Source organism: Balaenoptera ricei, chromosome 2 (assembly GCF_028023285.1).
Source record: "Balaenoptera ricei isolate mBalRic1 chromosome 2, mBalRic1.hap2, whole genome shotgun sequence".
Taxonomy (NCBI): Eukaryota; Metazoa; Chordata; class Mammalia; order Artiodactyla; family Balaenopteridae; genus Balaenoptera; species Balaenoptera ricei.
In genome coordinates this window covers 103,424,750-103,531,412 of record NC_082640.1, presented here as the reverse complement: position 1 = coordinate 103,531,412, position 106,663 = coordinate 103,424,750, and the positions used below count along the sequence as shown (strand labels likewise).

The 106,663-nt window shown below is 40.7% G+C and overlaps 3 protein-coding genes, 1 long non-coding RNA gene, 1 other non-coding gene and 1 pseudogene across 9 annotated transcripts; 2 read left to right on the top strand and 4 right to left on the bottom strand.

Annotated features, from left to right (window-relative positions):
• Nucleotides 1-5,257: 5,257 nt before the first annotated feature.
• LOC132360491 (poly(rC)-binding protein 2-like) lies at nucleotides 5,258-6,564 on the bottom strand (annotated as a pseudogene).
• Nucleotides 6,565-11,673: 5,109 nt separating this feature from the next.
• On the top strand, nucleotides 11,674-39,752 carry LOC132359480 (uncharacterized). Its single transcript, XR_009500851.1, has 4 exons — nucleotides 11,674-11,762; nucleotides 20,402-20,482; nucleotides 29,691-29,757; nucleotides 32,031-39,752. It is a non-coding gene; the product is annotated as an uncharacterized LOC132359480 (long non-coding RNA).
• LOC132360923 (U6 spliceosomal RNA) lies at nucleotides 26,385-26,492 on the bottom strand. The gene has a single exon (XR_009501241.1). It is a non-coding gene; the product is annotated as a U6 spliceosomal RNA (small nuclear RNA).
• Nucleotides 39,753-43,713: 3,961 nt separating the features above from the next.
• OIP5 (Opa interacting protein 5) lies at nucleotides 43,714-56,684 on the bottom strand. Of its 2 annotated transcripts, XM_059913575.1 has the most exons (5): nucleotides 56,363-56,684; nucleotides 56,065-56,131; nucleotides 51,789-51,911; nucleotides 48,199-48,280; nucleotides 43,714-43,809 (listed from the first exon to the last, which is right to left on the bottom strand). In XM_059913575.1, the coding sequence occupies exons 1-5, from the start codon at nucleotides 56,682-56,684 to the stop codon at nucleotides 43,714-43,716; spliced, it is 690 nt and encodes a 229-aa protein (XP_059769558.1). The 2 variants fall into 2 exon arrangements, with proteins under 2 accessions (XP_059769558.1, XP_059769559.1); XM_059913576.1 differs by lacking the exon at nucleotides 51,789-51,911.
• NUSAP1 (nucleolar and spindle associated protein 1) lies at nucleotides 52,732-88,844 on the top strand. Of its 2 annotated transcripts, none has more exons than XM_059913570.1 (11): nucleotides 52,732-52,846; nucleotides 63,886-63,954; nucleotides 68,400-68,543; nucleotides 69,549-69,705; nucleotides 74,278-74,379; nucleotides 75,494-75,603; nucleotides 79,074-79,255; nucleotides 80,886-81,043; nucleotides 83,975-84,091; nucleotides 86,907-87,015; nucleotides 88,090-88,844. In XM_059913570.1, the coding sequence occupies exons 1-11, from the start codon at nucleotides 52,817-52,819 to the stop codon at nucleotides 88,184-88,186; spliced, it is 1,275 nt and encodes a 424-aa protein (XP_059769553.1). In that variant the 5' UTR covers nucleotides 52,732-52,816; the 3' UTR covers nucleotides 88,187-88,844. The 2 variants fall into 2 exon arrangements, with proteins under 2 accessions (XP_059769553.1, XP_059769552.1); XM_059913569.1 differs by lacking the exon at nucleotides 52,732-52,846 and adding an exon at nucleotides 57,023-57,155.
• Nucleotides 88,845-90,693: 1,849 nt separating this feature from the next.
• Nucleotides 90,694-106,420, bottom strand: NDUFAF1 (NADH:ubiquinone oxidoreductase complex assembly factor 1). Of its 3 annotated transcripts, none has more exons than XM_059913571.1 (5): nucleotides 106,291-106,416; nucleotides 101,397-102,048; nucleotides 97,525-97,710; nucleotides 91,444-91,518; nucleotides 90,694-90,935 (listed from the first exon to the last, which is right to left on the bottom strand). In XM_059913571.1, the coding sequence occupies exons 2-5, from the start codon at nucleotides 101,970-101,972 to the stop codon at nucleotides 90,786-90,788; spliced, it is 987 nt and encodes a 328-aa protein (XP_059769554.1). In that variant the 5' UTR covers nucleotides 101,973-102,048; nucleotides 106,291-106,416; the 3' UTR covers nucleotides 90,694-90,785. The 3 variants fall into 3 exon arrangements, with proteins under 3 accessions (XP_059769554.1, XP_059769556.1, XP_059769555.1); XM_059913572.1 differs by lacking the exon at nucleotides 90,694-90,935 and adding an exon at nucleotides 92,005-92,145 and having other exon boundaries at nucleotides 106,291-106,420; XM_059913573.1 differs by lacking the exon at nucleotides 97,525-97,710 and having other exon boundaries at nucleotides 106,291-106,419.
• Nucleotides 106,421-106,663: the final 243 nt, after the last annotated feature.

Sequence of the window (106,663 nt, the reverse complement as noted above, 5' to 3'; positions counted from 1 at the left end):
CCCACTTGCTCCAGGTAGGATTCCATTTCTGTTCTTGACTCTCTGACTCCTGAAATGTAGAAGAGGTCTAAAATACGGTATCTGTCTATTGCTTGTTAATAAGTTGTCTACCCCCTCATGTACGTACAGTCTCAGTGACACATTGTACCCAGCTATTGTTACATGGCTTTTCACATCTTCAAGTTTCAGTCTGCTATGTAGGGTATGAATATCTCTTCTTATTTTAAGGTTTAGTGTCACGCCACAAGACTCAAAAGAGTAATAGCTAGAGTCATCCTATAAATTCTAACACAATACCCTCTTCTTTTTCGGTCCCTCTGCCTCAGAAGTCCATTCAAAATGACTTGCACTGTTTCAGCTTTGCTTCATTTTGAGCGTAATTTTAGGATTTGGAGAAAGTGACAAATAGATGGAGTGACCATGCTGTCAGTTTTGGAGAAAGCTTAATGTTACTGACCATGGCCATAGGTATACCAGTCTGTGACTAAAATAAGACATTCATTGATACTGTAAAAAAAAATTTTAAGAACATTACAACATTACCTGCAGTTTGAAGAGAATCCCCTTAACTAATTTTATTTCCCTTGCTCCCTTCTGGTCTACCCATGCATTACATATTTCTAAAGTAAATGAAACATAACATGAGATGATAACAGCTTTTAGAAATGAACATATTGTAATATTTCCCCATGTTAACTGTTCTTCCTTGTTTGTATCAACGGTTACATAATATTTTACCAACTTGATGTAATATTTACTTAACCATTACCTTATGTGGCATGCGGGATCTTCCCCGACCAGAGATCAAACCCACGTCCCCCTGCAGTGGAAGCACAGTCTTAACCACTGGACCACCAGGGAAGTCCCATTACCTTATTTGCTTATTGCTTCCAATTTTATGTTATAAAATAATGGTACAATGAATGCCTTTTTTCATATAACTTTTTTCTTTGAAAAATTTTGTGGGAGTGGGATTACTAGAGCAAACTTTAGGCATTTACTCACAGCTTTTGATAAGCTTCAAGAGAATGCCGGAAGCAATCAAATTACTCTCTTTTTCCTTCAGTATTCTTTTTAGAATGTTCTTCATGGTCACCTATTTTTTCAAATTGATTATAGAATCTTGTCAAATTTTGTATTTAAAACACTATTAGAATAGATTGTCTTGATTGGGATTTAGAGCAGGTATTTACTGTAGAGACGCCTCATGGAGGACTGTCTTTACAAACTGGATTTCTTATGCTACAAGCCAGGTATTTATCCTGTTCCCCAAACACTGAAAGCAGAATTGCTTGGAAGGAAGTCATCATTACCGGACTGATATTCCCTAAATTCACATTCCTTTGGCTGAGCTTTGAGTCAACAAGTGATTCAAACTGAAGATGGCTGGTATTTGCCAGTACAGACTGTTTAACATCTAGCTTAATAGAAACTCCAGTTTAGAGATTTTCATTTTCTTTTCCTCTATGCCAAGCAGTGATGAGAGATTTACCCGGTAAGTTTGTGAGGTACTGCAGGCTGTTTCCTCACAGGTCTGAGAGGGAGCAGATAGCAATGAAGAGTCTCGTGTCTTTTAAGATGGAGTAAGTAGGGAATTCCCTGGCGGTCCAGTGGTTAGGACTCAGTGCTGTTGGAGTAAGTAACTGGCCTGACATCTTTACCTAAGGTATAAGCTGATCAAGGACATTGTCTTGAGATGCCAAGACTCAGTTTTCTTCTCTAAGCTCTTAAGTCTCTAAGCACTAGATTCTGATCTCTCATTAGAACTAGGAAGGCTGTTTGTTTGGAGGCATGGTCCTGACACTTCCCACCACCCTTTGCAGTCTATTCAAGAACTGAAGCAGGTAGGTGAATTGTTATATCTAGTACCTGAATGTGGCTGGAGAAATAAGAATTGATCAAAGAAGGTCTCTGGGCTACCACAGTAGATATCAAGCACCATTAACCAGAGTTTGTGTTTTATTCACAAGAAAATCTCGTATTCCCTAAAACACACACACACACACACACACACACACACACAGATATTCTTTAGAAACAAATCTGATAAATTCTAATAAACCTGGTGATATGGTCATCCAGCCCATAACAGATTGGAAGTAGTTAAATTAACAGGCACTACTAGAAACTGGTATGCTGATAACCAAGAAGGGCAACTGACAAAGGAGGAGACAATATGAAAAACCAAGTAACTCAGTAGGCATTCTAGTGTAGACCAGATAATCCTAAGCAGTTCATTAAACCTGATGGCATTTCAACAACATGTGTTTATAGAAAAGACCTCAAGTCATCAAGAAAAGGTCTAAAATGTGCTGGTGCTTATAAGTTTAAGCTTCAATAAAATAGAAGTTTAGTTAAGTGAAACATCCCTGATAATACTAAAAAATTAAATGTTATTACGTGTAATTCAGGCTGCACCTAGATCTGTGTAACTCAATACTATTTGTCCTGGTCGATCTCAGTAATTCCTGCCTGGTTTTTCCTTTTCCTTTTCCACATCTTTTTCCTTGTCATTTTGTAAAAAGAAATGGTTGATAGTGACTTCAAGTGGTGGCATGGCTTAGAGACATATCTGCAAACAACCTTATGGGCTGTGGAGAGAAAAAGCATTATTCTCTATGACACTATATTTCTTGGGGGTAGGTGTTATCTTTTCTCTGTCAACTTGGGAATAGCAGATTTCTAGCTGTTATTAAATTATCCTCTGCAGGATATCTCTGTGGGGAGAAGGCTGCCATGGAGACCCTCATTATTTGATGAAACATTTTCTCAGAACAGACTCAATCTCTGTATAAAAACTTTCAACTTTAGCAGAATGCACATGCTGTACTTTAAATGATTTTGTGCTGCCTCCTACCCCCTGGCAGGTGTGGAGCCGAATCACAAACCTGGGATAGCATACAATCCGTGTTTGTAAAACATGACTCTGCATTCTGTGAGCTCCTCCTCTGTGCCCATGAAATTAGGGGCAATTCTGGTAGCTTCGTAATCACAGAGACATCATAGATATTGCGAGATGGTTAGAGAACAGAAAGAGGCAGATACTAGCAAAGTTTGCAAAAGGGGAAAAGGGCAGATTTCAGAAATGATCCACTCATTTGTTTGACATTATTCCCCAGCAGAATCTTAGAATGAGTCATTACATGGTTGTGAAGACATGGAAAAGAATTTGATGATCACCAGGATGCTGATGTTTTTGGCAAAGAGTTAAGTACGCAAAATTCCTCTCACTTATTTCAAAGTTTTATTAAATTTGTGTGTCAGATCAATGAAATAGGCAGAGTGTTGAGTGTTGCTTTTTTAAAAATTTATTTATTCATTTAGTTATTTTTGGCTGCATTGGGTCTCTGTTGCTGAGCGCGGGCTTTCTCTAGTTGCAGCGAGTGGGAGCTACTCTTCCTTGCGGTGCACGGGCTTCTCATTGCAGTGGCTTCTCTTGTTGCAGAGCACAGGCTCTAGGCACACGGGCTTCAGTAGTTGTGGCACACGGGCTCAGTAGTTGTGGCGCACGGGCTTATTTGTTCCGCGGTATATGGGATCTTCCTGGACCAGGCCTTGAACCCGTGTCCCCTGCACTGGCAGGCGGATTCTTAACCACTGCACCACCAGGGTAGTCCAGCCTTTTTTCAAAAATAAATTTATTTATTTATTTTTGGCTGTGTTGGGTCTCTCTTGCTGTGCACAATCTTTCTCTAGTTGTGGCGAGCGGGGGCTACTCTTCATTGCAGTGCGCGGGCTTCTCATTGCGGTGGCTTCTCTTGTTGCAGAGCATGGGCTCTAAGCACGTGGGCTTCAGTAGTTGTGGCGCACGGGCTCTAGAGCACAGGCTCAGTTGTTGTGGCACACGGGCTTAGTTGCTCCGCGGCAGGTGGGATCTTCCTGGACCAGGGCTCGAACCCGTGTCCCCTGCATTGGCAGGCAGATTCTTAATCACTGCACCACCAGGGAAGTTCCCTAGAGTGTTGTTTTCAGCAAAACATATGACTGGGTCTCTCATAGTATTCATACGGTTAAGATGGAGAAAATTGGGTTGGATTACAGTTGATGTGTTTGAGGATGGTAGTTGAATAACCATACACCAAAAAGCTAAAAGATTAGTATCAGCAGTCTTGAAAAAGAGGGACAGAATTGGAATCACACTTCCCAATTTCAAAATTTACTTACTACAAAGCTACAGTAATCAAGGCATGAGGATAGACCGCCTCATGCTCTAGTCCATAGAGCAATGGACTAGAATCATGAGTCTAGAAATAAATCCTCACAATTATGGTCAGCTGAACTTTGACAAGGATGCCAAAGCAAACTGGTGGGGGAAAACAGTAGTCTTTTGATACAACTGGGACAATTGGATATCCTTATGCAAATGAATGAAGTTAGACCCCTACCTCACACCATATGCAAACAACAACAACAAAAAAAAATCAAACGACTTTAAAAAATGTATGAAGGACTTAAATGTAAGAGCTAAAGTTACAAAACTTATAGAAGAAAACATAGGCATAAATCTTCATGACCTTGGGTTAGGCAGTCATTTCTTAAATATGATACCAAAAGCACAATCAACAAAATAAAAAATAGGTAAACTGGACATCATCAAAATTTAAAACTTTTGGGACTTCCCTGGTGGTCCAGTGGTTAAGACTGCACTTCCACTGCAGGGGGCATGGGTTCGATCCATGGTCAGAGAACAAAGATCCCACGTGCCACGTTGCATGAAAAAAAATTTAACTTTTGTTGTTCAAGAAAGTGAAAAGATAATCTATAGAGTGGGAGAAAATACTTGCAAATCATATCCTGATAAGGGACTTGTACCTACATTTTATAAATTACATCTCAACAATAAAAAGACAACCCAATTATGCAACGCTTGGGCACTGTTGCTGGGAATGTAAGATGGTAGAGCCACTGTGGAAAACAGTACGGCTGTTCCTCAAAAAATTAAAAATAGAATTACCATATGATCCAGAAATTCCACTTTTGAGTATACACCCAAAAGAATTGAAAGCAGGGTCTTTTTTTTTTTTTTAATCACTGTAGCGTCCGGTTTCTATTCACAAAGAAAAAGCTCCAGTCCATCTTTTAACTTTTTTTGAAAAATTCCTGTCATTACAGAACTAAACTGAAATGTATTAATATTCCACTCACATTTTCGTGACAAACAAAAAGTTCATGAGCCAAAAAAACACAAAAAACAAAAAACAAGGAGAAGCTTATAAAACTAAATATGGATCTCAGCATTAGCAGCTGAACAGAGAAAGGAATTAAAATGCTTTAATTAAAAAATCACAAGTGGATGATAAAGTGTGTAGAAACTGAAAATTTACAAACTATTTAAAACCTGGAATTGCTGACTGTTCAGAAACTACTCAGATGGATCATGGGTAGTGGTGAACAGCAGAAAGGGATTATGGATGAATCTGCATTGTTCTAGATGCTCCCCATGCCATCTGTCTCCAAGGAAAGCCTGACATTTATTAGATATTGAGCCAGGCTAATGCTAGCAGCAGATCCAGTGATGGTAACCTGCTTATCAGTAGATCCTTCCACTGGGTTCCCAATTTTGATCTGCACCCCAGATAGCTGACAGATCTCATTGATTTTGGCGCCTTGATGCCCGATTATGCAGCCAATCAAATCGTTGGGAACTGTGAGTTCATGAAAAGTAGTGTGAGCAGATGCATCCAAACCACTGAATCCGGTGTTGCATGCGTCATGGGAAAATGAGACTGTTGCATTGCCAACTGGTGGAGCTTGGTCACATCTGGCTGTGGAATGGCATACTGTCCTTGAATGGTATAGGCCTCTAGAGGCGGTCCCTCTAGGTCTGCGTTGAGGCACATGAACAGGATGGTGTGGGGAGCTCGCACTGTCCCTGTCTGTGCTGTACCTATCCTGACCACCTGCAAAGATGACTGGAGAACTGGAGGCTTGGGCCAGTATGGGATGGTCACAACCTTTGCGGGGGGTGGGGGGCTGGGAGAGAATCTCCAACATGACCACGCAGATCTGTTTCACACCCTCAGTGGTGGATTGCGGAATGCCAGCAAGAGTGATGGCCTGCTCAGTCGAGCTGGGGAGCATTTCCCCTGCCACCTGGACCTGAGCCCCTGTACTCTCTCCTATTTCCTTGATCTTGCAACCACCTTTCCCAATGAGAGCTACACTGACCAGCAGACACCACCAGCCTCAGGGTGACTGGGGGGTCTACTGGCAGCTGTGCTATTGGTCATAGAGCTGCTGATGTCCTCTTCCAGTTTGTCAATGATCATAACACAGGCTTTGAAGATGGCATTAGTGGGTCCAGCCAAAGTGATAATCCTCTCAGGACAATTCCCTCCTGAGTTGTTGATACGTGCACCACTCTCCTCGTGCGTCTTCCTAACTGATTCTCCTTTCTTTCCCGATGATACTGCCAACTTCCTTTCCATGCATAAGTAGTCAGATGGTGAGAGTGACATTTAATTCACCTTCATTCACACCGGTGTCCATGTCGAGCAGTGTTCTGAGGAGCTGGACTCTAAGTGGTCAAGTCTTTGGTCACTGGTGGGGGTGAAAGCCAAAAACTGCAGGAGAGAGACGACTGAGGGGAAAAAAGGAGCCGGCGGGAAGGGGAAGGGCGGGAGGCCGGGGCGGAACAATAGGGGCTGGCGGGAAGGCAAGGGGGCACCTCCGGAGGGGGGGGCGAGGAGGAGGAGGAGGAGGGGAGGAGGAGGAGGGGGAGGAGGGGGTGGAGGAAGGGCGAAAGAAACCCCAGGGCGAGTGGAGGGCAGCGGAGGGTGGGCAGGCGGGAGCGGGCGTGCTCTGGCTGCTGCCTCAGCTGGTCTGGGAGAGTAGGGTCTTAAAGAGGTATTTGTATACCTATGTTCATAGCAGCACTGTTCACAATAGCCAAAGGTGGAAGCAACCTAAACGTCCACTGACACATGAATGGAAAACCAAAATGTGGTATATACATACAGTGATATATCATTCAGCCTTAAGATGGAAGGAAATTTTGACACATGCTACAACATGGATGAACCCTAAAGATATTATGCTAAGTAAAAGAAGCCAATCACAGGCTTCCCTGGTGGCGCAGTGGTTGAGAATCTGCCTGCCAATGCAGGGGACACAGGTTCGAGCCCTGGTCTGGGAGGATCCCACATGCCGCGGAGCAACTAGGCCTGTGAGCCACAATTACTGAGCCTGCGCGTCTGGAGCCTGTGCTCCGCAACAAGAGGCCGCGACAGTGAGAGGCCCGCGCACCGCGATGAAGAGTGGCCCCCGCTCTCCGCAACTGGAGAAAGCCCTCGCACAGAAACGAAGACCCAACACAGCCATAAATAAATAAATTAAAAAAAAAAAAAAAGCCAATCACAAAAGGACAAATACTGTATGATTCCAGGGCCTGGAGGAATGGGAGATTAGGGAATGATAGCTAAGGGGTGTGAGGGTTCTTTTTTTTGTATTAATGAAATGTTCTAAAATCGTGTTGATGGATATATAATTTTGTGACTATACTAAAAGCCATTGAATGGTACATATCAAATGGATGAATTATATATGACATTTGAATTATACCTCAGTATAACTATTTATTTATTTATTTATTTAAATCTTTGGCTGGGTCAGGTCTTAGCTGTGGCATGCGGGATCTTTTTTTGTTGCGGCGCGTGGGCTCTTTGTTGCGGAGCGCTGGCTTCTCTCTAGTTGTGGCAGCCGGCTCCAGAGCGCGTGGGCTCTGTAGCTGCAGAACGCAGGCTCTCTAGTTGTGTGTGGCCCAAGGGCTTAATTGCCCCGCAGCACGTGGGATCTTAGGTCCCCCACCAGGGATTGAACCTGAGTCCCCTGCATGGGAAGGCGGATTCTTAACCACTGGACCACCAGGGAAGTTCCTCAATATAACTTTAAATAAAAGATCAGTGGGAATCCCCTGGCGGTCCAGTGGTTAGGACTCCACACTTTCACTGCTGAGGGTGTGGGTTAAATCCCTGGTCGGGGGAACTAAGATCCTGCCAGGTGTGCAGTGTGGCCAAAAAATAAAAAATAAAAATAAATTAAAATTAAAAAAATAAAAGATCAGTGTCAGACTTAAGGAAAACCTTCCATGCCATGCCATGGGATTTACTGTCAGTATTTAGTCCTTTTCAACATCCAAAGACAAAGCATAAAAGTAGTGTTTATTAATTTTTTAAAGTAACATAATGCCATAAAAGTAGTTAATACAGTCCTTCCATGGGAGAATGAAGGCTAAATTATCTTAATAGTTTGCGTTCAATCAATAATAGCTAACATTTAAAATAAAATAATTTTATTTATTTATTTATTTTTGGCTGTGTTGGGTCTTTATTGTTGTGCACGGGCTTTCTTTAGTTGCGGTGAGCGGGGGCTACTCTTCGTTGCGGTGCGCGGGCTTCTCATTGTCATGGCTTCTCTTGTTGCTGAGCTCGGGCTGTAGGCGCGCAGGCTTCCGTAGTTGTGGCACGTGGGCTTAGTAGTTGCGGCTTGCGAGCTTTAGAGCTCAGGCTCAATAGTTGTGGTGCACGGGCTTAGCTGCTCTGAGGCATGTGGGATCTTCCCAGGCCAGGGCTTGAACCCGTGTCCCTTGCATTGGCAGGCAGACTCTTAACCATTGTGCCACCAGGGAAGCCCAATAGTAGCTAACATTTATGTGGCATTTACTATATGCAAGGCACTGTTTTGTGTGCTTGACAGATATTAATTCTAATCCTCACAGCAACCTTAGGAGGCAGGTACAGTTATTATCACCATTTTACAGGTGAGGGTATTCAGCCCCAGAGAGGCTAAATGACTTTTTCTCCCAAGATCAAAGTCACACAGCTAGTTAGTGGTAGAGCCTGGATTCAAGCCCAGGAACTCTGCACAGTCCATGCTCTTAATCATTTCACTCTCCAACAACCTTTATTTTTAACAAAGATAGATGTAAATTCCTGTATTTAGACTAAAAAGAAGAAATGGCAAGCAAGAGACACCTGTGTATTTTAAGATATCAAAAATTTGAAGACCATCACCTTTTAAGGACATTGTCAAAATGATGTATCCCCAAGAAGCAAAATTGTGAAGGGTTCAGGGCAACTTACTACCTTGGGCAAGTATAGGAACTAAGGCTTTAATCTAGAGAAAAGAAAAGAAAGTAGTTATATTAAAATATTTAGTATCTATATTATTCATATAGCTAAGGACCTGTCCTTGAAAGGCTGTATTTTGTTTTTTCCAGAGGACAGAATTAGGTGGTTTAATGTAGAATTTGAAAGCATGGACTTTGGAAACAGATTGGATGGGTTCAGATCCTGGTATTACCACTTAACCAGGCACACGAACTTGGGTAATTCTTCTGTGTCTTCTTCCTTAACTGTAAAATGGGGATTATGATGATAATGATAACACTACCAACATCATAGGTTGCTGTGAGGATTAAATGAGTGCCTGACACATGCTAAGCATTATATCAGTTTTATTAACGAGTGGAAGTGATAGGTTGATAGATTCCAGCTTATTCTAAGGAAGAATTTCCTAATAATTATAACTGTTCAAATGAGGAACAGGATGTTCCTCAAACTAGTGCATTCCCTAGCCCTTAGTTGCTAGAATTGCTTAAGCAAAATCTTGAATGAACACTTCTGTCAGCAATCTTGCAGAATTCCTAAATTACAATACAGGTTTACCTAGATGATCTAGAATTCCTGCGTGTTAATTCATAATATGATTACTAGGTTCTCTAAGTAGCTATAACAGTATTTTACAAAAAATGTTTTGTATTTGTTAAATAAATAAATTTATTTATTTATTTATTTATTTTTGGCTGCATTGGGTCTTTGTTGTTGTGCACGGGCTTTCTCCAGTTGCGGCGAGCGGGGGCTACTCTTCGTTGCGGCACGCAGGCTTATTGCGGTGGCTTCTCTTGTTGCAGAGCATGGGCTCTAGGCTTGCGGGCTTCAGTAGTTGTGGCACGCGGGCTCAGTAGTTGTGGCTTGTGGGCTCTAGAGCACAGGCTCAGTAGTTGTGGCGCACGGGCTTAGTTGCTCCGCAGCATGTGGGATCTTCCCGCATCAGGCATCAAACCCATGTCCCCTGCATTGGCAGGCAGATTCTTAACTGCTGCACCACCAGGGAAGTCCCTTTGTATTTGTTTTTGTTTTTAGGAATACACATAAGAATATCTGCAAAGGACTTAAATATCTACAAAGGACTTATTAAATTTTTCCTAAGAATTCTATCGTTTTTGATGCTATCATGAATGCGGGTTTTTTTTCTTGTTTTCTTTTTTAATATTTATTTATTTGGTTGCACTGGGTCTTAGTTGCGGCAGGCGGGCTCCTTAGTTGCGGTATTCAAACTCTTAGTTGCGGCGTGCATGTGGGATCTAGTTCCCTGTCCAGGGATCGAACCCAGGCCCCCTGCACTGGGAGCGTGGAGTCCCATCCACTGCACCACCAGGGAAGTCCCCCAACACAGTTGTTTTCTTAATTTCATTTTTGTTATTAGTATAGAGTATAAAGTTGATTTTTTGTATACTGATCTTGTATCTTACAACCTTGCTAAACATGTAAGTTCTAGTAGTTTGTTTTGGTTTTTGCTGTGTCTGTGTGCGTCTGTGTTTTCCTTATGACTTTCTACAAAGGATCATGTCATCTGCCAAGGAAAGCAGTTTTATTTCTTCCAATCTGGATGCCTTTTGTTTATTTGCCTTTTCACACTGGCTACAACCTCCAGTACAACGTAGAGTAGAGGTGGTGGGAGACTGCGTCCTTACCTTGTTTCTGATCTTAAAGGCAAAGTATTGTCTCACTATTAAATGTGATATTAGCTGTAGGTTTAGATGTCCTTTATCATAAGCTTCTGTAAAAATAAGATTCCTTGGCCTCATCTTTAGACTTAGGGAAGTGTATCTCGGAGAGCTGCAGCCATAGGGAATCTGTACTTCTAGGAAGCAGCTCAGATGACAGCCTTGATGGTGTTTGAGGACCTATACTGCCCGTCGCTTGTCGCGTGCCGTTAGCGGAGCTCCCAATTACACTCCCTGCCTTTCCTGGAAGAATCACTGAAGAAAGAATCTCAATACTCCTACAGTTGGGTGTGGTAAGCAACAAGACTGTCAGTTATAACAGTTTGACATTCTGCAGAATGGCCCTCAAAGAAAAGTGACGAATCTGCTCTCGCGCATTGACCAGAACTATAAACAGCAGTCTGGCGTTTGGGCTCTTTAGGAGTGGAAATGGGTCAAACTCAAGAGGCAAACTTGAGCTATTAAATTTGTTGCCTAGGTGTCGTGTTATGCCCAGTATTAAAAGCTCCTAGGCCTTGAGAATGAAATTATTAGTTTAATCTATAGCTTAATCTAACGATGGCTTAAAACTGCCATGCGGCCTAGCCAGACTACCTAACCACGAAGTGACACTGCTTCTACGCGGAAATAATTTTACACCCCTAAGAAATGAATTACGAGAACATTTTTCCCTATTACCTCAACCGTGAGATCCAATCAGACGCAAAAACGGACCGAAAAAGTGATGCTGGCGCTATTGATTGACGTACATTCCAACCAACCTACAACGGAAGAAGAGCGCGCCTGCGCAAGACGTTATCCAATCCGTACTAGTGTTAGCGGAAGAGGCGGGGGTTGTGGAAACGGCCGCCGCAGGGTTGGCGGACTTGAGAAGGAGCAAAGATGGCGGAGTGAGGTGCGTCGAGGCCACCTGGCCTTTGGGCCAGGGGGAGGGCTGGCCCCCGGGCGCTCGAGTGCTTCTGCTGGCCCGTGCGAGGTAAGCCGAGAAGGCCAAGACAGGGGAACTAGCAGGAGGTGGCGCGGCCCAAGCCGTCCGAAGAACGGAGTGCGCGGAGCCTGCCAGCAGCTGGCACGGGCCTTGGCCAGGCGCGGGTTTCCTTCCGAGCGGCCCCAGGGCGGCAGCCCCGACTTTTGGGCGTGTGTTGCACCACTACTCAGACCCGACCTGCCACTGACCTTCTCAGTGCCTTGCCTTTGGCTGCCTTTGTGCTTTCGGCTTGTTGCCCGATGATTGCATCCACGCTTCTGTATATGTGGCATTCTCTGCGTCGCCCATCGGTTTATCTTTGAAGAATATCTTTGTTTTATTGATTTATTTATGCTCCTCGCCTCACGAACTTCGTGTCCACTGTTTTGCCTGAGGCTCGGGTCTCAATCGAGGCCTGTTGAGGCTCTGAGTATTTTGTGTCCCTGTCCCTGTCCCGTTGACCTTGAGATTTGGTGTAACAGGTTTCCCCCACTTCCTGGGATTTAATTTGAGGCTGTGTATCGTGTACGTTCTCTTGCTTACCTTTATTATAAGCATTCGTTCCCACTCCCATCTCTCAAACTTTTTTAAGATCTGCGAAAGCAGCTTTGTCCTTGTATGACCTGATAGTTGCCTAATGGCGCGTTAATCTCTGCTGACTCTAGGTAGAATTAACCGTAGTTTTCCAGAACTAAAGGAATCAGTGTACAATTTTTATTTATATATATATTTATAGAGAGAATGAGAGTTTGGGGAATTATTATTATAAAGTAATTTGTGTAATGGGGTGGGGTTACAAAGTATACTACTGTCAGGCATTTGTATTCGGTTCTTGTGTAATTTTATGGGGTATCTTTTTTTGTAATTTGGGTTGTTATGACCCCTCATTCGGTCTTTCACTTAAATTGTGGGAAAGGTTTCTGAGTTGGTGAAGCCTGTTTAAAACTGGCACATTAGTTAGGCCCAGTTCGAATGACATGTCCTAATACAAATGAATGTGTCTGGTATGCTTTTTGCTGGCCCTGGATTTAGCAGAGCTGAAAATACCAGGTAAAGAAATACTTCTAAATAAGACCTTACTGTTGCTTTTTTTTTTTTTTTTTTTTTTTTTTTCACACACACACACTGTATTTTATTTTTACAAGAGGTAAATCGACTGACACCAAGCATTGTACATGGATGACCACAACAAAAGCAACAATGATTGCAATTACCAAACATGAAACACACTCATACTATGTCATAGTATTGACATTCAGTCCAGTAATCCTCCACTGTAACAACAGCTCCTTTACTTTGCAGTGAAAATTGATTTGTATATTCTTTGCCTCTGAGTCCTTGTGGAATTTTTTTTTTTTTTTTTTAATTCAGACAGAAAGTCACAAAAATTATACTCATCCTCATCAGTTCACTCAGTCCCATGTAATTAATTTTTTTTTTCATCTTGATCTTTTGTTAGCACTTTTATGAGTTAATCAGTTTTTCATTAGAGTTCTGAAAATGCTTATTCATTCAGTTCAGCAGTACAGTCCGTTACCAGAAACCTGTACTTGTCAGAGTCTTTTCCATGTATTTCTTGAAGATGAAACCCTTTTATAGGAACATATTTGCAAAATCATCAGAGTACACCCAGAACTGTCTGTAAATGACAAAAGACTTAAAAATGACCACGGTTAAAGATTTGATGACAGTTCATAATAATGCAGTTGACAAGAAAATTAGTTATTTCTGAGATATACATTTTAAAGTAATAACTAGGATTATTACTTATAACATTATACCTTTCCATACAAGTACAAATATAAGATTTTTAGAAATTTCATGTAATGTCTGAAACATTTATATTAACATATTTCCATACATATTTCCATACAAATACAAATATGATTTTTAGAAATTTCATGTAATGTCTGAAACATTTATATTAACATATTTCCATACAAATAACCCAATGAAAGTTTTGTATTAGTTGTTTTGTTTGTTTTTTTATACTGCAGGTTCTTATTAGGCATCAGTTTTATACACATCAGTGTATACATGTCAATCCCAATCGCCCAATTCAGCACACCACCATCCCCACCCCACCGCAGTTTTCCCCCCTTGGTGTCCATATGTCCATTCTCTACATCTGTGTCTCAACTTCTGCCCTGCAAACTGGCTCATCTGTACCATTTTTCTAGGTTCCGCATACATGCATTAATATACGATATTTGTTTTTCTCTTTCTGACTTACTTCACTCTGTATGACAGTCTCTAGATCCATCCACGTCTCAACGAATGACTCAATTTCGTTCCTTTTTATGGCTGAGTAATATTCCATTGTATATATGTACCACATCTTCTTTATCCATTCGTCTGTTGATGGGCATTTAGGTTGCTTCCATGACCTGGCTATTGTAAATAGTGCTGCAATGAACATTCGGGTGCATGTGTCTTTTTGAATTACGGTTTTCTCTGGGTATATGCCCAGTAGTGGGATTGCTGGGTCATATGGTAATTCTATTTTTAGTTTTTTAAGGAACCTCCATATTGTTCTCCATAGTGGCTGTATCAATTTACATTCCCACCAACAGTGCAAGAGGGTTCCCTTTTCACCACACCCTCTCCAGCATTTGTTGTTTGTAGATTTTCTGATGATGCCCATTCTAAGAGGAGTGAGGTGATACCTCATTGTAGTTTTGATTTGCATTTCTCTAATAATTAGTGATGTTGAGCATCTTTTCATGTGCTTCGTGGCCATCTGTATGTCTTCTTTGGAGAAATGTCTATTTAGGTCTTCTGCCCATTTTTGGATTGGGGTGTTTGTTTCTTTGATATCGAGCTGAATGAGCTGTTTATATATTTTGGAGATTAATCCTTTGTCCGTTGATTCATTTGCAAATATTTTCTCCCATTCTGAGGGTTGTCTTTTCGTCTTGTTTATGGTTTCCTTTGCTGTGCAAAAGCTTTGAAGTTTCATTAGGTCCCACTTGTTTATTTTTGTTTTTATTTCCATTACTCTAGGAGGTGGATCAAAAAAGATCTTGCTGTGATTTATGTCAAAGAGTGTTCTTCCTATGTTTTCCTCTAAGAGTTTTATAGTGTCCAGTCTTATATTTAGGTCTCTAATCCATTTTGAGTTTATTTTTGTGTATGGTGTTAGGGAGTATTCTAATTTCATTCTTTTACATGTAGCTGTCCAGTTTTCCCAGCACCACTTATTGAAGAGACTGTCTTTTCTCCATTGTATATCTTTGCCTCCTTTGTCATAGATTAGTTGACCATAGGTGCGTGGGTTAATGTCTGGGCTTTCTATCTTGTTCCATTGATCTATGTTTCTGTTTTTGTGCCAGTACCATATTGTCTTGATTACTGTAGCTTTGTAGTATAGTCTGAAGTCAGGGAGTCTGATTCCTCCAGCTCCATTTTTTTGCCTCAAGACTGCTTTGCCTATTCGGGGTCTTTTGTGTCTCCATACAAATTTTAAGATGATTTGTTCTAGCTCCGTAAAAAATGCCATTGGTAATTTGATAGGGATTGCGTTGAATCTGTAGATTGCTTTGGGTAGTATACTCATTTTCACAATGTTGATTCTTCCAATCCAAGAACATGGTATATCTCTCCATCTGTTGGTATCATCTTTAATTTCTTTCATCAGTGTCTTATAGTTTTCTGCATACAGGTCTTTTGTCTCCCTAGGTAGGTTTATTCCTAGGTATTTTATTCTTTTTGTTGCAATGGTAAATGGGAGTGTTTCCATAATTTCTCTTTCAGATTTTTCATCATTAGTGTATAGGAATGCAAGAGATTTCTGTGCACTAATTTTGTATCCTGCAACTTTACCATATTCATTAATTAGCTCTAGCAGTTTTCTGGTGGCAGTTTTAGGATTCTCTATGTATAGTATCATGTCATCCGCAAACAGTGACAGTTTTACTTCTTCTTTTCCAATTTGTATTCCTTTTATTTCTTTTTCTTCTCTGATTGCCGTGGCTAGGACTTCCAAAACTATGTTGAATAATAGTGGTGAGAGTGGACATCCTTGTCTCGTTCCTGATCTTAGAGGAAATGCTTTCAGTTTTTCACCATTGAGAATGATGTTTGCTGTGGGTTTGTCATATATGGCCTTTATTATGTTGAGGTAGGTTCCCTCTATGCCCACTTTCTGGAGAGTTTTTATCAGAAATGGGTGTTGAATTTTGTCAAAAGCTTTTTCTGCATCTATTGAGATGATCATATGGTTTTTATTCTTCAATTTGTTAATATGGTGTATCACATTGATTGATTTGCGTATATTGAAGAATCCTTGCATCCCTGGGATAAATCCCACTTGATCGTGGTGTATGATCCTTTTAATGTGTTGTTGGATTCTGTTTGCTAGTATTTTGTTGAGGATTTTTGCATCTATATTCATCAGTGATATTGGTCTGTAATTTTCTTTTTTTGTAGTGTCTTTGTCTGGTTTTGGTATCAGGGTGATGGTGGCCTCATAGAATGAGTTTGGGAGTGTTCCTTCCTCTGCAATTTTTTGGAAGAGTTTGAGAAGGATGGGTGTTAGCTCTTCTCTAAATGTTTGATAGAATTCACCTGTGAAGCCATCTGGTCCTGGACTTTTGTTTGTTGGAAGATTTTTAATCACAGTTTCAATTTCATTACTTGTGATTGGTCTGTTCATATTTTCTATTTCTTCCTGGTTCAGTCTTGGAAGGTTATACCTTTCTAAGAATTTGTCCATTTCTTCCAGGTTGTCCATTTTATTGGCATAAAGTTGCTTGTAGTAGTCTCTTAGGATGCTTTGTATTTCTGCAGTGTCTGTTGTAACTTCTCCTTTTTCATTTCTGATTTTATTGATTTGAGTCCTCTCCCTCTTTTTCTTGATGAGTCTGGCTAATGGCTTATCAATTTTGTTTATCTTCTCAAAGAACCAACTTTTAGTTTTATTGATCTTTGCTATTGTTTTCTTTGTTTCTATTTCATTTATTTCTGCTCTGATCTTTATGATTTCTTTCCTTCTGCTAACTTTGGGTTTTGTTTGTTCTTCTTTCTCTAGTTTCTTTAAGTGTAAGGTTAGATTGTTTACTTGAGCTTTTTCTTGTTTCTTTAGGTAGGCTTGTATAGCTATAAACTTCCCTCTTAGAACTGCTTTTGCTGCATCCCATAGGTTTTGGGTCGTCGTGTTTTCATTGTCATTTGTCTCTAGGTATTTTTTGATTTCCTCTTTGATTTCTTCAGTGATCTCTTGGTTATTTAGTAACGTATTGTTTAGCCTCCATGTGTTTGTCCTTTTTACGTTTTTTTCCCTGTAATTCATTTCTAATCTCATAGCGTTGTGGTCAGAAAAGATGCTTGATATGATTTCAATTTTCTTAAATTTACTGAGGCTTGATTTGTGACCCAAGATGTGATCTATCTTGGAGAATGTTCCGTGCGCACTTGAGAAGAACGTGTAATCTGCTGTTTTTGGATGGAATGTCCGATATATATCAATTAAATCTATCTGGTCTATTGTGTCATTTAAAGCTTCTGTTTCCTTATTTATTTTCATTTTGGATGATCTGTCCATTGGTGTAAGTGAGGTGTTAAAGTCCCCCACTATTATTGTGTTACTGTCGATTTCCTCTTTTATAGCTGTTAGCAGTTGCCTTATGTATTGAGGTGCTCCTATGTTGGGTGCATATATATTTATAATTGTTATATCTTCTTCTTGGATTGATCCCTGGATCATTATGTAGTGTCCTTCCTTGTCTCTTGTAACATTCTTTATTTTAAAGTCTATTTTATCTGATATGAGTATAGCTACTCCAGCTTTCTTTTGATTTCCATTTGCATGGAATATCTTTTTCCATCCCCTCACTTTCAGTCTGTATGTGTCCCTAGGTCTAAAGTGGGTCTCTTGTAGACAGCATATATATGGGTCTTGTTTTTGTATCCATTCAGCCAGTCTATGTCTTTTGGTTGGGGCATTTAATCCATTCACGTTTAAGGTAATAATCGATATGTATGTTCCTATGACCATTTTCTTAATTGTTTTGGGTTTGTTTTTGTAGGTCCTTTTCTTCTCTTGTGTTTCCCACTTAGAGAAGTTCCTTTAGCATTTGTTGTAGAGCTGGTTTGGTGGTGCTGAATTCTCTTAGCTTTTGCTTGTCTGTAAAGCTTTTGATATCTCCATCAAATCTAAATGAGATCCTTGCCGGGTAGAGTAATCTTGGTTGTAGGTTCTTCCCTTTCATCACTTTAAGTATATCATGCCACTCCCTTCTGGCTTGCAGAGTTTCTGCTGAGAAATCAGCTGTTAACCTTATGGGAGTTCCCTTGTATGTTATTTGTCATCTTTCCCTTGCTGCTTTCAATAATTTTTCTTTGTCTTTAATTTTTGCCACTTTGATTACTATGTGTCTCGGCGTGTTTCTCCTTGGGTTTATCCTGTATGGGACTCTCTGCGCTTCCTGGACTTGGGTGGCTATTTCCTTTCCCATGTTAGGGAAGTTTTCGACTATAATCTCTTCAAATATTTTCTCTGGTCCTTTCTCTCTCTCTTCTCCTTCTGGGACCCCTATAATGCGAATGTTGTTGCGTTTAATGTTGTCCCAGAGGTCTCTTAGGCTGTCTTCATTTCTTTTCATTCTTTTTTCTTTAGTCTGTTCCGCAGCAGTGAATTCCATCATTCTGTCTTCCAGGTCACTTATCCGTTCTTCTGCCTCAGTTATTCTGCTATTGATTCCTTCTAGTGTAGTTTTCATTTCAGTTATTGTATTGGTCATCTCTGTTTGTTTGTTCTTTAATTCTTCTAGGTCTTTGTTAATCATTTCTTGCATCTTCTCAATCTTTGCCTCCATTCTTATTCCGAGGTCCTGGATCATCTTCACTATCATTATTCTGAATTCTTTTTCTGGAAGGTTGCCTATCTCCACTTCATTTAGTTGTTTTTCTGGGGTTTTTTCTTGTTCCTTCATCTGGTACATAGCCCTCTGCCTTTTCATCTTCTCTATCTTTCTGTAACTGTGGTTTTTGGTCCACAGGCTGCAGGATTATAGTTTTTCTTGCTTCTGTTGTCTGCCCTCTGGTGGTTGAGGCTATCTAAGAGGCTTGATGGGAGGCTCTGGTGGTGGGTAGAGCTGACTGTTGCTGTGGCGGTCAGAGCTCAGTAAAACCTTAATCCACTTGACTGTTGATGGGTGGGGCTGGGTTCCCTCCCTGTTGCTGTGGTGGTCAGAGCTCAGTAAAACCTTAATCCACTTGACTGTTGATGGGTGGGGCTGGGTTCCCTCCCTGTTGGCTGTTTTGCCTGAGGCAACCCAACACTGGAGCCTACCCGTGCTCTTTGGTGGGGTTAATGGCAGACTCTGGGAGGGCTCACGCCAAGGAGAACTTCCCAGAACCTCTGCTGCCAGTGTCCTTATCCCCACGGTGAAACAGAGCCACCACTCGCCTCTGCAGGAGACCCCCCAACACCAGCAGGTAGGTCTGGTTCAGTCTCCCCCAGGCTCACTGCTCCTTCCCCTGGGTCCTGATGCACACATTACTTTGTGTGTGCCCTCCAAGAGTGGGATCTCTGTTTCCCCCAGTCCCGTCAAAGTCCTGCAATCCAATTCCCACTAGGCTTCAAAGTCTGATTCTCTAGGAATTCCTCCTCCCGTTGCCTGACCCCCAGGTTGGGAAGCCTGACATGGGGCTCAGAACCTTTACTCCAGTGGGTGGACTTCTGTGGTATAAGTGTTCGCCAGTCTGTGAGTCACCCACCCAGCAGTTATGGGGTTTGATTTTACTCTGATTGCGCCCCTCCTACCGTCTCACTGTGGCTTCTCCTCTGTCCTTGGACGTGGGGTATCCTCCTTGGTGAAGTCCAGGGTCTTCCTGTCAATGATTGTCCAGCAGCCAGTTGTGATTCTGGTGCTCTCGCAAGAGGGAGTGACAGCACGTCCTTCTACTCCGCCATCTTGGTTAATCTCCCTTACTGTTGCTTTTGTCCAGAGTAGTTTTTTCATTTCATCTAGGAGAAGAAAGAAGATACTGGGCAGAGGAAAGGAACAGAACATTCTTCCTTCCTGCCTCACAAGCAGGGGAGTGATCATTTATACTAAAGCAAAGGTCTTTTGAGGGAGAAGAGTGTCCATAGCATCATCAGATTCTCAAAGGGGACAGTGTTTAAAAACTCGAGAACCACTGCTCCAGGAGTTTTGACATCTTTATAAAATTAATGCCAGTGCAGGTAGAGAGTGAATTCTTTTTGATTGTTCCTTCTGAATAGTTTTTTTTTTTTTTTTAATTTATTTATGGCTGTGCTAGGTCTTCATTTCTGTGCGAGAGCTTTCTCTAGTTGTGGCAAGCGGGGGCCACTCTTCATCGCGGTGTGCAGGCCTCTCACTATCGCGGCCTCTCTTGTTGCGGAGCACAGGCTCCAGACGCGCAGGCTCAGTAGTTGTGGCTCACGGGCCCAGTTGCTCCGCGGCATGTGGGATCCTCCCAGACCAGGGCTCGAACCCGTGTCCCCTGCATTGACAGGCAGACGCTCAACCACTGCGCCACCAGGGAAGCCCCTGAATAGTTTTTGATAGTGATGTTTTTAAGACTAGTTTGGTTCATTTGAATAATTTTGCACATAAATGCATACAGCAAAAGTGAGGGCTGTATCCTTACTGTAATGTTCTTTTTATTTTTCCTTATCACAGGAAGAACATTTTCCTTGACTTGTAGGTGCTTTTATATTCATCTCGAAAAGAAAACAAAATTCTGAACTCAGGATTTGGCAAGTGAGTAATAGTGGCTAATGCTTTCAAATACTGTTTAAGCAGATTGGAAATAGCTAGATAGAAGTAGAACAAGAAATCATTAGCTTCAACAGAGGATGAACGTCAAAAGTGACTATAAGTTATTGGTATAATCTCTCCCTGAAGGCACTAGGGAAGGATTCGTTCCACGCTTTTCTTCTAGCTTTGGGTAGTTCTTTGGCTTGTGGCAGCATAACTCCAGTCTTCACAAGGTATTCTCCCTGTTTGTGTCTATGTCCTAAATTCTCCCTTTTATAAGGACACCAGTCAGATTAGGGGCCCACTTGGCTCCAGTATGACCTCATCTTAATTAATTACATCTGCAGTGACTCTGTTTCTAAATAAGGTCATATTTTGAGGTATTCATATGACAACATAGGAATTTGGGGAGGACACAGTTCAAACCATAATATCTACTTAGTCATATACCTTGATTGTATTATATGAAAAACATTCAATGTTGAACTGCTTTAAGGATTAAAATCTTGTATACCACTTGTATAAGGGACTTAGAGTAGTCAAAATCATAGAGACAGACAGTAGAATGGTGGTTGCCAGGGGCTGCAGGGAGGGGAAATGGAGGTTTATTATTTAATTGGTACAGAGTTTCAGATTTGTAATATGAAAAGAGTTCTGGAGATGGATGGTGGTGATGGTTGCACGATAATGTGAATGTACTTCTTACCACTGAACTGAACACTTAAAAGGGGTTAAGATGATAAATTGTATGTTGTGTGTATTTTACAATAAAAAAAAATTGAAGAAAGATGAGTGAAAAACTCCAACTATATGTATTTCAATATTAAGAAAAGGAATAAGAAGAGGGAAAAAGGAATAAATACCCTTCAGCTGGTAGACTCTTTATCATATGCTTTTAGAGCCAAGGCTTTGTTGCTTGGATTGTAACCTTAATTAAGTCCAGGCAGACTGTTAAATAACACAAATTCAACTGAGTAAATTTATTTATTTATTTATTTATTTAAATTGAAGTATAGTTGATTTACAATGTTGTGTTAATTTCTGCTGTACAGTAAAGTGACTCGGTTATACATATATCTATATTCTTTTTATATTCTTTTCCATTTTGGTTTATCCCAGGACATTGAATCCCAGGATATTGTATAGCGTGCTTTCATTTATGGGGAGGAAATAAATCCACTTAAGCACATCTATATTAGTATAGTCTATCCCACATCTGGGGGCAGAAACTATCCAACAAACCCAGAATTTGCTTTTCTTTTTCTTTTTTTGGCCATGCGGCATGGGGGATCTTAGTTTCCTGACCAAGGATCGAACCCATGCCCCCTGCATTGGGAGCACAGAGTCCCTGTGCTATACTGTAAGACCTTGTTGTCCATCCATTCTGTATGTAATAGTTTGCATCTACTAACCCAAACACCCAGTCCGTCCATCCCTCCCCCACCCCCCGCCCCCTTGGCAACCACAAGTCTGTTCTCTATGTCTGTGAGTCTGTTTCTGCTTCTTAGATAGGTTCCTTTATGTCATATTTTAGATTCCACATACATATAAGTGATATTATATGGTGTTTGTCTTTCTCTTTCTGACTTCACTTAGTATGATAATCTCTAGTTGCATCCATGTTGCTGCAAATGGCATTATTTTGTTCTTTTTTATGGCTGAGTAGTATTCCATTGTATATATATGTACCACATCTTCTTTATCCATTCATCTGTTGATGGACATTTAGGTTGTTTCCATGCCTTGCTATTGTGAATAGTGCTGCTATGAACATAGGGGTGCAGGTGTCTTTTTGAATTATATCCATTGAGTAAATTTAAAGATCTGATTGCCTTCATTAAATGATTCATCAATCAGGTAGCCTCCCATCTAACAAATAGAAAGGAGCTCTGCTGAGCTGTAGAAAAGGAAAGAAAGGTGAAAAGGGGGCAGAAAAAGGAAATTATTAGCAAAGAATGCATTATTTCAGGAAAGGTCATCCTCCTAAGAGGAACGGAAGGATTCTGCTGACCAGGTAATTCCAGACTGACTGGTTAAAGGTTACATTTCTGGAGGAGATTGAACTGCAGTTAGGTTAGGTATTAAGTCTTGGTTAGGTGATGTGGGTTTAACACAAGGGACTCCATTTTGGGCCTGAGTAATAGAAACTTGACATTGGTATAGCACAATATTCCTAGCAATCTATCCATCTATAGGGAACTGATGTAAATAAATGTAGCTGCTTCTGTACTTACAAGGTAGCTTTAAATTCTGATACAGAATTATCTCTAATATACATGAAAAGGAAGAAAGCAAGGTGCAGAACAAGGTGTATAGTGTGCTTTCATTTATGGGGAGGAAATAAATCCACTTAAGCACATCTATATTTGTATAGTCTATCCCACATCTGGGGGCAGAAACTGTCCAACAAACCCAGCATTTGTTTTTCTTTTTCTTTTTTTGGCCATGTGGCATGGGGGATCTTAGTTTCCTGACCAAGGATCGAACCCATGCCCCCTGCATTGGGAGCACAGAGTCTTAACCACAGGACTGCCAGGGAAGTCCCAGCATTTGTTTGTTTGTTGTTGTTTTTTTATAATTTTTTAAAAAATTAATTTATTTTTTATTTTTGGCTGAGTTGGGTCTTTGTTGCTGCACGTGGGCTTTCTCTAGTTGCGGCGAGCAGGGGCTACTCTTCGTTGTGGTGCGCGGGCTTCTCATTGTGGTGGCTTCTCTTGTGGAGCCTGGGCTCTAGGCGTGTGGGCTTCAGTAGCTGTGGCTCACGGGCTCTAGAGTGCAGGGTCAGTAGTCATGGCGCACGGGCTTAGTTGCTCCACGGCATGTCGGATCTTCCCGGACTAGGGCTCGAACCCGTGTCCCCTGCATTGGCAGGCGGATTCCCAACCACTGCGACACCAGGGAAGCCCCCAGCATTTGTTTGTGTGTTTTTTTTTTAAATTTTATTTATTTATTTATTTTTGGCTGTGTTGGGTCTTCGTTTCTGTGCGAGGGCTTTCTCTAGTTGCGGCAAGCGGGGGCCACTCTTCATCACGGTGCGCGGGCCTCTCACTATCACGGCCTTTCTTGTTGCGGAGCACAGGCTCCAGACGCGCAGGCTCAGTAGTTGTGGCTCACGGGCCTAGTTGCTCCGCGGCATGTGGGATCTTCCCAGACCCGGGCTCGAACCCGTGTCCCCTGCATTGGCAGGCAGGTTCTCAACCACTGCGCCACCAGGGAAGCCCTGTTTTTAATAAGACACTATAAAATTTAATTTGAATGACAGTGCTGTCCATTGTGTTTTATGAAATGTGTTCTGAATTTACATAGCAAAGTAAGAAAGTATTTAACTCCCATGGTATATCATTCTTCCTGTCCTTAAAGGAAGTGAAATGTTTGAGCTATTTATTGATGTGTAACAAATTACCTAAAATTTAGTGGATTAAAACAACAGTAAACATTTATTATCTTGCACAGTTTGTGTGGGTCAGGAGTTAGGGTTTCTGGTTTGGAGTCTCTTACAGGGTTACAGTCAAGATACTAGCTGGGGTGGCAGTCATCTGATTCCATGGTGGCTCATTCACATGGCTAGCAAATTCATGCTGGTTGTGGAAAGCCTCATTCCTACCACTGTCAGCCTCTTCCAGGGCTGCTTGAGTGTCATGATACAGCAGCTGGCTTTTACCAGAACAGGCAATTCAGGAGAGCAAGGCAGAAGCCACAATCCCATCTATGACCTTGCCTCAGAAGTCACTCACTGTCACTTCCTCCTCATTCTGTTGGTCGTTGTTTAGACACCAACTAGCATACTGCAATACAATTCTGACACTAACCATCTGGAATTAATGCAGACCCCACAAGTCAAAAGGGCATGATCCCCCAAGAAGACTGCCCTCACTTTAGATGCCAGCAGCACTTTAGAGGATCCCCAGGCCACCTGCACTTCTGACCAACTGACTGCAGATTCAAGGGTTCCCATGACCCTGTCTGAACCAATCTTTGGTTTCATAGTTATTTATTTTTTCCTTCCTTCTGGCTGCTTTGGGTTTAGTTTATTCTTTTTCTAGTTCCTTAAGGTATAAAGTTAGGTTGTTGATTTGATATTCTTCTTCATTTTTAATTTAAGCATTTACAGCTGTATATTACTCTTAGCACTGCTTTTGCTGCATCCTGTGAGTTTTGGTATGCTGTGTTTTTGTTTTCATTTGTCTCAAGATATTTTCAAATTTCCCTTGTGATTTCTTCTTTGACCCATTGGTTGTTTAGGAGTGTGTTGTTTAATTTCCACTGGTTCATTTACTGTAAATTCCAGCGATTTGTAGTCTCCCTCTAGGGACAAAGGCCAGTCAAATTTTTTATTATACAGTAGTCACATAGATGAACCCTGATTCATTTTTAGAAGGGATTATTAAAGGGTGTGAACACCAGGAGGCAGCAGTAAGGGGGGACCACCATAGAAGCTGCCTACTACATAAAGTCATTTGACTCATATCTGGCTAGCCCAAGAGCTTCATTGAAAATTCCTATTTTCCCTTTTCATCCTCTCAATAAGTCAGATTTTCTAATATAAATTTACATTTTTTGTGTAATCAACAGCACTAAACAAGTGAGTTCAGAGACCCAGAAATGCATAGTAAGGCACCAGCTTTACAGGAATGTGTTTGTAAGTTTTGTAGATCAGAGTGTATAGTTGTACTTTCTTCACCTAACTCTAGAACCTGTCTATTTAAATTTTAGCTCATGTTGGCTAAGTATATTTAAGAGCCCTGCTATTCAGTTATTCAACAAATTTTTATTAAGTGCTTATTATGGGTCACATGCTATGCTAGGTGCCTGGGATTCACCAGTGCACAAAACAGGTTCCTTCCTGGTGGAGGTTACATTTTAGACAGGACACATGAGAAACATAATAAGTATTGTACCTTATATAAGTACCTTATGTAGTGTTTCATGCATGGATTAAAAGGAAAAGTAGAAAAAGGTAAAGGGGAATGGTGGGGATACATCTGTGGATAGGATGGGGGGAACAATGTAATCTTAAATCAGGGCTCAGAGTAGGCCTCTTTGAGAAAATGACAGTTGAATAAAAACTTCAAGGTGAGGGGATTAGCTCTGTGGGTACCTGGTGAAAGAGTCTTCTCACAAAGAGAACAGCCAGTACACAGGCTATAAGGTAGCGTGTCTGACATTCCAGGAAGAGCAGAGTCCAGTATGGTTGGAGCCCATGATGAAGGGGGAGATAGAATTGGCATCAAAAGAGATACAGTGGGGATCTTATGCGGAATTTTGGGTAATGGTCAAAACTTTGGCTTTTATACTAAGCTACTATTCATTCAGTTTTCAAATGGGACCTACAGTTTGTGATTCAAACACGTGAGTTTAGAGTTGAATAGTCATGTTTGAGATGTGAAACTGGGTATTATGAAGAGAATACAAGCTTATGATGTTATATCATTATTGCCTAATATTAAGATGTAGATTGGGGGATAAGGTTTATATATGATGAATGTATGCATTTTTATTAGTTGATATTGCTAAAGGAATTTGTCTTTAAAAGAGTCTAGACAGTTTCCCTATTAAGAAAAGGTGTGTTTTTGGGACTTCCCTGGTGGCGCAGTGGTTGAGAATCTGCCTGCCAATGCAGGGGACACAGTCGAGCCCTGGTCCAGGAAGATCCCACATGCCACAAAGCAACTAAGCCTGTGCACCACAACTACTGAGCCTGCGCTCTAGAGCCCACGAGCCACAACTACTGAAGCCCACGCACCTAGAGCCCGTGCTCCACAACAAGAGAGGCCACTGCAATGAGAAGCCCGCGCACCACAACGAAGAGTAGCCCCTGCTCGCCGCAGCTAGAGAAAGCCTGTGCACAGCAGTGAATACCCAACGCAGCCATAAATGAAGGAATGAATGAATAAATAAATAAATTTAAAATATGGAACGCTTCACGAATTTATGTGTCATCCTTGCGCAGGGGCCATGCTAGTCTTCTCTGTATCATTCCCAATTTTAGTATATGTGCTGCTGAAGCAAGCACAAGAAAAGGTGCATTTTTAAAATTGAAGTATAGTTAATTTACAATGTTGTGTTTCAGGTGTACAGCAGAGTGATTCAGTTTTATATATATATGTGTGTATATATATACATACACACATACATATGTATTCTTTTTCAGATTCTTTTCCATTATAGGTTATTCCAAGATATTGAGTATAGTTCCCTGTGCTATATGGTAGGTCTTTGTTTGCCTATTTTATACATAGTAGTGTGTATATGTTAATCCCAGACTCCTAATTTAGCCGCCATCCCCTTTGGTAACCATAAGTTTTTTTTAAACATCTTTATTGAAGTATAATTGCCTTACAATAGTGTGTTAGCTTCTGCTTTATAACAAAGTGAATCAGTTATACAATATGTTCCCATTTCTCTTCCCTCTTGCATCTCCCTCCCTCCCACCCTCCCCATCCCACCCCTCTAGGTGGTCACAAAGCACCGAGCTGATCTCCCTGTGCTATGCGGCTGCTTCCCACTAGCTATCTATTTTACATTTGGTAGTGTATATATGTCCATGACACTCTCTTACCCTGTCACATCTCACCCCACCCACTCCCCATATCCTCAAGTCCATTCTCTAGTAGGTCTGTGTCTTTATTCCCGTCTTGCCACTAGGTTCTTCATGGCCTTTTTTTTTTTTTTTTTCCTTAGATTCCGTATATATGTGTTAGCATACTGTATTTGTTTTTCTCTTTCTGACTTACTTCACTCTGTATGACAGACTCTAACTCCATCCACCTCATTACAAATACCTCCATTTCATTTCTTTTTATGGCTGAGTAATATTCCATTGTATATATGTGCCACATCTTCTTTATCCATTCATCTGTCGATGGACATTTAGGTTGCTTCCAGGTCCTGGCTATTGTAAATAGAGCTGCAATGAACATTGTGGTACATGACACTTTTTGACCTATGGTTTTCTCAGGGTATATGCCCAGTAGTGGGATTGCTGGGTCGTATGGTAGTTCTATTTGTAGTTTTTTAAGGAACCTCCATACTGTTCTCCATAGTGGCTGTATCAATTTACATTCCCACCAACAGTGCAAGAGTGTTCCCTTTCCTCCACATCCTCTCCAGCATTTATTGTTTCTAGATTTTTTGATGATGGCCATTCTGACCGGTGTGAGATGATATCTCATTGTAGTTTTGATTTGCATTTCTCTAATGATTAATGATGTTGAGCATTCTTTCATGTGTCTGTAGGCCATCTGTATATCTTCTTTGGAGAAATGTCTATTTAGGTCTTCTGCCCATTTTTGGATTGGGTTGTTCGTTTTTTTGTTATTGAGCTGCATGAGCTGCTTGTAAATCTTGGAGATTAATCCTTTGTCAGTTGCTTCATTTGCAAATATTTTCTCCCATTCTAAGGGTTGTCTTTTGGTCTTGTTTATGGTTTCCTTTGCTGTGCAAAAGCTTTTAAGTTTCATTAGGTCCCATTTGTTTATTTGTGTTCTTATTTCCATTTCTCTGGGAGCTGGGTCAAAAAGAATCTTGCTGTGATGTATGTCATAGAGTGTTCTGCCTATGTTTTCCTCTAAGAGTTTGATAGTGTCTGGCCTTACACTTAGGTCTTTAATCCATTTGGAGTTTATTTTTGTGCATGGTGTCAGGGAGTGTTCTAATTTCATACTTTTACATGTACCTGTCCAATTTTCCCAGCACTACTTATTGAAGAGGCTGTCTTTTCTCCACTGTATATGCTTGCCTCCTTTATCAAAGATAAGGTGACCATATGTGTGTGGGTTTATCTCTGGGCTTTCTATCCTGTTCCATTGATCTATATTTCTGTTTTTGTGCCAGTACCAAACTGTCTTGATTACTGAAGCTTTGTAGTATAGTCTGAAGTCAGGGAGCCTGATTCCCCCAGCTCCATTTTTCGTTCTCAAGATTGCTTTGGCTATTCGGGGTCTTTTGTGTTTCCATACAAATTGTGAAATTTTTTGTTCTAGTTCTGTGAAAAATGCCAGTGGTAGTTTGATAGGGATTGCATTGAATCTGTAGATTGCTTTGGGTAGTAGAGTCATTTTCACAATGTTGATTCTTCCAATCCAGGAACATGGTATATCTCTCCATCTATTTGTATCATCTTTAATTCCCTGTGCTATATGGTAGGTCTTTGTTTGCCTATTTTATACATAGTAGTGTGTATATGTTAATCCCAGACTCCTAATTTAGCCGCCATCCCCTTTGGTAACCATAAGTTTTTTTTTTTTTTTTTTAATTTTATTTATTTATTTATTTTTGGCTGTGTTGGGTCTTCGCCTCTGTGGGAGGGCCCCCTCCAGCCGCGGCAAGCGGGGGCCACTCCTCATCGCGGTGCGCGGGCCTCTTACTATCGTGGCCTCTCTTGTTGTGGAGCACAGGCTCCAGACGCGCAGGCTCAGCAACTGTGGCCCACAGGCCCAGCTGCTCCGCGGCACGCGGGACCCTCCCAGACCAGGGCTCGAACCCGTGTCCCCTGCATTGGCAGGCAGACCCCCAACCACTGCGCCACCAGGGAAGCCCCATAAGTTTTTTATGTCTGTGAGTCTGTTTCTGTTTTGTAAATAAGTTCATTTGTATCATTTTTTTTAGGTTCCACATATAAATGATATCATATGGTATTTGTCCTTCTGTCTCTGACTTAACTTCACTTAATATGATAATTTCTACATCCATTCATGTTGCAGCAAATGACATTAAGGAAAAGGTGCTTTTTTTCTTTTTCTTTCTTTTTTTTGGGCCAAGCCGCATGGCATGCGGGATCTTAGCTCCCTGATCAGGGATCGAACCTGTGCCTCCTGCGCTGGGAGCACGGAGTCTTAACCACTGGACCTCCAGGGAAGTCCCAAAAAGGTGCATTTTTAAAAGACTTCTTTGGTACTTATTTGGTTTATATAGAATTCTTTCAGCATATTTATTTGTGGAAAGAACTAGCTTGTATCTTCTTTCCCCCTCAACATTACTGCCAGTTATCTGGCCATTAGAATTGAGCTACAGAACAGTCTAGTGGCTGGTGCAAGCTTTGAACTAGCCTGAGTAAGCTTATATAATGAAACAGCTCTGTTCTCCATAGGGTTCTAAAGGCCTGTATGTGGATATTCTCAGTTTTTTCTCTCACTTCCTCTGCTGCTTTTATAACAAATGCAAATTCTGTAGTTCTTTACCTTCTGAATTAATTTACATTTTCCTTTTGTAGGCTTTGAATCAGAACTGTCTCGTCTTCAACCAGAAGAGGTTATTCAAGCTCAGTTTGGAGTTGAGAGGTATTTTTGAATCTCTGTGACGTACTAAAAATGGAGGGCTAGGAAGACTAGTTAGCCAGTCACCATTGGCCATTTTTGTAAGCTTAAATAATTTATTTAAGCTTTTGGTATGTACCTGTGATTTATTTATTTATTATCATACATAAAATTTATCATTTTAACTATATTTAAATGTATAGTTTAGTGGCATTAAGTATATTCACATTGTTCTGCAACCATTACCACTATTTCCAGAACTTATTCATCATCCCAAACTCAATACCCATTAAGCAGTAACTCTGCACTTCCCTGCCCCGCACCGCCCCCCCACCCCCTGCCCCAGTTCCTAGTTACCTCTATTCCACTTTCTTTCTCTGAATTTGCCTAGTCTAGTTACCTCATGTAAGAGGACTTACACAATATTTGTCCTTTTTTTGTCTGATTTACTTTTGCAGATATTTGCAATTTAACAAGTGTGATGTTTAACAGCAGTGAACTGCTAATGTTTTTACATGCTTGCATTTGGTGATCATGCTACAGTACATATTGTTTTACCTGTGTTTATAGTTCACAAAATTTTTATTGTTCACTCTTGGTATTAGGTAGTTGAAGATAATTCCGAGTAAGATGACACATATGGTTTTGAGTATTAAGTATTTAAGCATCAACTTTGGAGTACAGTACTGGTTTTATTTATTTATTTACTCTATAAATTTATTTATAAATTTATTTATTTATTTATTTATGGCTGTGTTGGGTCTTCGTTGCTGCACGCTGGCTTTCTCTAGGTGTGGCGAGCGGGGGCTACTCTTAGTTGTGGTGCGCGGGCTTCTCACTGCAGTGGCTTCTCTTGTTGTGGAGCATGGGCTCTAAGCATGCGGGCTTCAGTAGCTGTGGCACATGGGCTCAGTAGTTGTGGCTCATGGGCTCTAGCGCACAGGCTCAGTAGTTGTGGTGCACGGGCTTAGTTGCTCAATGGCACGTGGGATCTTCCCGGATGAGGGCTCGAACCCGTGTCCCCTGCATTGGCAGGTGGATTCTTAACCACTGCACCACCAGGGAAGTCCTGCAATACTGCTTTTAAACACAAATGTTTTATTTTTTTTAATTTTTAAATTTTTAAATATTTATTTATTTTTGACTGTGTTGGGTCTTTGTTGCTGCATGTGGGCTTTCTCTAGTTGTGGTGAGCAGGGGCTACTCTTTGTTGCAGTGCATGGGCTTCTCATTGCGGTGGCTTCTTTTGTTGCGGAGCACAGGCTCTAGGGGCATGGGCTTCAGTAGTTGTGGCACCTGGGCTCAGTAGTTGTGGCTCGCGGGCTTAGTTGCTCCGCGGCACGTGGGATCTTCCTGTACCAGGGCTCGAACCCATATCCTCTGCATTGGCAGGCAGATTCTTAACCACTGTGCCACCAGGGAAGTCCCAACATAAATGTTTTATATAGAATCATTTCATGGACTGTATGACTCCATTTGCATAAGAGGAAATTAACGTGTATCTCATTTTATATAATGCAAGTTTTTATATAATTCTAGCTTTTTGTATCATACTTACATAAGTTTCCTGGCTACTGCTTCTGCTTTTCTTTCTTTCTTTTATTTATTTATTTGTTAGTTTGTTCTTATTTTTTATTTATTTATTTTTTTGGCTGCACCCTTATGCGTGTGGGATCTTAGTTCCCCGACTAGGGATCGAACCCGTGCCCCCTTCATTGAAAGGTGGAATCTTAACCACTGGACCACTGGGGAAGTCCCTGCTTCTGCTTTTGTTTCTTTCTTTTTTTTTTTTTTTTAAATAAATCTTTCTTTTTTTTTTTTTTTTTTTGGCTGTGTTGGGTCTTCGTTGCTGCGCACGGGCTTTCTCTAGTTGCGGTGAGCAGGGGCTACTCTTCGTTGCAGTGCACGGGCTTCTCATTGCGGTGGCTTCTCTTGTGGAGCATGGGCTCTAGGTTCAGTAGTTGTGGCTTGCGGGCTCTAGAGCTCAGGCTCAGTAGTTGTGGCGCACAGGCTTAGTTGCTCCACGGCATGTGGGGTCTTCCCGGACCAGGTCTTGAACCTGTGTCCCTTGCATTGGCAGGCGGATTCTTAACCACTGCGCCACCCGGGAAGCTCCCCTGCTTCTGCTTTTCCAGTGATAATACTGAATTTGGTGGTGTGGTTGGACATTTTCTTTTAAACAATATGTAATCCAAAAAAATTTTCTCTGTGTGTTTTAAATACTATTTTTAAAAAGTAAGCTCATATAGAAGTACCTATCTTAATCTTCCTGTTTTCAATTTATTTTGTATTTCCAGGTATTTCTATGTTGTCTCCTGGAGTGGGGTTGTCCTGCTGCTTTTATCGGGCCACCTTCCCTATTCTTGAAATGTGGATATCTCTTCTCTACACTTTACCTCCATGATTTGGACTGGAAAAGGCTGCTTTTCTTTTTGTTCCACCTCTCAGATTCAAAGAAGAGAAGCCCCTGGGATGCAGTCATCCTGCTAACTTCTCTAGGAAGAAAGAAGCAACTGACATGCATCTTCTGCTGCAATTTGCTTAATCACAAATAATTTTACAAGCTGAAAGCTGATATCATTTGAAACAGGTGCTTAGATGGCGATATTTGTGAATTCTTTACCTTTTGTTCCAGACAAGAAGACGAAATAGCAAGCATGCGTGACATCAGGGTGTTTTTTTTTAACGTCTTCCAGTTTTAGCCACTGTTGTGATAAGCACAGTTGAGACTTGCAGCAGTAAATTCCAAATATGTGTTCTAATTTGAAGTGAAAGAGATGCTTAAAAAATTACATATATATCTAATACCTGACTCATCCTTTGGCATAGATTTACTGGATAAGAACAAAGGTCCAGTTTTGCAATAAAACCTTTGATGTGATAAAGAAGCATAAAGACAGGATATCACAAGGTTAGTTGCATATGTGAGTACATCATCACAACTCTATAAATACACATTTTTACATGTGTAAGTACACATTTTTGGATGATAAGAGGGATATTTCTCCTGGAGAAGGAAGCTGTGGTGGACTTCTTTCTCAGAAGTCTTTGGATATATGGTATTTTTTTATGTTTTTTCATTCTTCTAAGGAATAACCACATTGTGCAGATGCTAACCCTATGAATGCATGCTTGGGTTTAGTGAATGCTTTGGTAAAAGGAAACTAAACAGTTTTGAGTCCAGGGATGGAACCCTCTTCACCACCCTAGGATGAGAAGCTACTGTATTACAAATTAGTTCATTCTTTTTCATGCAGTCTTATTTATATAGCACTTGAGACGTGGTTTTACATGCTGCTAAGGCTGGAAGAAAAGTGGCAAAAGTGGTTTTTCTGTTCAGAAGATCTAGGGATGGACCCTACAGTATGACCTGCCTTCACCTTTGGACATACAGGAGTGGAGAAAAAAATGTGGAAAGTTTCCATATTACTCCTTTCTCCTAAGAAAAAGAAGGAAAATGCTTTATGCAGCTCCATCTGACTTTATGGCGTTTCACAGTCTATAGCTCTGTTTTTTGTAAAAGGTTAAGTAACTTTTTTCCTTTGATCCAAGATGGGTTCTTGGGTATTTGATTTATTTTTCTAGGCAATAGGTGTATGTTTGGCTGAAAAGGCTGGGACTGAGGTAACTTTCCCCAGTTGGAACCGAACTTTCTCATCAGAGAATGGGCCTCAGAAGAAATGTTCCCAGACTGTGGTTGGGTCAATGTAGATTTAGAAGAAATCCAGGGTCTGAAAAAACTCAAACAAGAAAAATAGTTCCAGTAAGAAATAATGAATTTCCTTTCTTTCTGTTAAAACTTAACAACTATCTGATGAACAGACTACAGGGTAAAGCCGTCCTTGCTTCCAAATCAACAGAGGAACATTGTATGAATTGCCAGGTGTTTACATAAGAAGAATGAAACCTTTATAAGTTTTTGTGAGTAGAGAAAGAATTTAAAGCTGGTTAGATGAAATTAAGAACGAATCATCTTAGATCATCTCTGTGATACAGGGAATGTTTGCCCAGGGCCATACATGTTGTGCTGTTGAAATCTTGGGGCAGATTTACCAGAATTTGAGAGTGATAGAAATAGGCAAAAATTGGAAATATTGAGCACTCTTAATGATTAGTTAAATTGGTCAACCAGTTTGAATTGGCATACGGAAGCGTTTTAGTAAAATAATTACATAATATAGATAAAATATAATTTCCTTTAATTGGGGGCAATTACTGAGTGGTAAAGCATAGTGTAAGTAACTTGGATAAAGGTAACTTAAATTTTTCTCTAAGTAACTTCTCAGCCACTTCCTGATGTTTTCTATCAGTATTTTGGAATTGATAAAGACAGAATGGAACCTACATACATGAGTCCCATTGGTATGTTGGGAATATCATATCATGGAGAATTTGTATCTTCAGTTGTCTGTTACCGATCCTCCCCATGTTTTTTGGGGCAACTTTTTGGGTAGGATTGTTTGACAGGGGATAGAGACCCTCTACTGTCAGCACCAGTGAAACCATCTCTGGCCCACTTGTTTGAATAATTGTGTATCAGACTCATCTTCTCCAATTGCTTTACATATTTTCATTTCAAAGCTAAGAGAACCACTGTTTAATGCTTTCAAGTTGTTTCTGCATCTTCCGTGATTTTCACCAGATGGCATTTAACAAAATGGGTATATTCCAGTTGTATTTGCCCATTGTTTACCTAATACATCTACGTTGTTTTTCCTGGTCTATTTTGGTCCACTTCATGATGGCAAAAGCTATAATTTTAGGCAGGACTATGCCTCAGTCTGTAGCTGTGCCTGCTTCCTTTGCTCATCCATGTTAGCTGGCAGTTTTTCTTTTAAAAAGTTGAACAAAAATGGGATATGTGCAATAGAAATATATATATGTATATTTTAATACTTGTGGACAAATGTTACAAGTTGTTTAAGAACAACAAAATCACCAATGTCTTCCATTTTGAGATGTGTATAGTTTTGTAAGCATTAGTGCTTGGTAGCATATTGTAGTGCCATGTTAGGGGTTAGTGCATGAGCCTAGTAATAATTTAAACTTCAGGATGAATTATTGATAATAACTAATAGTGTAAAAAGAGTGGAAAATCTATACCTTTTCTTTTCTCATAAATATCTGAATCCGTGATATTCTCCCTGGGGAAAAGAGATTAAGGCCAAAAAGACTCATTTATGAATAGAAATATGGAGTCACAAGGTGAGATACTGTCTTTGAGGATTTTTAAGTTTTCCATGAGGTAGGAAACCAGTTGCCTTTGTGTGTTATGAAACCTTATATCAAAATGAGGCCCCATTTCATGATTCTGCTTTGCTCTCTTTGAGGTGAGACTGTTCTTACACTGTTTTCACATTGTATGTCTTGTAGGTTTATTGTTTTCCCACTCTTTTTGCATCAGATTATTTTACATTTTGCATGTCTTACTGAGATGCTTTGTTAATTGCTCAAGTGAGTGCTTTTCGAATCTGAAGACCATTTATGTTTCCTATCTGCAGTATGCTACATGTTAACAGAAGAGCACTGGTCAGTAGTTCAGAGTGTCCTAGATTAATTTCTCATGGGCTTTTCCTGTTTCCAAATTTGCTGAATTGTGTATTGATGAGATTCCAGACCTTTTCATGAGAATTGGCAATGTAGCTAAATGGAGGCTACCTAGGTTGCCATGTATTAATATTAACCCCTGCTTGGTTATAGTAAATTGCCTCAGACAGCTTTCACTCTTTTCTCTTTTCCTTGTAGAAATAAAAGTTGTTTTGTTCTGAAAGCATAGCTTTCTGTAGAAAAGAAATTCCTACCTCTAAAAGCTTTCTTGAGAACTTGGAAATGGCAATTTTCTGGGGTGATTTTTAAATCTCAGTATTAGGAGAGTCCAGGATTTATTGCCACAGATTCTATAGTTAGTATGATAGGAAATGCAAAACTTTTTTAATGTGGTGTGTCTCGTGTGCAGAAGCAGGCTTAAAGAAATTGACTCTTGGGCAGCAAATCTCGAGGGACCCAGGTTTAGATTCTTATAGTGTACTTAAAGTAGTTGTACTCTTGGTTCAAGTAGTTTAGCGCCTGGGAGAATCCACTTCTGAAAAGCATTTAAACATTTAAAAAAATACCTCTGAAAAGGTAATGAATGCAAAATAGCACAGTATATAGGAAAGAATATTTCCTATTGCAAAAAAAAAAAAAGCCATAAAACAAACATAATTTTCAAGAGGTAGAATTTCAGTAGCAATAACAGTTTTGCATGTATACTAAGTTGCGTTAGCAGGGTTGTACAGTAGAATACTACTTGAGTTTGAGGCTCTGTGATAACAGAATTCCATGAAAGGAAAAAGATGTTGTAGGTAAAGAGTATATAAAAGGTACTTTTTAAAAAAAAAAAACTGTGAATGTATATGAATATATCATTATGTGAGAAATAGCAACTTTTGTGCAAGTTAAAGGTTAAAGACCCTTCTTGTTTGCTAGAGCAGAGGGTTAGAGCCATTTAATTTAAGCTTTTCTAATGCTTAACCTGGAAACAAACGTACTCCTACTGAGTAACCCCACTGAAGCTCATCGTGTGGGGATTTTGCTTATGATGTTTCTTTTAACAACAGGCATTTATAAAATGGCATCCTTTTTGCTTTGTCACCTCATCTTTCTCCATTAGTTTCCTGGGTACATTTTTTAAAGAGAGAGAAAAGTTTGTTGTGTGTGTATATTTAGAGTTTAAAAAAACAGACCAAGAACTTGGATAGCTGGCTTTTCCTCATGCCTGGTAGTGTAGGGGCGTTAGGATTTAAAGGTATGAAGCAAAAGGATTGAAGGGAATGGCCAAAGACAGTACACTGTCTAATGTAGATGTGCCAAGGCCTGTGACTGCTTATTTTAACAAGAACCCAGCAAACTAGTTTCTTGATCTGAAGACTCACACAGCTCTCACATCAGGATGTAATAGTGGAACAAGGGTGACTTCTTACTCCCTTTTACCTCATGTTCATCTTGGCCATTTAGCACCTTGAAGATCCCTGAGAAGATTGTGTCTGTGTTCCTTTGTTTTCCCAGGGGGAAAAACTGAAAGATGAGTGGATCTAAGAAAATAGTGCCTCTTGAATATTAAATTCTTAAATGGCAACTCCAAAGGATAGAGAGAAGGCTATATTAAATTGATTATAGCTCCTCTTTAAATGTCCTATGTCTTCAGTTTGTGTTAGAGACATTGGAATAACCAAGCAATATTCAAACATCTGCACGATCATGAGGACACCACTGCATATTACAGTGATGTCAGTAACAGTTTAATTACTTAGAACAATTAAAGATTACCCTTAATAGCCACATTCATAGTTTTAAATGCTCAAATGTGCTACAAGTTTTTGTAGTCTCAAAGTATGGTTGATACTTTTCAATGTTGTTTTGGTCTCATGTTTACTCTTTGTGTACCTGTGATATGCAAAATATGAAGAGACCCTTGGCCTCCAGGAGTTTACATTCTCGTGGTGCTGCTGGTGCAAGCAAATTGCTTCTGGTTTATTCAGAACATTGCTTGGCTGTTAATTATACCATGTTTGGAAGGATTCCTTGGCCAATAGTTTTCAAAAGCAGAGGGCTATGCTAAACTTCAGGGCATTGATTTTTGAGTTTACATTGTATTAGCTCTGCTGTTCATGAACTCCTTTTCCCCAGGGAGCTGTGCAGGTAATGCTCATTAATGTGAATCAAACTATTCTGCCTAAGAGCATCTTCATCATCTCTATACCACCTATGCTCTTCTATGCCGTCACTGTCAGTAAATGGCCAAGAAAACTCACTGCTCCAGAGGACATCTCTCAGTACTCTATTTCCCCAAATTTTTACATCATTCTCTACCCAAAAGGACCAGAATTTGCAATTAATCCTTTTATAACTGAATAGTGGTCCTAATTTTAACCTTTTTGTGTGTGACTTTTGTACCTCTGTTCTGAAGCAGCATTGCGATAGATGTGGAGCACCTGCCTGCATTTCTAAGCAATCACTTTATTAACCCACATTTTCAGTTGAAACTTTGCATGTATCCTTGTAATTTCCCCTACTTCCTCTGAGTCAAGGGGTTTACTCTGCATGTTTATTAAAAGTGGGTCTGGATGGAAGTGCAAGCAATAGTGGCAGGCCCATAACTCTTATTTTAGAGTATAATATTCTAATGCATGGTTGAAAATGTCCAGTGTTATGTGGCTACTAGTAATTAGATATATGCATTTATTAACAATGAAGCAATATAGACTTAAACCACTAGCTTGAATTTATTGTTTGGATTATTAGTTTTCATTTTCTAAGATTATCTTACTTCCATTGAAAATGGAAGCTAGAAGATAAACAGGGGCAACCATAAGACATTCAAACTGTCAGGAATAGAGCAAAACAGTGCTCACCCTCTGACCTCTTGCCTGGTTCCATTAGTCCCCAAGCATGTTTAAAAACAAAAGGCACAAACTAAGCATGTTCAAATAAATAAAGAAGCTGCTATGGCTATAATAATCAGAAAGGTGCAGAGTTTCAGAAGGAGTATGGAATACCAGTGTGGAAGATGTAGAGTAACTAGGGATGGGGTTTGTCTGATAACAGTTTTATGTGGCTTAAGTTTGGATCTCTTAAGACTAGAATCTTGGAAGTGAATAGAGGCAACATGGACATATTTCAGATGTTCCAGGATTTTCAGGTAACTAGGTGACTTTTTGGATGGTACTGGTATTACGCAGCCATAAAAGATCCTTCCAGCAAAGGAGCCCATTCCATTTTATGCAAATAGTCTTTAAAATATAGACACATCTGTGGTTTGGTTTTTCTGTTGTTACTGTATTTAAGTTTTTAAAAAAAATTTTTTATAGCCGGAGTTTTATCCTTGATGTTTTGGTTAGACTTGATAATTTGTTGGCCTAAAGCTTTTGATGCCAGGTACATGGGAGCAAGTTTTCCCGTTTTGAAAAAAAGAAGAACCTTGCTGTTTATTTTCTTACTTGATGCAGAAAATAGATCAATTCATTGTAATAGCTTAAAATTTTTTGAGATGATTCCTGACTTTGAAATAACCCATGTAAGTACATGTGATCATGACAAATAATGTACAAATGTGATTCATTATATCTGAAAGAGACCTAAGTAGAAGAGAATTCAAGATTAGACTGGATGATTTTCACTAGGCCCCTTCCAGGTTTCATGTTCTATGACTGAAAAATAATTTTTCCAAAATTATTTCAACCTCATTTTAATCTTCGCTGTGGGATTTCACTCTGAATACCTTTAGGAATGTTTAAGTGGAATGGTAACTTTCCAGTAGTTCCTAATTGAATAACTTATAGTCCTTTTACCCAATTCAGGAAGTGAAATGTCATATCCCATATGTAAAGTTTCTGCTTGGTACTTATCAATAACATGTCTGCCAAACAATGAAACCAGTAAAGATTTAAGGACAGTGTTTCTTTAATCTCTGTTCCTGTTATTTCCACTAGACCATATTAAAATGTTAATATTAGAATCCCAGGCATCACAGATTTCTCCAGGAACCCATACTCCTAACAAGAACCTTAGATATCTTAAGGTTAGAATTTTCAAAAGATTTTGTCTCCCTTGGTGATGGTATGCCATGCCATAGATTAAAATATAATTTTCTCCCAGGGATAAATATTCTGGCAATACATTATCATCAGTCCGTAAGCAACAGTAATAGTCTTGGCGCTCACCTTAAAACCACCTATCAATCACTGGTAATTTAAAAGATTTATGTTAGAATAACCTTTGCATAGAGTTTTATTTCAGTAGCTTTTGTTTTTACTTGCTGTTCAGATCTTCATTGCCTCATTGGTATATAAGATAATGTTAAAAGAATTTCATTGAATGTTTGAAGTTTTACAAAAGGCAGCTTGCTTTCTAATCTATGCATCTTTGGGATTTTAGAAGAAATATTCTTTGCTGTAAAAAGGAACTGCTGTAAAAGTTGGAAACTCTGCGCCTGTGTACATATATATTTTGGCAATAAAGCAGCATGGGCTGAGAATGCACTGAAATTTCACTGTGTTGTTACTTGGAATGGGTAATTCTAATAATGCAGTAAATTATGGAGATGGAAGAAGGAGCCTATCCACAGACCTGTGCTTAGGTAGGTGCCAGATGTCAAATAAAGAAGACAAAAGACCTGGGTTTCTTGATGCCAAGTTGTGGCAGTTTCTGTTGTAGTTCAAGGGAAAAACAGGCAACCATATGAATAAAGAGGCACCTTATTTAAACTATGCCCTTATGCCATCCTGTTTTACCTTTAGGGCCAACCTTATGCTAGGTCTAGGAGCAAATGTTTAGTTTCTGGTAAGGAAATAATGATACAATTATTGCCGATAATTAAGAAGCTTTTATATTTAATTTTAAAAAGTTAACTAAAGACATTTTAACACTAATTAAGAAGAGATCCTCCTAGATTCAGGGGAAAGGAAAGGAGTTTTTTCAGTTTTAAGAAAGCTGTTACAGGGCTTCCCTGGTGGCGCAGTGGTTGAAAGTCTGCCTGCCAATGCAGGGGACACGGGTTCGAGCCCTGGTCTGGGAAGATCCCACATGCCGCGGAGCAACTGGGCCCGTGAGCCACAACTACTGAGCCTGCGCGTCTGGAGCCTATGCTCCGCAACAAGAGAGGCCGCGACAGTGAGAGGCCCGCGCACCGTGATGAAGAGTGGCCCCCGCTTGCCGCAACTAGAGAAAGCCCTCGCACAGAAACGAAGACCCAACACAGCCAAAAATAAATAAATAAATAAAAATTAAAAAAAAAAAAAAAAGAAAGAAAGCTGTTACAAACTTCCTTGGGATTGGCTATTGTCAAATGAAGAACAAAAGCTATGTGGTTTTTGTGATGTGACAGCTAATGTAATAGCTCCTTCCTTTGATTTATGAGACTATTCATTTAATACGCACTGATGTACTCCACTCCCAGGTACTGTGCTAGATGCTGGAGTTATAAAAATTGAGATGGTTTCTGCCATTAATTAAGGAGCTCAAAAGTGTACAACTTGGGGACTTTCAATATGCAATTTTTTTGTTCTCATAAATACATGGAATTTTGAAAACACTTTTATTCAACATATATACAATGATAAATGATAACTAGCCTTAGAATCTGTTAATACCAGCCAGTCATTATTGATGTTATAGACTTCCAGAGGAGCTTTTATACCACTAAGGCCTTGTTTAAAAAAGTCAACCATTAGTATTAGTACAATTGGTACAAAGTTTATGGAAGGCATAATATCAAAATTGTAAATGCACATGCCCTTTGACTCTGTTCCACTTTAGGAATCACTCCTACAGAAATACCAGGACAGATACGCAAAGACATGACAAGGATCCAATAAAACAATGGTTAAATTCTGATGTATTCATGATTGAATCATATGCAGGTGTTAAGTAATTTGTGAGGCCTGGTATAGAAAGCTGTCTGTGACATATTATTTGAGAAGCAGGTTGCAGAATAATGTGAAAAATATAATTGCCTTTTATGTCTATGTGTCCACACGCATGAAGGTTATAATAGCTGGCATTTATTAAGCACTTAATATTAAGCATTACTCTTTTTTTTTTTTTTTTTTTTTTTTAGCACTTTTCTTTTTTATAGCTACTTTATTTATTTATTTTATTTTATTTTTGGCTGTGTTGGGTCTTCGGTTCATGCGAGGGCTTTCTCTAGTTGAGGCAAATGGGGGCCACTCTTCAACGCGGTGCGGGGACCGCTCTTCATCGCGGTGCGCGGGCCTTTCACTATCGCGGCCCCTCCCGTCGCGGGGCACAGGCTCCAGACGCGCAGGCTCAGTAGTTGTGGCTCACGGGCCCAGCTGCTCCGTGGCATGTGGGATCTTCCCAGACCAGGGCTCGAACGCGCGTCCCCCGCATTAGCAGGCAGACTCTCAACCACTGCACCACCAGGGAAGCCCAAGCATTACTCTTAATTACATTAGATGTATTCATTAACTCATTTAATCCTCACTAGAGCCCTAGTTAGTTTTTAATCCCTATTTTACAAGAAGAGTTTAATTCTTCAAGTTCATGGCTAATAAGTAACCAAGCCACAATCTGAATCTAAATCATTTGGCTCCCAGCATGCTACATTGTGCCTCTCAGAAATGTAAAAAGTGTACTTTTGCCCTTTTCCTTCGTCACACATCTATATCTGAATTTTTTTCTAGAGTAAACATGTAATTTGTATTTGAGAGAAAAAAAAATATGTAAAACCAGCCAGCTTAATTTGATGTCAAGTTCAAGCATTTAATTTTCTATTGAAAGTCTACCAAAACAGCAAATCCAGAGGTTAAGGAAAATAGCTACGTAAGAACAGCTTTTTAAAAAAAGGAAATACGTTGAGGCAGACATACCAATACACAATAAAAATCCCAGGATGATTCAATATAGTATTATGATTAGGTCTTATTCTTTAGGAGTAGAAAGAGCTTTTCTGGTACTGGTTGTTGCCAGAGGCTTCACCCTTACCTAACCAAATTTTGCAACTCAAAAGCATAAAGCGAGCCAGAATTTTCTCTCTCAAACAGTTTTAAAGGAAAATATCCTATATGCAGTCTAAAATGGAAAGAATCTGCTATTAAATCTGCTAGCCACTGGGGACTCCCCTGGTGGTCCAGTGGTTAAGACTGCGCTTCCAATATACGGGGTGCGGGTTCGATCCCTGGTCAGGGAACTAAGATCCCACATGCTGCGCAGCGCAGCAAAAAAAAAATCTGCTAGCCACATCGGAACCACATTAACTTCTCTGTGCACCACCACTTGGCTATCATCTCTTGATTGTGCTAGTGCCAGCCCCTCCTTAGTGGTCTGCTTGCCGCCCTCCCACCCATTCTCCATAGGACAACCCTAATGAGGTTCTGAAAACGAAAATTTGATCCTGTCATAGGCCTCCTTTAAAAGTCTTCAAGGTTGTTGGGATAAAAACAAACATCCTTCGGAAGGCGGACAAGGCCTTGCATCCTCTGGTTTCTGGACACCGTGGTAACTCCTACAGGCCTTTTTAAGGGCCTCACAGGGCCTTTGTATAGACTGCTCTGTCAGCTTACTAAACACCTACTCATCTTTCAGACCACTGCTGAAACATTACTTCCACAGACAGGCCTTACCTGACCCCCAAACCAGGTCAGTTACTTGCTATATGTGCTTATATCTCTATGTCCCTTTTCTTCAGAACCCTTACTACAGCTGTAATTTTAAATGTCTTCATGTGGTTATTTGAGTGTCCATCTCTTGACTAGATTATAAACTGAGGATACAGAGTAGCTGTTTTCGCTTATCTTTCATCCCCAGCAGCTAGCATAATACTTCATAAATATTTATTAAATGAATAATATGATGAGCTACTGAGCCACAGTGCTACATAAAGCAAAATATAAGAAAGCAGCATTTCGGTAAATGTTTGATGTTTTTACCATTCCTTTCATTATTATCCTGTTAAGCTCAGTTTACAACTGAAAAGGGAAAAGATAAATATATACTATGCAGTTAACTTACTGAACATATAACCTACAGAAAATGTATGTACCCGTATTTCACATAAGAAAAAAATGATTTCTCAGTATTCATATGACAGTTGCTCCATGCAGGAATAATAGTCAACATAAGTACAATGCTATTTTCAGGCCAAACATGCATCTTTAGATCAGAGCACTCATGGGACATTGCCTCTTAATCCCTAAATTTGCAGTCAAAATGTTTTCCGAAATAAATACTATGAAATTGATAAGAAGCTAAAATAAATTCTTAAGACAAATAGCTATGAAACCTGGATAGAAGTCTCCTTAGTTTCTCATCTTCCAGAAACAGCTTCACAAATCACTTGGAAAATCAGTCTAGAGGTAAACAGAATAAACCACATTTCCCATCCATCCTTGAAACTGATCTTTCTTGAGAAGTGATCAAACAGCACCTGTTGTTGAAGACAGCAATAAGGCCTGAACATGATTCTCAAGCTTTGATTCTGGATCAGTTTGTTGGCTTGGACTGGTCAGGAGTCACTTCCTTCAGAATCTTCATCAGTGAATTTAAGCGAGTATGCATTAACATTATCTTCTCTTTCAGCTGGGAAGAGAAATACATAGATTATCAGGGAATCTTAAATTTAACTCTCAATCTGCTGGTTCTAGAAGCCACTTCAGACTTAAGCTAGTGATTGGGAGCTGGCAAAACTGCAACACATTTCAAAAGGACATCTGTTCTATTTCTGAAAGAACTTTATACAACAAACCTAGAGCACAATAAGGTGACAGATACAAAGTTTCATGTGGAAAAAGACCAGCCACTGCTGAGCATCACTGCTTCTAGTCTCCATCCTTCCTAGCCCTTATCACCAGCTTGGTGATAACTCCAAAACCTGGGGAGGAAGACAAGAATAAAGGGGGATAAGAAAGCTTGTGGAAACAGAAGCATTAATCAGTCTTTCCCTTTTTTTCCAGTGGCAAGAATTTTTTTTTTCTAATTCTTTGTTCACAGTAACAAATGTCTGTCTTTAATATTCTGCTAATCACCTTCAAAAGTAGCTCTGGTTGTCAGATTTAGAACAGATGTCTGTGGTAGCTAATTTTCAATAGTTTTTTCAGCTTAGAATAGCTATACCTAGAACCAAACTTAGTGGTGTTACTCAGCATACAACCTGTACTCAGACTCACAAAGTTATCATGGATAAGTCTTCTGTTGAAGTAAAAAAAAAAAAAAAAAAAAAAAAGATATTTCTAACATAATTTGCATAGCACAAAATCTACTTTTTATGATCCAAGATACAAGAATACACAAAATTCATCAGGAAATTTTGCTTAAACAGGTCACTCTAGAGCCCATTAATCTTATTTGGGTGCTCTAGGACACAATGAATCATTTTTGTTACTTTCAAGATTTTTCTTCAGTCTTTAGCACTCAACATTTTTACTGTGTGTTGGGGTATAGTTCTCTCTGCATTTATCCTACCTGTGCTTGTTGAGGTTATAGACATGTAGATTGTCTTTTATCAGATTTGGGAAGTTTTCAACCATTATTTCCTTGAACATTTTTTCTACTTTCTCTTTCCTCTCCCTTTTGTAGTCCCATTACCAAAGCATATTTAGGTGTGCTTGATGGTGTCCAACAGGTCTCTTAGGCTCAGTTAATTTTTCTTCATTTTTTATTTTTTTCTTCTTCAGATTGCAAATCTCATCAATCTATCTCCAAGTTTGCTGATTCTTTGCCCAATTCAAATCTGCTGTTGAGCCTCTCTGGTGAATTTTTCAATTCAGTTGTTGATTGTACTTTTTTTTTTTAATTTTATTTTTTTATCCAGCAGGTCCTTATTAGTCATTAATTTTATACACATCAGTGTATACATGTCAATCCCAATCTCCCAATTCATCAAACCACCACCCCCACCCCCTGCCGCTTTCCCCCCTTGGTGTCCATACGTTTGTTCTCTTGTTGATTGTATTTCAACTCCAGGATTTCCATTTAGGTGTTATTTGTTTTTTAAGCCCTTTTTAAAAAAATTTATTATTTTTTTTTAATCTTTGGCCGCGTTGGGTCTTCGTTGCTGTGCACAGGCTTTTTCTAGTTGCGGCGAGTGGGGGCTACTCTTCGTTGCGGTGCGCGGGCTTCTCATTGCGGTGGCTTCTCTTGTTGTGGAGCACGGGCTCTAGGCATGTGGGCTTCAGTAGTCCTGGCTCGTGGGCTCTAGAGCGCAGGCTCAATAGTTGTGGCACACGGGCTTAGTTGCTCTGCAGCATGTGGGATCTTCCCGGACCAGGGCTCGAACCTGTGTCCCCTGCATTGGCAGGCAGATTCTTAACCACTGCACCAATAGGGAAGCCCCTTTTGCACATACTTTTAATTGCTGCTTTGAAGGTTGTGTCTGCTAAGTCCCAACATCTGGGCCTTCTCAAACACAGTTTCTGATGCCTGTATTTTATCCTGTGTATGGGTCATACTTTTCTTTGCATGTCTCCTAATTTTTATTGAAAACCAGACATTTTAGATAACATATTAAAGCAACTTGGGATATTAAACACCCCCCTACCTCCACCCCAAGTCCTGGCTTGTAGTGGTTATTTTTTATCTGTTGAGCTGTTGGCTTGACTATTTCATTGATGTCTATTTCCCTCACAGTGTGCAGCCTCTGATGTCACTCCTTGGAGGACACGGCCTTGGGCATGTGCAGTCACCCTGGGATGACAGTGGATTTAGCAGGGCCTTCTTTGACTCTCTTTCCCTGAGCTCTGTGTAAACTGGATGCCTTTGTTGATATCATACCCAGCTATTAGCCTTCACTAATTTCTGGCTGACTGCTCTATTTTGACAGTGCCCTGGGACATAAATTGTTCCACAGTCTAATCCAATTAAAATCAGACCCAGGGCTTCCCTGGTGGCACAGTGGTTGAGAATCTGCCTGCCAATGCAGGGGACACGGGTTCGAGCCCTGGTCTGGGATGATCCCACATGCCGCGGAGCAACTAGGCCCGTGTGCCACAACTACTGAGCCTGCGCGTCTGGAGCCTGTGCTCCGCAACAAGAGAGGCCGTGATAGTGAGAGGCCCGCGCACCACGATGAAGAGTGGCCCCCACTTGCCGCAACTGGAGAAAGCCCTCACACAGAAACGAAGACCCACACAGCCAAAAAAAAAAAAAAAAAAAAAAAAAAAATCAGACCCATTTATAGAGGGGTAGTCTTTAAGGCCAGTCTTCTTTTGTTCCAACCCCAGGAGGGCTCTTATTTTAGCTGTTTCCCTGATTTTCTCTTATAAATTTCTAACTTGTCCATGGTTTAGCTTACTGTTCACATGGACTATCAGCTTCCTCTTAACTGCTCACCACCAAAATCTCCGTTGTTTTGGGTAGAATCCTTAGACTCGAATATCCCCACACCCTGTTCCAAATAAAGTTAGTTCCCTCGGGAAAGCTTCAGAGCTCTTTTTTTTACAATCTACCTCTTAATATGGGCTCCCAAGCTGGGGTGGCTTAGTGTCTCTCAGAGTAACACCCCTACTTTACCAGCAGGGTGCTGGGCAGAGGCAGTAGCTTCTGGTCGTCTCTGCTTGCATCTGTCAGCATGAAGCCTCTGCCCTACAAGCAAGCTGGGACAAAAGTGACTGGGTTCCTAGTGCTCTTAGCCTATTGTGCCGGTGGTAGAACTTGCACACTACAGATGGCTGTTCTTGCCTAGAATAGAGCTTCTGATGAGAAATGCTGGTAGCCTGCCCCTCCTGGGAAGATACCACAGCCCTAAACTGAGAGCTGGGGGAAAAGGATCCCTGTGCTCTTGGCTGCATTTGCCCAGATGGAGCCTCCCTCCCTCTGAGCTGGAGGGGCAAGGGAGGGAGGGAGTAGGTTGTGGCTCAAATGCCACAGGTTTTCACTGCTCTTACCAAGGTTTAGTAGATTTTCTTCAATAAATATCTCTTCATTTGCTTTAAGCCTTGAGGAAAATTTCCACAGACTTAAGATGGCTGTTTTCTTTATAATTTTCTTCGGTTATGGCTGTTTTGTTGGGGAAGGGTCCATGCAGCTCCTCGGGCCACCATTCTAGAAGTTATCTCCCATACGAGTTATTTCTAACCACAGTATTTACTGACCCTGCTCATCAACTTAGTTGCTCAGAGCAAGGGTAGGCAAACTATGGACTGCAGGATAGCCTGCTGCCCATTTGTTTTAATAATGTTTTATTGCTACAAAGCTATATCCATGTGTTTATATACCATCTGTGGCTGCTTTTGCACTACAATAGCAGAGGTGAACAGTAGAGAATGAATGGTCTAGCTTAGGACATTTGTCGTCTGGTCCTTTACAGAAAAAGTTTGCCAATTCCTGGCTTAGAACATGGTTTCATGAGCTTAGTTAATTATGCAAAAAAAGAAAAAAAAAAAATCACTGTTCCCCTGTCCTAAAAGTTACTTAAACTTTGAAAAGTAAATGCCCTGGTTACTAAATGTGTAATTACCGAGGAATAAACTATTAACAGTGCTAAAAACAAAACCAACAGTAAATTCTAAGGTTGTTCTTCCAACGTAGTAAAGTTATAGCCAAATTTCCACTCAGAATGAGCCAGCAAGCTACTGAAACAAAGTTGCTTTCTTCAACTCGAAACCATGAAACACTAGTAAAGCCCATTTAAGTAAGAATTCTTAATGATGGTTTCAGCACTCTTTTTCCTCCAAGCTATCTAAGCATGAGGTGCTTGCAAAGAGGAAAGACCTATGAAGGATGACGGTGTCCATACCCAGCAGAGAGGAGGAATAGGAATGTGGAGCTCAGCAGCTCTCCACCTCCTCCTGAACCAGACTTGACAATATGGCTTTACTATCTTGCTTTGTGTCACAAATTCAATAAGGAATGCCAAACCAGGTATAAAGAATTACTGGCGTGTTCACCATTTCACTGCCCCTAAATTCATGGGTACAGATTATTAGGAATTGTCTATATTAAAGGAAACACACAACCATCATGAAATTTTACCTCTGCAACCTTTTCTGGTAGAGGTACGTTGTGAATATCCATCTCAGATGCGTTTACTATGGCTTTTGTTTTTAAGAGGTAGCTAAATAGAAAATATAGAGAGAAAATATTAGTACCATACCACAGTTATAATTATCAAGGAACCAAACTTGCAATATCTCTCAAGCAAAGACTGCCTTCTTGCTGATTTCCATTTCAAGATTCATAATGTATTTTATAGGAAAACCATTCTCAATTAATAAGTCATCAGAGGGACTTCCCTGGTGGCACAGTGGTTAAGAATCCGCCTGCCAATGCAGGGGACACGGGTTCGATCCCTGGTCTGGGAAGATCCCACATGCCTCAGAGCAACTAAGCCCGTGCACCACAACTACTGAGCCTGCATTCTAGAGCCTGCGAGCCACAACTACTGAGCCCACGTGCCACAACTACTGAAGCCCGTGCACCAAGAGCCCGTGCTCCGCAACAAAGAGAAGCCATTGCAATGAGAAGCCCCCACTGGCCGCAACTAGAGAAAGCCCGCGCGCAGCAATGAAGACCCAACGCAGCCAAAAATAACGCAAAAAAATATATAATTTTTTACATATAAAAAAAATAATAAGTCATCAGAGAGACCCTGTGCCTCATCTCACCCCTTGCCAGCCCAGAATACATGATTTAAAATTATCCTAGGACAAACTAAAGACAAAAAACCAGGGTCATATGAATAATTGTGATAAGTATAAGCCTCATACTCTACCAGTAGATGGTGTAGCACAGTTAGAAGAAAAGTAACCACAATTGTGACAAATACTGTTGGTTGCCTACCCCACAGCCATTCCTCAAGTTTTTGTTGCTAACAGAACCCAGATTTTGTTTAGGGCAGCAGTGTGTCCAGTCCTAAAAGATGAATCATAACTGTTCTGGGCCAACTGTGGCAATCTTATTCCCTACTGTCACATATTTGCTTTCCCAGCTTAAGGCAACCATGTGACATAGTTCTGCCAATGATAAGGAAAGTTTTGCCGATAAAAGGAGACCATTCCCTGTGTTCCCACACTTACCGTATCCTTTTCCTTTCAGTTTTGGATGCTACTATTTATGGATGTAATGCTTATACTTGCAGCATCCAAGAGGAAAAGGCCAAGAGAACCAGAGATGCTGACCCAGAGCCCTGTCATGGCTGAGCGACTAGAACAATCCTGGAGTGGCCAACTGCCCCACCCTGTACTTGTTAAAGCCACTCTTTGGTTTTCTGTAACTAGCAACCAAATTCATTCTGATACACACAGACATAGATTTATCATATTCCCAGACTCATGCTACCTATACTTTCCCTTTTTTTTTTAAATTTAATTTTATTTTTTGACTGAGTTGGGTCTTTGTTGCTGCGTGCAGGGCTTTCTCTAGTTGTGGCGAGCGGGGACTACTCTTCATTGTGGCGCATCGGCTTCTCATTACAGTGGCTTCTCTTGTTGCTGAGCACAGGCTCTAGGTGCACAGGCTTAGTTGCTCTGCGGCATGTGGGATCATCTCGGACCAGGGCTCAAACCTATGTCGCCCGCATTGGCAGGTGGATTCTTAACCACTGCACCACCAGGGAAGTTCCCTAATTTCTACTTAATCAGAAAGAATATACTGACCTTTGAGGCCAGCTCCTCATTTTGATTAAGAAATTACTTAAAAATCTCATAATGCTTTTCAAATTTATATTAAAAATTTTTGTTACTAAAAGCTTATTTCCCTAAGCAAAAACTCAATTACAGGTTGGCTGGCATAATTACTTAAAACTGTTTCTAAAAAAGATTCGAGGTTACGAATAGCACACATTTAGAGATACTTTTCCCTGTGTCTTTAAACTTAATTCTAAATAGAAATTATTTAAGAATAAACTAGAAATTGAAAGTAAAATATCAATCCATCTCAAGTACATATATCCTGTTGAAAATCAGCATTGAGGGACCTCCCTGGTGGTCCCCGGTTAAGACTCCACACTCCCAATGCAGGGGGCCCGGGGTTTGATCCCTGGTCAGGGAACTAGATCCCGCACGCCACAACCATCCACGCGTGTGCCGCAACTAAGACCAAGTTAAGCCAAATAAATAAATAAATAAATGTTAAAAAAAAAAGAAAAGAAAATTGGCATTGAAGAACAAATAGTGTACCTAATGCGCACTGAACAACCTCATGGTAAAGGATGGGCTTTATTTTTAAGGTTGTTTGTTTGTTTTTGTGGAGTCTTAACCACTGGACCACCAGGGAAGCCCCCTATTTATAAGGTTTTTTTAAAAAAATATTTATTTATGTGGCTGTGTCGGGTCTTAGTTGCGACACGCGGGGTCTTAGTTGCGACACGCGAGCTCTTTGTTGCAGCACGCAGGCTTCTCTCTAGTTGTGGCGCTTGGACTCCAGAGTGCATGGTCTCAGTAGTTGCAGCATGCAGGCTTAGTTGCCCCATGGCATGTGGGATCTTAGTTCCCTGACCAGGGATCAAACCTGCGCCCCCTGCACTGGAAGGTGGATTCTTAACCACTGGACCACCAGGGAAGTCCCCCCTATTTATAAGTTTTATTTCTCTTGTCATCCATAGCTCAGCTAGAAACACCCATCTAAGCGCATTAAATGAGGAAAAGGAAACTTTCTGTTTTATGAATGGAAATTAAGCTTTGGAGTTAAGACATGGACTCAATTCTCAGCTCCTCCACATCTGCAAGCCCCAGTTTTCTTACATTAAGAACTCAGTAAGGGGAAAAAAAAAAAAAAAAAACACAACTCAGTGAGGTAAGCATAGTACAATACCTGACACAAACTAGGTCATCAATGGCTGTTTTTGTTTCTAATAACCAAGAAAAGATGTTGATGGATGTTTCAGTTTGTTGCAATGACAGAAAAGCTTAAGTAAAAAGTAAAATTTATATTTAGAAAGATAAGAAATATCCAAAGTAATTCATGAGAAGGAACAACCAATAGGGAACTTTTTCTGACTTTATGAGGCCACATGGTCATTATTTTTTACTTTTCTTTGTGTATCTGCTTCATTCTTCTTTTTCTGTAGACAAAATTTCTCTGCATTTACATGCACGACATAGAAAATATCTACCCTAAACCTAGAGCTTTCACTTCCCAGCTTCAGCACCAGTTCCATCTACAGATGACCAGTGTCTCTGGGTCTTTATTTCAAATTCTTAGGGTAAAAAGCCTGATTGGCTTAGCTTAGGTCAGGTCTATTCCTGGTCCCATCACCTGGGAGTGGTATCACACAGGATAACAAACATGGCCACAAAGTCCCACACTATGGGAGGGAGACAGGGGCTAGGCACAAACCCCAAAAGTGTCTACTACAGCATTATTTTGCAAAAACTTACCTTCCAAAAGTTCTTGGAATGAAAGAATATCCTCTCAGTTATTCCGTGGTATGATTATTAACACATGGTATGATTATGAGACATCTAAAATGATCATAATGTTATAAGACTATGTTTTGGTCCCATTACCATCTTTTTTTGTAAGAAACAGTACCTGGCTTTAGCATCTTCTGTGGTACAAACATTCTGCCTTTTCTGGAAGATGTTTTAAAATTTATTTGATAAAGAATATCTAAGTCTACTTACCACACCATTTTGTCAGCGGAAAGGCAGAAGTGACCTCTCAAGGCAGCCAGGGCAGCCTGAGTAGAATACAGATGGAAACCAATGGGAATCTCACAGGAACTACAGAATAAAAGGTTGTAAGTGCTGGGAGGAAAAAACAGGATATGGGTTAAGAAAGAAAATCAGAGAACAAATACAAAATAACTCATGTTACGGACTCATTCCTAAAAAATAGGCTATAATAGGAATGAGACTGAGGAAATGTCACATTCAAGAAAGGTTGACTCAGAGATTATAGATACCCTTGTGGATTCTGGCCACAAAAGCAATCATATGATATATAACTGTCATTTCACTGAAGTAATTTATATCTGAAAGCAGAAAAAGAGCTAACAAATCAGATTAGCATTTAAACAGGGACTTCCCTGGTGGCGCAGTGGTTAAGAATCCACCTGCCAATACAGGGGACACAGGTTCGAACCCTCGTCCGGGAAGATCCCACATGCCGCGGAGCAACTAAGCCCGTGCACCACACTACTGAGCCTGCGCTCTAGAGCCCGTAAGCCACAACTACTGAGCTCGCGTGCCACAACTACTGAAGCCCGCGTGCCTACAGCCTGTGCTCCGCAACAAAGAGAAGCCACCTCACTGAGAAGCCTGTGAATAGCAATGAAGGGTAGCCCCCGCTCTCCACAACTAGAGAAAGCCTGCGAGCAGCAACGAAGACCCAACGCAGCCATAAATAAATAAATTTATTTAAAAAAAAAAAAAAACATTTAAACATATAAAACTACACATGACCATATAAATTAGCTACCATTAAGCCAATTTCCAGTTAAAGTAAAATAATCAAATCGATTAGGGCTTACTAAGCAATTTATTAATAGAACTCAAATCAGGTTTTGTTTTGTTTTTTTTTGCAGATATAACAAAAAATAAAGAATTACCCAGATAAAATGCGAAAGAAAGAAAATAAATCGTATTGTCCTAGCAAGCTATTTTATTTTCCTTTATCCTTTGAAAGACTACTGGATGAGGAATCAGGAAACATGGATTTTAGTTCTAGTTATACCACGTGGGTAAGTCGCTTACCTTATTTGCTGGTATATAAGACAAATCCAAATATTACAAAAAATATTTAAGAAAAAATTAACTGTTTCATCATTCATGTACTGAAAGCAATTTAGAGTGGTTTGGTAAGGGAAAAAAATTATCTGTATAAACATAATATACTATATGCAGTAAATGACCACTAACAAAGTATAATAATTTCATGGCTAAAAATAAATAGATTCATGTCAATGGACACTAAAGACAAAGCAACAAAATATAAATTTACTGGTAAATGAAGTCCCACACCACACATGCAGTACTGTACTTTTGTGACTATGTTACCAAAAAGCAAGCCATGAAATAAAGTTGCATTTTTATTAATTCCTAAGTAGGAATTAATTATATCAGACAAACCACAGTACATATAGACAAATGTCTGTAGAAACTAATAAATGGCACAGAGCTGGGACTTCCCTGGTGGCACAGTGGTTAAGAACCTGAGTGCCAATGCAGGGGCACAGGTTCGTTCCCTGGTCCAGGAAGATCCCACATGCCGCGGAGCAACTAAGCCCATGCGCCACAACTACTGAGCCTGCACTCTAGAGCCAGCAAGCTACAACTACTGAACCCGCATGCCACAACTACTGAAGCCTGCACACCTAGAGCCCATGCTCCGCAACAGAGAAGCCACCGCAATGAGAAGCCCGTGCGCCGCAACAAAGAGTAGCCCCGCTCGTCGCAACTAGAGAAAGCCCACGCGCAGCAACCAAGACCCAAAGCAGACAATAAATAAATAATTAATTTTAAAAGTGTCTTTAAAAAAATAAATAAATGGCACAGAGCAAAATGTAAAGAGATCCCAAAATTATGCTTAGCATGTAACATATAACAAATATTTCATTGACTATTAGTCTGCTAATGGCCCAGGAATGAAGGTTTGCATCACACCAGGTAAAGAACTATGATCATCTGAGTGCCTGCTGAAGGCAAAAGGAATACAGAATGGGTAGTGGAAGAGGGTAGTTATAAATACCAGCTATGACCATGTGACCAGTTACAGGAATGTAATTGTCATATCTCATTTTGTTATGAATAGGTTTACATGTATATGCGTGTTTATGTTTTCTTCCCTTTCTTTTCCCTTATCATGTAACGTAAGATGTACTGACTTTTTATTATAGTATTTAAGTATTAATTTTACATCATAGTATTTAAGCTATGAGATATCAAGGAGAAAAGTAAGTATCACTTAAGGACTTTATCTCCTTTTCTGGAGGAGGGTTTAGTGCATTTTTAGTTGTATGCAAGATAGCTGTAACAGGTTAGGAAGAATTACGACCTTGTTATTGTCTTTATTTGGAGATTAAGTATGGGTTTAGGAGATGCATGTGGATGCGAGGTTAACACGTAATGATTAAATTTATGTGTCAGCTTGACCTAGCCAAACAGTGCCCAGTTATTTGGCCAAATGTTATTCTGAATGTGTTTATGAGTATGTTTTTGAATGAGAGTAATATCTGATTCAGTAGACTGAGTAAAGCAGTTTGCCCTCCTTATCGTGGGTGACCCTCATCTAATCAGTTGAAGACCTGAATAGAACAAAAAGGCTGACCCTCTCATGTGAGTTGCAACACTGATCTTTTTTTCCTGCCTTTGAACTTGAACTGAAACGTTCAGCTCTTCCTGGGTCTGGAGCCTGCTGGCTTTTGTACTGGAACTTACACCTTTGGCTCATGGATCTCAGGCCTGTGGACTTGGACTAGAACTAAACCTCTGGCTCTCCTGTGTCTCCAGCTTATCAACCTTGTCTCTTGGGACTTCTCATCCTCCATAATCTAGTGAGCCAATTCTTGACAATAAATCTCTTCCTGCTGAGTCCCACGGCTCTCCTTATTCCAAACGCATGGAACTTTCTGTCCAGTGTTTTGTAAACCATCTAGATCTGTACTGTCTATTAAGAATGCAAGCCACATAAGTAATTTTACATCTTCTATTAGTTTAGCTTTAAAAAAAAAGTAAAAGAAACAGGTAAAATTAGCTTTAATGTATTTTATGCTACCCAATATTCAAAAACATCGTAATCAAGGGAATTCCCTGAGGGTCCAGTGGTTAAGACTGGGCACTTTCACTGCCCTGAACCTGGGTTCGATCCCTGGTCTGGGAACTAAGATTCCCACAAGCCGTAAATCGTGGCCAGAAACCAAAAAATCAAGAAAAAACCCCATGTAATCAGTACTTTTAAATTATTCAATGTTTTGGGCCAAGCTTTCAAAATCTGGTGTGTATTTTGCACTCACAGCATACTTCAATTCAGAATGGCCACCTTTTAAGTGCTCAATAGCCACCATGTGGCTAGCGGCTACAGTACTGGACAGCACAGGTCTAGCTAGATGTGCTTCCCTCTAAGAAGATATTCAGAGAGCTTCTGCCTCTGGCCCCAAATGAACCAGTTCCAAGAAGGCCATCACTCCTTCCCTCTCTGTTTCCTTTGGGTGGGAAGAGGACACTCCTGCAAGGATAGGGAGTATCTTTCAGTTAGGAAAGAGGAGCTGCAGAACTCTTCCTGATTACTGAGTACAGCAACTAAGAATTCCTATACGTACTCTATTTAACCCTAAAATTGAACCAAATTGTGGTCAGAATGAATTGTCTTGCTGTTAAAACCAACACTGAAAACTGAGTAGCTTTGTACTACTGAATTCACTGAGTACTTTGTTGTCACTTGTAAATCACACTACAGTCAAGATGCAAAGTTTACCAGGCAATATTCAAGTAACTTTCCACCTGTGTTTTTCCCCAGTTTACAGCAGAATTAGTCCTGCCATAACTTATTACAAATTCCAGGTTAAATGAAAACTTGTAATTCTTAGTTATTGTCAAAGGATTGTAGTTTATGGTAAGTGATTCTCACTATACACTTAAAGGTAATTTTCTTCTTTTTCCCCTACTAGACATAACTTTCTTAAACTCACTTCACTTGCACAACCCACTAGGGAGATGTGGCCCTCAGAAAGACCTTAAAACCTAAACGCCAATATCTTTTCCATTTCATTAATACATCAAGTTCGTACAAGACTCAATCAAGTAAAGGGAGCATCCTTCCAATACACTGTATGGATGGAACAGACTTTTAGTCTAGTGCAAGATAGGAATAAACTGTTTTCTCCTCGTACAAGTCGGTTCCACGCTCCTCAGTCTCATTAAGTCAGGGAATGACTAGAGATCTGGAATTCTCAGTACGTACCTGCCTTTGAGCGAACCTTCAATGCCAACTAGGAAGGGAGCCTCCAAAACTACATTATTTGTGACTCCTAGGAAGACAAACACGGGTCAGAATGACTACCTGTGAGGCATTGAAAGGGAAAAACTCTCCCCTCCAGAAAGACTCATCATGGCCACAAAAATCATGAAAAGTGATTCGCCCCCGACCCCTGGCAAAGGAGTTAATTTCCGTCCAAATTTTCATCCCGCTTTCCTCCCAGCCGGCTCCCAGCCACCCAGTAAGAAAGCGGCAACGCTTCCCAAACGCCGTGCCCACTCACTGGAGAAGACCACGGCTCCAAGGGACCGCGACAGGTCCCAGGCGAGGTGCACAGAGTCAGCGAGCACGGCGTGGCACTGCGCACACTGGAACACAGCGCACCTCTCGGGCTGCAGCCACCATGGCAGCCGCGGGCCGGGTGACGGCTCCTCCAGCCCCAGCCCGGCGGGGCCGAGTGGCGAAGACCCTTTCACCACCTGCGTGTCCCACTCCATGGAAGTCGTAAGAGAAGGTTCATCAATCTCCTTCTTAGCGCCATCACAAAAGTCACCCCGCGGCTGCTTTGCAGTTCGCGAGCGATGCCTCCGCGGCCGAGCCGCCATCTTCCTGCAGCTGGCGCCTCGGTTTCAAAGACGCACCAGGCCCCGCCCCAAGCTTGGTTCCTGGGTCCTCATTGGACAACGTGAGCCGGGTGGGGCTCTGCCGCGCACTCGTTGCCTGGACACGCCGTTTGGCGCCTTCGTGTTGGTGGGGGATGGTGAAGAACGTGCGTCTGGTGGAGGGGAACTCGGCCTTTCTATTGGTCAACACCAGGAGACCCCGCCTTTGAGGTATTTTTAACCAATGGAAGTGCAGCTTTCTCAATTTAAACTCTATAACATTCGGTTTGGTCGACGCTTAGAGTGGCGCCAGAGTTTTGAACGGCGCTTCTGGGAGTGGAGGGCCGATCCTCTGCGTGGTCGCCTGGATTGCAGTTCGCCATGACCGTCCCCTCCCTTGAGGAGCTGGACTCCTTCAAGTACAGTGACCTGCAGAACTTGGCCAAGAGTCTGGGCCTCCGGGCTAACCTGAGGGTACGGGGCAAGTGGCGGGTGGGGTAGGACGAGCGGCCTCTACGGGACGCGGTGGGAGGGGACTGAGCGGGAATTCCGAAGGCTGAGGCTGCTGTCCCGGCCCTGGGGCGGTAGATTTGGTTCACAGAAGGGTCCCACTAACTCTGCAAAACTGAGAGGGAGCCATAGTTTTCACCTTATGTTGAGGCTGACTTTCCTGGGGACTCACAAAGACCCCGACTCCAAAAGGGTTTGTTTGGTTTCGTCTTATTGGAAGTACTCTGTTATACTTACCGGGGCATCAGTTAGGAAACGCAGGCCCAGAGAGCTAAAGGAATGCTGCATCTAAATGCCGATTAATTGTTAGGCAGTCGCGGAAATAATTGCCTTGGCTTTTGGAAAACTCCAAACAGCTAACATTTCTGTAAATTGTAACAGCGCCCAAAATCTGCTACTTAAATGGGGGACCTGGAAGAAAGGATGACTTTTAGGGGACCTCCCCCGTGGATAAGTTTTCACAGCTCAGCCCTAATTTAGTCGGATCGTTCCTCTATTGATCACTATTGTGGTAGTGTTCTATTCAAAACCGGTGAGGTCTTTGAGACTTCAAAACGTTTGGGGGAAAATGCGGGGGTTCAATTCGGGATTGGGGTTCTATATATTTTATTTTCCCACATCATATTAACGTATACCCTGGAGATTTGTTCTGCAAGCTGTGGTATTTACACGGAGTGAATACATAAATCAGTCCTCACAAATGTTTTTAAGTGGTTTAAACAAAGTAATCAGGGCCCATGCACCTGTTGGGGCTGAATGATAAAGGGCTATCTTTGGAGATATTTCTGGGCTATAGTATTTAATGGCTCCTCAATACTTCATAAGCAAAATCTTAATTCCTTGGTTTAAATTCCTTAAATTTTTTTTTGCAATCTGGCTGGAATCTTTTATCCAAGGCAGCATCCAAACTGTACTGGTGCCTGAACACTTGGCACCTTTGTCCATCTTTCTGCCTTTGCTAATTTTAATCCTTTGGCCTCAAATCCCCTTCTCTCTCCCTCTTCTTTATCTGCATGAATAATTTCCAATTACTTGTCACAGTCCAACTGAAATGTCATCACTGACCTGGCATCTCGTCCCCTCCTCTTCATTCCCTTGGCCACAGGTCCACCACCCCAGTAATCCTAGGAACCCTCTGTGCCTTTAAGGCAGTATAATTTCAAGTACTTTTTCTGAGCGCTTGCAGGCTTCCACCTGGCACTGTGGTTATTTGTGTAGATACGTTCTATACTAAACGTTAAGTTCCCTGAACAGGGATCTCATCCATCCACCTTGGAAGTCTTTACAGCACTAAGTGCAGTACATTCTATTTGGGAGGCGTTGGATACTTATTCAGAACTACTATTTACAACTGCTTCTTGGCAGCGCTGGAACAATGCACTAGAGGGTAGCTCCTTTGTGAAGAGTTACTATGGAGGTTTCCTACTTGAGTTCTGCGCTCTGTCTAACATTAAGGCCCCACAACCTTTTGGATCTCTGAAGAGCTGTTGCAAGTTCGACCTTCTTCTGAAAGTCCCACCTATCATTGTCTCTTGAGGAACCTGATCTGGGGTAGCCATTTAATCACCTGTTTTCATATATGTGGTGTAGTACAGTATTTTGTGTCACTACAGACCTCATTGCTTGCCTAGCATACAACATCTGGTGCATAGTAGGTGTCAACAAATATCTGTTAGCGGTGCTGTTTCCCAGACAAATTTGACTATACGAGGCATTCTAATAACCAACCACAAAAAGACACCTTTGAGATGATGGGAGAAAATTAAACTTGGACTAGGTATTAAATTATATTAAGGTATTGTTAATTTTGTTGCATATGATGGTGGTATTGTGGTTATGCTTCTTTTTTTTTTTTTAAAGTCCTTACCTCTTAGCCAAATATTTACAGGTAAAATGTTATGATGCCTGGGATCTGCTATAAAATACTCCAGGAAAAAGAGGGGGGACTAGATGAAGTAAGAACAGCACAATGTTGATAACTGTTGAAACTGGGTGATAGATACATGGGGGTTCATTGTACACATTTGAAATCTTCCATAATTAAAATGTTTTAAGTTACTTACAGTTGGTACAGCTTAATACCTCGTTAAATCAATTGCCTTTTTAAAATTCCAAGTGCATAGCAAAAAAATTGAATAAATTGCTCTAAGAAATTATCAAGATTTGACTATTTAAAAAACTTAACAGAATAAGATTTAAATAAATTTCACCAGTATGATAACATTGAAAATAAATTTAGAAGAGAAAATATTAACTTTCTTTTGAGACACTACTCTTTTTTTAAAAAAAATTTATTGAAGTATAGTTGATTTACAATGTTGTTAATTTCTGCTGTATAGCAGTGACTCAGTTATACATATATATATGTTCTTTTTCATATTCTTTTCCATTATAGTTTATCACAGGATACTGAACATAGTTCCCTGTGCTATACAGTAGGACCTTGTTGTTTATCCATTCTATATATAATAGTGAGACACTATTAATGGAAAGGCAAAATGAAGGAGTCAGTTACTAAGATTTATTGTACGGCCATGGTCCTTTTCTCACTCTTGCAAGCTTCAATTATAAAACTACCACTATTTCCACTTTCTTGCAGCTCCCTTCCCTCACCTGGCAAAACTCCACACCTGATTAAACAAGCTATGTGCTTAATCCTTGCCGGTACTAACTAGCTGACCGTGGCTGGAGAAAATCCCCTAACTTTTTTGAACTGAATTTAAATGTGATCATAAACTTAATTTATGATTTATTTGATTCTCCTATACTTCCTTGGTAGTCATTAATTTTCCCATTGTTGAAGACAGTTATTTCATATCTTTTCACCTCAGATTGGCACCCTTCCATCACTTGATGACTTTGCCTCATAGGCCATGGAAACATAGATTCAATTAAGCTGAGAACTACCTCATCTTTCTATCACCAGACCCACCTGTCCCCGTAGCCTCTGCCTTCCACCTGTTATATGTTATGGTAAAAGGCTGTGCCTAAGGGCAGCCTTGCTGTTTGTGCTGGAGATCTCATTCCCCCCTCTGGGGCTACACTCCTGCAGTTATTCCTCTCCGCTGCATCAGTTTCTCTCACTCTGCTGGCTCGTTTCCATAATGCGCCCAATCAAATCTTAATGTCATCCATCTTTTAAAAAAGAAACAAAACCCCTCTCCTGACCCACGTCTTTTACCTACTGCCCAATTTCTCTGTTCTTTTCTACTGAAATTGATGTTTTTGAGGCCACCATGCCCTGCACCTTGCAAAGCTTGTGGTCCGTCTCTATCTTCACCTGCCCATCAGCAGCATTTGGCGTGATTGAACCCTCCCTTCTGCTCAGACCACTTCCTTTTCTAGACTTCTTTGATATTTGGTTTTCTCCTGCCTTGCTAGCATTTCTTTCCAGTCTCCTTTGCTAGTTCTTCCTCTGCTAAATCTCTAAATGTGGCGTGTCCCAGGGTTCTCTCTTGGGCCTTCTTTTCTCTAATTGTGCTTCTCCCTTGGTGATCTTATTCTTTCTCAGAACTTTAGATTCACCTGGAGCTAATGACGCCCAAATCCATTCCTTCAGTACGACCTCTCATCTGCTGACTTGTGCATTTAAGTGCATCGTAAACAGCATGATCAGGTCAAAACAATGAAGATCTATTCCCTGTGTCCGTAAATGATTGATTCCTCCCTTCACTGCCCACACCCATCCATCCTGGTGAGCTCTTCCTCCCAAGTATCAATACACCTGAAATCTGGCCTGTGTGCTGTCTCCAGTGCTGTAAACCTGGGCCATGACACCCTCCTTTCTTGACCACTGCTTCAGGCTGTCTGCTGGTCTCCCTCCCTCTACTCTTGCCTTAAAATAATATTCTCTTGGTAGTTGGGTGATAGTTGAAACTTAGAATATGCCATTTTTCTGCTCAGTTCTCGTCAAATGATTTTCCTCACACCTAAAATAAAATCCAAACTTCTCCAAATGTAATGTGAGAATCTTGGGTTGATCCTGATTTGGAGGGAAAAAAAATTTTTTTAAGCTAAAACTGGAGACAACTGAGGAAATTTGATTTTAGGCTATGTATCAGAGGATATTAGAAAATTATTACTTTTCCTAGGTAATGCATTAGAGGTTATGTAGGAAAATATCCCCTTATTTTTAGGAGATGTGGCTGATGTATTTAGTGGTAGAGTATCATGATGTCTGGAACTTATTTTCAACCAGCTTGGCAAGAAATACATATGAATGAGAGAGAAAGCAAACATGAGACAATATTAAGGATTGCTGAATCTACGTGAGGAGTATCAGAGTGTTTACTAGACTATTTTGACTTTTCTATAGACTCGACATTTTTATAATAAAATTTTAGTTAGGGGGAAGAAATCTACACTGTGTGCTGTGGCCTGTAACCCTCTTCTTGACCCAGGTCACCATTTGGTCTCCCTGCCCTCCACTCGCCCCAGTGTTCACTGTGCTCCCCACACTGGCTTCTCCCTGTCCTTCAAATTCACCAGCCCGTCTCTGGGCTTCGTGTTCCCTCTGCTGGGAATGCTCTTCCCCTGCACCTTCACCTACTGCCCCTCCCTCATTCACATCTCAGCTGAAAAGTCACCAACTCTGAGAGGCCTTTCCTGACCATCCTAACTCAGGTTGTCCTCCCCCGCCTCTGCCCTGAGCCTCCAGTTTTGTTTTTGCTTCATAGCACCTAATGTCATACCATTTATTTTTGCTTACTTGGTTAATAGGCTGTTTCCCCACTAGCCTACCTCTAGAGGTTCCTGGAGGGCAGAGACCTTGTCTGTTTTGCTCACCACTGTCTCCCCAGTGCCTGGAACAGCGTCCAGCACGATAAATGCTTGTGGAGGTGGTGCGTGAAAATGTGCTGATGCTCACATCGGCCCCTCCAGCTCAGCTCTCCCGAGCATCAGCCCCCATCATTCCTCCTGCTGTACGCCCCCACCTGGCTCTGCCACAGGCCCCTCATTTCACCACTGTTGCACGTTTGAGGTTTTCAGGGCATTTTAAGATGTTCTAGAAATCTGTACAACATAGAGCCTATGATTAACAATACTTTAAAATTTGCTAAGAGGTTAGATCTTATGTTAAAGGCTCTTACCACCAAAAGAAATCCCAAGGGGGCAGTAGGAAACTTGGAGGTGATACATTTATGGCAGTGATGATGGGTTCCCAAGTGTATATTGATCTCCCAACATATCAATTTATATGTATTAAATATCGACAGCTGTTTGTATGTCAGTCATACCTCTGTAAAGTGATTGAGGGAGAAAAAAAGTCAGAAGAACCAAGAATGCCTAAATTCTGCCCTGCCAATCACTCACTTCCCAGAGAAGACCCAAAGAGAGGTTCAAGGAACAACAGCAAGTAGAAAATAGGTCTCTCCTTTATTACTACTAGCCAGTGTGGTGCCTGATATCTTGATGCACAGTGTTCTGGTAAAACTCACAGCCTGAGCATAGCATCTCCTGTGCCCTGAAGCCCAAACCAAATCGGGATCTCTGCCATCTCACCTGAACACATGGCCGATGGTAAATGGTAGGAGCAGAGAAGAGACGAGCCTGGTGGCTGGGCCCCCCTTGAGAAGAAAACCTCTGGCTCTCAACTGCATGGCTGGTGGAAGAGGAAGGAATGAGAACCCAGCCATGAGCTCGAGCTTTTAAAGCACAGGAAAACATAACCCATCAGATTAGTATTCCTCTTTCAGGAAAGAACGGGAAGGGAAATTCTCCTGTGGTGGAAGGAGGAGCTAGGAGTTCCCTTCCCCAGGGACCTGTAGCCATCCTCCTAAGGCGGCGCCTTTGGCCTTCCCCATCTTAGGACCCCCCACGCCTCCACACGTGCTTCACCAGCTGCCCAAGCCAGAAACCTAGGCGTAATAAATGTCCCTGTTCCTCAACCCTCACATTCACACTGATTCTACTTCCTAGGAAAGTTTTTAATTCATCTGTGTGGCCTCAGTCCCGTTCTAGCTCAGGCCAAAGTTGTCTCTGGTTTCCTATAACAGCCTCCTGGCCCTTGCCCTGTCTTCCATCTTGCCCTCACCAAATTCATTCTGCACATTATACAGCCAGAGTAATCATCCTGAGTAATGCAAAACTGGTCACCCACTGCCCTGCTGCAAACTCTGCAGACTGCCTTTGCCCCGAGGGTAAAGTTCATACCCTTTAGAGACTTAGTAGGCCTGGCAGGATCAGGCCCACTTTCCCAACATTCTCTCTCACCGTCCCCTCCAACAGCTCCCTGCTTCAGCCCACACTGAACTTTAGTTCTTCAAACTCCACACATTCTTACCTTCCCATGCTATTTCTTTACCCTTTTCCCTATGTCCCACTCTCTCCTATTTGTCCTTCAGCCTCAGCAGCTAGTGACCTCACATCTTTGTCTTAGGACTGGCATGTCCACTTACCTACTGAAGTCTACCCTAGCGGTCCAGGCTTTGGTGGCCCAGCCCACCTGTGTTCTCACACGACACCTGAGCTTCCTCATGTGGGCATTTACCCCACTGCGCTGTAATTGCCACTTTCCTCTCTGGCTTCTGCTGTGAAATCTGTGCGGACAGGGACCCCTTCTATCTTGGTTACCCTACTCCCAGCCTGCCCAGATGACATTTGATGAGTACAAGAACAGGAGAAAATGTTCAATGAATCTTTCGTGCTTATTTGATTTTTGGCTCTACTGATAAGGTCTTTAACTTTTCTGCAGGCAGACAAGTTGTTAAGAGCCTTAAAAGCCCACCTTAAAAATGAAGCAAGAAAAGAAAATGAGAATCAGGTAAGTAACATTTTCATCACCTATTAAATAGCAAAACAATCAGTTAATGAAAGATAAACACAGTTGGTGATGACTTAAGACATGCTATTTGTTACCAAAGAGATTGTCATTGGTAATTTTAAATCCTTTCATAATTCTTATAAATGACAAAGCTGCCTCTGTAATCTATTGAATAAGATGTTCTCATACAAAGGCAAAGATTAATTACTAGTTGCCAGATGTATGCCAAATGGTGTGAGTAGGGAGGGAACTGGATTTGAGGTCAGAAAAACCCAGTTAAGTAGCAGCTCTGTCTTTTTTGTATGTGTGTGACCTTGGAAAATTCAAATCATTGATTCTTAGTTTCCTGGTCTTTGAAATGGAAATAACATCTTTTCTGCTGAATTGAGGGTTGTGAGAATCACATGAAGTAGGGACTGTGGAAGTGACTTGTGGGAAACTAAACCACTGCTGATGGGAGGGAGCGGTTGTCATGGCTGCTTCAGACCCGCCCCAAAGAGTTCTGACAAGGCTCAACACCTAAATGATCAATGAATGCTTCATTCTTAACTTGAAATACAGGGAAATGTTGAAAGGCCTTAAGGAACTGGGCTTTGGAGGGCATCCGTTATATATCTTGAACCGAAGGTAAATATAAACATGAACTGAGCATCTGAATTCCTTCTCTCTGTCTTTATAGACTCCATAATTCTCTGTATTCCAGGTTATAAACATTTAAAAACTTTCAATATTCAAAATTCTATTTGATTCCAGGTTTAATTAATATAAAATAGACAACAAAATTGATTTTGGATTCCTTTAAGTTTCTATATCAACTAAATCAATATAGATATTTTAATTAATTAAAAATTTTTTCATGGTTAAGGGTACATGATCGTAGTGCCATCTGAAATCAGGATTTTACTTTGGGTAGTAATTGATGGGCTAAATTTAAAATGATCTATCATGTTTCAAATTCAGCATCTCAAGAGCCGTTCCATTTTGAAAAACTTTCACAAGAGCAGGATGATAATCAAAATTTGGTCAGCTATAGAATTCCTTAGTGGTGAATCTGTCAATAGTGAGCTTAGGTTGGTGGAAAGAACTGACATAGACCAAGAGTTTATCTAAAGCTGCAGGAGTCAGCACAGTCCAAATACATGGCAAAGAAATCAGTAATATTACCAAGGACAGACAGATGGGTAAGCTTCCAGACCTCCAAATCGTCACCTAGGGAAGTGCACAGGTGTGGGTCACATCTAAGTGACCATGAACTTCTGGATGCCTTGTTCTCCCTCTGTAGGTTAGCCGTAACTATATGAGTTGGAGCAGCTCTGTATGTAGGTTAGTCTGACTGTGTGCTGGGGACTCTCAGAACCAGCTGTGCCACTTCAGTCTTGGGCTTATACAAGTCTTTACAGGTACATCATGGTGCGTTCAGGAATGAACATATCCTACCTGATCACTGCTGGCCTCCCAGACTAACATACCCTGGTTAAGGTGTGTGGGGTTAAAACAAGACATCTCTGGGAGTCGTGTTAATAGGTTTCTAAAGCAGTTATAGGACCTCTTCTGTACTGTGTTAATGGGGGTAAGAGGGCAATAAATACTTTTAAAGTGTGTCTGTACTCCAGCAATATGTGTAACCTGAGGGTTACACTTCTGTAGTGAGAACAGTTTCTTTTTCTTCTCTTCTTCTTCATGACTATCCAGGGAGTTGGAAAGTAGGATTCTGTGGGAAGCATGCAGTCTTAGCCGGAGGTAACTCCTGGAGGAGACAGTATGTCTCTCACAAAAAGCAAAGCCCTTACCCTTGACTTGGAATGCACTCTTCTTTTTCCCAGGCCTGAGGAATGTAAAAGAGATTAGCAAAGCTATCTCAAGCCAGGAGACCTCAGGGAGCTGAGAGTCCTGGTTGTTCCTTATGGCTGGGGGCTGTGTGTGAGCCTGGTTAAGGGAAGATAATATTCAAGGATAGTTGTTGTAAACTTGTTGACGTCCATGGTGGTGACTGAACTGAGACGATAAGCAATTCTATGGGTTCATTGTCTAATAATGAGTTCCTCTTATGTCTATATAAGATTCAGTAAATTCTAAATAAAGTGCCTTGCAACCATCAGTTGTCTTGGCCCTTCTGACCCCATACTCACGGTGCTATTCAGTCCCTCACCCCTCTCCGTTGGGACCTGGAAGACCCCCTGCGGTGGCTGGACCTTCGCAGGATTCAGATAGCCTCTTTCTACTCTCACGTAAATATCCCTGCTCCTTTGAGTTCAGGCTCACCAGTTCTCATCTCTCATCTGTTGACTTCCTTGTTGCTTTCCAGTGTTCACTGTCTCATCATCTCCTGTCCTGACCTTACTTTTGGTGAATTCAAAGGTCCACCTGGATGTCCCTTACTACCCTTGCCTCCCTGTTCCTTAAGTCCTGTGACTTTCTTTTCCACTCTTCATTAGCCATCCCCTTCTTTGGTTATACCTTGGATCTTAGATCACTTAGAACTATTATTCTTCTGTAATATTTCACCTCCGTCTAAAAGCCTTCCATTTTCTAAGCCTCCTTATTCTTTTACAACCAAAACATTTATTTTATATTGTGGTTCTCAACCCAGGATGTGTGGGAGAATCATTTGTGGAGCTTTTTAAAAACACTGATATTTAGGCCTCACCAAATCCCAGGCAACTAAATTAACTCTCAGAGGGTGGGGTCCAGTCACCATACTGAAATGGACTGAAAAGTCAGGATGCAAAGCCCTCTCACCCCCTACTTCCACGTGCAGGGTACCAGGTGTCTACTACCACGTGCAGAGTACCAGGTGTCTACTACCGTCTAAAATGCTGGAAGGTTTCTCTGTAAGGAAGAAAATGACCCTAAAGGAAACATGATACAGAAAACAAATGAAAGCTTTAAAAAATGTCTTACAATAACCTATTGAATTATCAACTCTTGGAATCAAGCTACACAGACGATTCAATTAAGGTTACATAAAAAGCTATAAATGTTAACAACTTAGAGAATAGATGACAGAAGTTGAGATAAGGACAGGAGGTGAAGGAAGGTATAAGGATGCTAATATCTGCAGTTTACAGGATATGTGTCTGCAGTCATGGAACAAGAAATAAAGGTTTAAGTATGTTTAAAGCTGCAAAGGTAATAGAGTGAGTAAGTGGTATAAGTCTATTAGGAAGAAGATGGGGAGATGAGAGTGGTGCAAATGAAGTAAATCTTAGTACATGAGGCACTGAAAATAGTTATTGAAAATACAAATGAATATCCCATCAGCAAATCATTAGTGATATGTAAGTAACCACTTAACATCAAACCCTAGAAATAGGAAGGGTAGGGCAGAGAATGAATTACTTTCCATTATACTCCCTTTAGTATTTTATTATTTTAACCATATGTGTGTATTAGTTTATTTCAAAAAATTAGAATTTACGTTTAAAAAGCTACAAAAACAAATCAAGCCTCTCCTTTATCGTCTCTAGGTAGGATAACATGCTTAATGCCTTCCTCACATTCGATGAGGATATAATTCACCTATTTTTCCCTAGTGCTTTTATAGTTTCATATTTTACATTTAAATCTTTAATCCATCCAGATTTCATTTTGGTGTGAGAAAATGATCAAGTTTCATTGCCCACCCCCTCACCAAAAACATGAAAAACATAGTCAATGTTTTCTCCGCATCATGTGTTGAATAATGAATCTAACCATCCCCCACTAATGTGATGTGCAACCATTGTCATACGATGATTTCTTCTAGAAGCAGTTCTGTTCAGGACATTCTGGTACCTGTGCCATGCTGTTTTGATGACGTAGCTCTTTACTTCTAGTTTATGATAGTGCACATGCCCTTCTTCCCTTACTCCCTTTTGTCGACCTTTAACAAGTTACTTTGGGCTCTCTAAGCCTCAGTTTCCCTACCTGTGAACTGTAGATAACGTTAATCCTTGTCTCATAGGCTTTGAGGAATAAATGAGAGATAATCCATGTGAATACTTAGCCCAGTGCAGTTATGATATTAGCTGTAATTGTTATGAATTATAGCATGCTGCCTAGCATATAGTGTATATTCAGTAAATTAACATACTTTTAATAATTTGTGGGAATTCCCTGGCACTTTCACTGCCATGGGCCTGGGTTCAGTACCTGTTCAGGGTACTAAGATCCCACAAACTATGTGGTGTGGCCCAAAAAAAAAATAATAATTGGCTTATTTACGCACACTAAGATACCTTTGAATGCTTTGCAAGCCTAGTTTTTTAGCTTGGGTTGTTAAGTGTGATTGTTTCTTTCTGAATACTCTATCATTCTTGTCCTTGCCTATAATTTAGTGCTGGAGGGTTTTAAAATTATCTCTTGCATATGTAATACATGTTTTTTATTCAGTTTAAATTCTGATTCTTCCTGAGCATTGTAACTCTATACATTGGACATGGCAGATTAATGTCTCTCTTTTTCAGGATGAAATTCAAACTTCTGCATCTTCTTGTGATGAGATTGAGGTACAGCTCAGCAGCCAGGAACAAGCTGAGAGGGAGCCAGTTGGCCATGTCACCAAAACAAGGAGAAGGCGCAGGACTGTCCGCAGGAGCCCTGACTCCCAGGTGAATAGAAATGTGCAAACTAAAAATAAGCTACCACCTGTGCCCAAACTGGTATATTATTAGGGAGCCTTCTCTTAATTCCCTTATGCTATCGGGTGTTGGCAAACACTGCTGTGAGCTCCATGAAAGCGCAAACCCGAGTCTGGCCTCATCATCACGCCCTGGGCACTGGCACTCAGGAAGCACTTAGTAAGTATTAAGCACAAATTAAACGTTTGTTGAATAATATGAACATTCATTGAGTGTTTACTTAAGTGAGGTGTAGTAAGTAAGAAGGAAAGAGATACCAACATCAAATATGATTTTTTTTTTTTCCTCCTTCCTATATTGTCCTGGGCCTGGTGATCAGCTGAGCTTAGTCTTTGAACAGTGTGGTCATGTGATTCCGGGGGCTTCTCCCACTTGCTCTGAGAGGACTCTGATTTTATTATCCTTTCATTCAAATGTAACTTTTACAAGATGGTCCTAATTTTTATTTTCTAGCTTTGTGTAGTCCCTTAGTCATTAGCTTGTCTAGGTCTCTCAGTGTTAGTTTCTCCTCCCTAGGAGAGCAACCTCTGCCATGTATGCCTTCCAGTGGTCCCTAGTCTCTACTATTCCCAGATGCATGTTCTCATGACATTTGGTGAAGCAGAGAACCAAATCTGCCACTCAAAAAAGCTTAGTTCTTTCTTTAATTCATTTTCCTCCTCAGTTTGGTACCTGTCTTTGGAAGGCATTGATTACTTTTTTCTTTCTTTATGTCTGACTATTAGCAATGTTTTTAATGATGTGTTTTTAAATTGAGATATAATTCACATGTAACATCCTATCAGTTTCAGGTGTACAATGTAATGATTCAATATTTGTGGTGATCATTTCACAATATATATACAGTAAGTCTAGTTAACACCTCACGTAGTTTTTTTCTTGTGATGAGAACTTCAGATCTACTCTTAGCAATTTTCAAGTGTGAGTCCTTCTTATTTGTTATTGAAAACATTTATTTTCTTTTAAAATTTGTAGCAGGATCATTCAGAGATAAAAGTATGTGATCCTACTGAATTCCATAATCAAGAAAAGCATGAAAACCAGGCTCTCAGAACTGCTGTAGAAGCTCCTTCTCTACCAAACAAGAGTCAAGATGAGAATGCAGTGCCCTCAGGAAAAAGTGGAATAAATGGTATGCCAAGTAACTTTAAAAATCCAAAATTGCTAGGGTAACCATGTGCATTAGTTTCCTAGGACTGCCGTAACAAAGTGCCACAAACTGGGCAACTTAAAACAACAGAAATTTGGGAATTCCCTGGTAGTCCAGTGGTTAGGACTCGGCGCTTCACTGCTGGGACACGAGTTCAGTCCCTGGTCGGGGAACTAAGATCCTGAAAGCCGCACGGTGCCGCCAAAAAAAAAAAAACAAAAACAAATTTATTCTCTCACAGTTCTGGAGGCTGGAGTCTAAAATCAGGGTGTCAGTAGGGCCATCTTCCTCCAAGATGCTGGGGAGAATCCTTCCTGGCCCCTTTGTACCTTCAGTGGTGGCTGTAGACCTTGGCTTGCAGCTAAATCTCTGCCTCCTTGTCATGTGGCAGTCTCTCTGTGTGTGTTTTTCTTTCTTTTTTTTTTTTTTAAATATTTATTTATTTATTCATTCATTCATTTATTCATTTATTTATGGCTGCGTTAGGTCTTCATTGCCGTGCGCAGGCTTTCTCTAGTTGCGGTGATCGGGGGTGACTCTTCCTTGCGGTGTGCGTGCTTCTCATTACGGTGGCTTCTCTTGCTGTGGAGCATGGCTCTAGGCCATGGGCCTCAGTTGTTCTGGCATGCGGGCTCAGTAGTTGTGGCTCGTGGGTTCTAGAGCGGAGGCTCAGTAGTTGTGGCGCATGGGCTTAGTTGCTCCGCAGCATGTGGAATCTTCCCAGACCAGGGCTCAAACCCGTGTCCCCTGCATTGGCAGGCAGGTTCTTAACCACTTCACCACCAGGGAAGTCCCTGTTTATTTATTTATTTGGCTGTGTCCAGTCTTAGTTGCGGCACGTGGGATCTTTGTTGCAGCGCATGGGCTTCTTTCTAGTTGTGGTGCGTAGGCTCTCTAGTTGTGGCACACGGGCTCTCTAGTTGTGGTGCGCGTGCTCTAGAGCTCATGGGCTCAGTAGTTGCGGCACGCGGGCTTAATTGCCCCACGGCATATGGGTTCTTAGTTCCCTGACCAGGGATCAAACCCGAGTCCCCTGCATTGGAAGGTGGATTCTTAACCACTGGACCACCAGGGAAGTTCCTGTGTGTCTTTTTCTTTACATCGTTTTCTTAAAAGGACACCAGTTATATTGGATTAGGTCCATCCTAATGACCTTGGTTTAAGTTGATTACGTCTACAAAGACCCTTTCCAAATAAGGTCAGATCACAATTATTACAGGTTAAGACTTCATTCAGCGTATCTCTTTTGGGGAAACAGTTCAACCTGTAACACCATTATGTAGAACTTCTAAGTGTTCAGCAATGAAAGCAAAAGTTAGAACCAAATACAGTAGGCCATCAGGTCACCTTTAATAACTGTGTAGAAAGCAGAATATGAGTGGTAGCTGAAAAGTTTAAGGCAGTTGATCTTAAGGCAGGATGAGGAGAGAGCCTGGCTCGTTCTGCCAATTAGCTCCTTCTGGCCTGCTCCAGAGACAGGTACAAAGACCTGTTAGCCCCTTCAAGTAGGACAGTTAAAAAGGATCTGCAGAGTCTGCCTTCCCAGGGGTGTGGCCATTTTATTATGATAAATGTATATTTTACTTAGTCTCTAACCTCCTAAAAACTTCTTTCCTAAACTTTCTCAACTAAAAATTTGTTTCAATAAGGCCAGAAAACTTCAGTTCCCCTATGCCTAACAGGACTTGGTGCTTTCTGATTTCATCCCTCAGGAAACCTGCCAGTTGGCAACAGTGTCTCAGTGTTCGTTTCCCCCAGCACATCTATCTGGGACCTGAGGCTTGCCTGAGGGGATTGGGAGAGAAGATGATCCACTCATGTCCACCAAGCAGTTAAATGCAGAATTTCTAATGCTGAGCCCTCCCAGTTTCCCCAGAATTTTGAATGTCTTCTAAATCTAGAAAGTTAAAGAAGGTAGATGTTCTGATTTGTAGATCTGAGGTGAGCCTGGAATTCTGCAGATTTAATAAGTACCCCAGGTAATTTTGATACATATGCCTCATAAACCCATTTTGAAATCCTGAGACGAGGGGAATGTAAAGAAATATGACAGAGTCAGAAGTGGGGGTGGAATTTAAAATATCTATTATTCCACCAATTGTGTTGTTGTCAAGAAGACTTACCTCTAGGACCCAGTTTTGCAGGCATGGGAAAAATGAGGGTGGACCCTTTAAGTCAGGTTTGCGCAATGAAGCACACAGGCTGTTTGAAGGAGAAAAATCTGATCGTGTAGTTTCTGGTGAGAGGAATTTTTTAAACTATTTTGACATAATTCCAGACGTAAAGTTGTAAGAATAGTACCAAGAGTTCCTATATATCGTTCACCTAGATTTCTCAAATGTTAATATTTTGCCATATTTGCTTTATCCTCCTATTTATATTTATATACATATATACGTACGTATATGTGTTATATACATTTTTTTCCTGAACTGTTTGAGAGTGTTTCAGATATGTGCCCCTTTACCCCTAAATATTTCTGTGTGTTTCTTAAAACATCAGGACTTTTTCTCACAAACGTACAGAGAGCAGAAAGTTCACTGATAGGGCTTCTTCATATTCCGCATTACAACTAACCTCTGAGAAACAACCACTTGTCAAGGTTTGGTATAGCATCAAAGAAGAATATCCACAATTATCTGAAAAGGCTATTAAAATACTCTTCACTTTCAACCACATAGCTGTATATGGCAAAATTTGTTTTCATATATTACTTCAATCAAAACATTATATCACAACATATGTATACAGAAGAAGAAAAGAGAATCCAGCTGCCTTTTATTGTCAGATGTTAAAGAAATTGTAAAAAAAAAATAAAAACAAAAAACGCTCTACTCACTTTTTTGATTTAGAAATTTTAGCCATTTTTCATAAATTATTGATGTTAATGTATAATGGGTATATTTTTAGTGAATCAAATATTTTTAAATGTCTTAGTTTTAATATCTAATATGGCACATAGTGATATAACGTACATGAACAAAAATTCCTTGGGGTCCTCAGTAATTTTTGAGAATACAAAGGGATCCTGAGGCTAGAAAGTGTGAGACCGGCTAACTAACCTGTAGACAGACCTTATCTAGATTTCATCCCAGCAGTGTCCCTTAAAACAAAGGCAAATCTCGACTCATCCTTTGCATTTCATTGCCATGTCTCTTTTTTTTTTTTTAATAAATTTATTTATTTATATATTTTTTATTTTTGGCTGCATTGGGTCTTCATTGCTGCACACGGGCTTTCTCTAGTTGTGGCGAGCGGGGGCTACTCTTTGTTGCAGTGCTCAGGCTTCTCATTGTGGTGGCTTCTCGTTGTGGAGCACAGGCTCTAGGCTCATGGGCTTCAGTAGTTGTGGCATGCGGGCTCCATAGTTGTGGTGTGTGGGCTCAGTAGTTGTGGCTTATGGGCTCTAGAGCGCAGGCTCAGTAGTTGTGGCACACGTGGTTAGTTGCTTTGTGGCATGTGGGATCTTCCCAGACCAGGGCTCGAACCTGTGTCTCCTGCATTGGCAGGCAGATTCTTAACCAGTGCACCACCAGGGAAGTCTTGCCATGTCTCTTTAAGCTACTTTAATCTGGAACAGTTCCTCAGCCTTCCTTTGTCTTCTAGCGCATTGACCTTTTTTAAATACAGGCCAGTTTCTTGGGTCCTCTGACTTGGTTTGTCTAATGTTGCTGATGGTTAGATTCAGATCATGCACTATTGGCAGGAATCCCGCAAACTAGGGCTGTGTCCTCCTCATTCAGCACCCCAGAGGGCTCAGATGTTGGTTTGTCCTATGACTAGTCTTGTCAGCTTGCATCACCTGGTTATGGTGGTGTCTGCTAGGTTGCTCCTTTGTAATAGTTATTATATTTCCATTTGTAATAAGTATCTTGTGAGGAGTGACTGTGACTCTTTAAATATCCTATTTCATGGCCAAGGTCCAAGCAAAAGCCCTATAGCCCCTCTGCTCTATCCAATCATTCTTTTGCCTTGTTTTATGGATGCATTGGGAAACCTTAAGGATGAGTGACTTTATAAGTAGCATTTCTTGAAAACCCACTTGCACAGTTTTTAGTAGATTGCCTTAAGCTGAAAAAGATACTAGAATGTGGGAGATAAGTAGGGGGAAATAGCAACCCTTATATACATGATGGCTTTAACTGGATTTAAAGAACAAAAGCAAAACAAGTATAGAAGCAAAGGACCTGAGAAAATATAATAAATATAATAATAGCCAAAATGATAATAGTGTTTCTTAGGCTGGTGGGATTGTGTGACTTTTATCATCCACGTTAAAACAACTAGACATGTTCATAGCAAAAGTTCTGGAAAAGAGTTTTATAAACATACAGAAATTTAAAAACATCTATACAAGAAGCATAAAATTTCTGTCTACTTGAAATACGAGCTAAAATTGTGGTGATGCTGTAACTAACACTTTGTGCTCCTTGTGCCCTGTCTCCCGTACCTTGGCAGAGGCCTATCCCATGAATGTGCTCCACGTTAACTTAACATTTCTTAATGGCAGTAATTTTTGGAAGTCTTTCATTAGTTCTGTGTCCTTGGATTCAGGTAATGAAGGTCCAAAGATACCTTCAGAAAGAAAGAAGTCTCTCTACACAGATGGGTTTTCCAAACGTGGAAAAAATAAAAGAACTGCAAGCACTACTCCAAGTAAGTTTTGCACACAAAGAAACATAAAATGGTGGTTGGCCCCCTTCAGGCTGACGCTGGAGAGGCAGTGCACCGTGACAGCCGAAGGCTCAGACACTGGCATTGGGGTTTGCGCCCCCCCCCCCCCGTTCCCTCATTTTCTACCTGTGAGACCTCGGGAAACTTATTTATCCCCAATAAACCCACGTCCTCAGTTTAAAGTGGGAATAATTAAACTACCTATTTCATCAGGTTAATATATGGATTAATTAAGACTGTTTTCCACTTCTGATTACCTAGCAGGGCAGCTAGCCTGCAGCAAGTATTCAAGAAATATCTGAGAATTAATGTGTATCAAGTACTTGGCACGATGTCTACCTTGTAAAAACTTATTATTATTTTTAGTAATAAGTCTAAGGGACTCCATTTCTGGACATGTAATTCTCTTTCTCTATTGCTTGGCACATAGAATGTTGATTGTGCTATATATTTAGAGTACTTAAAATGCTGCTTAGCATATATGAGAAATTCTAACACTTAATTATACTTAATAAGAATATAATTAGTTAGAATAGTACAGAGCAGGGGTCAGCAAACTATTGCCCATCTTGGCCTGTCTTACAGCCCTTGAGCTAAGAATTGTTTCTGCAGTTGTAAAGGGTTGTATAAAAGAAAGAATATGAGACACAGACCACAGTGTATGTGACCGCCAAGCCTAAAATATTTACTGTCTGCCCGTTTACAGAAAGTTTGCCAATCCTTTGCATAGAGCTTTCTTGGCATTATTAAATGTCAAATTTATGATTAAGTAAAGGCCATTTATTAATTGGTGAGGGGAGAGGACAAATCTGTTAATCTTTTCTTATCCTCTGGACTAAACCAAGATGTTAGTCAGCAGTGAAATGGACAGTGGAGAGATAGATGGTCAGTGTTTGATAGTTTATAAGGTGAATATGCTTTGCCCCTGACTTTCTAAAACCTAAATGTTTTGAAATTAAAATTTTAGCAAAGATGATGCTGAAGTTGAATGTCAGGGATGCTGAGACAAGAATAAGTGTTAACAGAAAAACATAGGGAAGGTGAATAAATGGATTTTGTCTTGTTGTTAATTGCCATATTTGGGGAAATATTCTAGATTTTAAGAAGCTTCATGAGGCTCGTTTTAAGGAAATGGAGTCCATTGATCAATATGTTGAGAGAAAAAAGAAACATTTTGAAGAACACAATTCATTTAATGAACTGAAGGTATGCTGATAAAATTATGTTCTTAATGGCACTAAGCTGTTTGATTTTAATGTTGATACTGTGTATATACCATGGTTAATACAATTAGCTATTATTCTACTAGTGAAATGGATTTGTTTCAGTCTAATGTATTTTTATTATTTTAAATTTGTTTTTGAGAATTTTCAAAACCCTCCAGATAAAACAGTAAATCTTCACTATGAAAAAGAATTCAGTAAAAAATAAAGTTAAAAAAATAAAACATTTAAAAAAATTTTTTAATAAAAAATAAAAAAACAGTAAAAAAAAAAAAAAAAAAAAAAAAAGGGAAAAAAAGGAAGAACTCCAAAGTAGCAATAAGTTCTTCTGTTTTCCACCTTCAGACACTGCCTATCACTTTTGTTGGGGAAGGACTGATATATGGCTGAAGCCATCTTTCCCTGTCTCTGACCTAAAGGGAAAATTAGTGACTAGCAGTTGCTAATTTAAAGGCTTCCTGTCATAACTGAGCTCCCTGTGTGGGGGGCCTTCAGGGCAGGTCCTACTGGACTCAAGCAGCTTCGAGTAAGAAAAGGTAAAGTCAACCCCGAGGTTGAGTTAGCAGCAGAGTAGTGAGTAAATAACATCCTAGGAAGTTGATGTTCCTGTCTTACATGGTATCTGGTGTTAAAGGGGTGCCACAAAGATGGATGGGAAACATTTTTGAATTTAATAATACATAATAACCTGCCTATTTCTCAAAGAATTTGAAACAGTTTGTGGTATTACACACAACACAAAACAGTATAAAGCTGGTTTAAAAGGGGCAGAAAATGAGCACTGTTAACAGGTACAGTGACTAATATATCAGTCACTCAGTTGAGTTTTGAGTTTTCTGATATCAGTGCCAATGGGGAAATGCAGTGAGTAATAAGTTCTAAATAATTAAAAACAAAAAACAAAAAAACATACGGTTCTTAGAAGCTTAATCTTGGATAATAAATGTTCACTTGAACATTTATAAAACCACTGTTACCACAGTTGAAGACACTGTTATCAACCTTCTAGCAAACAGTCATGGCATTAAACATCTCCATTCCTTCATACTGATCTAACAACATGGGTGGACAATCCAGGGAAGAGATATTCAGTATGTCCATAAGAAGACTCTTAAATATTAGCAAGGGCTAAGTATCACAACATTCACAGCTGAATATTGGGACAAGAGGCCCATCCCGGAGGAGCGGGGGAGGGTGTCCTGCGGATGCTTTACAGAAAGTAGACAGTTAGCTTCTTTTTCTGCATAGGGATGAGCTAGCCGCAAATATGCCTGTAAGGAGGGCCACTCGTTCTCCTTACCATGAAGCTGAGTCTACTTAAGTACTTGATTGAAAGTCAAGCTTTCTGTACTACATAATATGGATGAACTAATTTCCAGGTAAAAGTTAAGGGCAGAACAACTGCTTCAACCATAAACTTGAGTGTAGCCTTGAAGATGTGTTGAATAAATAAGTAGCTTACATTATTTTTTAGTTGATAGCCCCATCTGAATGAGTTTAGTTCTAAAATCCCACCCCAGCGCCACTGTTTAAGGAATTGGCCAATCAGATGGGTTGTTTGGTATGATCTGTTTGGAGACTAGAGAATAAAAACAATTACAGTGACTTCACCACAGCTAATATGGTTTTCTTGACGGTTGACTTGTTTGGGGATTGGTCATTTGGAGAATGATGGACAATAAGAAATGAGCAGAGATCTAGAGAGAATCATCCTGGCTGTGACCAATCTCTCCTTTCATGATTAGAGGATGGAAACCTGATTGAGTTAGTTGCCGAATGGCTCCCCTCTGCAATGATCTGAAACCTTGTGCCCCGAGTTGCCTGTTTACTTTGCTAACAGTAGGAATGACCAAATTTTTTTTATCTTTGACAGTATATGACAAAATCCCAATTGAATTTGCATTTCTCTGATCATTACATGTTACATGTTTATGTTACAAATCTTTATGTGTGTTCATTGATGGTTTTTCTGTGAATTTGCTTTTTCTTAATTTTTGCTGATTTATGAACCACTTATCTATATTAATGACATATATTATGTATTATATGTTCCAAATACTTTCCCACAGTTTGTCTTAACGGTGTCTTACCTTGTGGAAGGTTTTATTGTTTTATCCAACTATCCAGCTTTTCCTTCTAAAACTGAGGGTTTTGTCTTGTTCTCTCTGTCCCAAGATCATAAAAATATGCTCTTGTATTTATTTTTACTGCTTTTATTATTTTTTCCTATATTAAATCCTTAACCCAGATTTTTATTTTTATGTATGGTATGATTGAGCTCTTTACTTTGTTAAAACAGGATTTTTTTTGCTAAAAGAAAGGAAGGAATTGATTAGATACACTGCAAACAAAATAAATTAGTGCCACTAGAGTCTGCGGCATAATATTCTACCTGAAAAGTCAGAAAGATTGGTATTCAGTGCTAGTAGAATCATTTAAACATAAGTTGCTCAAGCAAAGGTGTAGAGTTGGTGGTTCTGTCACCAGGTGAACTGGAAAGTGGGAATTTTAGGGGAAAGACAGAAGAAGGCATAAAAGTTGTGGTTAAACATAACAGCATACTTAATACATCTAACCTTTCAGCTTATAGTAAAGATACGTATTTACCAAATATTTTGGTTTTAAATTTGTCTCACAACATGAGAATCTCTTCTGCTTGTATGTCGAAATGAGAAGTTAACATAATTCTCTAGTTTCTTGTATTATTTCATGGGATATAATCAGAATTTTTATGTCTTTTGGCTTTACACTGTCAATTTTAATAGTCCTGTCTCTGCTGTCAGTTAGTGAAGTTAGATTTCTTCTGCTTGCAACAGAGCTTAGACTAATGATAGTAAAAACATTCAATCATTCTTTGTGCTTTGACAGTATCTAAAAAAAGAACATAATCGGAACCCTTCCCTGCCATTTCAAAGAGAGCATTTCCCTTCCTCCCTTCTTTCTTTTCTTTAGGTTTTTTAAAAAGAACTTTAAAAAGCTATTGGGGAGCCAGGGGTGGGTAGGGGAGGAATTATTTGTAGATTCCATAAGCTTTTTACATAGTAGGTTTCTCTTTGAGTTTGTATTTAATAAACTGCATATCATGCTCTCAAAGGAACCATCTTTCCAAGAGAACCGATTTATCCTCCCTTTCTGGCCATGGGGGACTGTTTAGCCACCTGCTTTCTCTAGTTAGAAAATACCTGGGGACTTGGTAGCTGGGAGAGGCTTTCTGTAACACGTTACTCAGCGCAACCAGAAGTTTCTCTTAAATCAGAGTCACCATAGCAACACAGGTGCAGGGAACTGCTCAGCCTGCCGGGCAGGTAGGGTAGGGTGAGGTGGTGCGGAAGGAAGGACGACAGGGTTAAAAGTGGCGATGAAACGGGATAAACGGGGGCACTCTCCTGCACTTTGCCCAGACAATACTGTCTCAGAGGCCAGCTTTAATGTGGTGCGTTTCCCTTTCTTCAGAAGCAGCCCGGCACTAAGGGAGTGGCCGCAACTCCAGTTCCTCCCCGAGAAAGACTCTCTGTGGCTTGTACCCCCGCCAGCCAACGGGGCTCACAAGGCCGGCCCCACGCAGGCCGTAGCACCTTGTGTGTGAAGAGGCTGGCCAAGCGCTCCGCGCTGTCAGCAACTAAGATGAATGTCAGGTAAAGAAGAGCTCCAAAATGGAACCAAGGGCGAGGGCTCAAAGCTTTACTGCTTCTAATACATTTCAGGTGGACTACAACAAATGTTTTAATGTTGATGAAAAAGGAGAAAGGATCGGAATAGAGAGAAAGATCAGCAAACGGTTTTTATTTATAAGTTACTTTTTTTCCCTTAAATTTGTGTTTGATTTTCTCATTTTGTCCAACTTCCCTAAGCTCGCGGTTGGTTTTTTTTAAACATTACCTTTGTATTCGTTTTTTGTTTTTTTTTTTTAAATTTATTTATATTTTGGCTGTGTTGGGTCTTCATTGCTGCACCCGGGCTTTCTCTAGTTACGGCGAGCGGGGGCTACTCTTCCTTGCGGTGCGCGGGCTTCTCATTGCGGTGCCTTCTCTTGTTGTGGAGCACGGGCTTTAGGTGCACGGGCTTCAGTAGTTGTGGCACACAGGCTCAGCAGTTGTGGCTTGCAGGCCCCATTGCACAGCCTCAGTAGCTGTGACACACGGGCTTAGTTGCTCCGCGGCATGTGGGATCGTCCCGGACCAGGGCTCGAACCCGTGTCCCCTGCATTGGCAGGCGGATTCTTAACCACTGCACCACCAGGGAAGTCCCCTTAAGCTCACATTTGATTCAAAAGTAAAGATAGAAAATAAGATCTAGGGCTTCCCTGGTGGTGCAGTGGTTGAGAATCTGCCTGCCAATGCAGGGGACACGGGTTCGAGCCCTGGTCTGGGAAGATCCCACATGCCGCGGAGCAACTAAGCCCGTGAGCCACAACTACTGAGCCTGAGCGTCTGGAGCCTGTGCTCTGCAACGAGAGGCCGCGATAGTGAGAGGCCCGCGCACCGTGATGAAGAGTGGCCCCCGCTCGCCGCAACTAGAGAAAGCCCTCGCACATAAACGAAGACCCAACACAGCCAAAAATAAATAAATAAATAAATAAATTTATTTTTTAAAAAAAGAAAATAAGATCTATATGGATGTTTTACCTTATTAATTTAATGTATGTCTGCAAAGATGTGTAAATAGAAAGTTTTCCGTTGACGTAAATATAAAGTTGAAGCTAAATTCCTAATCTCCCAATTGAGTGAGCTGAAGAATTGACTCATCCTAAAGTATGAACATTGTAACCCACTGGGTACTGCAGTAGCATAGCCATCTCATGCTCACTGATCCCTGTTTTCTTTCCTTGTGCCTTTCCTAACATCAGGTTAGCCCTCAACTGTGACTGTCCCCACAGATGAAGATCTTCAGGCTCCTTTCTCTTAATACCGAAATTTGATTCTCTCATTTTTTAAGGGCGTTTGCAGCATCTAACAGAACTGGTACATGGTGACACTTCCCCAACACATGCAATTATCTGACATAGTTTTTATAAACTGAAAAATGCCCTTGAATTTGGAATTCTATTTATTGAGTTAGCCTGGAATATGAGGTACCTATACGTGGCAGTTCTGATTGTATTTATTAATAGTTAAGAACACCATGGTCAGGGGCTAGTCCTTGCTTCATGCAGGGTACAGAGCACCTGGAATTGATAGCACTTTTCAGTGCTTGGTGATGGGTAGGTGGTTTTGTTTAGAAGCTTGACCCAAGTACTCATGTCTTATACTCCACTGTCCTATTTAGGTTTTCAGCTGCTACTAAAGATAATGAGCATAAGCGTTCACTGACCAAGACTCCAGCCAGAAAGTCTCCACATGTGACCACATCTGGGAGTACCCCAAAAGGCCAGGCTGTGCTCGGGACACACAAGTTAAAGATCACAAGGGCTGAATCTGCTGCTGGTAAAAAAAACAGAACAAAACAAAACAACCTCCCTCCCACCCCACAAAGTTCTGGTTTATCTTTAAGCCATGTAGCTTCCTAATATGATTGTCTGTTTCTTTAAAGCCTCTCCATTATGTATAGAATCAAAAGCAAAAATTTCTCTAGCATATTTTTCATTTATACTGGCAAGGGAAGTGCCAGAGACACAGACAAAAAAACTGATATATCTTCCAGAGGACTCCATCCTGTCCAAGACGAGCCCTGAAATGGTGACCCTCCCTGAAGAATATTCAGCCCCTTCTCAGGGATTAGGAGGAGGATTACAGTATTCATTACAGCCTCTGAATGGTTCTGCCTGACTCTGAAACTAACAGGACCCAGAGTTCATGGAATAAATGCCACACTATTGACTACTAGTAGATTGTATAAGCCAGAATAAGCCATATAGATAATCTTCTACACACTGTCTACTTAATCATCACCTACAAAGACCAAGTGGTTTTCAAAAGAACACTGCAATAACAGTGTGAAGGTTTAAAAGAGTATCACCAACAGGTTAAGGCCTGTATTAGAACTGAGTATATCAAAATTCTCTCAAGAGTCCTACTGAATGTCAGGCAAGAGCCTTGATTACACAGGAAGGACTGCCAGATTACCTGAGACTAGAGCAATCCAGCAGGAGTTTAAACAAGAGGAGAGTATTGTTGTTGGTAATAATCAGCGTGGAGACTCTGAGGATTTTTTCATGCCTTTAACACCTAAATTTAAGATTGAATAGTGGGACTGACAACTAAATTTCAAGAGAGAGTACAGAGGTGGGATCAGAAAATTTATGATTCTTCCTCTAAATGACCTCTCTCATTCCTACCCACCCTTAATCATTTGTATATCAGCAAGGAAACATTCCACAATAACATTCTAAATCATCCTGTAATAGGGGAAGAAAGGGGCTTGGGCAGAGAGCAGGGCTAAAAAATGAAGAGTGGACTTAGGCCTAAGATGTGACTGTGTCATTTTACATGGAGCGCAGGGGTCACTGAGCAGCACCCACCTGCCTAATACTGAGAAAGGACTCACAGATAAGGACATGAGGCAGGAACTAATTGTTTGCCATATCCTGAGCTTTCTCCTCTAAGTAACTCAGGGGTGTGCCCAGTCGGAATGGGATAGTTTTCTTTCCCCGGTTATCAAATATGAATTTTATATAAAATGAAATCAAACTAATTTTTTCTTGTGATTTGCTTTATTCACTATGTTTCAAGAATCATATTAATAAATGAGCTAAAGTTCATTCATTTTCACCGTGTTTTTCAATTGTACGGATATATTTCAGCTTATCCATTTTACTGCTCATGGACCCCGTGGGTATTTCCAACTTTTGTTATTTTGTATAGTGTAGCTGTGACCATTCTGGAACATGTCTCCTGTCCATGTACACAGTTTCTCGAGAGTAGGACTAGGGCTGCTGGATAGTAGGGTAGACAGACACTTAAATTACTGGTTGAATTGTACTAGTTTATATTCTCATCAGCAGGGTGGGACAGTCCCATTGTTCCCCTCCCTCCCAACACTTGATAGCAACACAGTGGAATGGCTTCAGCACAGGAATTCTGTGCTTTTCTGGGTTGTTTCACTAGGTGGTCCTAGATCCTAGTTGCTTGTTCACATATACGGGCAAGTGCCAACATTTGACAATGGCCTGAATGCAGCCTGTGAGGGGAAAGGATTACAAAATGTGCCAGATATATGCTGCCCAACTGTAGCAAAAATGTGGCTTACCAAATTATACCATCCTGGTATATTTTTAATTTTGTTACAAAAATTCATATTCTTCGGTAACAGCCTTCATTAGTAACAACCAGAGCCATGGATCTTTTTATTTCTATGTGATTAGGTTCCTTGCAGGCTTTATATCTGTTTGTGTTAATGAAAATGTTACTATTAACAAGATATAATTTTTTTAAAGGGTAGGGAATTCCCTGGTGGTCCAGTGGTTGGGACTCCACGCTTTCGGTGCAGGGGGTGCAGGTTACATCCCTGGTTGGGGAAATAAGATCCCGCATGCCACATGGCTCGGCCAAAAAAGAAAAACTAAATTAAAAAATAAATAAAAGGGTAAATATCAGGGAAGCAGCCTGAAAATTTACCCGATTTTTTTTTAAATTGAAATAAACTTGATTTACAATGTTGTGTCAGTTTCAGGTGTACAGCAAAGTGATTCAATTACACATATATATACATATGTATATATAAATGTATATATAATCTTTTGCAGATTCCTTTCCCTTATAGGTTATTACAAAATATTGAGTATAGTTCCCTGTGCTCTACAGTAGGTACTTTTTTTTGGTTATCTATTTTATGTATAGTAGTGTGTATATGTTAATCCCAAACTCCTAATTTATCCCTCCCACCCAATTAATTCTTTTTTTTTTAAATATTTATTTATTTATTTGGTCTATGCGGCATGCGATCTCTTAGTTGTGGCATGCATGCGGGATCTAGTTCCCCAACCGGGGATTGAACCCGGGCCCCCTGCATTGGGAGCATGGCATCTTACCCACTGGACCACCAGGGAAGTCCCTCACCTGATTAATTCTTAAAACAGGATTCTAAACTCCAGCTGATCCTAGGAAATGTCACAATATTTAGACTCTTTGGGGAGCTGCTAACAGGGGAACAGCTCAGGGGTTAGTTTTCCTCAGTTATTCTTTTCTCCTCTTTTTTTTTTTCCTTCCCCCCCACCCCGTATCCTCAAGTCCATACTCTATGTCTGCATCTTTATTCCTGTCCTGCCCCTAGGTTTTTCAGAACCATTTTCTCCTCCTTTTTAACCCTATATCTGTTTCAGACTGTTCATATTGAATTCTATTTTTAAGATTGAATAAGTGATACTTAAACAGGTCTTTTTTTCTAATTAAGCCCTTGGATCTTGTTTGTTATTTTAGTTATTACCCCGTTCAATTTGACAACTGAGGCAGCGCAGACTCCGATCTCACATAGAAAACCAGTGTTTGATCTCAAAGCAAGCTTGTCTCGTCCCCTCAACTATGAGCCACACAAAGGTATGTGGGAATGTTTTGATGTACAAGATTTAATATTGAACAATTCTGCATCTGAGGATGTGAAAAATTCTAGTGACTCAGTGGAAGCCATACTTGGCATAGAATTCCTGCCTCTGCCCCTGTATCCACGTGACCCATGATTTAAAAAGTGTCCATTAAACAAATACTAAAAGAAAAAACAAAACTAAATAATTGATTCACTTACGTTTTTATTAAGCAAAGACAACTTCTAATCAGTGTTACTACAAAGTATTAATAAAACTTCAGCCAAAATCAAGAAACTTGGAAGTTAGGCTGTGGGTAAATGAATGTTTTCTTTATAGTTTTTAAAGGATCCCAAGCTAAGAACCACTGGTCAAACAATCTGGGACATTTATTGGCCAGATGTCGCTCTTGGGGATATATTAAAGTATCTTTACATCCATTTAAAACATCAGTACTTAATGTGATCTATCTGTCAGTGCTTCTGGAATTACTTTAAAACAAAACCTTCCTATAAGAATCATGTTATGTAAGTGTTTAAATTACTAATGTTAATGAAACAAATATAATGAAAATGTAAGTCTTTTTTTTATAAATTTATTTTTGGCTGCATTGGGTCTTCGTTGCTTCGCGTGGGCTTTCTCTACTTGTGGTGAGCAACTACTCTTCGTTGCGGTGTGCAGGCTTCTCATTGTGGTGGCTTCTCTTGTTGTGGAGCATGGGCTCTAGGTGCACGTAGGCTCAGTAGTTGTGGCTCGCGGGCTCTAGAGCGCAGGCTCAGTAGTCGTGACACACGGGCTTAGTTGCTCCGCAGCATGTGGGATCTTCCCAGACCAGGGCTCGAACCCGTGTCCCCTACATTGGCAGGCGGATTCTTAACCACTGTGCCACCAGGGAAGCCCGAAAATGTAAGCCTTATTTAGAGGTAAGAGTCAAACTGAACCGTGGTTTAAGAAAACTTCTCCCACCCATTTTTCCTCCCCAAGTTTTCCCATCTGTGGCAATGGCACCCCTCTCCCGAGTGTCGGGGCAGTAGCCTAGGAGTCATCTTTGGTTCCTCACTCTCTCTCAGATCCCATATCCAGTCCATCGGCTAGTCCTTTCAACTCCATCTTTGAAATTGATCTTTAATCTGACTACTCTTCATCCCTCCACTGTGACTCCCTTTGGTCCAAGTCACATCATCTTACCTGGGCTTCTACAAAAGCCTCTTTGCCCCACTACAACTTTAAAAACAAATCAGAGCACATCACTGCGTGCTCAGAACCTCCTAAGGTTTCCTATCTCTCTCCCACCCTCATTTCATTGCCTCCTCCCTTCCCTGACTCTGTGCCAACCACACTGGTGTTTCAGCTCCTCAAACACTGAAACGCCATCCCCTCCTCCATGTCTTTGAACTTGTTATCCCTCTGCTCCACCTGGAACACTATTTCCACTGATCTTTGCACAGCTTGATCCTTTTTTTTTTTTTTTTTTTTTTTTTTTTTGCTCCTTTGTTTTAATGGGGCATCCACTCAACTGTCAGCAACCGAGAAAGGTCTTCCCTGCCCACCCACCCACCCACACTCTTTATTCCTCACCTTGTTTTACATTTCTTCATAGCACATAGCACCACCTGGTGTTATCTTACTTGACTACTGTCTACCTCTACCACCGGAAATGTAACCCCAGGAGAGCAAGGATTTTTGACCACTTGGTTCACTGCTATGTCCCTAGCACCTAGAATAGTCCCTGGCACATACCAGGTACTCAAAAAGTATTTGTTATGGGAATGACTGATCACCACTTCTACTGATGGTAAAAAACCTGGTTGAGAGCTTCATCTGTGCTTGTAATTTTATATCCTAGACAAGTCACTTAATTCCTTTATGGAAGGGAAAATAAGTACTACTTCAGTGGTTACTGAAAGGATCAAATGATACGGCAGCTGTGAAAGTCCTTTTTATAAAATGGGAAACACTGCAAATGATAATCTTTGGTACTCAGAAGTAGGTCAAACTATACAAATAAACTAATATGTAAACATCTGGAAATTTGGTCACAGTTCTAAAGCCAACAAAATATTCCCACTTGTTCCATTCCAAATACATTTTAATAGGTAACAATAATAATAAACTGCACAGATGAAATACTACTTTAATATTAAACATTCCTGTTGCAACGTTGGGATAAACTACTTAGTTGTTATGGCTTATTTTAATGTGTTATGTAATGGGATTCAGTATTAAGGGTTTTTTTTTTTTTTTTTAGATTTTTTTCTGGCTTTCCAAGGATTAAAAAGTAGAAGACACTTATTTTTAGAGGAAAAAAAATGTAATGTCTATCTGTGGAATATTAAATTGAAATTAATAGAATTATACTGGCAAATGTCTTTAAAAACAAAGTATGAATGTTGACAGCAAGCAGGTAGCCACAGATGAAGAGAAAATTAGGAATATAAATACAAAAATCTTTCCATTTATTTATTTATGGCTGCATTAGGTCTTCATTGCTGCGCGTGGGCTTTCTCTAGTTGAGGTGAGCGGGGGCTACTCTTCATTGCGGTGCGTGGGCTTCTCATTGCGGTAGCTTCTCTTGTTGCGGAGCACGGGCTCTAGGAGCGCAGGCTTCAGTAGTTGTGGCACACGGGCTCAGTAGTTGTGGCTCGCGGGCACTAGAGTGCAGGCTCAGTAGTTGTGGCACATGGGCTTAGTTGCTCCGCGGCATGTGGGATCTTCCCAGGCCAGGGCTCGACCCATGTCCCCTGCATTGGCAGGTGGATTCTTAACCACTGCGCCACCAGGGAAGTCCCAAGAATCTTCTTAAATCTGTCTCCGTCTCTGTCCTAAACTAGGAAAACTGAAACCATGGGGACAATCTAAAGAAAACAGTTCTCTGAATGAACATATCAACAGAGTTAGCTTACACAAGAAAAGTTATAAACAACCTCATCTCCAGACCAGGTAAGTACATAATTATCCAGTTCTATAATTCTTTTAATTTTGAAAGACTGTATATAAAAGCAGAGTCTCTGAGGGATAGAGTCACAGTAATAGTGGTGTTTAAGAAGAGGGTAGAAGTGGAATCATATACAGAACTTTCTAAAAGTACATGTGCCTAGGCAATACCAAAGTGGGTTCTAATTCAGTAGGTTTGAGATGGGATCCACGTATCTGCATTGTTTCCAAAGCTCTGCAGGTGATTCAGAAGAGGATCCGGATTCACAGCACTGCTCTTACATGACCTATCTGCCCAAACAATGCACCTGGATGTCCCTCCAGATACCAATCCAGGTGCCCAGGGCACCTAAGTATGCACATAAATTTCACACTCCCAGGGAAACCAGGCTTTCTAGGCTTCAGGGCTCTACACAGGGAGAAACCCCAGGATGATCCTTAGAGGCTTATTTCTGCATGAAAACCAAGTTAACGCCAGAGTCTGTCTTGGGCTGCAGCTGATCCTGGTTTGGCCAATTCCCTGTGTGACACCCTCCTGATACCGGGTTAACTACCGTTTGACTTGCCAGCTACCACCAAGACCTTATTATTTGCTATTAAAATCATTATCATGATTCTGGGTCTTTTTTTTCTCTTAATTCCTTCCCCCTAAAATCAGTGGTTTAAGTCAGAGACCCTGATTCCAATTTTAGCAATTTCATTAGACAATGTGATTTTGAGCTTGACCTTTGACTTCCACAGGTAGAGGTTTCTCATTTAAAACAAACTAAAAAAAACTACAGGGTTTGGATTCGATCTCCAAGGTGTCTTCTGCTTCCAATTCCATGCTTGATTTTAGAATGCTGCCTTAACAAAAAAAAAAAAACTCAAGTTCTAGCCTTTTAACACAACAGTGACGTACGTACAGGTGTGGCTTCCATCACACAGACCACTGGACAGAGCGCAGTGTCCTGTAAGAGTGTGTTTTACACAAGTGTGCTGGATGTCATTTTAAGTTTGGACATTAGTCTAACAACAGGTGCTTTAAAGTGGTCTGTTTGGAGCTTCACTAGAGCCTAACGTATACCTGTCCCTCCTTAGGGAGGAGCAACGGAAGAAACATGAGCAAGAACGAAAGGAGAAGAAAGCAAAGGTTCTGGGAGTGCGAAGGGGCCTCATTATGGCTGAACATTCATAATTTAATATCCTGTAAATATTCCTTTTCTCTGAACCCTCTTTTGTAAATATTTTTGTACTGTCCTCTCACTTTAGCCAAAAGACCTTTTTCTGCTCTTAACTTTGTTCATATATATGTAGTGTCTGTGGCTTCTTCACATGTTTTACCCCTGAAAAGACATTACTACCTTTAAAGCTCTCAAATTCTTTTGAAATAGTTTTTACCTAAGCCCCTGTACAACTAACTCAGTTTTCTAAAAAGACCCATCCTATAGATTCTTGACCTAGATTTTTAAGGTCAAGTTCCCTCTGCTGGCTCTAATAACAGAACTTCAGTCCTCTTCTAGGCAAAAGCACTTACCTGATGGTAGCTAATTATACTACAGACTTTAGTAGAAATTGAACAATAACAAGTTATGAATAGGGTAAGCTGTGAAAGGCCACCTCTTCATCCTCTAGAGAACCTAGTAGTCTTAACAAAACTGTGGGCCATATGGGTTTGTAAGGCATCAATATTTTATCTATGCGAAATGTTTCATTTAAGCTTCTGTGTACCTTTTTCAGATCACTTCATGTAATTGTCAATTACATATCTTTTTTTTTTCCCTCAATGTATTAAAAATAAAACTCTACAGCTCATTCTAGCCTGGCTTATTTAGAAATATACAGGGTCATAGTGAAATTTGAGGATTGCTGCTTTAAGGATTACTATGCTCTGTCAAACTTATACATCTTACTCAATTTATGGAAAAGACTAGAGTTGCTTAGTATCATATCCATGTCTGTTGCACCCGAATGGAGCTTCTGAGTTTTGTACTGCTTAAAATTTTCATAAATAAAATTTTTTCTCATGGTGGTAGATTCATTCTTTGTAAATGTAATTGGTTTCTAAAATTTAGTTGACCAGCCAAGACTAACAAGAGTTGACTTGTACTCTTTGTGTGTCCTTTCTTGACCTCCCACTCCCACTCCTAGAAGAATTGACTATGTCCTTTTGTATTTTCACAGCACCTGTCACATTCTATTATACTTATTGTTATACGTATATGGGCCCATAGAACATGGCATACTCCTGGGTGCTTAATACACTCAGATTTTGCTATCAAGAGGCAGAGATCAGATCAATCAAGAAATCTGTGTCAAATACACTGCTACTGGGAAGGTGAAATGATATAACCACTTTGGAAAACAGTTTAGTAGTTTCTTTAAAAAATTTAAATGTACATCTACCATACGACCCAGCAATTCTCCTAAGAAATGAAAACATATGTCCACACCAAAACTTGTGTCTGCAAATATTTACAGCAGTATTATTCACAGTAGCCAAAAAGTGGAGAAAAATCCAGCTGTCCATCAATGGATGGATTTTAAAAATACGCACTAAAAAAATGAAATACTGATAAACACGCTACAACATGGATGAACCTCAAAAACATGCTAAGTGAAAAGAAGCAAGACACAAAAGATCATATGATTCTATTTATATGAAATATCCAAAGAAGATAAACCTATAGCAAAAGTAGATGATTAGTAATTGTGGGGCTGAGAGTGGGAATGAAGAGTAACTGCAAAGAGGCACTGAGGTTTCTTTCTATGCTGACGGAAATTTTCTAGAATTAGTTTATGTGGAGACTGCAGAATTCTGGCTATATCGTAGTTTCCTACTTCTTCCTCTAAGATGACAAGAATTGATCAGTTTAAACTGTGTTAATCAGGGTCTTATTTTTGGTATATGCAATCTCTAATACTTAAAACGACTGGGGAAGCCTTGGGGACATTAGTCTATAAAGTAAGAACTGGTAAGGGTCATGCATCTTTGGAGAACCAGCTATGCACGTGTTATGGACTGCATGCTTGTGTCCGTTCCCCCCCACCCCTCCGCCCAATTCATACACTGAAATCCTAATTCCAAACGTGACTTGGTACTTTGAGGTATACTTGGAGGCCTTTGGGAGGTAATTAGGTCAGGCAGGTGGCACCCTCATGATGGGGTTAGTGCTATTATATGAAGAGAAAGAGACTAGAACTTGTTCTCTCCATGTGAGGATACAGTAAGAAGGCAGCTGTCTACAAGCCAAGAAGCACTCACCAGACACCAGGTATCCTGGACTACCCAGCCTCCAGAACTGTGAGAAATACATATGTGTTTTGTTTAAGCCCCCTAGTCTATAGTAATTTGTTATAGCAGCTTGGGCAGACTAAAACAGGTATCTTTTCCCAGTGACTACTACAGCACCTTAATATTCTTCAACAGTCTCCTATCCTGATAAGATTAGAAAACAGAAACAGAAGAAACCGATAAGGAATAGAATGGTAGAGGGCCATAAACAGTCACCTCAGAGACTCCCTGCTTTGGAAACCACCTACTCATATAGGAACTGTTGCTAATAGGAATCATTCTAACCAAAAACAGTTATTTACGTAGTACCTCTGCATCAGTACTTGATTCTTTAAGTTAAGGTACAGCTTAGATCCTGGTCCCTCTTAGCAGCAGCATTTAGCTATGTTTTAGGGAATACATACCAGCCATTGTTTGGATGCCATTAAAGAAGTACTTTATTTTTGTGTCATCATGGATTCTACTACCCTTAGTTTAGTAATACAGAAATACCACATGATCTCTATTTAAAAAGTCTTGGACTAAGCTCTGGAGAATTTTCATAGGCAAATTCTTCTGTGTGGGCTGGATCAGTAAATACTCCAATAAAATCTATTTCTAGGAAGAATGGACCATCCACTTTATCAGCCAGGGTGAATCCGATAGAAGAGATCTAAGTTTAAAATAGAGAAATTGATCAAAATCTCATATGCTGATGTTGTTCCTGGAGTTTTAAAACTCCATACTATCAGCCCTTAGCAAGTATACCATAGTTCTCATGTGCCATAGCCAATTATAAGAGGAAGTACAGGACTGACTGCTTTTCTTTCCACATTCTACTTCTCTCTTTAAAGTAGTGCCAGTTAAGACTAGTAAGTACAACATGGATGTCTAATGGAGGTTCCTAGAAGCTCTCCTGAACTCTAATACTCTTATTTTAAAGCTAAAATAAAATGTAGGCATGCTGAAAGGAGGACCATACTGAAATTCCTCCAGGATGGGGGTTTGGCTCACAGGATAGCTCTGAGTCAGCATCTGTCTAGGTATAATAGGAGTATACTTAAATAGGAATTTTCATCTTTCATTTGCCAGCCTTCAAAAATGGACTGAACTCATCCTCACAGGAGTTCTGTTTCACTAAAGATAATATAGTTCCGAGTGAAAATACAGGAAAATGTTACCTTGTCAAGCAGAAGCTGGTACTGGGCATCCCGGATTCTTCCTCGATTAGAGAAGAAAAACTTGGAGAAAGGAATCTGAAAGAAGAAACCATTGACTTCAGAGCTGAAATGTAAGCAACGGAGGCATCTGTTTAGAACTGCAATGATAAAATAATAACGGTTTAAATTGAATTTTAAAATTATCTAATATGTGAAGTTATAACAAGTGGCTAGTCATTTGGATCACAGAAAAAAAAATTTTTTTTTAATGAAATAACCTAAGTACTAGAAGAAAACAGGTGAAAACCTTTCTAAGTCAGGAGTCCCAAAGGAAAAAATGACAGAGCACAATTATAACTTTCTGATGGCAAAAACTAGTATCCTAAACACAAAACTTTTACAAATAACTAAGAAAAAGATTAAACAACCCAGTAGAAAAATGGGGATGGGAGAAATAGGCACATCTGTATACTGCTGGTAGGAGTGCAAATTAGTCCAACTCTTTTAGAGAGCAGCAGCTAGCAATTGTGGTAGGCAGGATTCTAAAATGACCCCCAAGATTTCCACCTAGTGCACACACACCTTCTTCCAGGTATTCAAACACACATCTCAGTGCTGCTGTGAAGGGACTCTCCCGAAGTCTGGTCCCAAATCAGTTGACCTTAATATAGGGAAGATTATCCTCTGTAGGTCTGACTTAATCACTTGAGCCCATAAAAGTGCCTGGTGAAAGAGGTCAGAAGAGTGAGAGGGATTCAAAGGGGGAGGTCAGGGGGATTCTCCACTGCTGGCTTTGAAGATGGAGGGGAGCTAAATGGTAAGGAATGTGGACAGCTTCTAGGACCTGAGAGTGACTCCCAGCTGACAACCAGTAAAGAAACCAAGACATCATTACAATCACAGGAACTAAATCTGGCCAATAACCAGAGTGAGCTTGGCAGTGGATTCTTCCCCAGAGCCTCTGAAAAGAAGTACAGCCCAGCTGACACCTTGATTTCAGCCTTAGAAAGCCCTGAGCATTGAACCTGGCCACAGGGTGTCCCAAACTATGACTTACAGAATTGTGAGAAGTTTGTGGTAATTTTTTATGTAACAATAGGAAACTAACACAGCAATATCTAGCAAAATTTGAAATGCCGTAACTTGACCTGCCAGTTTCACTTTTAGGAATTTATATTACAGATAAACTCTGACAAAGACATAAAGATACAGCTTTTTCTAATTTAAAAAAAAAAAGGAAAAATAGGGGAATAGTTCAATAAATTATAGGGCAACCATACAACTGAATACTATGCAGCTATTTTTAAAAATGAAGTAGATCTATACATGATGCTGTGGGAAGACCTCCACAATGTATTATTAGTAAAAAAGTAAGAGATAAACAAAATCTATAGTATAAATATCATTTATGTTATTAAAAACAACTTTTTCTTGGCCACACTGCGTGGCTTGCAGGATGTTAGTTCCCCGACCAGGGACTGAACCTGGGCGCTGGCAGTGAAAGCCCCAAGTCCTAACCACTGGACCACCAGTGAATTTCCCCTAAAAACAAATTTTTTAAATGCCTAAAAAAAAACTAATAAAAAATTTACTACAGCAATTGGGAACAACCCAAGTATCTATCAATAAGGACTAGTTCAATCAACTATGAGATATCCATATAACAGAAAATACCAAACAAAATAACAAAGAATGAAGAATAATTCCATGTAGTGATATGGAAGCTCTCCAGGATCTAAATTTAAAAAATATAAACTGGCACAGAAGATGCATAAAGTATGCTATTTTTTTTGAGTAAAAAAAGGGAGAAAGGGCTTCCCTGATGGCAGAGTGGTTAAGAATCCGCCTGCCAATGCAGGGGACAGAGGTTCGTGCCCAGGTCCAGGAAGATCCCACATGCCGCAGAGCAACCAAGCCCATGCGCCACAACTAGTGAGCCCGTGTGCCACACTACTGAGCCCGCGTGCCTAGAGCCCGTGCTCCGCAATGAGAAGCCCACGCACCACAATGAAGAGTAGCCCCCGCTCGCCGCCAAGTAGAGAAAGCCAGTGGGCAGCAACGAAGACCCGACAAAACCAAAAATAAATAAATAAATAAATAAAATTTTTTTTAAAAAAGGGAGAAAATAAGTGTATGTGTATATATACTTGCTTATATTTGCTTAAAAAAACTGTAAATCTATGGAAGAAACTAATAAATGTGGTTATGTATAGAGGGTAGGGGCAAAAAGGGTGGAGAGGGAACTGAGTGGGAGTGAGACTTTTTTGTACATTTTTATATTATTTTGATTTTTGAGCCAAAAAATAAAAATGAGTTAAAAAAATAAAACGTACTGTTCAGATTATCACCAAAAACACTTGCTGACATAAAAACAAACTCAATTCAAAGCTCATTTAATAAAGCACCACTGCACAAGATCATGTTCCTCACACAGCAAATCCAAGTGCAGTCACATCCTCAGTTCACGGGCTCCCTTCATTTCTGTTACACAAACCTGGAAGGGACCCTGCACCCCCAGCCCTCAACCCAGTCAGTTCCTCATTTTTGCATCCTGGTTGGGCACTTCATCTACCTCATTATTCAAAATATATTTTGGAAACGGAATCAATACTACCTGCTCGCCATTCAAGGAGCATGTGTCACCCACCCCACTGGCCTTTTGTCTTTTTGTCATGTAATTTGCTAAGGCCACTGTCCACACCAAGGGAATTTTTTAGCCTGGAAAAAAAATGAAGCTAAGAAGCATTAAATTGTACAGCTTGCATAAAAAGAAAAGGATAAACAGTTGTTTTCTCTCTACAAATGACAGAAAACTAGCATGCATAATTTTTCCATCATTTTCCTGTTTTCTTTCTATAATCAGTAAATATCTGAGCATCTCACTTCTATTTACTAAAGGAGAATTATTCATGAAGACATGGACAGCAATTAATAACATTTAATTTTTAAAAATCTCTTCCCTGGGACTTCCCTGGTGGCGCAGTGGTTAAGAATCTGCCTACCAATGCAGGGGACATGGGTTCCAGCCCTGGTCCAGGAAGATCCCACATGCCACCTAGCAACGAAGCCCATGCGCCACAACTACCACAACTACTGAGCCTGCGCTCTAGAGCCCGCGAGCCACAACTACTGAGGCCCACGTGCCTAGAGCCTGTGCTCCGCAACAAAAGAAGCCACCGCAATGAGAAGCCCGTGCACTGCAACGAAGAGTAGCCCCCGCTTGCCGCAACTAGAGAAAGCCCACGTGCAGCAACGAAGACCCAACACAGCCATAAATAAATAAATAAATTTATTAAAAAGATAAAAATAAAAATCTCTTCCCCAATACTTCCTTTAATAATTTAAAGAGAGACTTCCCTGGTGGCGCAGTGGTTACGAATCCGCCTGCCAATGCAGGGGACGCAGGTTCAATCCTTGGTCCGGGAAGATCCCACATGCCACGGAGCAGCCAAGCCTGTGCGCCACAATTACTGAGCCAGCGCGCTAGAGCCCGTGAGCCACAACTACTGAGACCACATGCCACAACTACTGAAGCCCACGTGCCTAGAGCCCACGCTCCACAGCAAGAGAAGCTACCGCAATGAGAAGCCCACGCACTGCAACAAAGAGTAGCCCCCGCTCGCCTCAACTAGAGAAAGCGGCGTGCAGCAACAAAGACCCAATGCAGCCAAAAATAAAATTTTAAAGTAATAATAATAATAATAATTTAAAGAAAGGTGTTGCAAACAACTATTATTTCCAGCCAAAGATTAGAACTACATGTATTTTCAGGAAAGAAAGTAATTAGTAACTGTCAATGATTATACTGGAAAATAATTTGGCAATGTGCATCAAAGGCCTTAAAAATGTACATATCATTTATTCTAGGAATTTCATTTCCAGGAATACATCTAAGAAAATATTTAAGGATATTTACCTCAGAGTTTGGTATAAGAGTGAAAAACTCTGAAAACAATCTAAATGTACAACAATAGAGGATGGATTAAGTAAATTGTGTCTATTTACATAATATCATGCAGATATCAAAAATGATGTAGAAATATATTTCAACAGAAAGCTGTATATAAAATTCAGTTCAGTGAACAATGTATGTTATAAAATAGCACTGGCACAACACAATTCTTGTAAAAAAAAAAAGTGTAAATAGAAAAGTCTGAAGGTGCATACTAAAATAAAAATAGTATTTTACATCTGGGTAGTGGTACCACAAGATTTTTTTCCTTTTCTGCATTTTCTAAATTTTCTATAATGAGATAGTTGTTTTGTTTAGTAATTTGTTATAAGTATTATTTATATACAAGTGTTACATACATAATAATTTTTTGGTTATACATCTGTATTAGTGTATAAATATGTATCTATTATATGCTAGGCACTGCACTGTTCTAGGTGCAGGGGAAACAGCTATGGAGGATACAGACAAAGTCCCTGCTCTCAGAACTTACAGAATTTATGTTCCAGAGGAGCCTGGTAGAGAGTGACAATAAACAAATAGACAAGTGAATGAAAAAGATAATTTTACTTAGTGATAAGTTCTATGAAAAAATTAAACAGGATGTTGTTATTGGGTGAGAAGGTGCAACTCTAGCTAGAAGGATCAGGAAAGGCCTGAGGTGGCTTTTGAGCTGAGAGGTAAATAATAGGAAAGAGGAAGCAGGTGAAGACTTCGGAGAAGAGCACGCCCACAGATACAGCATGAAATACAAAGGCTCTGAGACAGAAGTAGTTTGTTGAGTTTGACACACACAAAAGGGGCCAGCATGGAGGAGGGAGCGGGGAGGAAGACAGACTGAAGATGAAGACAGGGGTCTGCTACTGTAGGCCCCGTAGGCCATGTTAAAGAGTTTGGACTGTATTCTAATAAGGGGAGACCACTGGAGGGTTTTAAGCATGTGAGTGATGTAATCTGAACTATGCTTTAGAAAGATCACTCTGGCTGCTGTGTGCAGAGTGGACTTTAGGAGGCAAGAAGACAAAGAAGGAAATCAATAAAGAAGCTCTTGCAGTAGTCCAAAGGCCTGGACTAGGGTGAGAGTGGAAGAGATGGCTAGAAATGGTCAGATTCTAGGTGTATTTTGAAAGGATAGGTGAGTGAGCGAATTCGTTAAAAGACTAGATGTGGTGTGGGGGAGAAAGGGATCCAGGATGAACCCTTAGGTTTAAGGATGAGCAAAATGGGGACTTTCTTTTGAATTTATGGATTAAAAACCTTCAGAAGGCAGAAGAAAGGAACGGGCACCTGATTTTGCCCTCACTCCCTGAATTTCCACTATTTTCCTCCTGATTAACATTTTTTACCTTCTAAAAGTTTTTTCTCCCTACAAAATAAGATTGCCTTATATTACCAAGAAATAAACAAAAATAAAAATGTTGATAACTGTAAAGTATGAAGTATTTATTCCTCTTAAGGGAGCCTTTCTGCTCAGCTAGGGACACTAGCTTAGTACAGTTGCCTGGAAGAGATGATATGGCCAGAACTTAAAAAGAAATACCTATAGTACTGATAATTGTGCACAGGGCAGAGATGGACCCATGACTCAGCATGCACCTGGCCACATCCTTATCAAAAATATTTACTGGTCAGTAAGCTAACATTTATATTAATGAAAGAAAAAGTCGGACTTCCCTGGTGGCACAGTGGTTAAGAATCCGCCTGCCAATGCAGGGGACACAGGTTTGATACCCAGTCCAGGAAGATTCCACGTGCCGCAGAGCAACTAAGCCAGTGCACCACAACTACTGAGCCTGTGCTCTAGGGCCCGCATGCTGCAACTACTGAGCCCACATGCTGCAACTACTGAAGCCCGCGCGCCTAGAGCCCATGCTCCGCCACAAGAGAAGGCACTGCAGTGAGAAGCCTGCGCATGGCAACAGAGTAACCCCTGCTCGCCACTAGAGAAAGCCCATGCGCAGTAACGAAGACCCAACACAGCCAAAAACTTAAAAAAGAAAAAGTCAATTATGTAAATCTTGCCCTTAGGTCCTCTTCCTTCTTTCCCTTCCCACACTGTCCAAGAGGGATTAATAAGAAAAAAACACTACAATGTAACCATGATCTCATAAGACCTCATTTTCATAGACAGTAAAGACTTATGCTGTTACCTTGACCTCCTGCCAGTAGGGCCCCCCACGGGTGAACATGAAGTAACTGTACATCTGATCCTTCCTCTGGATTATATCCATGTCCTCCCTGATATTCACCATCCAAGGGCGACCATCTCCACGGACACGAAGATACAGAGTGTTGAACTGGGACCAATCATAAAACCTCTTCCTCTCAAAAGGGCCCTAAGGTACAGAAAGGAAAGTTAATTTCACCTCATTTTCCACTATTAGCGAAATGTGAGTCATCACCTTTTACAGCATCAAAAGGATCAACAAGCCATTTTTCTGCTTTTTTCTGCTTCCTACCACCGTAAGGAGGCAGATAAATCTGGTGATTCTTATTTTAGTACAAAATACTGACCTAGTTAAATGTTTCTAAGGTAATGTTCAAGACCTGATTGGCCCAGGACAGTGTTTACATGGGGTAGACACTCACTTGTGTCACTGAACGGAAATGAATTACTGTGTGTACTTTCTTTCCCAGGGCCTAGGGAGCAATGGCTTCTGACTGGGCCATTTTATGACAACTGCCTTCCCATAAATCAGAAAACTATGAAAGACTCCAAGTTTTAAAACTGGTATTTTTTTGACAACACCTACCATCCATTGAAAATATACATTAATCACTCTGCATGCATAATTTAATCCTCACAACAGCCCTATGAGATAGGTACTATCATTGTACTCCATTTTATAGATGAAGAAACTGAGCACTCAACCAGTAAGTGGTAGGTCCAGTACTGTTTAACTCCAAAATCTATGTTCTTAACTACCTAAATTGTCTCTGAAAGTAGAACGTAGTGTTAATTTCCAAAGGTGTTTGTTTATAGCAATCTCAGAGCTAATCGGATTTCAAGAATACCAGTGCTCAGATATGAACTATTACTTACTAGTCATGTAATTTTAGACAAGCTACTAAATCTCCCCAAGCCTGTTTCCTCATCTGTAAAACGGGGATGGTTATACCTTACAGGATTGATGTGGGGAATAAAAGGGATAATGTATATAAAGTAATTAGCACAAGGACTGGCAGGGTACACTTAATAAATGTTATCGACTACTTTCATTATTCCACAGTACATCATAGAATTATTTTCTACTGTGGACTGACCAAATCCATTCTGTGGATTTTCAGGGCCTGAAAAAAAAATCTTGTACGCATAGTTTATTACCTCTGAAAGAACATGTACTTTTCTTTTTCATCATTATCTGGAGAGAGGGAGCCTAATACTATTCCTATCATTTGCCTTTCTCCTTAAAACACCATAACCAAGGGACTTCCCTGGTGGTCCAGTGGCTAAGACTCCGTGCTCCCAGTGCAGGGGGCCCAGTTTCAATCCCTGGTCGGGGAATTAGATCCCGCATGCAGCAACTAAGAGTTCACATACTGCAACTAAAGATCTCACATGCCGCAACAAAGATCCCGCTTGCTGCAACTAAGACCTGGCACAGCATGCATGCATGAATGAATGAATAAATAAGTAAATATTAAAAAAAAAAAAAGGGCACCACAACCAAGCAAACACCCATGGGCTGTGGCCACGGCTGGGCACGGGAGCCTGTTCAGAGCAGCCCTGAAACAACATCTGATCAGCATTGCAAAAAGCAACAGGCTGGTGGCGAGACAAAGGAGCTGACCTAAGTAGCCTTGGAAAATGGTGGTCTGACTGGAAACCAAAAGGCTAAAGACAAAAGAAACTATACATAAACATTGTACTGTAGTTGGTAAAGTTGTTTCTCACAGGGTTATGGGTTAGAAATTCTGAAACTGCTTTTATTTATTTATTTATTTAATTTCCGGCTGTGTTGGGTCTTCATCGCTGTGCACGGGCTTTCTCTAGTTGCAGCGAGTGGGGGCTACTCTTCGTCACGGTGCACGGGCTTCTCATTGCGGTGGCTTCTCCTGTTGCAGAGCACAGGCTCTAGGCGTGCGGGCTTCAGTAGTTGTGGCACGTGGGCTCAGTAGTTGTGGCTAACAGGCTCTAGAGTGCAGGCTCAGTAGTTGTGGCGCACAGGCTTAGTAGTTGTGGCACACAGGCTTAGTAGTTGTGGCGCACAGGCTTAGTTGCTCCGCGGCATGTGGGATCTTCCCGAACTAGGGCTCGAACCCATGTCCCCTGCATTGGCAGGCAGATTCTTAACCACTGTGCCACCAGGGAAGCCCTGAAACTGCTTTACATGTACTCTTGGGTTGAATTAATAAGTAAATGTACAGTAAATGGTGGGAGACAGGTTTCACACCGTTACAGAAGTTATCAATAAACAAGAGGGAGGAAGCTAGAATAAATCATGTGGTACCGGATTAGAGTCAAAGCATCAGTATTAACTCATACTTAGCTTAATACAGATATAGAAATAGTTACAGATGTGTGTTTCCATGAGTTGGTATGCATACATATATTTCCTAGCTGTGTCCACTGAGAGGTCCTAGAAATAGTGTCAATCCAGAAGCAACAAGCATACTCAGCATCCAGATCTTGGTTTCCAACTCCATCTTCCAAAAAAAAAAAAGAACCAGGGCTCCTTTGAGGAATGGCTAATTCTAGGGTTGGAACAGAGGAAATACAAGATGAGCTTACAGCATCTCGTAGTGCCAAAAAGTGCTCAAAAACACAGAAGGATGGGGGCATGTCAAAGGGACACGGCCAACCTGAAAGAGCTCCCAGTGGCCAAAGCTGGAACAATCTGAGCAACGAAATAAATAACATAGTATTGGATTATAACCCAAAGTGTGAGTCCATACTAAATGACTGAATAAATAAATGTGGGAGAAGACACAAATCTTCCTTCCTGAAAAATCCAAATAATTTATGTAAATACTACCCCTTCCAGGAGCTAGAACTTAATCCCACACCCTACCCCATGCCTTGAATGCAGGGTACACTTAGTGACTTGTTTCCAAAGAACAGAATATGGAGGAAAAAAAAAAAAGTAACTTAACAATGGAGTAATCTGGCAAATACTACCTTGACCAGGTGATCAAGGTTAACACATCAGTGGTAAGTCATGCTACTAGCATGTAACCTAATATAATAGAAGGGTACTTCAACTCTGTGCTATTCTTCCTAAAAACCCAGAAAACCCAAGTCTAACCAGGAGAAAAAAAAAATCAGAAAATCCCAAATTGAGGATCATTCTGCAAAATACCTGACCAGTATTTCTCAAATCCTCTTGAAAAATAAGGAAAGACTAAGTAACAGACTAAGAAGACATGACAACTGGATGTAATGTGATGTATCCTGGCTGGGATACTGAAACAGAAAAAAAGATATTATGGAAAAACTGGTGAAATCCAAATAGAGTCTGGAATTAGTTAACAGTAACGCAGCAATGTTGGTTTCTCAGTTGTCGCAAATGTACCAAGTGATGTAAGATGGTAACAACTGGAGAAGCTGGGTGAGGGACATACAGGAACTCTCAGTACCATCTCTGCAATTTTTCTGTAATACCAAAAATATTCTAAAATTTAAAAGTTTACTTTAAAAAAAAAAAAATGAAAACCCCGGATGACCCTACTTCCACTCTAAGGAACCCCTAGCCATTAGAGGGTCTACAGCCTATGTTAGAGGAGATGTAAATCTCCCCAGATCATCATTTAAATATCTAACTTCTCAGGGCTCCTCAAACCTATGTATGCCCCACTATGGCACCAAGTGATGCCCAGAAACATGTAGCCTCTCTTCAGGAACCACTTCCCCCCTTGTGCTTATGAAACTTTACACATGTGCCCAGTAGTTATTTAACCCCATACACAAGATGAGATGCCAGCTGTTTTCATTTACAGAAACAATAGTTGTCTGCTATAGTTCATGCTACAAGGAAGTTCACCTCAGTTCACTAGAAACCTGCAGCTCCTGGGTCTCACGTACCCTTGGAATCTTGGATATCATTGCACAGTATCCACTTCGGTCACTCTCCCCGTCCTGGGGTGCCTCAGAGCTCAGAGTTCCATACAGCAGTGCACTTCGGTTACTCTTGCCCATTTTCAGGAACACTTCACTTCTGCCACCAATCGCCTTATCAGAAGTCACTATCCACTTATCCAAATCTTCTTTGCCACGGAACTGCCAGACAACCTTGGCTTGTTCCATCAAGACCTCATGCAGAGGGCGGCCTTCAGGCCCTATCCAATGATTCACAATATCATTCTTCAAACGCCTAAAATGGTCCTTTATTTCTTCTTTAATTGCTTTATCAAAACTAACTTCAGGCTTGTCCTCAGGAGAAGTTATATCCAAAGCAACTTCTCTCTGGTGATGTCCTTCCAAATTCCCTTCAGTCTTCCTCTGAGAAGAGGCTTTGCCAGGAGCAGCCGCTGGTTTCTCAAGACTACTGGAACAATAATCTGCAGAGCGAGTACCCAAAAATGGACAAGAGGCAACACTTGGCTTCAGGCATTTTCTGAGAATATAAGTGCCATTCAGCAATTTATGAACCAAAGCCATGATTAAAAGAAAGTCAAAATGTAAATTTTTCCCTGGCCTACCGGGAAAGAAGCTTCAGCAAATAGCCCAATTCCACCTATAATAAAAGAGACAGTGAAGAGTTACCAGTATAGCCAATGAATGCATCATAATTTCAAATTCAACATGGATCATGTACTATGAAATTCATGAACTTATTTTCTAATTCTATGAACATTTACCCAGGGCCTACTATGAGCAGAAGAATGTTTACACTGTACATAATACATCCCACTGCCTTGTGAAAAAATGCCAAGATGAGGGGCTTCCCTGGTGGCACAGTGGTTGAGAATCTGCCTGCCAATGCAGGGGATACGGGTTCGAGCCCTGGTCTGGGAAGATGCCACATGCCGTGGAGCAACTAGGCCCGTGAGCCACAATTACTGAGCCTGTGCGTCTGGAGCCTGTGCTCCGCAACAAGAGAGGCTGCGATAATGAGAGGCCCGCGCACCGCGATGAAGAGTGGCCCCCACTTGCCGCAACTAGAGACAGCCCTCGCACAGAAACGAAGACCCAACACAGCCATAAATAAATGAATAAATAAATAAAATTTTAAAAAAAATGCTGACAACTACCACAAACACCACACAATCCAGAAAAATAAAATATTAAAAAAAAAAAAATGCCAAGATGAACAGAAACACAGGCCCCTTCATGGAGTTATTGATCAACCCCCAAATAATTCAAGTATGTGCTTCTAAAGGTTGTCAATTTTAAAGCAAATTTTTATGCTGGATTTTTAAAGAAACAATTGGTTCCTAAAATAAAATATTCAACTGTCAATAATTCACTCCAGGATCTAGGCTAACCAACATTTTAGCACTTCATCTATAAAAAGAAGAGACTACAGTTCACATTGTATGTGGAGTCAGAAGGCCTGGACTTCACACCTAGAACTGTTTACCCTCAGGTAAAGCAGTTGATCTTCTGAGGCCTCCATTTCCTCGGGGCAATGGATGTGCTAACACCTCCCCTACCTACCTTAAGGGATTCTTCTATAGACCAGATGGAATGATGGCTATAAAAGGGTTCTCTGATCCAGTAAGTCTGACAAGATCCTCAAGATTCTTCGTGCCTAAGAAGCTCCTAGTCCAAGGCCCACACTTTGAGTAACAAGGCTTTGACTATCAGCCACTATCTGATCTCCTCAAAGACAGAACCTAAACAATAGTAGCAATGATACCATTACATTTAAATGCAATTCTTAGTATTTTCAAGTCACCCTGACAAATATTATCTCATTTAATCCACATAAGCCTCCTGTAAGACAAGTCAGGTAGTTATCTCCTTTCACAAGGAACTAGACACCAACAGGTGAAGTAACTTGTCTAAGATTACAATGCTAATCAGTATGGAAGCTAGCACTAGAACCCTGGCCTTAAATCCTTCCATTAGTTACTGCTGCCTCTCTGTATGTTAACCATTAGTAATATAACTTCTACAGCTCTACTGAAATAACAACTTTGCTCTTGCAGCAACATTTAATGACTGCTGGCAGGAAGTGCTGCAAGAACCAAGAAGGCTAAATAGTCCCCTCTCCTACTTATTCCAGCTACCACAAAAATGAAATAAAATATGGAATGCTGACTTCTTCATCTTTCTCTTTTGTCTTTCTCTCACCAGAGACCAGAAGAGAGAAAAATCAAAAACAAAAAATCACCCACTAGTCAGAACACAGTACTGAGTGAGAAACTAAATGGAACGCTGAAAACTTAAAAAAAAAAAAAAAAACTTCAAAAATGCCCCAAATCCAACAATTCAGCTCAGTCGCCTAAGAGTCTACATCAAAATGGCACCCAGACCACTCTATCTACAACACAGGACTGGTCATCTTTCCAGACTGCCCCTCCTCCCTCACTCCCCTCATCAGGTGGCTCAACACCTTCTCTCTCCTAAATCACTGCACTCCAGGCTTGCACCCAGACCTCCACCTTATCCCACCACTCAGCATCTAGAGGGCCTAAAACACAAAACTGATTATTTATCTTCTCTGACTAAAGCTCTTCAGAGGCTCTCATGGTCTTCAGAATAAAACTCGACTTTCTCCACAGGGTCTATAAGACCCCTCCAGATCTGGCCTCTGCTCATCTCTCCAATCTCCCCTCTAATCACACCCTACTCTGCTCTAATCACAGAGAACACCTGTGGTCCAACAAGTGCCACCCAGTACCCCCTCTCTGGGCTTCATGCCTTGACAGATTGCTGCTCCTAGGCCAGAAATGCCCTCTACCGATTTCTGCTGGCTGATTTATCCTTTGGGACTCATCTTAGGCATCCCTTACCTCCTCCAAGAACCCTTAATTACTCAACTCCACTGAGACCTTTTGATGTGTTCTCGCTGCATCCTGGGCTTACAATTTCCCTGCTACAGTTTATTGACAGTTCCCTTGTCAGTCTCCCCCGCCAGACTGGAAGTGTCTTGAGGGGAGAGACTATCTTCATTGTGGTACTTCCAGCAACCAGGATGGTGCCAGACATGCAGGAGGCTTCTAATATTTGTTGAACAAATAATATCTCCACATTTCTCCACCACCACCACCACTGTCTTGGTTCAGGGTTTTATTGTTTCTTACCAGAACTACTGTAATTCCCCTAACAAAGGGCTTCTCAAATGTTAAAGTGCCTATGAATCATCTGGGAATTTTGTTAAAATGCAGATTCTGATTTAGTAGGTGTAGAATGGGGCCTGAGATTCTTTATGTCTAACGAGCCCCCAGGTGTTGCCCTTGGAGTTGGCGGACAACACCCTTTAGGATTTAGTAAAGTCCTAACTCATCTCTCTGACTCTGATCTCCTCCTCCTCTCCCAATCCAACCTTTGCCTGGCAACAAAGGGGATTTTTCTAAATATGATGGCACTCCCTTTATTCAGCAATTCCCTCCAGAAATTCAAACTCCTAAAATGGTACATAAGGCCCTCCAAAATGTGCCCAACTCCCTGGCCTAACTTCTCCTCACTTCCATGGGCAATAAATACCCTCAGCTCTATTAATTATACTAACTATAATCATGTCTGAACACACACACACAAAAACATTGCTCAAAACCCACAAAAGTGACCAAACATTCTGCTATCCTGGCTAATATATGAGTGACTGCCGTACCCTGACCAGTCACAGCATTAGCCTCACTCTAGATAGATAAGATTCTCTCCTAATTATAGAACTACCTCCACCTCCTCAATACTTTCCCCCAAATCACCTAACACAAACCTAAGTCCGACAATAAATCCCTTCTAACACTCTCTTACTGAGATGCCCCATGGTTTCCCATGGCATGTGTTCTCACTACAGGAGTAATAAGCCTAACTCGTTCAACTACAAGCATGTTCCTGGTGGCCTCTAATTGGAGGGCACTGACATTTCTCTTCCTCCATATTCTTACGAGAACCTATGCATACATCTCACAGCCCTTACAAACTACTAGAATCTTGCTTTTTTTTCTGTCTACCTAACTAGCCTGACTTTAATCTTGGACTATGGCTTAAACATAACTGATGCACAATGTTTGCTAAAATAAATGAAAACCGTGTAAACAGTATGTTTTCACATGGACTAAAAAACAGAAGGGAACCAGGAAAAATAACAACAGTTGATCTCACGTCCTGGAATCATAGGTAACATCTAAATTTCCCTCACTGACTTGTTTAAATGACTTTACCTCTGCATATGCAGGAATTTGGAAAATAAATGATAAGCCTATAAAATGTAATTTGTACAATCATAAACACGATTTTCGTTAACACCAGGATTAGGCTACACTACTGAGTGGCAAATAAGGAGGAATCAAAATGCACATACACTAACACTACCAGTATAAAAATGTACGGACAAAAAGATTTGGGGGTAAACAAGAAGAAAAAGGCTTAAAGTCGTGTGTAGGATGATGGGATTATGAGTAATATTATTCACCCTATTTTCCAACCCCTCAGTAGTGCTATCACTTCTCTTATAACTTTAATTATAAGTGTTTTGTTTCATACTTTTACCAATAAAGTCAAAATCATTAACTGGATGATCCCGGGCGGAAGTTGGTGAGTTTTCAGGGCAACGTAACCCACGCAGCTAAGAGAGAGCAGTATTAGTGAAGATTGTACATCCAGAGCTTACTATGTGCCAGAAACTGTCCTGGGTGTATTTTCGTTAACTCCTCACAACAACCGAGAGAGAGGTACTATTATTATTCCACTTATTGAGCAAATTAAATTACCCCAGGTCATACAACTAGTAAGTGGCAAAACCAACCCTAGAGCCCCGGTGTTTAGTCGGGGAGCGGTCGGGACCATGCCACAGCCCCCTCACCTGCTACGGCCGTGTGCCCCTCACAAGCCTCGGACGCTCCAACTCCCGGCTGGCGTTCCCTGGCCTTCCCTGCCGACGCCTCAGAGTGACTTCCGCCCGAGCCCGGCTTTTCCTGACCGAGTTCTCCACTTCTTCCCTGTAGGGCCGTCCGCTTTTCCAGGCCGGCGGGAAACCAAGCCTGATGACACGAGTTCCGGCCGGGTGCAGAGGCCGGGGAAGAGTAATGAGGCTCCCGGACCCCGGCGAACTGAGGTTTTTGGTCGACTAGCTTCCCAAAAGGCTCCCCCACCCCTACTCCCCCGATCTTTTCTGCCCTGTGTGAGAAAGTGGGGAGAATTTAGAGAAGCTTTTCGCCTGTCCTTCCTGCATCCCG

Coding starts and splice junctions, on each gene's coding strand:
- NUSAP1 (XM_059913569.1), top strand. CDS start 57,063: ATGACCGTCCCCTCCCTTGAGGAGCTGGACTCCTTCAAGTACAGTGAC. Junction 75,604..79,073: donor ATTCATTTAATGAACTGAAG/GTATGCTGATAA, acceptor CCCTTTCTTCAG/AAGCAGCCCGGCACTAAGGG. Junction 79,256..80,885: donor GCAACTAAGATGAATGTCAG/GTAAAGAAGAGC, acceptor TGTCCTATTTAG/GTTTTCAGCTGCTACTAAAG.
- NDUFAF1 (XM_059913571.1), bottom strand. CDS start 101,972: ATGGCTTTGGTTCATAAATTGCTGAATGGCACTTATATTCTCAGAAAA. Junction 97,711..101,396: donor TGATATCCAAGATTCCAAGG/GTACGTGAGACC, acceptor TCTGTACCTTAG/GGCCCTTTTGAGAGGAAGAG. Junction 90,936..91,443: donor ACCAGCTTCTGCTTGACAAG/GTAACATTTTCC, acceptor TTTTAAACTTAG/ATCTCTTCTATCGGATTCAC.
- OIP5 (XM_059913575.1), bottom strand. CDS start 56,684: ATGGCGGCTCGGCCGCGGAGGCATCGCTCGCGAACTGCAAAGCAGCCG. Junction 56,132..56,362: donor TGGAGCCGTGGTCTTCTCCA/GTGAGTGGGCAC, acceptor TTGTCTTCCTAG/GAGTCACAAATAATGTAGTT. Junction 51,912..56,064: donor GAAGGTTCGCTCAAAGGCAG/GTACGTACTGAG, acceptor TTTTCCTCCCAG/CACTTACAACCTTTTATTCT.